Raw genomic sequence first — 144,179 nt, forward strand, 5'->3', positions numbered from 1 at the left:
AGCATGACTCAGTGCTTGTTTCGTGTTCCTCTAAGGTCCTTGTGATTCAACCCAACAAACTCACTCTCTGGGCTTCTTGATTGAAATCCCGTAGGGCTCAGCTTAAATGCTGAGCCTCCATGAAGCCTGCTGTGATCCTTCCATCTGGAAGTGCTCTCTCCCTCTCCTAAGCTCCCTTAGATACCAATGTCTTCCTCCCTCAGGTGACAGATTATATTCTGTCTTGCATTATGGTCACTTCTGAGTATATATTATCTCCCCCAATCAACCTCTAGTCTATTAGAGAGTAGAAAGCATCTCTTATTTATTTTTCTTTTCTTTCTTCATAGAAACGTAATAAAGCACAGAGATTAAGAGTTTGTGGCTATATGGTCAGTTATGTCTGGACCTGAATCTAACCTCTAAAAAAAAAAAAGTTATCAATTACTTGACCATGGGCAAGTTATTCATCCTTCTCAGTTTCTTCTTCTGTAAAGTAGGGATAATAGCAGCACAGAGTTGTTGTGAGAACTAAACAAAATAATCTATGTGCAGTGCTTAGCGTGGTGCCAGGCACAAAGCAAGTGCTCAGTAAGCTTTGTAACACATGTAGCTGGAATACACTGTACCAACTCATTCTTTGAACATTGTAGGCCCTCAATATGTATTTGTTATATAACTGAATTAGCAAGTGGTCTTGGAAGTAGCTCAGTAATCATTTTTAAGTATTTGCTGTATGAAAAAATGAATCTTTCTGTATTCACCTCCATCAGCTGCCTATTTCGAGGTGAAGTTTTTTTTTTGAAGGTTGAATTATCTGAAAAATCATCTTGTTTTGTCACTTTTACCTTCTGAAAATAGGCCATCCAACTCTGTATTTTCTTACATGTTCTCCTTGTGTTTGGATATTAATAATAAAACCAATGCCAAGTACTAACTATGAAAGGAATAGAAGCAGCCAACATGTACATAGAATTTTTAAAAAGAGGATCTGAGGGCAGCGCCTTTGCTTGCATGTTGCACAGAAAGAGAGCTCAGCCTTAGGAAGGACAAGGCTTTTCTGAAGCCCCAGAGAAATAACAGCTCGGGCAGAAATAGACACAGGTCTCCTGATGCAACCTACTTCTATAACGAAGCTGAGCGAAAAACACTTTCTTCCAATTTGTTCTCTTTTGAAAAACAAGAAGGTCTTGTTAAAAATATTCAACAATTTTTGCCAGCGGGGAAAAATCTGGTTCTGTGTCCTGTAAACACGAGAGCAGGTGTGGTATCTGAAATGATGGTTACAAGGAAAGCTTCTGCCATAAAGCTAATAGAGATGACAACGTGATGAAAACCTGCATCAGGGTCCCTCAATGTAAGAGCTGAAATAGTCTTAAAACCAGTTGCCATTGAGTTAACTCTGACTCACGACGACCCCGTGTGTATCAGTGCTGTGCTCCATAGGGTTTTCAGTGGCTGATTTTTTGGAAGTAGATCTCCAGGTCTTTCTTCTGAGGCACCTTCCGGTGGACTCAAACCTCCAACCTTTCGGTTGGCAGCCAAGTGCATTAGCCTTTTGTACTACCAGGGACTGGAGTACAGGCTTAGAGAAGATTTAGTCCAATCTCTTTCTTTTATAAATGAGAAGCCTAGGTATGAAGAGGCTGAGAGGCTATCACCACATGGTGCCCGTGTGCAGTGTGGTGGTTGTGGGTACCAGGTTGGAAGCCAGACTACTAGGGAGGGCGAGCCCTGCCACACGCCAGTTGTGGGTGCTTGGCATAGTGACTTAACCGCTCTGTGCCTTAGTTTCCTTAGATGTGAAAAGGGTATAATAGCACTTACCTCACAGAGGGAGAGAGAGGGTGAAATGACATAATTGTGTGTAAAGCATTTAAAATTGAGGTCAACTTATGGTGGTTATTCAATAAATATTAGCAGTTATTGTTAGTGGTAGAAGAGGGAAAGAGCCTATCATGCAGGAATTAAAAAAAAATTTAGGTCCTTTAATATAACATATTTGGAATAGCTGCCCCCCTTTACATATATATATGTATATATATGTAAAATACACACACACATACACACACATACACATACATATATGTCAAATGCCCTGACATTACTCCCTTCTGAATGAAGGAGACAAGGTTATCATTGGTGCATGAAGAATTGTTGTTTGGGGATAATCCGGAGATGGAGGTGAGGAGAGGGCCATGTGGCCAAGGTAGGGTAGATGACGGGAGGGATCGACTGAGGTTGGCACTTTCAATGTGTAGAGAACTGTGCATGAAGTGTCGCGCTTTGGAGGCCTTGGAGAGATGTTCTCCCCACCAAAACCTTTCTGGTGTCACCTGAAATACCACCAGTGGACAGTCCCTCCTTTGGGCCCATTATGGACCTTTCTCTGCAGTTCTCGTTTAAAATGAAGACATTTGGTGATGGGGTCAGGGATAATGTCAAATTATTAACACAGTAGCACTACATGCGAAGTAGTATATCCCAGCTTCTGGAATGTTCAAGAAGGCCCAATCCTCTGAGGGATGAAGTGGGCGCTAAAAGAACACAAAAAAGGAAAGTGCCAAAGTCAGCCTTTCTCTACATCCCAGTTTTGCCTTTTGAGTTTCTGGAACTGCCGAGCTGAGAGGATCCAGCCAGGGTACTGCAGGCCTCCTGTGCCTCCTTAATGCTGACAGAGATTCCTTAGGAAGGACTCCCCTACCCAGGCTTTGGCCACTACCCTGCGAGGACATGATGGCAGCTCTGGAAGCCCTGAGGCACCAGCGGTTCTGGGAGGTGGGAATAAACCTTAGGAGAAAGGCATTGTTCCGCTTTTACCACACACAGGCTACCAGCAAGTTATCTGTGGAGTAAATTCTTGAAGCTGCTTTGTGGAGCACAAAATGATATTTTAGTCACCATAAAGGATTAAAAACTGAGAATCTTCTTATGTATTATTCTTACAGTAAATTTAAAAAATGCTAAGTCAATGCGTGTTTTAAATTAAGAATAGGAAGAAAAGGTTCTTTGGATGAAATCCTGTATGTCAGACTTGATTAAGAATTGGAATTGTATGGAGAGATTTAACAACATCTGGTGATGTGTTATTAATAAGCTAGTAGAAATGAATCAATAATTTCAACAGAGAAACATTAATTTGCATGAAATACTCCATAAGAAGGCATGGATAATATACATTTTCTGTGTATATAGTAATTGCGCAATCCAAACATTTTTAAACATGCCAACCAACCAGGAAATTTATATATTGTTGAGGACTAGATTACACTTGCAAATGAAGAGAAAAATCTATTTTTTGAACATTATGTGTATTATATCTCACAAACAAATTGCAATATTAACCGTGGTACACACAGAAGCAGGTAACAGAAATAAATCAGTTCTAAGTCCTCTTGAAATGAAAGAATTGCTCTCTTCCATGAATAAAAAGACAATGGATGTGTAGTTAATAAAGTAGTTCAGACCTCTATTCGAGCTCGTCCACTGGAACACAAGCAAAATCTGAGTTTTGAGTTTTTAAAATTAGGTGTTTTCTAAGAAGTATGTGTATCATTTCCTTTGCATTCTAAAGTAGTGTTGAGCAGCAGGAGTAGAAAGACATGAACACACTATGAAGAAGTTAAGTGAGCGGCCCTGGAGGCAGACTAGTGGACTTGTTCCACAATATTCTACAAACACCACTTTGAGGTCTAAGGTACACCTGACCCAAGCTGTGGTATTTTCGATTGCCTCATATGCATGCAAAAGGTGGACAATGAATAAGGAAGACTGAAGAAGAATTGATTCATTTGAATTGTAGTGTTGGCGAAGAATATTGAATATACCATTTGTTCAGAAGAAAGAACAAATCTGTATTGGAAGAAGCACAGCCAGAATGCTCCTTAGAAGCGAAGATGGGGAGACTTGGTCTCATGTATGTTGGATATGTTATCAGGAAGGGCCAGTCCGTGGAGAAGGACATCATGCTTGGTAAAGCAGAGGGTCAGCAAAAAAGAGGAAAACCCTCAACGAGAAGGATGACATAGTGGTGGCAACAATGGGCTCGAACCTAGCAATGATTGTGAGATCAACACAGGACCGAGCAGCATTTTGCTCTGTTGTGTGTAGGGTTGCTATGAGTTGGAACTGACTCGATGGCACCTAACAACAACAACAACAACCCAGGATGTGTGGAGCTTTTATTGGTTTGCAAGAGCCAGTCGGGCTCATCTCTTCCCAACGAAGTGTTCAGTGTCCTCAAGTTGGAGGCTTGAAATTGGCCATGGTGGAATAATTTACACCAAGGAAAATGGCAAATGCTACACATCGGGGCTTCATCCCTCGCCCCCTGCCCCCTAGAGAGCTGGTTGTTAAACATTTACAGAGTTGTGGGCAAATTGTTAAGCCTCTTTGTTCTTCCTTTTCCTCATCTCTAAAACAGGAAAAAATAATATTTCAACCTCATACGCTTTTGATGAGATTTAAATAAGAAAATTTACTTAATTTCTTAAAACAATGTCCTTCGTGTGGCACTCAATAAATCAGCATTAGTATTGATATTATATTTGCGGACACCAGCATTCAATGTCTTTTAGTGAGTTAATCAATCTCACAAGTACTTTTGGGGCACGCTAATGAGGGTGAATAACAACAATTAAAATTTATTGGATATTTGCCATGTACCAGGCACAATGCTAAGCACATTCTATATATTATATCATTTAATCCTCAATCCAACCCAGGACGAGAGGAGCTTATCTTATCCCCATTTTACCAATAATGAAACTAAGGCTTAGCAAGAAACTTACCCAAAGGCATTGCTGTTGTTGCCTGCCATAGAGTTGTTGTTAGCGGCCCCAACTCAAGGACATAAAAACCCAAGGACAGTGCAGTAACTACCCCATAGGGTTTCTAATGCTATAAACTTTGATGAAGCAGACTGCCACATCTTTCTTCCATGGAGTAGCTGGCGTGTTCAAAAGACCAGCCTTTTGGTTAGCAGCCAAGCACCACCGGAGCTCCCTACCCCAAAACATCCCACCCTACCCATTGCTGTTGAGTCGATTCCGACTCATAGCGTCCCTATAGGACAGAGTAGAACTGCCCCATAGAGTTTCCAAGGAGCACCTGGTGGATTTGAACTGCTCACCTTTTGGTTAGCAGACAAAGCTCTTAACCACTGCACCACCAAGGTTTCCACCCAAAGACAGAGACTTTGGTAAGTGGTAGATCTGGGATTTGTACCAAGGCATTTTGCCTCTGTATTCCATGACCTTAAGCCTAGTACTTTCTTGTGTTTCCAGTACGGTCTTGTAAAAAACCAAAACCAAATCCATTGCCGTCGAGTCGACCCTGGCTCACGGTGACCATGTAGAACTTGCCCCATAGGGTTCTCAAGGTTGGAAATCTTTACAGAAGCAGACCGCCACTTCTTTCTCCTGCAGAGAGGCTGGTGGGTTGGAATGGCTGATCTTTCAGTTAACAGCCCAGCACTTTAACCACTGTACCACCAGGGCTGCTTTCCCATGTAACAGGGGAGTGTTTCATTTTTAGGAAGATTATTAGTGTTTGTTGATTGTGGTGCCATTGTGTTTGACCTATGTCTCTGAGAAATTTTCTTCCTTATTGAAGACTAAAGTATTGTTGATGCAAGATCCAAGAAGACATTAGAAGCTAGGCGAAAGTAATTGTCAGCTGTTGGATCTTTATACACTGAGGTCATAAGCAATTTTTACATTTGCTTTTAGCTTTTAGCTAGATTCACGCATATACTTCCAAAAAACCAAACGCATTGCTGTGAGTCGATTCCAACTCTCAGAAACCCTATAGGACAGAGTAGAACTGCCCCATAGGGTTTCCAAGGAGTGGTTGGTGGAGTTGAACCACTGGCCATTTTGATTAGCAGCCGAGGTCTTAACCACTGTGCCAGCAGGGCTCAAAGGATGTTAGAAAAGGACAGGACCTTAGATCAAACTGACCCAATGCTTTGTTTTTGCAGAGGGAAATGAGATCAAGAGAGAAAAATCCTTGCCCAAGGTCACACACAGGCTTGTGTGTTTCCTGATCCCAGGCCAGTCCTCTTTCTGTTTAACAAGGAGACAGCATAACAGAGCCTACCCTCAAAGTTAAACGAGGGGGAAAAATGTACACCAGAAGAGACTTTTGAAAGGCAAGGAAGGCATTTGTGATAAAGAAAATACCTGGTGTTTTGGGATTTGTTTCATGTGAAGGTGGATTTCCTCTCTCTGGGCCAGACCATGAGTCTTTTAATGGCAATGGGAAGAAGTTTTCATTACAGCAAGAGTCAGAAGCTGGTCAACAGGCTTCATAAAACCCAGTGCCGTCAGGTCGATTCCGACTCATAGCGACCCTATAGGGCAGGGTAGAACTGTCCCATAGAGTTTTCAAGGAGCACCTGCCGGATTCGAACTGCTGGCCCTTTGGTTAGCAGCCGTAGCACTTAACCACTACGCCACCAGGGTTTTAACAGGCTTCATATAAACTTCTAATTCCTGTTAAGTGCAATACTCAGACCTTGCTTAGATGGGACATGCATTACTTTCAGCCCTCTGCTGAAACTGTCCGGACCATCCTACCCGTCAGCCAGCCCCACCTCCTTCCCAAGCTAGAGCTACTAACTTATGCTGGGGCAGAAGGGTGTTGTGCATACATGTGTACACACATGAGCACCTACAAGTGAGTCTCTCAAAAAAATGTCTAGTCTGCATGTTCCCAATTGGAAGGGTGCTCAGGCCTAAGGGTCATGAAAGAGTCTGTGAGCTGATGACAAATTTTTGCTTACAGGCTAACTTGGAATTTAATCTTATTAATCCTTGCTGGGCAGTGGTCCTGACCCAGGCAATCTTCTTGGATATTAAACATGGGGAAGCTTACTCTTCAATTTATTAGGACAATAGAGTCTTGCAGGAGGCTTCCTCAACCAAATCATAGTCATTCTTCCTAGGGCACGACCTGCAGCTATGTTGAGAGAAGAAATTGTACAAATTTTTGACATAACTTGCTCAAGAAAATCATTACAAATCATGAATATTTTCCGTTTCTAAAATCAGGAAAAACATTATGTGGTAATTAAAAATACCCACAGCACCTTGTATAAAATTTTGGAATGAGTCAGACAGAGGAGTTTCTAGGTAGGAGGGAGATGGTGCAGGATCTTGAGGGCAGTGAAAATGGTGTTTGAGGGAGGATATTGTAGGAGCCCTAGTGGTACAATAGCTAAGTGCTTGGCGGCTAACTGAAAGGTTGGCAGTTCAAAACCACCAGCCACTCCGAGGGAGAAACATGTGGCAGTCTGCTCCCAAGAAGATTCTAGCCTAGGAAACCCTGTGGAGCAGTTCTATTCTGTCCTATAGGATCACTGTGAGTCGGGATTGACCCAACAACAACAACATTCTAGAAGCAAAGGGTGTGGCAGAGTAAAGTGAAAAGAGTTCTAGGTTTGAGAGAGCTGCCAAGGTCATTGTCTGAGTTTCTAGAAGCGAGCTGGAAACAGGGATTCATGTGTATGTGATTTATTGAGGAGAAGCCCCAAGAGAAGAGGGACAAGGGAAGCAGGAGAGTGGGGGAAAAAAAAACTAAGAAGGACATGGTCTCAGCTGGAGCCTTGCTTCAGCTTGGTCCTACGGGGAGCTCTGGGTGCCACATTGCACCACGAAGAGGGCCATTGCTCAAAGCAATGGGGCAGCCTTTTGTGCCCCATGGAGGGCAATCATTGGTCACTGGCAGGAGCAGGTTACCAGTACCCACAGCATAAGGTGGTTTACAGTATGCATAGGCTTAGATGTGTTTACTTACCAATCCGAAGTGCACAATTTTACGTGGGTTTCACCACATCATTGGTGTGGTGAAAAACAGGTGAAATTGTGCACTACAGATGAGCAAGTAAGCCCAATTAACCCGTGCGTAGCTTGCTTATTGGGCAATCCGTCCTTGGTACTCACTGGTATAACTTCCAAGGTGAGGTGCCAGTTTGGCAGAGGTCAATTCTCCCGAGCTGAGGACGGCTGCGCACCATTGGCAGCCAATAATCACAGCAGCCGGGGGCTGGGTTCGTGACCTGGCAGAGGAATATGGTTAAGCACCACAAGCATCCACTACATTCATGGTGTGTATAGTATTAAGAATTTGCATCTAATCAAAATTATGCTGAGGACAAGGGTTATGGGGGCCCAGTTGAGAATTCTAAATAGTAGAACAGGCAGGCTTTGGAGCAGACCATAGCAGCTGGAAGTAGCTAGCTACTGAGAGCATATGAATTAGTTCGGTGCTGGCCATGAAAGGAGCCCTGGTGGTACAGTGGTTAAGCTCTCAGCTACTAACTGAAAGGTCTGTGTTGGACCACCAGCTGCTTGGCGGAAGAAGAGACCTGGCAATCTGCTTCTGTGAAGATTACAGCCTTGGAAACGCTGTGGGGGCAGCTCTACTCTGTCCTATAGGGTCACTATGTGTTAGATTTGACTCAATGGCAACAGGTTTGGTATTTTCAGTTTTGGGTGAGAGCGGCTTGAGGTACTTGTGAAGACTCTAGACTCAGAGATTGCTTTTTCCTCTCCTGTTCTTGAAATGCTGCCTGCAAACTGTTCTCAAGGGTTTTAGTAGGTGGCTGCTAAAGGGATCATTGTTTTGGGATGTAGGGATTCTATAATGTTTTCGGAAAGGGGGAATGGAGGCTGGAATGGTAAATCTAGAGGCTCAGTTTTCCCACGGGGCTGTGATGGTGATGTCAGGTCTGATGACAACGATGGTGGTGGTGCTGTGAGAATAAAGCTGAGGTGGGAAGAAGGAAGGTGAAGTGCAGCATCTAGACTTGGACCAGTTTTATCTTGTCCTCCCAAAGAGAGGTCTAAGTTCCTATTTGGGTTGAGTTCAATCATTGCATAACCTTTCTGGGCCTCACTTTTTCCACCAATAAAGTGAGGCTGGTAATACTAAATGTGGTTACTGTGAGGACTCTATGAGAAAATATATTTGAAGTTCTTTATGTGTAGTCAGTGTAATAAATTGTATAATTCTTATATGACATGTTATTATTATTAGATGTTAATGGATGTCAGATGGATCCTGGATGAAAGCAGAGAATACCAGGAAGATGTTTATCTGTGTTTTACTGACTATGCAAAGGCATTTGACTGTGTGGATCATAATAAATTATGGATAACATTGCACAGAATGGGAATTCTAGAACACTTAATTGTGCTCATGAGGAACCTGTACATAGACAAAGAAGCAATTGTTGAAACAGAACAAGGGGATACTGCATGGTTTAAAATCAGGAAAGGTGTGCATTAGGGTTGTGTTCTTCCACCACACTTATTTAATCTGTATGCTGAGCAAATAATTTGAGAAGCTGGACTATAAGAAGAAGAACCTGGCATCAGAATTGGAGGAAGAGTCATGAAGAATCTACAATACGCAGGTGAAGCAATCTTACTTGCTGAAAGTGAAAAGGACTTAAAACCCTTACTGATGAAGATCAAAGACTACAGCCTTCAATACTGATTGTACCTCAACATAAAGAAAACAAAAACCCTGACAACTGGACCAATAAGCAACATCATGATAAGTGGAGAAAAAATGGAAGTTGTCCAGGATTTCATTTCACTTGGATCCGCAATCAATGCCCATGGAAGCAGCAGTCAAAAAATCAAAGAAAGTATTGCTTTGGGCAAATTTGCTTCAAAAGACCTCTTTAAAGTGTTAAAAAGCAAAGATGTCATTTTGAGGACTAAGGTGCGCCTGACAAGCCATAACATTTTAAATTGCCTCATATGCATGTGAAAGTCGAACAATGGATAAGGAAGACTGAAGAAGAATTGATGCTTTTGAATTGTGTTGGTAAAGAATGTACCATGGACTGCCAGGAGAATGAACAAATCTGTCTTGGAAGAAGTACAGCTAGAGTGCTCCTTAGAAGGGAGGATGGGGAGACTTCATCTCATGTACTTTGAATGTGTTATCAGGAAGGACCAGTCCCTGGAGAAGGACATCATGCTTGGTAAAGCAGAAGTCAGCGAAAAAGAGGAAGATCCTCAAGGAAATGGATTGACACAGTGGCTATAACAACGTAACAAACAGCAAAGATTGTGAGGATGGCACAGAACTAGGTAATGTTTCATTCTGTTGTGCGTAGGGTTGTTATGAGTTGGAATTGACTCGACGGCACCTAACCACAACAGTGGATTTTTGTTAAGAATGGAAAATTGAATCTCTCTCTCCCCCCTCATTTCCTCTTTTCCTCTCTCCTCTTTTTCGTAAACCATATATTGTGTTCACGTTGTAGTTTAAAATCTAAATTTAAGGGAAACTTTATAAAGGAAAAAGGAAATTTGGATGTTGCAAAAGAATAGATACTCAACATACATTTCTGCACATATGTTATTACCATGCAGTGTGGTGGTTTTCTTTTCTTCTGCACACTCGCATTTATGAAACCAATTTGGGGGTAGTTGGAGCCCAAGAGATGAAACAGAGTTGAAGTAAAACCTTGTTAGTTATCACGTAGGGGGCTGGAAAAATTTGACTTTGAATTAGCGAGGTTAAAATGAGCTGGTATTTTAATAAAATAACAAGAAGGCAGTGTAGGCAGTTAAGGACTGGGAATTGTTTTGAATTACGTACTACTATTTGGGGAAAAAAACGCCACAAGCAGCCTAACAAGGTTTTACTGTACATTGCTTATTGTATGAAATCTGCTGTCTATTAGAAATACTCTTTGTGTCTTGAGCCTTTTATGATTGCTGTGCCATTCTGGGAGCCACTCAGTCTTTTGTGTTGTTCTGTTGTCAGGCATAATGAAATAATTGCAATGACAATTATTTGCTTGTTTGGTTTGAAAAGTTTTCTGTGTTCCAATCCTTCTATTGTCTGTCTCATGGTACCATGATGTGATATATCATGCCTGTCCAGATTCCACGAATAAAAAAAAGTGCATTTTTTTTTTTTTTAGAAGTGCCGACTTCAACAGAGTTTAATGGAGATACATTAAAAGTACTATAAAAAACCAAGCCAACCGCATTGCCATCGAGTCGATTTCAACTCATAGAGACCTTATAGGACAGGGTAGAACTGCCCCATAGGGAAGCAGATTGTCACACCATTCTCCTGAGGAGCTGTTGGTGGGTTTGAACTGCCAACCTTTTGTTTAGCAGCCAAGCACTTAACCACGGTGCCACCAAGGCTCCTTAAAAGCACTATGCCTAGTGAGCCTTTAAAGCAATTGTAGCCATCCCTAACTCAAGATGGTAGGTGAGGTCACCATCTAATCTGGATATTTAAAAAAAAAAAAAAAAAATCTGGATATTAGCAGCCTAGTATTATAAATCCCAAATCAAAATAGATAGACGGACAATGAGAGATATAATATTGGAAACTGGGATTTGTTAGAAAATTCAGGAAATACGGCAGCTTGAAATATTGTAGTGAAGGTTTTACTTAGCCCCCCCTTATCAATTCAGACGGCATGTGCTCTGACCATGAAGACAGGCTAACCGTACGTGGCTCTTATTTTCTAACCCTGCCCAGGGAATCGACTAAAGGTTTAGTAATGAAGATTCAGATCAGCACGGGGATGGTCATCATGGTTATCCTTTGGCCTGGAATGACATGCAGTGTCACTTAGAGGAGGATAGCCAGATGCAACCCAAAAAAGACAGTGAGGCTACGTTATTACCATTATTAAGAGGGATGTTTTAGAGTCAGATAGACTTGTCTTCAAATACAAATATTACCATTTACTAGTTAGTTAACATTTCTGAATATATATATATATACACACATCATATATATTGTCATTGAGTTGAGTTTGACTCCTGGTGACCCTATGTGTGTCAGAGTAGAATTGTGACCGTATCGTTTTCAGTAGCTGACTTTTTGGATGGAGATCATTACTAGGACTTTCTCCCAAGGTGCTCTGGGTGGACTCACGCTTCCAACTTTTTTGATTAGCAGCTGAACATATTAACCGTTTACACCATCCCAGGACTCCTTTTTCACTAAAAAAGGGAAGAGGGGCTGGGGACCATAGTCTCAGGGGGCATCTAGGTCAATTGGCATAACATAGTTCAGAAAGAAAATGTTCTACATCTTACTTTTGTGAGTAGCATCTGGGATTTTAAAAGCTTGTGAGTGGCCATCTAAGATACGTTTATTGGTTCCATCTTGTCCAGAGCAAAGGAAAATTGAAAAACAATAAAAAACCAGACTCAAGGAAAACATTAGTCTAAAGGACTAATGGATCACCTGAATCACAGCTTCCACCAGCCTGAACGCAGAAGAACTAGATGGTGCCTGGGTACCACCACTGACCACTCTGACCAACCCAGTGCCTTCGAGTCGATTCAGACTCATAGTGACCCTATAGGACAGAGTAGAACTGCCCCACAGTGTTTCCAAGGAGCGCCTGGTGGATTCGAACTGCCGACCCTTTGGTCAGCAGCCGTAGCACTTAACCACTACGCCACCAGGGTTTCCAGGGATCACAATAAAGGGTTCCAGAAAAAGCAGGAGAAAAATACAGAACAAAATTCAGATGCACAGAAAAAGACCAGACTTACTAGTCTGACAGAGACTGGTGGAACTCCGAAGACTATGGCTCTCGGATACCCTGCTAACTCAGAACTGAAGCCACTCCCAAAGTCCACCTTTCAGCCAAAAATTAGACAGGCCTATAAAACAAGCAATAACACACATAAGAAACATGCTTCTTAGTTCAATCAAGTATACAACACCAAATGGGCAACTCCTGCTAAAAGCAAGATGAGAAGGCAGGAAGGCACAGGAAAAATGGATGAATGGACACAGGGAACACTGGGGTGTAAAGGGAAATGTGGAGAGTGCTGACACATTGTGGGGATTGCAACCAAAGTCACAAAACAATTTGTGTATAAATTTTTGAATGAGAAACTAATTTGTACTGTAAACTTTCACTTAAAGCACAATAAAATTAAAACAAAAAGGAGGGGGATAATAGTTTTCATTTCATAGAGTTATTGTGAGAATCAAATGAGATAATCAGGCAATGATGCTTAGCCTAGAGCCTAAAAAAAGAGCCTAGTACATAATATATGCTTCTTAAATAGTTGTTAGCTACCACCTAGTCATCCCCCTTCTCAAGGAGACCACCATGCACAATGGAACAAAGTGTTGTCTGGTTCTTCCTTATCCCATGATAGGTTGTGGATTTGACAGTTGTGATTTCATAGGGTTTTTGTTGGCTGATTTTCTTAAGTGGGTCACCAGGCCTTTCTTTCTAGTCCATCTTAGCCTGGAAGCTCTGCTGGAACTTATTCAGCATCATAGCAACACGCAAGCCTCCACTGACAGACAGGTGGTGTCTGTGCACGAGGTGCGTTGGCTTGAACTGAACCACGTCTTCCACATGGAAGGCGAGAATCCTACCAATGGACCTCTTTGTATTATTGTGTGATTCTTCCAGCCCCTGCTGTATTCTCCTATGTGTGCCTCATCTTCCGGCAATTTGTGTGCACACTCAGGGTCAGCAATCCTTGGCTCTGGGTTGCAGAGAGTGGGAATTCTTGCCCCTCCCTCCAGCTTTTTCAGGGCTGACCTCTAAAATTTGAGCCCTTGCCTAATTCTGAGGGTTCCCAGGGCACAGATGGAAAACAACCAGTGATCGTTAGGCACGCCCAACAGGAGATGGGGAAAGAGTCTGACCTTGCATTTTGTATCTGAAACAATTGCTCCAATCTATCATTTTAGTAACACATGTACATGAGTAAACCCATGCATATACTATGCATGCCCACGTGTAAAGCTCAGATATTGTCTATAGGAGAACAAAACATCTTGATTAAAATGAATAATTCAGCTAATCACCCAGATGTTTTATCTATATGGTGTCACACAGCTGGGTGATCTGAAACAGCTAGCTGTTTGGTGACTTGCAAATAAAGCATGTAGATAATAGGATCCCACCCCTCCCTCTCTTTTTTACTCTAGAGTTTTGGCATCGCTTAGACATAGTGTAAATGATATGGCAACATATGGTAAGATCTTGCACATTCAGAAGGATGCAAGCAGCTAGCTAACATTTTCTACTAAAAAACATTGATCATAGGTGTTTTGATGAATCTACGATTCCCACAAAGAAAATCCTTTGAAAGAAATATGGCAGCAAACAAACTGCTGGATTCAAAGCAGGGGTATTGAAAAGTGTCAGGCAAACATTTTTAACTGCTTGTTTGTGCGCAGTCTGGTCAAAATAGAATAGATTTTCTTTTATGGAAGTTAAAAAGGGACTAAAAGACAAAGATTTAGTGTTTGCAGGAAGTTATGTCAGGTTTGTCTAAGAAGCTTCCAGGATTTTGTCTTTGACATCTAGCTATTATTCCCTTAACTAGCATTTTAGGTTTCTGATGTCTTCGGTTCAAAGGAACCAGTTTCATGTTATGCTTTGAAATTAACTACCAAGGAAAGTCTATGTAGATGTGACTGTAAAACAGAAGTCAAGTTGGACAGGAAGTAAAGTGGATAAGTGGGAAGCTAAATAAAACACCCCAGCAACATTCGACAGGTGGAAGGCAGTTGTTGTTGTTGTTAGGTGCCATCAAGTTGGTTCTGACTCATAGCACAACAGAATGGAAGAGGTGTCAACAAGGGCTTTTTAGATGAATTCCATGGATTCCTAAAGGCTTTAATAATTTAATTAAATTTTAGCTCTCCCCTGACTATTTATCTAAGGTAATTGTTAAGTCAATAAATCTGTTTGTCACTGGTCTCTCTTTTTTTAAATACTATCTAAATTTTTGTTTTATTTCATTCAATTTGAGTTACTTTATTTACCACTATATTCAATATTTCCTCTTTTCTTCATGGAGCAATCCTTCCAAATACTACTTCACATATTTCATTTGTCTAAGTTTCTGTTTTTGACTTTTACTTCTTACAACTCAGCCTCTTAAGGTTTGAAAGAATCTTTAATTGTGTATATTTTTAATATATACTTCTATGCAGTATGTCAACAGGGAACTGCCAGAAGTTCAAGCTGAATTCAGAAGAAGACGTGGAACTGCTGATGTCAGATGGATCTTGGCTGAAAGCAGAGAATACCAGAAAGATGTTTACTTGGGTTTTATTGACTATGGGAAAACACTGGACAGTGTGGATCATAACCAATTATGGAGAACATCGCAAAGAATGGGAACTCCAAAACACTTAATTATGCTCATGAGAAACCTGTACATAGACCAAGAGGCAGTCGTTCAAACAGAACAAGGGGATAGTTGGTGGTTTAAAATCAGGAAAGGTGTGTGTCAGAGTTGTATCCTTTCACCACACTTACTCAATCTGTATGCCAAGCAAATAATCCAAGAAGCTGGACTATATGAAGAAGAATGTGGCATCAGGATTGCTTAAAGAGAAGAGGACTTGAAGTATTTACTGATGAAGATCAAAGACCACCACCTTCAGTGTGGATTATACCTCAACATAAAGAAAACAAAAATTCTCACAAGTGGACCCGTAAGCAACATCACGTAAATGGAGAAAAATTAAAGTTGCCAAGGATTTCATTTCACTTGGGTCTTCAATCAACATCCATGGGAGCAGCAGTCAGGAAATCAAACGGCATATTGTGTTGGGCAAATCTGCTGCAGAAGACCTCTTTAAAGTGTTAAAAAGGTAAGATGTCAATTCAAGGACTAAGGTGCACCTAACACAAGCCACGATGTTTTCAGATCACCTCACATGCATGAGAAAGCTGGACAATGAATAAGGAAGACCAAAGAAGAATTGATGCCTTTGAATTACGGTATTGGTGAAGAATATTGAATATACCACGGACTGCCAAAAAAATGAACAAATCTGTCTTGAAAGAAATACAGCCAGAATGCTCCTTAGAAGCGAAGATGGGGAGACTTCGTCTTACATAATTTGAACGTTATCAGGAGGAACCAGCCCCTGGATTAGGGATAACTTGCCTGGTAAAGTAGAAGGCTAGTGAAAAGAAGGAAGGCGCTCAACAAGATGCATTGACACAGTGGCTGCAACAATGAGCTCAGACGTATCAATAACGGGGATGGTGTGGGACCAGGCAGTGTTTTCATTCTGCTCTGAGGGTTGCTATGAGTCAGAATTGACTTGAGGGCACCTAGCAACAACAATACTTCTATGCATTCATCTGAAAGAGTAAGGTAGAAATTTTTAAATCTGAACTCTATACTAAACCAAAACCCATTGCCGTCGAGTTGATTCCGACTCATAGCGACCCTGTAGGACAGAGTAGAACTACCCTTTAGGGTTTCCAAGGAGCGCCTGGTGGATTCGAACTACTGACCTTTGGTTAGGAGCCAAACTCTTAACTAATACGCCACCAGTTTTTCCCAGCCCTATGGAAAATCCATTTTACATGAAAGATGCCACTGCTTTACTCCCACAGAATATGAGATGAATGCCCACCTATATTTAAGCCTCAAAACCTTAAATTCACTGCCTGTAGGAGAAGAAGCATTTACCCAAAGAAGCTGGTGTGCATTACCGTATTTTTTTCCACAAATAATGCACCAGGAAATATAACGTGGCAGAGTGCGCTTAGGAAAATAGTGCGGGGCTGAAAGGGAATTGTGCAGTTGGCAAAAAAAAAAAAAAAAAAAAGAGTATAACCCTGGCGTTATTTGCATAAAATTACAGTATTCTGACGGTTGCACCTGTGACTTCAGATCGTATCTGGAAAAGTTCATTCCCAAAGGTATAAGGTGCAGGTGAAGAAAACTACCCTAGTGAGGACCTGGTGAAACACAGCAAGTATTCTATTTACACCAGCCTAAAAAATACCCCAGTGCGGTCAGGTCAGCTCCGACTCACAGGGACCCAGTGTGTATCCTATCAGAAAGGAACTGTGCTTCATAGGGTTTTCAGTGGCTGATTTTTCAGAAGTAGGCTACTGGGCCTCTCGTCTAATGCACCTCTGGGTGGACTGGAACTTCCAATCTTTCAGTTAGCAGCCAAGCACATTAGCCATTTGCGTTGCCCAGAGTCTCTTAGCCACACCCATGTTATAGGACCATACTAGGGACTGTGCAGCTCCCACAGTTAGGATCAATGGGAAGTTATGTCGTGATTCTGGTGCCGATCATCTCCTACTTTAAATGGCACTTTAATTTCCAAAGCGTTTTCCCCATTTTACAATGAGGAAACGGAGGCTCGGAGTGTGTAAATGGCTTGCCCGTTGCCTCACAGCTCCGTAGAGGAAGAGCTAGACTAGAAGCTGATCAAGTCCAAGGTTTTTTTGTATGGAGCACTTTCTTAGCTTTATGACTGCTTGAACTAACCCCATAACACAATGATGGTCTGTATTAGCTAGCCTGCTGCAACAATCTTGGACTTTCTCCTGCGTAGCATCACCTAGGCAGTTGCAACCAGAAAGACAATGGTTAAGGGTGGGAGCAATTAAAAATACTAATAGAAGATCTCTCCTTCTCTGACACTGTTATTGGCGCATGAGGGTTGTTATGGCAGAGAAAGAAGAATAACTGGGATTTTTATATTGGCAATTTTTCATCTTTCATTGGCTATTCTGACTTAAATTTATGTTCTTACTAATTGTGCTAGAATTTGCGTTCTGGGTTGTGAACATGTCATGCAGCAGTTTTCCCTACTTGTTTGATTATAAAGCAGTCCACACATTACCATATGAAAGAAGGAAACAGCTTGTACGGCCCCACAAAGAAATATCTAGTAGTTGTGCTCTGTAGTACTGGTGTTGCTAAGTGCTGATCCACAGGCAGGCCGTGAAAAGGATCACAGGAAAAGCTTTGTTCAGGGTTTTGTTTTGTTTTGTTTTTTCCTCAAATGGATTTAAAAAACAAATAACATTGAAGCAAAGCAATGATGGGTGAGAGGCAGTGAGCAGGCAGATTATTAAAGCATTCGTCATGAAGTTACAGGCGGGCCCAGGAAGAGTGCCAGTCCTGCCGGCAAAGCTGCCTGGCCAAATATTTCTTGTAGATTATCAGGAGTTCCCAAAAGAAATCTCTAGGCAGAAAGACGGGAAGGGCAAAGTTACTCTCTCGCATCTGTAATTGTAGTAGTTTCTGAACTGTAGCTTCAGAAACCTGTCAAGGAAAGGGTGGTTTACAGGACGGGAGGTGGGCTTTTTTGGAATTGGAAGACTGGGCAATCAGGATGACTGCAGTGATGTTTTCTGAAGGGCATGTGGTATTTATAGACTCGTTTGCTTATATGAATGAGAACTGCCCATTTATAATGTCAGTGTTTTGTATCATCTGACAAAATGAAGGAATGTGGCCTTTTGTATTTATAGATTCACTTTTTTCCCTTTAAAAAATTTATTAAATTTTTTTTTTGTGTGTGTGTATGAAACTATACACAGCAAAGCATATGCCATTTCAACAAATTCTACACAAATAATTCAGTGACAGTGTTTACAGTCTTCACTGTTTACTGGTCTCGCTAATCTTTTCCGAATTATTCCGCCACCACTAACATAAAGTCACTGCCCTCTAAGCTTACCATCTAACCATTCAAGATGCTGTTGTCCATTTGAGCCCACATAGGTAAATCAAAATACAGCACAATGGTCAAGGCAGACATACCTTACTAATTAGGCTAAATTGTTGTTTGGTTCAGAGCAGACGTCCAGTAAATGTTTTGAAGTTTAAAGATTATCTCAGGGCAGCAGTTTTGGGTGTTCAACGAGCCTTAATGGCTCCAGGAGATCTGGATTCCATTGAGATTTTGAAATTCTATTTATTTTTCCCCCTTTTGATCAGGATTCTTCTACAGTATAGATTCACTTTTTATTTTCAGTCTGATTATCTTATGCTGTGACTCAATTCACTTTATTTCAGTTCCAGCTCAGATTGGGATGCACTGAATTTTAGCTTCAACCACAGTACAGTATTTGGCCAGATTGTCTGTTAGGCGTTAGCTTTGGCCTTGGTCATGGCTTTAAAGACTGGATAACCAAATGTTCCCCTTCAACATCATTGATGGTGTCTTAGTTATCTAGTGCTGCTATAAGAGAAATACCACAAGTGGGTGGCTTTAACAAAGAGAAATTTATTTTCCCACTGTCCAGTAGGCTCAAAGTCTGAAGGCTGTCTCTCCCTGTCGGCTCTGAAGGAAGATCCTCATGATGCATCAATCTTCCGTTGGTCTGGGAGCAGCTCAGCTCAAGTCCAAAGGGCACACTATACTCCTGGTGCTGCTTTCTTGGTGGTATGAGTTCCCCAACTCTCCGCTTGCTTCCCTTTCCTTTTATCTCTTGCAAGATAAAAAGTGGCGCAGGCCACTCCCCAGGGAAACTCCCTTTACATTGGATCAGGGAGGTGACCTGAGTAAGGGTGGTGTTGTAATCCCACCCTAATCCTTTTTTTTAATCCTTTTAACCACAGGCAGAGATTATGATTCATAACACATAGGAAAATCACAAAATGGGGACAACCACACATGACCTAACCAAGTTGACATGTCTTTTTGGGGGATACAATTCAATCTGTTACTGATGGCATCCCTGAACTTGGAAGGATAATGACTGAGAGATCACAGAAGTTGTCCTTATGTCTAATTAGCATAATAAGATCAGTAAGAGAAATAAAGCACGTTCATCTAAATACTGATATCAAAGTATAGGCAAATAGTCTACATGTAATGTGCTTTTTATATTAAAATTCTCTGTCCATTTAAAATACAAATGCATGTTATTACGAGGGTAAAATGCTTCAATAATTAATGTTGATTATGAAAGCTGTAAATTTTATGAACAAAAACAATTAAGAACTTTCAAACAAATGGGCTTATAGATTGACAGTTAATAGGAATATTAACAGATAGCACATTAGCTAAATAGCTTTAAGGAAGATTACGTCCTTTTTGAATTAGCAAATGCTTATAGACAAATAAGTAATATAAAAAGCATAACACTATAGAGATTGTTTTATATCATAATTGTCCTCTTTGTAAAACTGTTTGCATTTGAAAGACTGAACAAAATAAAACAAAATAAGAATGATGTCTGCTTTCATAAAGATTACACCCAATGGGGCCGTTCTACTCTGTCCTATAGGGTTGCTTATGAGTTTCTATGAGCCAGAATTGACTCGATGGCAACCGGTTTGGTTTAATGGGTTTGTTGTGCCAATCTTTAAAAATTCAACTACTGGCATTAAAAAAAAAAAAATCAGGTTTCTTGAGGTACAATTTATATACAGTAAAAAAATTCACCCAGTTCTATGAGTTTTGTCAAATCTTATGATGCCATACAATGTAATTGCCATTATACTAAAGATATAGAATATTTCCATCACTCCGAAAAGTTTCCCTGCACCTCCTTTGCAGTCAATACCCACTCCAGCCTCTGGCAACACTGATATGTTTCCTGCCCCTATAGTTTTGCCTTTCCCAGAATGTCATGTAAATGAAATCAAACAGAGCTGTCCCAAAGGGCGACCTGCTTGCCACATGGGAGTGGTAGGATCACTCTGCCGCGGGGCTCATCCTCAGCTTGGCAGGTCCAGACTCCATAATTGTCAGTGGCCTCAGTTGGTCCATTTCACTGAGTGGACACACAGAGACCCTCTCACCTGGGTCAGCAACATTAACCACAGGTGCGCCCCCTGGGTTCCCCATGTAGGCTATCACCATTCAGTGTCAAGGCACAAGGAAAGAAGAAGAGACAACGACAACGAAGTTGCTGGGCGAGGTGGATTAGCTGATATTGACCCAGGCAGGGAAAGCCTAATAGCCAACGCTTCTACAAGAATATGTACATCTCTAGGATTTTTTAGTATGCCCAATGCTGCCCTTTTCCTAGATATATAGAGCAAGAAGCAGTTGTTTGAACAGAAAAAGGGGATACTGCATGGTTTAACATCAGGAACTGTGTGTGTCAGGGTTTTATCCTTTCCACCAGATTTAATTCAATCTCTGTGTTGAGCAAATAATCCAAGAAGCCAGACTATATGAAGAAGAACGTGGCATTAGAATTGGAGGAAGACTTATTAACAACCTGTGATATGCAACCTTGCTTGCTGAAAGCAAAAAGGACTTGAAGCACTTACTGGTGAAGATCAAAGACCACAGCCTTCAGTATAGATTACACCTCTACATAAAGAAAGCAAAAATCCTCACAACTCGACCAATAAACAACATCATGATAAACAGAAAATATCAAAGTTGTCAAGGGTTCAATTTTACTTGCATCCACAATCAACATTTCATGGGAGCAGCAGTCAAGAAATCCAACAATATATTGCATTGGGCAAATCTGCTGCAAAAGACCTCTTTAAAGTGTTAAAAAGCAAAGATGTCACCTTGAGGACTAAGGTATGCCTAAACCAAGCTACAGTATTTTCAATCGCCTCATACGCATGTGAAAGGTGGACAATGAATAAGGAAGACCAAAGAAGAATTGATGCCTTTGAATTATGGTGCTGGCAAGGAATATTGAATATATAATAGACTGCTAGAAGAAAGAACAAATCTGTCTTGAAAGAAGTATAGCCAGAATGCTGCTTAGAAGGGAGGATGGAGTGACTTCATTTCACGTTCTTTGGACATGTTATCAGGAAGGATCAATCTCTGGAAAAGGACATCATGCTTGGTAAAGTAGAGGGTCAGCAAAAAAGAGGAAGACCCTTGACCAGATGGATTGACACAGTGGCTGCAAAAATGGGCTCAAACATAGCAATGGTTGTGAGGACGGTGAGGCAGTGTTTCATTCTGTTGTACCCGGGGTCACTGTGAGTTGGAACCGACTCGCCAGCGTTCAACAACAACATCTGTCTGGAGGGGTGTGTGTGTGTGTGTCTTAGGTGAAGTGTCCTGCTCAACCACCCCCACTTGTGACAGGTAGAGCTAAGTAGAATTCATCTGACTCCAAAGGCACCATGAGACTGTGCCCTCCCACTAATAATGGAAAATGTGTGGAGAACAACACCCAGGTCTGGGAATTTCAAAGCCTACATTTTACCCAATCTGCCTTGTTCCCTTCTTGGAGGACACCCTCAGTTTGGTTGGGTCCTGCTCCCTCTTTCATTGCATTGTTTGAGAATTCAGAGTATTTGCAATGTTGCCGAACAGTCTCTCTGCAGCAGGTGGTCAAATTGCACTCCCATGAAGTTCATGTGGAAAAAGATTTGGGGTCATGTCTCGTGAGGCCTCTTGCTCAAGAAGAAGTTGAACATACTTGATGCCAACAGAAGTATCCAGGTAGGGAAATCTAAATTACACTAACAAAATGAATTCATCGCTGATCTCCTCCTAGTCCAAAGTCTCAATATGATTCTTTAAAATGGCGAGCCACCCTAAAGCATTAAGAATTTGACTAGTTTACATGCAAAATTTAGAAATTCATTAACTGTGTGAAGCATTTTCTGACTCTTTTCTTTTCCTAATGCTGTTTGTGTTTTTTCTTTGGACAAAATAAGGGACTTTCAGATCTTATTAATAAGACTAACATCAGATTTCAACTTGAAGAAATTAACTCATAATCAGCCCACTACAAAACCGCTCTCTCTGAGAGATTGCAATAAATAAACAGCGAGAAAATTTGCGATGCTAATCGCCACACTAGAGTGTTGACATCAGAAAATAAGCTTGTTGTAGGATTGGAGGAAGGTAACTTAATCATTTCAAACTTATATTTACTTATCTCCAAATTGGAGAAACACCTACACCTTGCTTTTCCTTTAAAAAAAAAAAAAGCCATCAAGTTGATTCTAACTCATGGTGACCCCATGTGTATCAGAGTAGAACTGATACACATGAGCTCAATTAAGTGTTCTGGAAAGCCCTTTCTTTGAAGTGTTATCCATAATTTGTTATGATCCATATAGTCCAATGCCTTTGCATAGTCAATAAAACACAGGTAAACATCTTTCTTGTACTCTCTGCTTTCAGCCAAGATCCATCTGACATCAGCAATGATATCCTGAGTTCCACGCCTTCTACTGAATCTGGTTTGAATTCCTGACAGTTTCCTGTCAATGTACCACTGCAGCCACTTTTGAGTGATCTTCAGCAAAATTTTACTTGCACGTGATATTGATGATATTGTTAGAAAATTTCCCCATTCTGATGGATCACCTTTCCTTGGAACGGGCACAAATATGGATCTCTTCCATTCAGTTGGCCAGGAAGCTATCTTCCAAATTTCTTGGCATAGATGAGTGAGCGCTTCTAGAGTTGCATCTATTTGTTGAAACATCTCAACTGGTATTCCCTCAATTCCTGGAGTCTTGTTTTTCACCGATGCCTTCAGTGCAGCTTGGACTTCTTCCTTCAGTACCATCAGTTCTTGATCGTATGCTACCTCCTGAACTGGCTGAACGTCAACTAATTCTTTCTGGTACAGTGACTCTGTGTATTCTTTCCATCTTCTTTTGATGCTTCCTTCATTGTTTAATATTTTGCCCACAGAATCCCTTAATATTGCAACTCAAGGCTTGAATTTTCTTTTCAGTTCGAGAAATGCTGAGTGTGTTCTTCTTTTTTGGCTTTCTGACTCCAGGTCTTTGTATATTTCAATATGATAATTTACTTTGTCTTCTCAGACAGATATAAGATAATAGTGGCTGTTATTAACGAGATTATTGTTGTGTCCTTATTATTTTTGTTGCGGTGGATCTCCTATTGCCCATTTACAAGTTTTCTATTTTCTAGGGGTATACCTAAGATGATTCTATAACCATAACCTTTTGACATCAATACCCGTTGCCGTCAAGTTGATTCTGACTCATAGAGACCCTATAGAAAAGAACAGAACTGCCCCATAGAGTTTTAAAGGAGTGGCTGGTGGATTTAAACTGCTGATCTTTTGGTTAGCAGCCTAACACCTAACCACAGCACCACCAGGGCTCCCCATATAAAAATAGCCAGGTGTTTGGTGGACACTGAGCTCTTGGGATTCAGAATAGTTAAAACCTGTTGATTAATCTCTGTGCTTGCTCAGGTACATGGGGTAATCTGACAATCATCTGAGCCTCCCGTATCCCCAGGTCAAGTTGCCCTATGCCTACGATGAGGAAGAGGATGGAGGATGAGAAAATAATGGTCATAAATAATAACCATAAAATCATTTCATTAACAACCTGTGTTATGCAGTTGACACAACCTTGCTTGCTGAAGGTGAAGGGGACTTGAAGCACTTACTGATGAAGATCAAAGACCAAAGCCTTCAGTATGGATTACATCTCAACATAAATTAAACTAAAATCCTCACAACTGGGCCAATAAACAACATCATGATAAACGGAGAAGAGATGGAAGTTGTCAAAGATTTCATTTTACTTGGATCCACAACTGACAACCATGGAAGCAGCAGTCAAGAAATCAAAAGATGCATTGCATTGGGCAAATCTACTGCAAAGGGCCTCTTTAAACTGTTGAAAAGCAAAGATGTCACCTTGAAGACTAAGGTGTGCCTGACTATGCCATGGTATTTTCAATCGCATCATTTACATGTGAAAGCTGGACAATGAATAAGGAAGACTGAAGAAGAATTGATGCCTTTGAATTGTCGCCTTGGCAAAGAATGTAGAATGGACTGCCAAAAGAACAAACAAATTTGTCCTGGAAGAAGTACAACCAGAATGCTCCTTAGAAGCAAGGGTGGCGAGACTGTGTCTTACATACTTTGGACATGTTGTTAGGAGGAATCAGTCCCTGGAGAAGGACATCATGCTTGGTAAAGTACAGGGTCAGTGGAAAAGAGGAAGACCCTCAATGAGGTGGATTGACACAGTGACTGCAACAATGGGCTCAGGCATAACAACGATTGTGAGGATGGTGCAGGACTGGGCAGCGTTTTGTTCTGTGGTACATGGGGTCGCTATGAGTCAGAACCGACTCGACGGCACCTAACAACAACAGCTCTTTTATAAGTAGCCCTGGTTGTATAATGGTTAAGCCCTTGGCTGCTAGCTAAAAGGTCAGTAGTTCGAACCCACCAGTGGCTCTGTGGGAGAAAAGACTTGGTTATCTGTTTCCATAAAGATTACAGCTTAGGAAACCCTATGGGGCAATTCTACACTGTCTTAAAGTGGTGCTACGAGCTTCAATGGACTCGATGGCACCCAACAACAACAATAACCATTTTAGAGAACACATTTTTAAAAAAATGTTTTTAAAATTCATGACCTCATATGATTCTTTCAGCATAGCTATTTTTTTGACCACTTCTTTCTGAAGGAAACCCTCTAAGTTCATAGAAATACAACAGTATAGAACTGGAAAATATCAGAGAAATTATTTTGTCTATAAAGTCTTAGCATTTCAGAGAGAAACATCTTAGCCTAGAGGCCATGGAATTAATGATTTTTTTTTTTTTTACAGATGACGAAGCTGAGGCCAGGAAAATTTCAGTAACTTGATAAGAGTCACAAAAATGCATTCCGGCTGCCTGACTCTCAATTTACTGTTTGCTCTATGCCTCCACCCTTCTGCCCCCCGCTCAGAAGGAGAGTCAGGTGGAATTTCTGCCATAAGAGGTAAATTTTTTTTCTGACCTAAGGCAGAGTTGGCATAGGGTTTCATTTTCTGTTCCAATTCTCATATATTTGAAGTGGTTACCGAAACCACTGTGTTGAACAGGATTTGGAGTCCATATCTGAACTTTAATGGCAAAGAGTGTCACAATTGATTACTGATGTCTGTCGTGGATACAGGTTGGGAGAATGGCAGTATCCGTATCTGCCAACCCTGGGTTAAGGTATTGTCACTCCAGGATTCCTTTTTTAAAAAGAAAATACATCTTTTAGAATAATACATCACCATTAAAACCTTGTTATCACCAAATCAACCTTATCAGCAATTAGTAACTACTGGAGGTAGGCAAGTTTTGAAGGGGGACAGAAGATACACAGGTCTGGAGCTTGGAAAATTGCTTAGATAGGGAAGACTTGAGTGGGGAGCTGCAGAGGCGGTGGATGGGGGTCTGGGTCAGCAGGAACAATCAGAGGTTGCATGAAGACCTTGAATGTCTAGAGAAGAGCTATGGTACCAGCAGAAAAAAAGGATTCAGAAATCAGAGATGGGGACGCACCAGGGCGACCAAACTTCCCAGTTTGTCTGGGACCAATGGGTTTCTTAGAATGCAGGACATTCAGTTTTAAAACAGAGAGAGACCCGGGCAAATGAGGATGGTTAATTACCCTAGAAGTCACTAACAGCAAATTTTGTATACTTCATAGTTTGTTAAGGTCAATGTATTAACAAGGTATTGCTGTAATAATGCTGCAAAACAAACAACTCTGAAATCCCAGTGGCTCGCAATCCCAAATATTTCTGTTTTTTTTTTTGGCTCTATAGGTCTGCTATGATTTGGCTAATCAGTGGTAGACCCTCAAGCTAGACTCTAGTTTGAGAACTGACAAATCTGCTCCATATGTTCCTTCATTCTTCTTGAGCCACTGGCTTGTAAGGCAGTTTCTTCTGATAGAAATGGCAAATGCAAGAGGCTAAGGCAAACTGTGAAAACACACATAAAATCTCTGCTCACATCATAGGTATGAATATTTCATTGGCTTAAGCAAGTCATGTTGTCAAACCCTACATCAGTGGAGGGGAGAAATATACTCCACTATTCTCATGCCAGATTACCACAAGGTCATGGGACAAAGAGCTAGATGTATATTCCTTCTGGAAGGGCGAAGTGAAGAGTTGGGAGCAATACTGCAATTAATCACAGTCAGGAAGTAATGTGATGGCAAAGATTCAGCCAAATGCATCTGTGTTTCTCTAGTGCTTGGCATGAAGATGCCTGTTAGAGATTGAATTATGTCCCCCCAAAATGTGTATCAACTTGGTAGGCCATGATTTTCAGTATTATGTGGCTGTCCACCATTTTGTGATCTGACTTTCCTATGTGCTGTAAATCCTAACCTCTGATGTTCATGAGGTAGGATTAGAGGCAGTTATGTTAATGAGGTAGGACACAATCTATAGGATTAGGTTGTATCTTGAGTCCATCTCTTTTGAGACATAAAAGAGAAAATTGAGCAGAGAGGAGAGGGGTCTCATTACCACCAAGCAAGAAGAGCCAGGAATGGAGCATATCCTTTGGACTCAGGGTCCCTGTGCTGAGAAGCTCCTAGACCAGCGGAAGATAGATGACAAGAATGTTCCCCTAGAGCCAACAGAGAGATGAAGTTTCCCCTGGAGTTGGAGCCCTGAATTTGGACTTCTAGCTTCCTAGACTGTGAGAGAATAAATTTGTTTGTTAAAGCCATCCACTTGTGGTATTTCTGTTATAGCAGCAATTGATACCTAAGATAGTGCCCTATAACTGTTTGGTGACTGAATGAATGCCCCTAAAATAAGATTTTGAATAATAAGGTAGTGCATGTTCCTATTTTGTTTTTTAAAGTTTATTTGGCCTCATCGTCATTAGATATAGGAGCTTCTAAAGATTAAGATTACCCAGACCCAGTGTCCTAAATGTCTCTTATGAGATGTTTCTTTCCTTGGAACTCCTATTATCCCATGTTGTCTGTGGGGATTTCCCCCCAATACTTCTGTGTATCTAATATGAGGGCATCATGGGTTGGAAAGGACTCAACGCCAGCAGGTTTGGTTTTAGTTTGGAGTATCTCATCCTCCAGCTAGATAGCAAACTCCTGGAAGCCTGGGGGAGTCCTTGGTCCTTCCCACACCAGGAAGACACAGTGCTCTGCCCATTTCAGGAGCTGGCTTTGATTGCCTTTGCATCCCTCTGCCCTCCGGCTCCCTTCCTCAGCACCTCGCCCAGTGGTTGGCACGTGGTTGGTGTTCTAAAAATGTTTCTTGACTTGAAAACCAGACAAGTGATTGTAAAGCTTCTTTTATATTTCAGAATTCCATGTAGACGTTACCACCACCACCTTCCCCTCTCCCTCCCCTTCCGCCTCTGTGCTCATTGTGTGTGTGTGTGTGTGTCTGTATATTCCTCTGTGTGTAAATTTGCTGCAATTATTCTCAGTGGTTTCTATGATTTTAAGCATTAAATTTCCAATTTTGGATACTTTTGAAATTTCTTACTAAACCATGAAAAGGACTGCTAGCTGGGTAAAAAGATAGGAAACGTTAGTCTAATATTAGAGGAGCTTGCACTGAAGCAGAAATTTCTCAGGCACACAAAAGAATTCAGAAACCTCTAGTTCTCTTAGCAAGAACTCAGGTGTTCTTTTATACTTAAGGTCCAAAGTGCATCAGAGAGAGTCAAGGCTCAGAGCACTTTGGTTCAAACTTCTTTTTTAACTCTGAAGTCTTCCAAAAGGAAAGTCTGAGCTCGTTCACAGCAGAAGCCACAGTTTCCTTTCAAGCTACACAATTTATTCAGAGCCTCAAAATGAAGCCACTGGACCAAACCAGCTGTCCGCTCTGTATAGGCACAATGCACCACCTCGTATCCTTCTTTACACAAGGTTGAAGTAATGCAGTGGAACACAGGTGTCTCTTCCTATTCAAAGTAGACAAGCTCCTGAAGAGCTATCTGCGTAATAAATTTTATTGTGTAGATTGTACCTTCTCTCTGACTTCCAAAAACCAATGAAAAATACCTTCTACTGGAAAAAATGTGGCCCTAAATGCTATAATATGGAGGCATTAGTGGCTTGGTTGTAGAATTCTTGCCTTCCATGTGGGAGACCCGAGTTCAGTTCCTGGCCAATGTACCTCATGCATAGGCAACACCTGTCTGTTAGTGGAGGCTTGTGTGTTGCTATAATGCTTTACAGATTTCAACAGAGCTAAAAAAAAAAAAAAAAATTTTTTTTCCAGACTAAGGAAGACTAGGAAGAATGGCCTGACAATCTACTTCCAAGAATCAGCCAATGAAAACCCTATGGGGCACAACAGCCCTCTCTGTAACCAATCATGGGGCTACTGAAGTGTTTTGTTCTGTTTTGCATGGGGGGTCTCCTTGAGTCAGGGGCTAACTTGATGGCAGCTAGCAACAACAAAATGCTATAACACCACGTAACAGAATGAGACAATTACAGGAAAGACGATGTTTATATCACTCAAAATGAAATACAGATTCTGAATGCTATAACTGGGCGATAATGCATACAAGTAATTTTGTGGAATATAGCTCACAGGGTGTTGGGAAAGCTATTCAATCCTTAGGATGGAATTGGTCGGGATCAGTTCAGGGACTGGCCTTCTTTTTATTCAGGTGTTCCAGAGCTATAATTGCTCCTTCTTCCTCTCCCCATTGCAATAAGCCAGGGTATTCTCAGAGAAAATCTTAGTTCTTTTCAGCACATTTTGTTTTTTTTCTGTCTTCAAACCACAAGGAGTACAACACACTCCCATCATTAGCAATAACTCATCTTGATAGTGATTTTGAACTGGGGTTAATGTCTGCAGGGGTTTGTGGGGAGTTAGAAAAAGGCTTCTAAGTAACTTCCCTCCCGCACCCCATTTGATAATCACTGTGATGTACATAAGTCATTTTATATTTGTTTTGTCTGCCTGTGTTCTCTGATTAGCTTGGTCAGTCACTCTCTATGCCTCAGTTTCCTCAATTTTAAAGTGGACGCCAAGGTCTCAAGTTGGGCAGTTCTGTCTCCCAAGTGGCAATTGAAAATGAGTACGATGTTGTTTGGGTTGTTACAATGATTACGTGGTGCTACTGGTATTATTGGGAGGCGATCAGGGATGCTAAATGTCCTGCAACGCACAGGACCATCCAACACAATGAAGATTTATCCAACTCCAAACGAGAAACACTGCAAACAGACGTGAACATTCTGTGAAAAGTCTAAAATGGCAAACGAACCTTAATGGAGTCCATTGCCAATGCTGCTGTGCCATTATGACTGTGCTGTGTGCCATTCTTTGAAGAGCTGGAGTGATGACAGGACTTGCCGCAGCTCTTCTGTTGTCCATTTGCAAGAAGGAAATTCTTATCTGCTAGTATTTGTGATACTGGTGGGTTTATATACCTTCTCCTTGTGAGTGTTTTTACTACACAATTTTGTGAACTGAGAGATGTCTCTGAGAGTTATTTAATGTTATAAATGTTCCTCTTGCTGAGAAGAGGAACAGTTTTATATAAAGATCCACTTTAATTATAAGAATATATGATGTCATTATGGTGTTGGTTCGCTGAAAGCCTAATAATTGGATTTTCATTGTGGGCTATCATTAAGAAGAATGTCATTCCGGATTATAGCAGCGGCTCCACTGGAGTCACAGAACATTTCGTGGGCGTGTTTCCCCCAGAGAGTCAGGCCACTTTCTTGTCTGAAGTCATTTTTTTCATGGAGGTACATACTAGAACGTGCCATGCCTGCATTTGCCATTTGTCTCCAATGAATGAGAAAAGCTGCTTTTTAATCTGTTTAATTCATTTTCACAGATCAGTGGATTTGCAAAAGTGGAGAGCAGAGACGTGAGGTGCAATGGGGAGTCCTGACAAAGGCAATTGGCAAAGGCACCATTTACAATAAATGAGAATCTTGGAATTCTTTTGCCAAATTACACAAACCTTTCCAGAAAGAGAAAGTCACAGCAGATCAGATAACTGGCTCACAATTAATGCTGACAAAGAGCAGAAATGCTCACTGTCCTGCTCCTTCTATTTGCTTCCCTGTGGGAGTCCATGGTGGAGAAGACTCTGGGAACTTGAGAGGGGATTAGTGGGACTGAAAAGGAGGGGACAGAAAGAGTTGGATGTAAAGGGAGGAGGTGCGACATTGTTCAGAGCCCTTTGAGAAAGTCATGCCTGTTACCTGGCTACCTGAGTTCTGTTGGATGGTTCAAAGGCAGGACGTGCTATAAGAATACCCTAGATGGACCTCAATGAGTAAAGTCACTGGTTAAGTTGCTGTCAGGACTTTTAAGGGCTTGACAACAAAGGAGGTGCTCAGAGCCTGGCCCACACAGGTAAAGAAGACTTCTTGTTGAAAGGAAGAAAATCTCAGTAGTATTGTACTGATAATTTTGCACCTGAGAGTTCAAGCAATGATAAAATAACTGAACCCTGAATGACTCGAAGATGTTCACATAGCCACACACATTATGTTTTGCAGGACTGGGTATAACCTGAATATGTGAAATCGTGGCTAGTTCAACGTTCCCACTCTGGCCTGGATGGCTGCCTCTGTGTCTTGTTGGGCTTCCACCTGGCTCCATTCTGCCTCCTTTCATTTCTGGCACAACCCGATTGTTTTCTCATCCAGAAGCCGTTGTGGTCCCTGCAAATCAGAGAGCCAGCTGGATAGCGAAGGGAGCAACACTGAGCTATCTCATTTGTTCTCACAGCATCCCTTTGAGGTAGGGAAGGACAGGAATTAAAAACGACATTTCAGGTAGACACAGTGAAACACTGAGAAATGAAGTGCCAAGATCAGGAGATGGTGGGGATTTGGGACAATAACCCAAGGCTCCTAATAGACAGCCTTAGACTCTTGGACCAGATGAAGCAGCTAGCATACAACCGGGGAACAGAATAGCTGTGTTAATAACATTTTTTTTTTTTTTTCAAATAATCAGTAGACCACATCCCAGCTACAATAAGCAGGAAAGTAAAACATATTTCTCTCTTTTTGTTGCATTTGTCAAGCCAGATTTTCTTTTTTATATAACCTGCCTGGTCAAAAGTGTCTGGAAAAGCAACCAAACTAATTTCCCATTTCCCTCTGATGCTTTCAAAATAGAATTGCAAACTAATATTGTGCTTACAACCTCCAGACAGCGCTACCGTTCTGAGCAGTCCAGCCTGCTGCAGATCAGGTTGCTACCTGGTCACCACCAGGCACCAGGTTTTGGCAAGGAAACACCTTCATACGGCATCAGGTCACTGGGCCCATCAACCCAGGCTCCAGGACCAAGCGCTTAGCATGTAGGTTCTATAGAGATTTGTCAAGAGGGGGTCATTTTCTGGCAGAAATACTGCTGGCGAAAAAGAGAGTCAGTATGAAATGTTAGAATCTTTGTGTAGACTGTGTATCACCATGGTCTCGGATCTCTTCCTCCTAATTGTATTCCTTGTCTGACCCTAGCGGCCTCTTATATTGAACCTCAATGGCAGAAAATTGTAAAGGAAAGAAAGAATTTCTGGTTGGGAGCTCTGAGACCCTGATTCTTTTTCGATGAAACTAACTTCTTACTCCATTGTTAGGCCATTCATCAGGCAGTATGAGAGATGCACCCTGATTTTGCTTTGGCAAATTTCATTCTTAATTGAAAACAGTAGTCCTAGCCTCAAGGAACTTCTAATCTAATTTAAGGATAAAAGACATACTTGTCCTTTAGTCACTTAAGGAATGTATGTTTGCAAAATGACTCTTCTCTTTTGGGTGGTCAGTGGAAAGGCTGATTTTGCCTGCCAAGTTAATCCAATCTCAGTGAATTTTTTTTTTTTAAACCCAACTGAATCACCTTGTTCTGTCTTTGTGATATAGATGTTGCCAGTTGCAGGCTTTCAGGGCTCAAGGGACTTTGAGTTCAGCTCTCATTTTGCAGATAAGGGCTCTGAGATCCAATTATTACAGCATTTGCAGGCGTACAAGACACATAGTCCCCTACGTGTGTCAAAAAACTCACCTATATCTCATGAGTCATGGTTACCTCGTGACGGAAGATGTGAAATATTGACTTAGCTTTATAGCAAACGTGTCTTCAGGAGGAAAAATACATTACTGGTTCATATAAACAATGTGTTTCTAGAAAGATTTGTAAGTTATGGACATGTAATAATCTGAAAGGAGTACATTCTGAAGAAATTCCAATGTCATGTTCATGCATACAGTTTAACTTATCACTTTCAATAAATGCATGATAAATTCCCCTTTCTAAAATTCGCCTGTGAAATTCCGCATGTCTTACACACGTGCCTCTTGCACACCAGCAAATATGTTTAATAACCTTTTATAATCTCACCCAACCAAAGTATCCTTTGCAAACACTCCTTGCCCCTTCACTTGTAAATCATTTTCAGAATTGCTAAAGGGGTTTTGAAGGTTTTTTTTGTTGTTGTTCTCCCTTACCAAAGAAAGTCTTTGGAGGGGAAAGAGCTAGCGGGGTGGGGGTGAGGAGAGTGTCAGAGATAAGAGCTACGGCTGCCTCAGGAATCCCATGCCTGGTGCTGGTTAGTGACTCAGTGTTAAGAGCAATGGAGACAGAGGCTCAGCTGGTGCTTTAAAAAAATAAAAAAATAAAGCATGTGCAAATCTGCTCTCAGCAAGTTACAGCCTCCATTTTAACCTGGGCCAAGTGAGTGGAATGGCCCCCTCCTCCCTTGCCCACAGTCCTTCAGCTGTCCTTGGCGTCCTTCTTACTTGGAGTTTACCAGCTTGGGGGTTGGGAAAGCCCAGTGGGAACTGCCACAGGCTGCGCATCGGGCTTCACCCCCCAGATCCGGGGCGGGATGGGAAGCAAGCTGGTGTCCGTAAAGTTACGCTCTGGGTTTTCTTTGTCTTGTAAAGTACTTTTAGAATTTTTTTTGTTTTTGTTTTTAATAACTTGGTTTTGAATTGGCTAGCCGTCCTGTCTGCTCAGCTTGATCTAAATTGGCTTTTGGTTCAAACTTCAGGTGGTTTTTCGGTTTGACTCTGTTCCTCACTCTCCAGGAAGGCAACTTAGCCCCTATTTAGCATTTTTGCTGACAGGGAACCAGCAGGCTTGCTGTTTTAATCTACATTTGAATGTACTGTTTGGCAGAAAAAATAAAATTGAGAAAAAAAGCAAAAAAACAAAAAACACTCCCTTTTAGATTGGTTGAATTTGGTTGCTTTATTTTTGGCCCCAAATCTCCTCTGTCATTGCTTTATATTTCTCCGGAATTCACTCTTCTGTGGTTCTTTCAGCAGAATTCTCTCTGCTCTGCCAGCTTTTATGAACAAATGGGAGACAATCTGAGTTATGACTAGAGCTTCCATCCATCAGAATACAGTTGCAGGAAACACCTATAGGGCACAGATACAACCTCTGTGGCAGCCTGCATTTTGAAAACAAAATTATCCCTTCATTTCCTAAATGAATCAAACCTCTACACTTTTTTTTTTTTTTTTAGTCTAAGTGTGTCAAGGATGAACATACGGATGTTCCTAATAAAGTAATAATTACTCATCACTGTGGAGGTGTAACGTTGTATATGAAGATCGGCGGTTCAGACCTATGCATAGAATATTGAGGATTAAAATCTAGTAGTTTTCTTTCTTGTAAATCAATTTCAAGAATTTTTTTTTTTACTTTAAAATTAATTTTGAGTTTCTGTACTTGGTTTAATATAGATAAGTGACTTTGGGAGGACAGAAAAGTTCATAGAAATTGCCCTTTACAGAATTACCAGGATAATTGTGGTTAGAACTACGGCACTGGGTTTTTAGCTTAGAACAAGGTGGATGAACAAAGAGAGACAGTATAAATAATTCCTGTAAAGATTATGAATATTGCCTTAATCAGGCTAGGCTGGGTATATTGTGGTAAAAAACCAAAACCAAACCCACCGCCCTCGAGTCAATTCTGACTCATAACGATCCTATGGAACAGAGTAGAACTGCCCCATAAGGTTTCCAACGAGCGGGTGGTGGATTCTAACTGCCAATCTTTTGAACCCCCAAAATTCAATGTTTAACACAATAGAAGGTACTTTCTTGATGAACTTTGTGGATGCAAGAAGAGGGCATTTGTTCTTCATTGTCGCTCACAGAACCTAGATGATGGAAGTTTCACCATCTTAGACCTGTACTTTCTAGAACATTCTGCACCCTTTGTTACCATACCAGGGAAAGAAACTAGAGAACTGTACAAAGGCTTCTTATTGCCTCAGCCCGGAAGCAACATGTCACTTCTGTTTACAAGCACATTGGCCAGAACCAGTTATCAACTCAACAGCAGTGGGTTTGGTTTTTTGGCTTAATGATATAGCAAAAAACAAAAACAAAACTTAAATCCATTGCCGTTCAGTCAATTCTGACTCCTAGTGGCCCTATAGGAAGGAGCAGGACTGCCACATAGGGTTTCCAAGGAGTAGCTGGTGAATTCGAACTGCTGACCTTTTGGTTACCAGCTGAGTTCTTAACCATTGCGCCACCATGGCCCCCCTAATGACATAGGTGGCTGGGAAAAGTGTGTGTATGGTGTGTGTGGGGGGGTGGTATTTAGAAATGATTGCTTTCTGTTCCACACTTAGAAATGTGTATGAAGTAAACACCTTCAATTTCTTTTAGAAGCAAGGGCAAGAGAAAATGTTTCAAATACACAATACAAATAGAGGAAAAATTGTAAATTGTCCAGGATATGTCAGTTACAAATAAAAAAAATACATTTAAAGCATCAAGTAAAACAGCTATGTGGAATTTCCTTACACCAGGCACATAACTCTGGGCTAATCAAATGAGGGGTATTTGGTTCTCCTATTTCCAGGAGTTTAGCCCTCTGGACTTGAGTTCAGAAACATTTTGAAAGGCAACAACTTATTATTATTATTATTATTTTGGAGTATCCCTTTTTTGTATTAGCTCAACATAGTGATTCTTTGGCCAAATCAATATATATATATATTTTTAAAAACCATTTGAATGTGTTTAGGTAGGTAGGTTGTGCTCTCTGTAGTGAGCCTAGGGTCCATGGCTCTCTATTGTCTCGCTGTTGTTGTGTGCCATTTTCTGACTCATAGTGACCCTATATGACAGAGTAGAATTGCCCCATAGGGTTTCCTAGGCTGGAATCTTTATGGGAGCAGATTGCCAAGTCTTTCCTACTCAGAAACTGCTGGGTGGTTCAAACTGCGAACCTTTTGGTTAGCAGCCAAGCACTTAACTACTGTGTAACCAGGGTTCTTCCTACTGTCTTAGTTCATTTCCTATTTTTAGGCTAACTGCCCAAACCAGACTAGTTGCCTGTTTAGTTGATTCTGACTCATGGCAACCCCATGTGTGAAGAGTAGAACTGCTCCATAGGGTTTTCAAGGCTTTGACATTTTGGAAGTCAATCCCCAGACCTGTCTTCTGAGGTGACTCTGGTGGGTTCAAACTGCCAACTACTAGTCCAGTGCTTAGCCATTTATGCTAACCAGCAACTCCAACTTTAACTGACCAAAAAAACCCGTTGCGGTCGAGTCGATTCTGACCCGTAGCGACCCTATAGGACAGAGTAGAACTGTCCCATAGAGGTTGCAAGGAGCACCCGGTGGATTTGAACTGCTGACCTTTTAGTTAGCAGCTGCGGCTCTTAGCCACTAATCCACCAGAGTTGGGCTCCTGAATTTGGGACCCCTGCGGAGAATGGGTGATGAATTCACCTCCTTTAGGCTCTTGCTTTAGCGTTCATTGGAACTTTTGTAAAAGAAATCACTGGCCTTTAGGATTAGCTTCTCAGCAAACAATAGGGAGATTTACTAGTTATTTCAGAGAGATGAGTGAGTCAAGTGGACACGCAGTGCAAACCATGCTAACTCTGGCATACTGGACTTTGAAAAGGTCAAAATAGCCTCTATTGTGGCAAAAGGAAAATTGCAATTACGTAAATAGGAGGTTTCACTATATTACTTGTGTTAATCTCTTATCCCCAAAGGAGTAAATGGCTTTTGTGTGTGCAAAACAACACAGAGCCATTAAGTCCTAAAAGCAGTATTTAGTGGAAGGAATAGAAAAGTCTAATTTAATTTAAAATTGATGCATCATGGGAAGCGTCTGGCTTTCAATATCAGCTCTTCAGAGGAGTCATGAATGCAGAGCAGATAAGATCCCCCGTCACATGTGAAGCAGGGAGCCTGACTGAGGCCTCAGATCTGTGGCCCAAATAAAAGACCCCCTGGGCAGACACTAGAATGGGCCTGCAGCCCATCCTATGTTCTTTTTAACCAAGACACACAATTGTGAACAGAACATTTTTGATAGCCACATGTCACGTCGGATGGAATTAACTAGTTTGCTGAACAGCTGAACCAAATTTTATAAACTTGAGCTCATTTGGGGTCCTAGAATCCTTCTCGGCATGCTGATTTTCAAGCTGGTGCCCATTATGCTGCTCATATTAAAATGCTATGAAAGCAAAGCATTTTGCGTGGAGTGGTTGAGCAAACTCTATTATACAGTAATTATACTATCAGTATAGAACCTAATTTCACATGGAGGAGGGGGTTTTAACCAAATGAAGGAGGAAAACTCATGAACAGTATTTTTTTCACGATTGCCGTGGGATGGTAAAATTGCAGAACTATGCCAACTTGGGAGGCTATTTTTAAGCCTCTTTCTACTAAATAAAATTAACTCCAATTTTGCTGAATTTTAATGCAACTTCGCCACTCTAACAATGAGTATAGATTCCAAGGGTTTGCCTCTACTTGCCGCTTAGTGAGCATGCAGAAATTTCTCTGCCAATGAACAATCATGGACATACTATTTTAAGCACCATTGAGACACTAGGCCTCAGGGTTACAAATGAGTGGAACCATCTCAGATATAATTCTTTCTGACATTGTGGATGTTAGAAAATGAGGGACAGAGAGGGAAAGGCTTAGCTAGCTGTAGTATCAACTGATATACTCTAGTTACTTATAAAGTAATAAGATTGCTTGTAATTTGTCATTTATAGCATTCAAATACTTAATAATGACCAAAGACCAGATGGCTTATGAGATGACATCAAGGATATCATACATAAAGAAAGCAAAAGATTATAAAAAGACAGGAAAGAAAGGAAAGACCAAAATGGATGTCAAAAGAGACTCTAAAACTTACTCTTGAATGTGGACTAGCTAAAGAGAAGGGAAGAAATTGTGAAGTAAAACACTTGATCAGAAGATTTCAAAGTACTTGGCTTAATCCAAAACATTGGTGGTTTGAACCCACCAGCCTCCTCAGGAGAAAGATGTGACAGTCAGCTTCCGTAAAGATTTACAACCTTAGAAACTCAATGGGGAAGCTCTTGTTGGTGCTATAGGGTCAACATGAGTCGGAATCCACCTCTACGGTAATGGATTTGCTTTACTTTTTTTTTTGTTTTGTTTTACACACCCCCCCAAGTGCAGACTCTACCCTTACTCATCATTAAATAGCACAGTCCCTTACATAATACCCTTCACATGGTAAGCATTTTTTAAGTATTTAAAATCTATTCTTGAGATGGCCTCTAAACTCAGAGGGGTTATACTCAAGGTTATACTTTGGCTCTCGTGGACTTGTTTTAATGTTCTTCAGCTTCAGCTTTAACTTGCATATGAGCAATTGATGGTCTGTTTCGCGTTGACTACTGGCCTTGTTCTGACTGATGATATTGAGCTTATCCATCGTCTCTTTCCACAAATGTAGTAGATTTGATTTCTGTGTGCCTCATCCAGCAAGGTCCATGTGTATACTCGCCATTTATATTGTTGAAAAAAGGTATTTAAAATGAAGAATTTTTGATCTTACAGAATTCTATCATGTGATCTCCAGTGTTGTTTCTATGGCATTTGTTCATTGATTGCTAAATAAATATTGGGGGCTAAATTAATTACAAAGAAAGGGGTTATCTATTCTGTGACTTATCGAGGCCCTTTATTGTTCCTCTTCCTCCTGACTACTTTATTGCTCACATCTATCTCTTTAGGGAGAAAGAGATGGAAAAATAAATGGAGACAAAACACAAAAGGAAATTTGCTACTTGTTAGCAAACTTAGAAAACTAGATAGTTAGGAGAAAATTTGCCAGGTAGAATGTTAGTTATAGATTAGATGTTCATTTTTATGGGTTGATTGATGTTTATTGACAGGTAATTCATAACATGTGTATTCATTTTGCTATATTCACAGTATTGCTATATTCACAGTAAGTATGCAATCACATACATATATACAAACATATGAATATTTTGTATGTCTATACAGTATATATACTGCACACATTTAGTCGTGTGTGTGTGTGTGTGAGTATGTGTGTGTGCATAATGTCTGTGTTCTGTTATAGCTAAAGCAGGGGAAAAAGCACACGCATTTATCAGGCTTCAGCTTGCATTTCCACAGTACAAGGATATTATCTGTTGAAGCTCTATGCTTGGCTGCAGGGGCAGCACAATGAGTCTGTGATCCTTCCATGAAATGTGTGGCAAGCACAATAAAACATACTTGTGGAAGGCACAATGTATCATGTGTACAGAAAACAGTCAAAAAAAAAAAATAAGAAGGAAAGAGAGAGAAGAGAAAGAGTCAGACAGGAAGAAAAGAAGCAAGCAAGCAAGCAAGCAAGAAGGGCACCTTCAGAAAAAAATAAAGCTAGAAACTGGATAAACTCAACAGCTACATTGTCCTTCCCTGATACACATCACTGGTGGTGAGTCTTCTGCCAAGGAACATGCCATTTTTACTGGTATCATTTACTCTGGGTTCTATTTTTCTTTTTCAAACTTGAGAAAGGAAAATCTACTTTCAGGAGGGACTCTGGCTTTCCATTTAGCCAAAGTGTCAGGGAAGCAGAGGCCACGTCTGGAGGAGGGGTCCCTAGAGGAGGGGCGTAGGAGGAGAGGATGCGCTTCCCTCCTCTTTCCTTCTGCATCCTATGGCCGAAGCCCGTTAGAGGGGAATAGGCAAGCCTTTTGGCCCAGTGTTCTGCCCTTCAAAACTTGGTCCTCTTGTCTTAATCCAGTAGTTCCCAATTTCATGGAGTGTGAATGGTGGCTACTTTTTACCTAAATAAGTTCACGGCCTCCCATATGATTGCAGATCGCAGGTTTTTTAATCATCTTTTTTAGGCCAGGATCCTAGAGAAAGAGCTGTTCCCCTGATACCCAGGTTAGGAAAACTATGGGAAGACGTTTATTGGCTTGGGTCACATAACCATTCCTCAAACAAACATCAGGTCCAACCCTCTGGAGAGGTTCAGCACCATCTGAACCACACGGAATGGGTTGCTCACAGAAAAGAACAGTTTTACAGCCCCTCCCCCCGCAAACAAAACATAACAAGGAGATGTAATTGAAAACCAAAACCATACCTGTTGCTGTCGAGTTGATTTTGACTCATAGCAACCCTAAGGACAGAGTGGAACTGCCCTGTGGGGTTTCTGAGGAGGTGCTGGTGGATTCGAACTGCCGACCTTTTGGTTAGCAGCCATAGCTCTTAACTGCTGCACCACCAGGCCTCTGGAGACGTGATTATGAGCTGGCAAAAAATAATAAATGTTTACCACATTTGGTAAAAGTGCTTTGAAAAATCATATAACAATCCTCTCCTTCTGCTAGAAGATTTGAAATATTGATGAAAAAGTAGAGCAATTATGTGAATCAATATAACATACATGCACTCAGTATGTTCTACTTTCCAGCTTGTAGTGTACATAGAGTCAAAACTCACTTTTCCATTTAGTAGCTCAAATGCCCACCTGCCCTTATTAACAGAAGTCCCATTTTGTCCCTATTGGAGCTCCCCGTCAATCCTGATGAGTCCCAAATGTTCCAGATTTACTCAATCCAAAGAGAGTCCATCTGCGATGTCCTTAGGGGTTCTTTCTTGCTGTTGCTTCCACTGCCGTAGAGTGTTGCTGTTGCAGGCTGGCCCTGCACTGTCCAAGTGATGTTTGTTCCTTTATTGTGATGGCCCCACTAATTCAGGCTTCTGGTAGCTTCGGGTGTTTCTGTCTTGGGCTCCATGCCTCCATCTCATACACACAGATACTGTTCATTAATACTCAAGCCAGGCAAGAGTGACTTTCGGCTTCAGCCTAAAACTATGAAGGTGCTGCTCATTTCCCAAGAGGCTTTGGCTGATGGGAAGATCTCCGATTACAAGCCCACAAGCCCCCTGGTTCATGGTAAGTTCTACCCTGGGATCCTTGGGGGCCTCTCTTGACACTAGACCTTTGTCATGGTTCTTACCCAGTGGTGTCTGTAACTTCAAGTCTTGGTTAGCACCTGAATAATTTTCTCTCAGAAGGTACCTGGACTCCTTAAGCAAATTTGGTTTATCTTCTCTTATACTAAAAGGAGGGACTATGGTGCTTTTTTTTTTTTTAGGAAGGGGAAGATTCCAGGCACCTTTTTCCCAAAAGCAAGGGGTTGCTTTTTAGCTTTGACTTTTATGAAACAGCCAGGCTACACTTACAAGAATGACAACAACAAAATCTTCCCCAAGGAGACTTTATCTTCTCAGAAGGTTAAAAGGCTGGCATAATTATTTAAAAATTCTCCCTGCTTGGGCATCCTGTTAACACAAATGTAAACCTGGATGTCTGCCTTAAACCTGCTCCCCCTGATGTGCTCCCCACCACATCTGAGCAACTAGCAAGTCCTGCCATTTCTACTTCCTAAATATCAATTGATTCTGTCTACTTCCTTCCATTCCACTCCCATTACCTCCTGTGATCTCTCCTCTGAATTCCTGCAGTGAGTCCCTCTCACCTAGTGTCCACCCCGCAGCCTGGGCATTTTCCATTCCCATTGCCGTTGAGTCAATTCTGACTTATAGCGGCCCTAGGGTTATAGTACAGAGTAGAACTGCCTTATAGGGTTTCCAAGGAATGCCTGCTGGATTCAAACTGCCAAGCTTTTGTTTAGCAGCCAAGCTATTAACCATTACACCACCAGGGTTTCCCCTGAGCATTTACTGAAATGCAAATTAAATCATGTGACTTCACCTGTACAATATGCCAGCAGCTTCTTATTGCCTGGAGGAGGAATTCTAGAAACAGTCCAGCATCTTTCTCGCCTTGTCTCTTACCATTTCTTTTTTTCACAATCAGTGATCTCCCCATACCAAAGTCCTCCCACTTAGTTGGGATTCCATGACCTCTCTGACTTTGGGACCACCAAACATCCAGTTTCCTCTCCCTGGAAACTTCCCCTCCCACTCTAGCTTCCTTTCTTCCATATTGTATGTTGTTGTTAGTTGCTATTGAGTTAGCTCTGACTCATGGTGACCTCTTGTACAACGTAAGGAAACATTCCTGATCCTGCACCATCTTCATGATTACTGGCCTGTTTGAGTTCATTGTTGTGGCTACTGTGGAGAGCCTTCCAACCTAGGAGGTTCATCTTCCAGCCCTATATTGGACAATATTCTGTTGTGATCCACAGGGTTTTCCTTGGCTAATTTTGAGAAGTAGATCACCAAGCACTTCTTTCTATTTGTGTCTTCGTCTGAAAACTGTCCACATGGGTGACCCTGCTGGTGGCTGAAATAACAGGGGCATAGCTTCCAGCATCAGAGCAACAACACACAAGCCACCAGAGTCCAGCAAGCTGACACGGTAGATGTGGTATGTAATCCTACTTAAACGTTATATTGCTGACTTCCTCCAGTTTGGTTTAGATGCCCTCGCTGTGGGTTCTGTGTTTTCTCTGCCTTGTCACACTATATGCCACTGCTCTTTCAATCACCTTTTCTGTCCATAGACACTAAGCTTCTGAAGTTAGAGCCTTGTTTGTCTGCTCATGAACCATCGTACTCCCAGAAGTTAGAACAATGCTAAGTGCATGATGGACACCTAATACTTATTTATTTGAATAGTAAACACATTGGTTTAATTAATCTTAGAACGCAGCGTGGTCTAGGGGAGAGGGTTTTCAATGGGAGTCAGAAGATGTGACTTTTTGTCACCGTTTCTCACTTGGTGTATCATTTTTGTGTCTGGTTCTACACTAGTTTTCCACCTTGGGTGAGAGACCTCGCCCTACCAGGAGAGAATCTGTTCCTTAGTCAAAGCTCCGGGCAGAGAGCTAGGCTTCTGAGAGCTAGGTAGCACTCATCAGCTTTTTGATTAACTCTCATACTTTCTACCTGTGACCCTAACTACTCAGGACAAAGGTGAATGCCACGCAGGTACCTCAGAAGACGGAAACATGCGTTTGAAGGCCCCCGAGAGAGATGACTGATTAGGCTAAATCAGAATTTCCAGCACACTTGATTTGAAATAATGGTCCCAGAGTTAAAATTATACAACAGGAATAATGCTGCATGCTGATAACACCAACTTTCTGACCCAAGGATGGTATCCTTTCTCTCTGAAAACCATATTTCCACCAATAACACTCCGAAGGCTGCTTATCTGGGCTGGCGTTCATGTGATTAGGTTAGACATGGGGTATGCTGGCAGTAGCTACTTGTACTGATTTTCTGCTCTTAAAAAATGCATTTAGAAAACCATTCAGTTCCTGTAAAGCAAAATATACATCTACATTTTTTTTTACAATGCATTTTTAAAATGGCAAATCGTAAACTACTGACCTTAAGAGAAATTCAATAAATCATTAAAATGCTGGTGCCTGCAAGCCCCGCTATGACTAATTCCTCATACTTGGCATTATCAGATACATTAAGACTTTAGTCACCCTTACCAACCACCTAAAATATTGCACACTGTGGCAGCCTCCTGCTAAATGCAAGCTTCTGGATCAGGGCGATAGGATTTTCTTTTGGTGCCAAATGTATTCTTTATGTATTTATTTTCTGGGGCGGAGGGGGCGGCATGGATCCCAAATCTCTGGTTTCTCTGCAACCCATGTGTTGAGACCTGCTTGTTTGCAGAGAGGCACTCCCTGCTGCCATCAGCCAGGTGGTACCTCTCACACCCAGAAATGAGTTCTTCTCCTGGACTTGATTATTCTTACTTGAGAAAACAATAGAAGGATTAACAGATATAGCTTGACTCTCAGATTAATCTTACTTAAAATGAGTATGACTTGACAGCAATGGGCTTGGTTTTTTGGTTTGGTAAGGCTTAGAGACAGAGCCCTGGTGGCACAGTGGTTAAGAGCTTGGCTGCTAACCAAAAGGTTGGTAGTTCAAATTCACCAGCTGCTCCTTGGAAACCCTATGGGGTAGTTCTATTCTGGCCTATAGGGTTGCTACGAGTCAGAAGCAATGACAATGGGTTTGGTTTACAGGTTAAAATAAATACTTTTCTTTTTTTGTTGGCCATGATTTTAAAAAAATTTAGTAATTAATGTAAAAAAAAAAAAAACTAATCACCTCTCATTTTCACAATTCAAATGACCTAGATATATTTAAGATAAAAATTAAGTCTTCCCAATCTGCCCCTTCTCCCACCCATATGTACACATAGACTTACCTCATTTTTTTTTTTTTTGAGATTACGTAAGCATATAGGCACACGTATAAGAGCTTTGCTTTCTTTTCTTGCTTATATTTACTCATTGACTTAAAAGGCTTGTACTAAACATACTGTTGCATAACCGACTTTTGCTGTTTTTTATTCTGTATGTCACAGATGTCTCCATTTGTCCCGAATTGTGGACTCTGTGGGACTTCTGCTCTGTGTCATGGGTCTAGCACTTGCGGACTGTGGCTTACTCCTCTGTTTGTTCCTCTTTCAATCGCTCCTGCTTCCTCTCTCCAACTAGGTTTTCAGGGTAAAAACTGCATCATCTCCTCTCTTCCCCAGTGCTCAGGCCTCACTAACTGATCTCTCAGAGCTCTTTTTAACCAAAACTTAGGACTGAATTTCAGCTTCATTTAAACTGACTCCTTTTTGTACGCACATGTTTTGGAACCATACGATTTGTGTTCCTTGGCCACTAACCAATTACCACACCTACTCGCAGAGCTAAATATCTGCAGAACCTAAGTGAAGCAGACAATTATGTAATTACCCAGATAATTCAGGGAAGGAGGAAGTTCTGCTGGGATGACTCTGGTGATAGTGACTACAGAAATCTTGCTTAGAAGGGAACGTTTTTATTAAAATGTTTCAAAGATAGGAAACACCATGTCCTCCCTCCAAAGCAAAGACTCAAAAAACTAAGGAAAACAGAGATAAATGTCAATCTTGGAACCCTAAACACCAAATAAAGAGATAAAGAGCTCAACAAAGTACTGAATGGAATAAGAAAGTGACAGAAAACAGAGAGAGAGGAGAGATGTGTGCGGAGGTCACCAATCAGATAATACAGCATGGATTTGCCATCTTGGACTGCTGTTGGAGATTGACAGACAGGGAGTACAGGAAAGCACCTTCACAGAACTTCCAGCAGGGGACAGAGTACCTGGTAACCAGTGATACACGCTTTCCCACCCCCCACCCTTCTTACCCCTGCTCGGCTTTCGCTGCTTCCTAGCTGGATGTGCTTGCTCTGCTGGCCAGGAAGTGCAGGCTCCATGCTACCTGGATTTGCCCCACCCACATCGGAGATTAGCGGACAGGGAGTATGGCAAAGCAGCTTCACGGAGCTCCCAGAAGAGACAGGGCACCCTGTAATCAGCAATACATGCTTTCCCACCCTTCACCCTTCTTTCCCCCAATCAGCCTCTGCCGCTTCCTGCGGGCCTCAGTCTCTGGGCTGGGAGGCACTGGCTCTGGCTCCCTGACACTAGAATTCACCCTGCCCACACTAGCCAGCTCCCTCAGTGCCATTTCTTTGTGGCTGGTGTTGCCTTTTCTGCTTCTTTTGGTTTCTTCCCTGCCTCTCACCTCCTCTCCCTCCTTTCTCTCAAACACCTGGCTTCTCGTGACATCTTTCCTTCTTTTTGAAAGGCTGTGAACTGCTATTCAGCTGGAAAATTGCTTTCCTGTCTGTGCCACCATATTAGTAGGATCCCTGGGGGCCTTTTTTTTGTTGTTGTTGTTCTGTTCTTTTTGTTTGTTTTCTTTTTCTTTTAGTGGCTTGGGAGCCTCTTCTAGCTGGCCTGCTCCTGTTTCTCTCTCCTCTCTCTCTTCTTTCTCATACCCATTTAGCTCCATAAATCACAACCTCCACCCTCCTTCTTGCCTACCTGCACCGTTCACTGAACAACACATCCCTGAGCAGCACAGGCATGGCCTACTGGAATGTACCCTGAACTGACTTCCAGCCTGCCCTGTTGGCCGTAGGACATGCCACAAAAACCCATCCCAGCCCCTCCCTTCAGCTGGACCTGCTCTGCTGCACCATAGCTGAGTGACAGGCCCTGTCCATTGGACAAGGAGGTAAAAAGTATCATGTCCACAGATAAGCAAACAATATAGAATGCATAGCATGCCTGTTCAGACATAACCAAATAAAACAAAAAACAGGATGAAACAAACAAGTCTACAATCAAGAAACAAAGAAAATAACTACTGAATGTCCCAAAGATGGCACACTATCAAAACATATTAAAGAAAAAAGAAGACAGGATGGTTCCAGTAGGCATCTAAAATAAAACACCAGAAGACTTTGCAGTAGAAGAAAAGGCTCTTGAACTACCTGATAGGGAATTCAAATCTCTAATATTCAGGGCTATCCAGGATTTGGAGCAAAAAGTAGACAAAAATAAGGAAAAAATAGATAAATTCATGAGAAAGAGACAAATTCATGGAGAATACAGACCAAAAAAATGGAAGAATTCAGGAAAATAATACAGGAACAAAATGTCAAAATAAATTCACAACTAGAAATCATACAAAAACAACAATTAGAAACCCAAAAGATAAGCAACAAGATTTCAGAAATGGACAGTGTCATAGAAGGGCTGAGGAGTAGGCTTGAAACAACGGAAGACAGAATCAGTGAAATGGAAGGCAAACGCTTACATACAGCTTTGTCTAAGGAAAAATCTGAAAAAAGCACTAAGAAAAATGAAGCAAACCTGAGAATGGTATGGGATACAATCAAAAGCAAAAATTTGAGAGTTTTCAGAGTTCCAGAATGGGGGAGTAAACAGAAAACAGAGAAGATCACTGAAGAATTGCTGACAAAAAACTTCCCTAATATCATGAAAAATGAAAAGGTGACCATCTAAGAAGTCAATGAACCCAGTATAGGATAGGCCCCAAAAGAAAACCACCAAGGCATATCATAATCACACTCACTAAAACCAAAGACAAAGAATCCTCAGAGCAGCTTGAGAAAAATGAAAAGTCACATACAGAGAGGAGACAGTAAGACTAAGCTCTGATTATTCTGCAGAAACCATGCAGGCAAGAAGGCAATGGGATGACATATATAAAACCTTGAAAGAAAAAAAAACGAAAACCATGAATAACGTATCCTGCAAAACTCTTGTTCAAATAGATGGTGATATTAGGAGATTTCCAGATAAACTTGAAAACCAAGCCAAATTTATAAGAGTTATTAAAGGGAGTCCTTTGTCTTGAGAACAAATAGCATCAGACCACAGACTGAATCTAGGATTCAGGATCATACCAGCCAGATACCAACCTAGAAAATAAACTCTCAAAGACTATCCAAAACAAAAAAGTTACAACAGGAAACCAGAGTAGTTAATCTGCAAATGACAACAACATCTGAATGAAAAAAGAGGGAATAAACAGTATAGGTATAGAACTTTCTAAAGGAGAGGAAGGCAAGGCAATACCAAAAAATAATAGACTGGTTCAAACCTAGGAGGATAAGGTTAAATTTCAAGGTAACCATAAAGAAAGTTAACACATCTACTCATTGAAATAAAGAAAAACACAAAGTCTTGGTAAAAACAAAATCTACAAAAACAAAAGAAAAAAAATCCACAAACAGAAGGAATTCAGCACTGTAGAGTAAGAGGAACAAAGAAAATGTCAGCATCACAGAAAAAAACACCATAAAATGACAGCAATAAACTCACACCTATCAATAATTACACAGAATGTAAATGGACTAAATGTACCCATAAAGAGACAGAGAGTGACAGAAAGGATGAAAAAACGGGATCCACCAATATGCTGTCTATAAGAGATATGCATTAGAAACAAAGATGTAAATTTATTAAAAATCAAAGGATGGAAAAAGTATATACCAAGCAAACAGCTATCAAAAAAGAGCTGGAGTGGCAATACTAATCTCAGATAAAATAGACTTTAAAACAAAATCCACCACAAAAGACAAAGAAGGGAATTATATAATGATTAAAGGGATGCTCCATTGTGAAGACATAACTATCTATGAACTCAATGACAGGTCTCCAAAACACATAAAACAAACTCTAACAGCACTGAAAAGAAAAATTGACAGTTCCACAATAATAGTAGGATACTTCAGCACGCCACTCTTGGTAAAGGACAGAACATCTAGAAAGAAACTCAGCAAAGATACAAAAGAGCTAAATGGCACAATCAGCCAATTTGACCTCATAGACATATATAGAACAGTCCATCCAACACCTGCAAAATTCACATTCTTTTCCAGTGGACATGGAATGTTCTCCAGAATGGACCACATCTTAGGCCACAGAACAACACTCAACAAAATCCAAAACATTGAGATAATACAAAATATCTTCTCTTGAACCACAATGTCATAAAGGTAGAAATTGACAACAGGAAGAGCAACGAAAAAAAAAGTCCATTACATGGAAACTGAATAATACCCTGCTTAAAAATCACTGGGTAACAGAAGAAATCAGAGATGGAATTTAAAAATTCCTAGAATCAAATGAGAATGAAAGCACATCATACCAAAACATTTGGGACACAGTGAAGGCAGTCCTCAGAGGTCAATTTATAGCAATAGGTGCACACATCAAAAAAGAAGAAATGGAAAAAATCAAAACATTAACTACACAATTTGAACAAATAGAGAACAGCAAAAAAATAAAAAAAATAAGAGAAAAAAAGAAAAAAGCCCATCGTCGCTAGAAGGAAATAGCAATCAGAGCAGAAATAAATGAAAAAAAGAATAGAAAACAATAGAAAGAATCGACAAAAGCAAAAGTGGGTTATTTAAAGGGATCGACAAAATTGACAAACCACTGGCCAAACTGACAAAAGAAAAACAGGAGAGGGAGCAAATAACCCAAATAAGAAATGAAATGGGGGACATTACAACAGACCCTACTGAAATAAAAAGGATCATAACAGAAAAACTATACTCCAATAAATTTGAAAACCTAGAGGAAATGGACAAATTTCTAGAAACACACTACCTACCCAAACTAACACAAAATTATGCTGAAAATAGAATAGACCCATAACAAGAGCAGACATTGTAAAGGTAATAAAAAAAGTTCCCAACAAAAAAAGCCCTGGCCCAGATGGCTTCACTGGAGATTTCTACCAAACATTCAGAGAAGCACTTACACCAGTACTACTCAAAGTATTTCAGAGCATAGAAAAGGAAGTGATACTTCCGAATTCATTCTATGAAGCCAGTATAACTCTGATAACAAAATCAGGCAAAAACACCACAAAAAAAGAAAATTACAGACCAATATCTCTCATGAATGTGGATACAAAAATTACCAATGAAACTCAAGCCCATAGAATTCAGAATCATATCAAAACATAATACACCATGACCAAGTAGGATTCATACCAGGTATGCAAGGATAGTGCAACTTTAGAAAATCAATCAACATAATCCACCACATACAAAAAAGAAAAGAATCACATGATCATCTCAATAGAGGCAGAAAAGTCATTCCACAAAGTCCAACACCCATTCCTGATAAAAACTCTCAATAAAATAGGTACAGAAGGGAAATTTCTCAACATAATAGAGGGCATCTATGCAAAACCAACAGCCAACATCATTCTTAATGGACAGAGGCTGAAAACATTTCCTTTGAGAACAAGAACAAGGATGTCCTTTATCACCACTCCTACTTAACATTGTGCTGGAAATCCTAGCTAGACCAATAAGGCAAGAAAAAGAAACAAAACGCATCCAAATTGGTAATGAAGAAGTTTAACTGTCCCTATCTGCAGATGATATGATACTATACGTAGAAAACCCAAAAGACTCTTAGAGAAAACCATTGGAACTAATAGAAAGATTCAGCAGAGTTGCAGGATACAAGATAAACATACAAAAATCGGTTGGATTCTTATACACTAAAAAAGAGAATGATGAAAAGGAAATCAGGAAAACAATTAATAATAGTCCCTAAAAAATTAAAATAATTAGGAATAAATCTAACCAGGAATGTAAAAGACCTATGCAAAGAAAACTATAAAACATTACTGCAAGAAACCAAAAGAGATCTACATAAATGGAAAAACATACCATGCTCATGGATAGGCAGACTCAACGTTGCGAAAATGACAATTCTACCCTAATACAATGCAATCCCAATCTAAATACCAACAACATATTCTTTAAAGAGATGGAGAAACTAATCAATAACTTTATATGGAAAGGGAAGAAGCCCTGGATAAGTAAAGCACTATTGAAGATGAAGAGTAAACTAGGAGAACTCAAACTACATGACCTCAGAACCTACCACACAGCTACAGTAGTCAAAACAGCCTGGTACTGGTACAACGACAGATACACTGACCAATGGAACAGAATTGAGAACCCAGATGTAAATCCATTCACCTGATCTTCAACAAGGGCCCATAGTCCATCAAAAGGGGAAAAGACAGTCTTTTTAACAAATGGTACTGGCAAACCTGGATGTCCATCTGCAAAAAAGTGAAACAGGATCCATACCTCACACCATACACAAAAACTAATTCAAAATGGATCAAAGACCTAAATATAAAGCCAAAAAGTATAAAGTTCATAGAAGAAAGAATAGGATCAATGCTAGAGGCCCTAATACACGGCATTGACAGGATACAAACCATAACCAACAACACAAAATATAGAAGATAATCTAGATAACTGGGATCTTCTAAAAATTAAACACTTATGTTCATCAAAAGACTTCACCAAAATAGTAAAAAGAGAATTTACAGACCAGGAAAAAATTTTTGGCAATTACAAATCAAAAAAAGATCTAATCTCTAAAATCTACAGGAAACTTCAACACCTCTACAACAAAAAGACAAATAATCCAATTAGAAAATGGGCACAGGAGATGAACTGACATTTCACCAAAGAAGACATTAAAGTGGCCCACAGACACATGAGGAAATGCTTGCAATCACTAGCCATTGGAGAAATGCAGCTCAAAAGCACAATGAGATACCTTCTCACGAATCAAAAAGTCAGGATAAAACAAATGTTAGGCTGTGGGAAGATCGAAACTCTTATGTGCTGCTCGTGGGAATGCAAAATGATACAACCGTTTTGGAAAATGATATGGCGCTTCCTTAGAAAGCTAGAAATAGAAATATCATATGGTCCAGCAATTCCACTCCGAGGAATATAACTTAGAGAAATAAGAGTCATCACATGAATAGACCTGGGCACACCCATGTTCACTGCAGCATTGTTCAAAATAGCAAAAAGTTGGAAACAACCCAAATGCCCATCGACAGATGAATGGATAAACATACTATGGTACATACACACAATGGAGTATCACCTACTGATAAAGAACAATGGTGACTGTGCGAAAGCATCTCACAACATGGATGAATCTGGAGGGCATTATGCTGAGTGAAATAAGTCAGTCACAAAAGGACAAATATTGTATGAGACCACTAGCGTAAAAGCTCATGAAAGGTTTACACACAGAAAGAAACAATCTTTGATGGATACGAGGAAGGGAGGGGTGGGGATGGAAAAACACTTAATAGGTAAGTGGTAACTTTGGTGAAGGCTGAAACAGTACACGGTACTGGGGAAGCCAACACAACCTGTACAAAGCAAGCTCATGGAAGCTCCATAGACACATCCAAACTCCCTGAGGGACAGAATTGCTGGGCCGATGGCTGTGGGGACCATGGTCTTAAGGAACATCTAGCTCCATTTACATAAGAGTTTATAAAGAATGTTCTACGTTCTACTGTGGTGAGTAGCATCTGCGGTCTTAAAACCCTGTAAGTGGCCATCTAAGACACTCTACTGGTCTCACCCCTTTGGGAACAAGGGAGAATGAAGAAAACTAAAGATACAAGGGAATAAAGGACTGATGGACCACAACAACTTCGGCCTCCACCAGACTGAGTCCAGTACAACCAGGTGGTGCCTGGCTACTACCACTGACTGCTCTGACAGGGATCACAATAAAGGGTTTCAGGCAGAGCTGGAAAAAAATGTAGAACGAAATTCTAACTCACAAAAAAAGACCAGACTTACTGGTCTGACAGAGACTGGGGAAACTGTGAGAGTATGGCCCCCGGACATCATTTCAGCTCAGCAATGAAGTCACTCCAGAGGTTCCCCTTCAGCCAAAGATTAGACAAGCCTAGAAAATGAAATGAGACTGAGGCGGCACACCAGCCCAGGGCAAGGACTAGAAGGCAAAAGGGGACAGAAAAGCTGATAATAGGGAATCCAAGGTCGAGAAGGGAAAGTGTTGACAAGTCGTGGGGTCCTTAACCAATGTCATAAAACAATGTGTGTACCAACTGTTTAACGAGAAGTTAGTTTGTTTTGTAAACCTTCACCTAAAGACCAAAAAAAAAAAAACCTCCCCGGGTAATCGTGAAAGTCACTTTCTCTATGTGACGATCACAGTTATAGAAATTTATTACAGATTGAGGCCACGTGCTGGAGGTTGCGAGGGCAGTGATGAGAGAAAACACACGGGATCCAGCCCACGTAGGGCTTAGAGTCTAAGGCTCCACCCTAGGGGGCCAAACAGACATTAGTCACATTATGAGGGAAAGCAGTAGCTGGCAAGTCAATTTTGTCTCATGGTGACCCTATGCATGTCTGAGTAGGACTGTGCTCCGTAGAGTTTTTCATGAGTGATTTTTTTTCTGGAAGCAGATCACCAGGCCTTTCTTCTGAGGAATTACCAGAGAAACAGACAAGAAGTTAGAAAATAAGAAGGGCTATAGCGGAGGCGCAGGACCCGGCAGTGTTTCATTCTGTTGTGCACAGGGTCGCTATGAGTCGTAACCAATTCGATGGCACCTAATAACAACAACATAATAAAGTAGCAGAGAGAAGCAGGATGCTCCAACAGACCACTCAGTGGGGGTTGGACCTGGCCAGGATTCCCAGGTTTGAGTCCATGCAGAGGAAACTTGGAAGAAAGGTCTGGCAATCTAGTTCCAAGAAATCAGCCATTGAAAACCCTAGGGAGCACAGTCTACTCTGACACACATGGGGTTGCCGTGAGTTGGAATCGACTTGCTGGCAACCGGTTTTGGCTTTAGATGCAGAAGGGAGGCAGGAACAGTTCAGTTGGAGCAATCTGCACATGTAAGTGCCCCCGAGGGAGAGGAAGGACGCAGGCGCCAAAGATAAGTATGGCTGGAGGGGAGAGAGCAAGGGGGTATGATAAGGTTGATTAGTGCTGGAAAGGATAGCCATCACCAGACCCTGCAGGACATGGAAGTCCATGTTGGGCAATTACTTCATGCTAAGAGAAGCAGGAAGCTATTGAAAGGTTGAAACAGAGGGTGACCACATCTGATCTGCGTTTCAAAACAGTCACTCTTGCTGCAATGTGGAATAGACCAGGGCAAGAACAGACTGGATGAAGGTAGGTCAGATAAGTGCTCTGACAGATGAGCTATGAGGCAGCTTAGACAAAGGAGGTGGTAATGGAGATACATAGACGGCAACAAAAAATGGAGGTTGATTTAACTTGGCAAGAACCTTGCCAAGGATGACGCTGAGGTTCCTGGCCTGGGAAGACTGGTGATGACCTACTGAGTGATGACCAGGTTTGGGGAGGAAAGATGGGGTCAGTTGTATTTGAAGTGACTTTAAGACATCCAAGAGGAGACCTCCAGTAGGCAGTTGGATATACAGGGCCCTGATGGAGAAACTAATGCTTTATTTAGTAACTAAGCTCTCTTGCTGTCCTGAATAGAGAGTTTGGGTAGGGGACTGAACTCCCTTCTGATGCTGGGGGAGAGATCGGGATCCTCAAGGATTCCAAAACATTTAGGTTTTAAAACCCCAAGCTGATCATTTCTTACTAGCCATAGCAGCTACGTTTGGTAGCCACGACGGGACAATGACTGAGAGGGCCTGCAATTTTCTCCAAAGGCCCGGTGAATGGAGTCTTTTAGACAAGGTTAACCGAGGGGACGGGAATCCACATGATTCAGAAACTTTTACTCTTTCCATAAAATACGTCACTAAAATAACAGGGGGAGTAATTAAACCCAGAAAAACCCAGTGCCATCAAATTGCTGTTTTGTTTTGCATCAGAGAACAAAATTTAAATAAAATAGTAAAAGATGGCAAGTGCTACTTCCTGTAATCTTTACGAGCTTTTCCCTCCACTTAATATAACTTTATTTCCCTTTCTAGCCTCTTGAAAACATCTACTTTCCTCTTACCTATAAAATTTCTTAGCATTTTCCCTCCGCTTTCCTGGGAGGCATTGGTAATGTGAGTATTTAAAAATGTTTGTAGCAAAAAAAAAAAAAAAAAAAGAAAAAATTTAGCTTGTCTGGGGGATGCAGAGCTTCTGTCAAGGGTGGTGGAAAAATTGAGGAACGGTTAATGGTGATGGTCAAACAACATGATGAACCTGATGTCACTAAACTGTACATGTGAAGATTGTAGAAATGGCAAATGTTTTGTTACTTATGTATCTACCACAATAAAGAAAAGAAGTGTTTGCAGTGCTTGTTCTTACTGCCGGGATTCATGGAGAATTGTTATCGAATGGCTTCCTTACTCAGCTGCCATGCTCAGGACTCACTAATTAGCTAGTCCTCCCCAGAAGAGCATCTAGTGGTTTTCCTCAGTGCTGTTCTCACTCTGAGGAGCCTGGGTGGCACAGTGGTTAAGCACTCAGCTGCTAATCAAGAGGTGGGCAGTTGGAACCTACCAGCTACTCCGTGGAAGAAAGATGTGGCAGTCTGCTTCCATAGCCTTGGAAATCTCATGGGGCAATTCTACTCTGTCCTATAGGGTCTCTAGAGTCAGAATCGAGTCAATGGCAATAGTTATCACCCACCCTAGACAATTATTCCATACTGCAAATGACCCTGTCTTTCCTATTGGCATCATCCCTCCTGGGAATGAATGAGGGTAAGAATAAATACATGCCTAAATGAGTGAATTAACATAAATACACAAAATAACCTTAGTGACCCTGGCTGGGTGCTTACTGCCCATCGTGCACGGAGCTCAAGCATAATCTCATTAGTAATGTCCTGTGAAGTAGATGTTATTGTCCCTATGTTACAAATGAGGAAATTGAGTCTTATAAAATGTATCTCTCTTGGTTAATGTCACGTATTGAGTCACCACAGATCTGGGGCTTGGATTTAGGTCAGCCTCATGTCAAGGACGTTTACGCAGTCACTAACTATGCTGTCCACATAAACAGAGAAAATTATTTTCCTACTTAAGCACATGTCCAGGTACCATATCCAGGTACACTCTGACCTTCACACGTTATCAAATAAGGCAGGTATTTCCAGAGGTACAAGTCAAGTGTGGATACAGGGGCTGATTTTACATAAAATTGCAAATGGCGTGATTCATCTCTCTCTACCCATTGTATAAAGCAACTGCATAGACACTGTTTATGAGCTTCCAACGCTGGGATTTAGGGCTGCCAGATTTAGCAAATCATTTTACAGGATAGCCAGTTAAATTTAAATTTCAGATAAACAACGAATACTTTTTTTAGTATAAGTATATTCCACACAATATTTGGGACATACTTACACCAAAAAAAAGAATCAAGTTTAACTAGACGTCCTACATTTTATCTGGCAACTCTCTGGGTACTGTGCTTATGTTCTTTACTGTTCTGCCTAACTCGGAGTCCTGCCCCCCTAAGACCAGGATGAAGACACACACACACGCACGCATACATGCATGCACGCACGTACACGCACACGCACTCACTCAGCTGCCAGAGGTCTGCATGGGAGAACATCCATGTGGGTGTTTGGCTTCAGGCTGGTCTTTCCCAGCAACCTCTCCTCCCACTTGGTGCTCCCTTGCTGAGGAGCCTCCCATAGTGAGTCACACTTGACTCTCCTTCTTCCTTCCCGTGACCAGTATTTCCTTTCCTGTCTGAGGATTCCTGGAGAGAGCTTTCATGTTCCATACATTGCCTGCCACCCCTCTCTCCTTTGGACTGCTGCTCCAGACTCAATTCTATAGATTCTTGTTACTCAAAAGGTGGCCTGCCAGACTAGCAGATGGGCATTTCCTGGACCCACCCAACAGACTGAATCAGAATCTGCATTTTAATAGCTCTCCCAGGGATTTGTAAGCACATTAAAGTTTCTAGGTCACCTCTTAAAGCAGCTTATAAATGAGTTGCTCTTTCCCTGCTTTGCTTAGTCCCAAGCATGGACAAAGTGCCTCCATGCCCCCTTTTGTGTAACATACTTTATCAAAGGCTTACAGGGACCAAAAAGGACACAGAGCACAGGGAAACAGACACATCTGGCATCCCTGCTCCCCAAGCTCACCATTGTATCTCCCCCCTCCTCCAAGGCTCGAATGCTATGATCACTCCTGCAGGAACGTGAATCTATGGTTGAGGAAGATGGAAGACTAAAAAAAAAAAAAAAAAAAGTGACCGTATAGGACAGACTAGAATTGCCCCATAGGGTTTCTAAGGCTGTAATCTTTACGGGAAGCAGACCGCCACATCTTAATCTCATGGTGCAGCGGGTGGATTCCAATCGCTGACCTTTCAGTTGGAGTGGAGCACTTAACCACTGTACCACCAGGGCTCCTTTCCAGTGTAACCATAAAAACAAACAAAAAACTAAACCCACTGCCATGGAGTCAAATCCCAACTCACAGTAGACCCTATATGACAGAGTAGAACTGCCCCATAGCGTTTTCAAGGCTGTAAATCTTTTTGGAAGCAGACTGCCACGTCTTTTTCCCATAGAACAGCTGGTGGGTTCAAATCACCCACCTTTTGGTTTGCAACTGAGAGCTTTAACCACTGTGCCACTGGGGCTCCTGTAGTAACCATAAACAACAACAATAATAAAACCATTGCCATTGAGTCAATTCCAACTCATAACGAGCCCATAAAAAAAAAAAACGAGCCCATAAAGATACCTATTAATCAAGAATACCTATTTTGGACATGAGTGAGAAATAAATGTCTGTTGTTTTAACCTACTAAGGGCTTGTTTATTTGTTCTTGTTAGCTGGTTTTGAATCAGCCCCCAATTCGTGGTGATCCCATGCACAACAGGATCAGACTGTTGTGATCAATAGGGTTTTCATTAGCTGATTTCTCACAAGTAGATTGCCAAGCCTTTCTTCCTACTCTGTCTTAGTCTAGAAGTGCCTCTGAAACCTGTTCAGCATCACAGCGACATGCAAACCTCCACTGACAGATGAGTGGTGGCGGGGCATGAGGTGCACTGGCTGGGAATCAAACCCTGGTCTCCCGCATGGAAATCAAAATGTCTACCACGTAATCACCACCGCCCCCTCTGTTATTGTGGCTACATTTTCCTACCTCAAGGATTAACTAACTATGGCCTGCAGGTCAAATTCAGTCCACTGATAATTGTACAGCCCATGAAAATGGTTTTTACTTTTTTTTTTTTAACATTTTTAAAAGTTTAAAAAAAAAGGAAGGATACGGAACAGAGACCAGACGTGGACCACAAAGCGTAAAATATTTACTACCTGATCCTTTACAGAAAAGGTTTGCCAGTCCTTGTTTTAAGTAACACAATAATTTCATGCAACATAGACTTTGGATTCCAGGGAGATATAAAGCCTTCTAATTATAGTACGAATAATTTTCTATATATGGAAAAAAGACCTATAGACTTCTACTTCTAGAAAAGATGGAGTGGCAGGGGTTGATTTTGATTTTTGACGTGAAACAATTAAAAAAGAAAATATATGAATAATTTGAGACATGAGGCAAAGAAATACAGTGATCCCTGAGAGATGGAAGCAAACGAGGTGAGACCAGGCATAGCCTCTCTGAGGAGACAGAACTGGGCATCTGAGGACGCCAAAGTGGCTTGGCTGCACAAGGCAGAGAACCAGAGAGGAGAGAGCTGTACAGTGAGAGAACTCGGGAGACCAGCAGAGTCCTCATCATGCATATGGTTGAGTGCACTAATTAGCACAGCTGTGTGAGGAAGTTTCCTGAACCTCAAGAGGGGACCAATCAAATGGATTAGAGGAAGTAATCCTCGGAGCTGAAGCAGGACTAGGAAGAGTTTCTATTCTTGCCAAATGGAGTAGAAAACCTCATAATACATGGGACCTGGAGACAGAATATCAGAAGATAGCTGCCTCAATAGTAGGGAAAACCAGCCCTCAACTACATGCTGCTCTAGACTCACCTATCAAAGCTTAAAACCAAGATGCAAAGTGATCAAACCTTTTCCAAGCAACTTACCTGGGTCCCAGAACAAAACTCAAGAATATTTAGAGGAATAAAAAAAACTAGTTCTTAAGAAGGTAAAATTTACAATGTTAGGGATCCAATAAAAAAATTACCATGCTAATGATTATTTTTTTTTTAATGAAAAAAAATATAGGTAAAGGATTTCAACAGACTTCATTAAAAAAATATATGCATGTGAAAAGATGTTCCAGGTCATTAGTCATTAGGGAAATGTCAATTAAAACCACAGTGAGATACAATTACATGCCTGTTAAAAACCGGTTACCCTCAATTTAATTCCAACTCCTGGTGACCTATGAGTGTGTCACAGGGTTTTTGCTATGGATTGAATTCTGTCCCCTCAAAATACATTGTAAATTCTAACCCCTATCCAAATCCTTTGCCTTGGAGTCGATTCTGACTCATAGCGACCCTATAGGACAGACTAGAACTGCTCCATAGGGTTTCCAAGGCTGTGAATCTTTAGGGAAACAGACTGCCACTTCTTTCTCCCACAGAGCAGTTGCTGGGCTTGAACCTTGAAACTTTCGGTTAGCAGCCAAGTGCTTAACCAGGGCTCCTTGTAACCCTATACCTGTGGTTATAATTCCATTTGGGAAAGAGTGTTCTTTGCTATGTTAAGGACACAGTATTAGTATAGGGTGTGTCTTCAGTCAATCCCTTTTAAAATATAAAAGAGATTAAACAAGAAAGCAAGAAGTAGAAATGCGGGAAGCAAGGTGCCACACCACATGAAGATCACCAGGAAACCAAGGAATGAGGACTTTCCCTAAGGGCTGACAGGGAGAGAAAGACTTTACCTAGGGCCAGCACCCTGAATTCAGACTTCTAGCCCCCTAAACTGTGAGCGGAAACCCTGGTGGCGTAGCAGTTAAGTGCTATGGCTGCTAACCAAAAGGTTGGCAGTTCAAATCCACCAGTTGCTCCTTGGAAGCTCCATGAGGCAGTTCTACTCTGTCCTATAGGGTTGCTATGAGTCGGAATCAACTCGACAGCAAATGGTTTTTATTTTTTTTAACTGTGAGAAAATAAATTTCTGTTTGTTAAAGCCACCCACTTGTGGTATTTCTGGAGCCCTGGTGGCACAGTGGTTAAGAGCTCAGCTGCTAACCAGAAGGTCAGCAGTTTGAATCTACCAGTCACTCCTTGGAAGCCCTATGGGGCAGTTCTACTCTGGGTTATAGGGTCACTATGAGTCGGAATCGACGCGACTGCAAGAGGTTGGTTTGTTTTTTATATAAAACTAAGACAGTTTTCAAAGCTTGATTTTTTGGAATTAATCACAGGCCTTTCTTTCAAGGCACCTCTGAGTGGACTCGAATCTCCAAGCCTTTGGTTAGCAGCTGAGCATGTTAACCACTTATACCATGCAAGGACTCCACATACTTATGAACTTTTTGCTGTCTGACTCATAGATACCCTATAGGACAGGGTAGAACTTCCCCATGGGGTTTCCAAGGCTGTGTTGCAGAGTAAAACTCTGACTCTGTTAAGGATTAAAATAGATTTATTGCAGGTGAGATGCAGTTTAATTGGGGATAAGCAGAGTCCACAAAGTGAAACTATGTTTTCCAAAGAATTATAGGCATCCAGGTGATATTTATATTGTTAAATCAGGAACTAGCAACATACTGTTTTGATTGGTTTACTAATGATTTGTAAAAGTCAAAGGTGGGTTAAAACAAGTGGGTGCTTTATAATGAATGGTGAACACAACATATGTGGGTTTACATGATTGGTTTAAAGAGTCTGATGGTTAGTCACTACTTGGTGAAACCATAGAGGGTCACAGAGCAGTCACAAAGCAATCACATGACATTCTTTTCTGCCTACGTACCTTTCTTGTACAAGGTGTCTCCTGGGAGTGGCTGGCATAGCTTGGTTATAAAGAAAACATTTTTTTAGATACCAGATTAAGTCTGTTTAAAGTTTAACATCTTAGAGTACAGCAAGCTTTCTCAAAATTGGGTTTAAGTTCGGACACAGAGGCAGCCAGCCTTTAGTCAAGTGCCCCAGAGATTTCAATTTTAGGGTGCTCTACCTCAGCTGTACTCTTTAGGGATGCAGACTGGCACATTTTTCTCCCAGGGAGTGCCTGATGGGTTTGAACACTTGATCTCTCAGTTAGTAGCTCAGCTTTTAACCACTGCACCAGGAGGGCTCCTTGCACATGCCTATTAACAACAACAACAAAAACCCACTGCCATGGACTGAATTCCGACTCACAGCGACCCTATAGGCATAGTAGAACTGCCCCATAGGGTTTCTAAGGCTGAAATCTTTGCGGAAGCAGACTGCCACATCTTTCTCCCACCAAGGCGCTGGTGGCTTTAAACAGCCGACATTTCCGTTAGCAGCCGATTTTTTAATCCATTGTGCCAGCAGGGCTCCTGCATATATACCTATTAGGGTGCCTAAATTTAGAAAGACTGTTTATACTAAGGGGCCCTGGTGGTACAGTGGTTAAGATTTTAGGCTGATTTTACCAAGAAGTCAGCGGTTCAGCGGTTTGAGCCCACCCACCGCTCCACCAGAGAAAGACGCAGCAGTCTGCTTTCCTGAAGAGTTACAGCCTTGGAAACCCTATGGGGGCAGTTCTACTCCGTCCTATAGGGTCGCTCTTAGTTGGAATCGACTTGATGGCAAGGGGTTTGGTTTTGGTCTTTGACCTATACTAAGTGTTGGCTGGGCTATGGAGCAACTGGGTATCTTAATTTCCTGGGGCTGCTATGACAGAAATACAAATGGGTGGTTTTAATGAGTAGAAATTTATTTTCTTACAGTTTAGGCTAGATGTCCGAATTCAGGGCACCAGATATAGGGGAAGGCTCACTCTCTGTTGGCTCTGGAGGAAGATCCTTGTCTCTTGCAGCTTCTGTACCCCCGTGTTCCTCTGTTCCTAGGCAATCTTCACACAGCATCTAACCCAGCCCCTCCCCTTTGTGTTTGCTTCTGTGTCTTATCAGGGTGTGTTGTTATAACTCAGGAGTGATTGGGTTTAGGACACACCCTACACTGATATGGCCTTATTAATATAACAAAAAGCCCCTATTGCTAAATGGGATTACATCCACTGGTATGTTGTTATTGTTAGGTGCCATTGAGTCAGCTCCCACTCATAGCGGCCCTACAACCCTACAACAGAACAAAACACTGCCTAGTCCTGCCACTGGTATAGGGATTAGCATTCTAACACATATTTTGGGGACACAATTCAATCCATAATACTGGGATTCTCATATACTCCTTGTAGGAATTTAAACTAGTACAATCATTTTTGAAAAACATTTTGATGATTTCTTACAAAGTTAAACATACACTTACCGTATGTTATAGATTGAATTGTGTCCCCCAAAATATGTGTTGTAACTCCTAACCCCTATACTTGCGGATGTAATCTCATTTTAGAGTAGGGCTTTCTTTGTTATGTTAACGAGACCCTACCAGTGTCCGGTGTCTTCATGACCTTTGAGATAGAAAAGAGCACAGAAGACAGACACAGTGGGAAAACACACTATCTGAAGACTTTGGAGGCAAACCCAGGAACTGCAAGAATGGCCAGCTAGAGAAGCTGAGACAAGGATTTTTCTCCAGAGCCGACAAAGAGCCTTCCTCTAGAGATGGTGCCCTACGTTCGTACTTCTAGCCTTCTAACTGTGAGAAAATAAATTTATTTTTGTTAAAAACCACTCACTTGTGGTATTTCTGTCACAGCAGCACTAAGAAACTAAAACACCATATGACCTAGGTATTTCATTATCACTATGAGTCAGAATTGACCCGATGGCACGCAACGACAACAACAACCCAAGTGAAACTATAGCTTATGTCTATATAAAGATTGGAAACCCTGGAGGCATAGTGGTTAAGAGCCATGGCTGCTAACCAAGAGCTCCATCCATCAGGTGCTCCTTGGAAACCCTACGGAAACCCTACTCTGTCCTATAGGGTTGCTATGAGTTGGAATTGACCCAGCAGCAACTAGTATACAAAGATTAGTACATGAGTTTTTACAGCAACTTTATTTGTAATAGCCCCAAACTGGAAACAGCCCAAATGTTCATCAACAGGGTAATGAATAAACAGGTTGTAGTAAATTCATATATAATGGAATTCTACTCAGCATTAAAAAAGAACAAACAATGGATTTGCACTACCTCACAGACAAATCTCAAATAGTTAGGTTGAGTGAAAGAATTCAGAAAAGAAAGAATACACACTGTGTAATTCTATTTATATAAAATTCTAGAAAATGTAAACTAATTTATAGTAACAGAAAGGAGATCCTTTGTTGCATGGGAGTTTCCTGGGGGAAGTAAGAGGGAGAGGTTACAAAGGGGCAGAAGGAAAGGTTTGGAGGTGATGAGTGGGTTCATTTTTGTGATTATGGTGATGGTTTCATGGTTGTGTGTGTGTGTGTGTGTGTGTGTGTGTGTGTATAAAACCCATTGCCGTTGAATTAATTCCAACTCATAGTGACTCTATAGGACAGAGTAGAACTGTCCCATAGGGTTTCCAAGGAGGGGCTGGTGGATTCGAACTGCTGATTTTTGGTTAGCAGCCATAGCTCTTAACCACTGGATCACCTGGGCACTCTCTCTCTATAAATATATGTCAAAACATTTCAGATTGTTTGCTTTATCTATGTATATTGCATTTCAATTACACCTCAGTAAAAATATATATACATATTATAGGTAAATACATATATATATGTATGTAGTTAACAAGAGCTATAAACATGCTATAGTTCTATTTGTAACCTGTGGCAGGCCTAAATTCACAATGTCATTTTATTATTCTAATAATCATAAAAGGGTAACTACCAATAAAAATGACCTCTTTGAGTGACCTGTCACTGTTTCAGTTTTTCTCTCTCGTGAGCACCTGCTATTTGTCTGTGTTGTGCCACCTTCTTGGTTTCTTCTGGAAGAAACACCTCCATTCTTTTGGGAACTTCCCCTTTTCTCATTTTAATCGTGGGAATAAAGGAGGAATTCCGGCTTCTCTAGGCACAGTTGATTGGCTACTGGGCCAATCAGGTTACTTCCTGGAGACTTTCCTTACTAAGACTGGGCTGAGTTGATCCTGGATAGGGGCTGTGTCCACACTTCCCACCATGTGGAGGACCTCATTGCGCAGTGAGAGAGAATGAAACCAACACAGAGAAGTAGAAATGAGAGTTGGAAAGAGTTTTGGCATTGTTTGAGACTCTGGTTCCCATTGTCCCTGAGACCCAGTGATATGTCCCTGCCTTTCCCATGGATTTCTTTTTTCCACCTTTTCCTGTACTTACTCCAATCATTTTCTCATTTATCAGGTTAATCTAAATTAGGTTCTAGTCATACTAAACACTGTCAACAGTTTATTATGTAATTTTATAAATATGTTTCTAATTTTCTTTAAATGCTCAAGGTCTTGGCATAGCCCTGAGTAATAATTACGGGTGGGTCTGATGAAATCAACAATTCCATTTAATTCAACAAATGTTTATCAAACACCTACCAAGCCCAAGGCATTGCGTTATATGCTGAGAGACATTCTTATCAACAGTGCATTTAAACAGCCACTTGGGTTTTGAATAGCTAAGTAATTCTGAGACTCCCCACTGTAAATAATTTTATGGCAAAACTCCCAGGTGTACATGCTGAAAAAAAATAGATGGAGTTCCCAAGTTGAACTCGTCAGAAATATGTGACCATAAAAAAAAAAAAAAGAATAAAAAGCATTCACTTACTAGCTTTATTTTCTTAGAATCCTTTGGATTCTAAATCAACAGGCTCCTAGAATTTATGTTTTATGGTAACTTACACTATAATTAAGAGAATGGTTTTTGGTTCCAAGGAATTTTAATTTAATAAAAATACTCTGAATTCAGTCATTCATTTCTCCCTGTTACCGCAAACCACTACCAAGTAAAGAAATGGGGCAAATGCTCTTTATTATCTCTTTATTACAGTGTTTTGTTTTGTTTCATTCATTTTTGTTTCGTTGTTTTTAATTTGTCTTTCATGTTGCTCACTGCAGCTCATCACTTACAGTAAAACCTATGAAAGCAGGAATCTGTTTAAGGTGGAAACTTGTCAGAGAAAGAAAACGCAAATATTTTCCACTAAAATGAACAATAGAAAATAGAAAAGTGGTAAGACTGCACACCGTCAAAGGCAGAGAACCTGTGAGACCCGGAAAAACGAGGCAGCCCTATTGAGTTCCTACTCTCATAGTTTTCACTGTATATTTCTCATTACTTTAAGGAGTGAAAATAGGTCTTCGGTGTCATTGGAGGGATCTTTTTATAGAGCATGGTGGTGCTTCTTAAGGTATCAGAGTTGAGTGCCAAGTGCCCTCTTATCCCTAACTAGGGTTAAGTAGTCCTGGGGAAAATGTCTTAGGAATGATCAGGTCAGGGCATAGTGATGTACTGACCAAATAATAGGTCCTCGATAAGTATCTATTAATTGATTACATAATGAGATATATTTAGAAAATCTGTAAGTAATGCTCACATATGAAACCACTTCCATCTGTAAGCATATTAAGATATATTTTTTAAAAAATAATAAAATATTAAAAAAGCATATGATTTGGAATGGTTTCAGGTTTTCTTTGCTTCTGTACTTTTGCCTGGGTTATTGCACCTAACCTGAACTCTCTCTAGCTTATCAGGCCAAGAGAAGAGCCTAGTATTTCTTATGCCAAATGACAATTATTGTAACATGTCTCATATTATCAACCTGTAACTCTTACTCCCATAGGCCTCTTTGGCATCATTAAAATACCTCACTTTTTAACCCATCTCCTCCTTCAACAAGAATCTAGCTACAATTAATATCTTTTTTTCCTCCTTAACTCATTTTTTTAATTACACAAATAATACATTTTTACTACATAAATGTGAAGGAATGAAAATAAAACAAACAACAAAAGCAAAATGACAAAAACTGAAATACAAATCACCCCTCATTTCCTTTTCCAGAGATGACTGTTGTTGACCTCTTGCTGCGTCCTTTTCTCCATTTCCTCCTCCTGCTTTTCTTCTTCCTCTTTCACTCCCTCACTTCCTGTAACAACCACAACAATGCATACACTTATATATTACACCTGCCGCCATGTTTTAAACTTCAGTGGAATTTTACCCTTCGTCCTGTATTATAGAAGTCTCATCTCAGTGAAGTTTCAATGCCAATGAAACCTCACACACATGTTATTATTGCTAATGACAGCATGGCATTTTTTTTTTTAATTGTACTTTAGATGAAGGTTTATAAAACAAACTAGTTTCTTATCAAAGAGTTAGTACACACATTATTCTATGACCTTGGTTAACAACCCCACGACATGTCAACACTCTCCCTTCTCAATCCTGGGTGCACTGTTACCAGCTTTCCTATTCCTTCCTGCCTTCCAGTCTCTGTCCCAGGGCAGGCGTGCCCCTTTAGTCTTGTTTCGTTCTATGGGCCTGTTTAATTTTTATGGCTGAAGGGTGAACCTCAGGAGTGGCCTCATTACTGAGCTGAAAGGGTGTCCGGGGGCCATACCCTCAGGGTTTCTCCAGTCTCTGTCAGGCCAGCAAGTCTGGTCTTTCTTTTTGAGTTTGAGTTTTGTTCTACATTTTTCTCCAGCTCTGCCTGAGACCCTTTATTGTGATCCCTGTCAGAGCAGTCAGTGGTAGCAGGGCACTATCTCATTGTTCTGGACTCATTCTGGTAGAGGCCGTTGTAGATGCGGTCCATTAGTCCTTTGGACTAATCTTTCCCTTGTGTCTTTAGTTTTCTTCATTCTTCCTTGTTCCCGAAGGGGTAAGACCAGTGCAGTATCCTGGAAGGCTGCTCACAGGCTTTTAAGACCCCAGATGCTACTCACCAAAGTAGAATGTAGAACATATTCTTTATAAACTCTATTATGCCAATTGAGCTAGATGTTCCCTGAGACCATGGTCCCCACAGCCCTCAGCCCAGCAATTCAGTCCCTTAGGGAGTTTGGATGTGTCTACAGAACTACCATGACATTGCCTTGTACAGGCTGAATAGCACAGCATGTAAGTGCAGTTATGCTTCAATCTAAACTTCAGAAAAATTTAAAATATTAGTGAAATGAGGTATGGTTCTCAGGATGCCTGCTAGTTTTCCTACTTAGACTTGACTATGTCTTATAGTCTTACTGTCTCCATTTCTGACCTATAAAGTGAGACACTATAACTTAACTCAGCACATTTCATTGGGGTGGAGTGTGAGGTTAATTAATACTTTAGAAAAAAACTTAGGAAGTGAAAATTGCAGGATTGGCTTTAGGCAAAAATCTGAGATAGCATTTTTGAGACTCAGTTTACTCATCTGTAATACGAGGTTAATGTAAATTTCATAGGATTGTACTGAGCATCAAAATTAGATAATGAATGAGAATGCATCAACCACTGAGACTGACATCTAAAAAGGATTTCCTGAATATTAATATCCTATCGTGGAGCTCCAGCCTTCCTACTACAAGCCTTCCCTCTTTCTCCTCCATGTTTCATCAACTCTTCCCTTTTTTCCTGTTGCTGGTTCCAGGAACCTGGTGCTATTTATCCTTCCTGTCAAAAAGACAGCTTTCAGATCATTCCTACATACAGAGTGTCAAAACTAGTAAGTGCTTAAAGAACATTTAACAGGTAGTGGATTCTATTCTAACAGGAGTATCAGATGTCTGCCACTGGGTGGTGAGATAAAACCCAGTGGGTGGGTACCCATTTACTTTGCTTACGTAGCATGAGTCTACCTTGAAGGCCTGGGTTCATATTTGAAACATTTGCCAACTGGTTCTTCCTCATCTGAACAGACGCTGAAAGAAAACAACTGGTTTGGCCAGACAGTCCGTCCTGGCTGTATGTTGACCTAGGCAAACAATTTTAATAGACTCTTGTGTTCTTTGCTCTGTTACCTGGCTATTCACTTTTGTGGTAGCAGTTGTGGGGTGGTAGAAAGAATTTGGAATTTGGCAACGTAAAACTTCTCAGTCATATCCTGGCTCTGGCTACAATAGTTGGACCCTGATAGAATGGGAAAAAAATGTGGAACAGAACCTCAAGTTCCTAAAACAAAACAAAACAAAACAAAACAGATTTACCAGGCTGGTTAAGACTAGAGGACTCCCTGAGACTATTGCCCTCAGATACTCTTCAAACCTTGAATCTAAACTAATCCCTGAGGTCACCTTATAGCTTAATAACAAATTGCCTCACAAAATAATGAATATCACTCATAAGTTCTGGGCTCCTTTTAAAAAATCATCCATGTGAGACTAAAAGGTCAACAATTACTTAAAAAAAAAAAAAAAGGGTGAGAATGTAAACCAAACCAAAAAACCAAACGGGTTGCCAACGAGTCTCATCTGACTCATAGTGACCCTATAGGACAGAGTAGAATTGCCCCATAGGGTTTCCAAGTCTGTGATCTTTAAGGGAGCAGATCACTAGATTTTTTTCTCCTACAGAGTGGCTGTTGAGTTAGAGTCTCTGATCTTGGGGTTAGCAGTGGAACACTAGACCACTGTACCACCAAGGCTTGGGGACAGAGAAAATAGATGAATGGAAATGGAGCAGCCAGACCGAGATGACAATGTTCGTGTATTGTGAAGAATGTAACTAATGTCACTAAACGATTAGTGTAAAAATTGTTGAATGGGAACCTAAACTGCTGTGTAAACCTTCACTGAAAATATAATAAAATATTCTTAAAGAAAACAACAACAACAACAACAACAAAAAAAACAGCCCTGTCACACCCTAGCTGTGTAATTTTGGTCTCAGTCTTCTCGTCTCTAAAGGAGTATATAATGCTTATTTTACAGTTTTTTTTGTGTTGTTTTGTTTTTGTGAGGCTCAGAAAAGATTATTATGTGGAAATGTTTCATAAGGAGAAAAATACGATAGAAATATTAGTCGTTGTGATTCAGGCTTTCTAGGTTCTCCGTAAGTGAGAAAACCCCCCCAAAAACCAAAGCTGTTGCCATCAAGGTGATTCCAACTCATAGGGACCCTATGAAAAAAAACACAGACTAAAACTACCCTGTAGAGTTTCCAAGGAGTGCCTGGTGGATTTGAACTGCCAACCTTTTGGTTAGCAGCTGCAGCACTTAGCCACTACACCACCAGAGTTTCTGTGTGTGAGAAAGGCAGCAGCAAAAATGCACCAAAACTATAAATTAAGAAAGATTCCAGATTTAGTATAAAATGATATTTTATATTTCAAGGCTTAATGAAATGGGGGTAAAATATCCTGGGTGCCAAACCCTCTTTCTTATCTGTGAGATGAGGTTTTGTCCTAAATCATTGCTAAGATATCTTCTAACTTTTCAAATATATGCTTTCAGGAGCCAGGCCTTTTTATTAGGCAATTTCTTTGGGGGTTTGAACCTCCTTGGCCAAGCTGGCCAGACTCAGTTTAGCTGAGTACATTTGGCGAGAGTTAGTTACCCATGGTCCACTTCAAGGCCAGGCTCAGACAATTCTGGTCTGAATCCATGAGTGGGCCAGAGAACTGAGAGATACAGACAAAAGGTTTCAGGTTTCTCAATAAAAGTTTCCTGTGGCCCTACCCACACCAGCTATTGTGTGTGCCGTTTCCCAGCTGACTCAACTCTGACCTACCATGCTGTGCTTGATATTTATATTTCTGGAAATGGTTAGCCACATAACTAGGTAATACGGTTGCAATTTCCCAGTCTCCCTTGTAATCCAGGTCAGATGCTGTCCTGGGAGTGGGTGGGAAGTTAGAGAAGCCAAGATTGAGGTTGTTACGCTTGGGGGCAGATGACCAGATCGTGCCTGACTTCCTGCAATATTCTGTGGTGCTTATTTGTACTTTGGGGAAGGACCTACTGAGTCCTTAGTTCAAGGATGCTTGTCTATTATTTAAATTTACACTGCATTTGAGTTTTTTCAATTGTTATTTGTACCCCATACTTGATGGAATTTGCCTTAAAAAATAGATTAGCATGGGAAGAGAAGGAACACAATATACAACCCAAACTACTCTCCCTAGAGTTGAGGAGATAGACATGGAGAAAAGTTTCCTGACTTGTCACAGAGATGCTAAGTGGAAGAAAAACCAAACCAAACCAGCTGCCATCAAGTAGATTCAGACTCACGGTGACCCTACGTGTGTCAGAGTAGAGCTATGCTCCGTAGGATTTTCAATGGGTGATTTGTGGAAGCAGATCCTGGGCTTTTCTTCTGAAGCACCTCTGGCTGGACTCAAAGCTTCACCATTTTGGTCAGTAGCCTAGCGCTTTAACCATTGGCACTGCCCAGGGACTCTGCTAAGTGGGAGAGTCAGGTCTGAAGAGCCCAGTTTCCTGATTCCAAGTGAGTGGCTTTTTTTCCCAATCACTTTCAATGCTAATTCCTCTTGGAGTGGTTTGCCCATGGACACTTTTGATGTTCTCGGTTGACTTCATACCTTTGTTTGAGTAAGCATTATTATTTCCAACATGCATGCCTTAGGATAGGATTTACATATAGGGATCTAAAAGTGCTCAGGATGTGGCAAAAAGCCCTGGGAAGGGGAAGAAGGACAAGGGAGTAATAGGGATGGAGGGAGGTTGCTGGAGGTGACAGAATTCACTCAACAGAGGCAGGTTCAGTCCATTGGTCAAAGCAGTCATTATATGTATTTTAACTCATACCTTGGAGTGGCCCACGGTGGTGGGCCTGCTGCATCTGCTCTTTTGCCCATCCCATACTGTCACTGGGAGCAGGAGAGTTTGTCAGTTTTAAGACCCCACCAACACCTTTCCTCCAGCCTTTCAGACACTGGCAGGGGCTGAGTTGTCATTGAGGGAGCAGGCTAATCAGTTGCAAGTTCCTGATGCCTGGTAATGGTGAGAAACAAAAGGTAGGAGGACCAACAGGGAATGGATAAGCCCTCCGGGGGAAGAGGCTCCCGGTGGGAAGAAGAACAGGCACACGGTGACACAGGTGCATAGCCACTGCACCCTCAAGCAAACACCTAGCGTGCAGAGAGGGAATGGGAGACAATTTACAAAAACAGCTCCTCCCAAGCAGCTCCTGGTCTGCCATGAAGTTGACTAAACTGTGCTGCACGATCCTCTGTCACGGAAGGACTCAGCTGTGCAGCAGGCTGCAGAGCAGTGGCACCCAAGTTTGCCTCACCATGGGACTCACCTGTGCCTTTTGTTAAGAATGTGGTTTCTGCATTTTCCCAGATGCGACCTGCAGAGAAACTGCCCAGCTTTGGTGTCTGTATTAACAAACAATGCAAGTGATTCTTAAAGGAAAAAAAGTGAACCCATTGCCATCGAGTCCATTCTGGCTTATAGCAACCCCATAGGGCAGAGTAGAACTGCCCCATAGAGTTTCCAAGGAGTGCCTGGTGGATTTGAACTGCCAAACTTTTGGTTAACAGCCAAGCTTTTAACCACTACGCTACCAGGTTTTCCAAGTGATTCTTAGGACAAGTCAAGTCCTGGGAAACACTGATGTAGAGGAAGGAGCCTGGGATTTGGAATCAGATGAACCTTGGTTGCAATGCCGGCTCTGTCCTATAACAGTTTTGTAATCTTGAACAAGTTTTTTTCTGAACTGGAAACCGAGATGAGGTACAGTGTTGAGGTTACTTTCGTTTCTCTGGAGCAAGAATGCTTAGTTTTGAAATCCTGGCTCTGTTGCTTATTAGCTGAGTGATATTAGGCAAGTTATTTCACTTCTTTGCCTCAGCTTCCAACCTGTGAAGCAGTTGTTATTGTTGTTAGCTGCCATCAAGTCAGTTCCAACTCCTAGGGACCCTATATACTACAGAATGAAACGCTGCCTGGTCCTGCACCATCCTCACAGTCGTTGTTACGGTTGAGCCCATTGCATAACATTGTGTCAATCCATCTCATTGAGAGTCTTCCTCTATTTTGCTGACCATGTGAAGCAGAGATGATGATTAAAGAACTTTTTCATTTGTGTAAAGACTAATAAGTGAGATAGACTAATAACTAAATGAGTTACTACATTAATTAACTTGGAAAGAAAGGTACCTGGTTCTTTGGAAGACTATATAAGCATTTACTGTTAATATTATAGTGGATAATGATATTATTTTCCCATTTGTGTTAAGATTATATAAGATGATGTAGATAAATGTCCTGGCACAAAGCTGATGCCCAGTAAATAGCAGCTACTTTATTAATTACAAGCAGGCTACGTAAGACTGCTTACAAACATCATCAACATGAAAGCACATTTTATTTTAAATGAGTGGATATGTACTGAAGAGTCCAGAGAAAGAGAAAAGCCAAGGAGATTCTAGAGTCTTCCTCAAACTCAGTTTATGTCAGAGCCGAGACAACCAGACATTATAGCCCCTATAAGAAGAGATGGGTATATCCTTTGGACAACAGTAGTGTAGACAAGCAATGCTGGGGACAGCTTCAGAGACTTAGGACAATTTTTATCTGTTCAGATCAACTCAAAATCCTTGTGAAAAATCAAATTGATTTTTAAAATCGAGCTCATTTGAAAACTGCTAGAATGCACGAGAACAGCTCCGGAAATCCCATCTGCTTCGTATTTACAGAACTCCTCGTTCCTTCAGTCTGGGCACAACTGACTCACTTTTCATTGTGTTCCTATGGCAGAGTGTCTTGTCATTTCCCAAGAAACCAGACGGCAGGTTTTGTGTATGTGAGAAATGTGCATGCCTGCCCTTTGTAATTGGCAAGGCTGTCTAAGGATTTGATTCCTTGTGATTCACATGGAAAAAGATTTACAATTTAGCAAACTTACAAGCATATATGTAGATATATATATATACACATGTATATCTATTATATATGTTTAATGTAAAGCAATGAGGTCTGGGTCATAAACTATCCTCTTTCTTTTGCTCACATACTCTGTGGGATTGCAGCATAGCAAAGAATGTAAGAGCGTAGGTGGGCTCTAAAGTCAGACTGCCTGGTTTGAGCCGAGTTCCAAACCTTAGGCAAGTGATTGACCCCTCTGTGCCCCAGTTTTCTCTTTTGTAAAATGGTCAGAGTAAGAGTATCTGTCAGCATGATCCAGGGTAATTAATGCTACCCGCTGCAACAACTCCCAAATCTTAAAACAATAAATGTGCATTTCTTGCTCACATCACAGTCCAATGGGCATCATGAGCTTCTCCCAGGCAGTTCCCTTCTAATCAGTGATTGGACCTAGGTCTCTTCCTCTGTGGGACTCCATCCTCCTCTAGATTTATGCTGTCCAATATGGTAGCCACTAGCCACATGTGAGAGGAGCTCTGGTGACACAGTGGTTAGGTGCTTGGCTGCTAACCAAAAGGTTGTTGGTTTGAGTGCACCAGCTGCTTGGTGGGAGAAAGAGCAATACGCTTCCGTAAAAATTTACAACCTTGGAAACTCTATGGGGCAGTTCTATTTTGTTCTGTACCATCGCTATGAGTCAGAATTGACTCAACGGCAATGGGAGATGTCTGGTGGTGGAGGCTTGTGTGTTGCTACAATGTTGAACAGGTTTCAATGGAGTTTTCAGGCTAAGACTAGGGAGAAAACCAGGCAATCTACTTCCAAAAATAAGCCAATAAAAACCCATAATGGTCCTATCTACAACTGATCATGAGGATGATACAGGACTGGGCATGTTTCCATCAAGCATGGGATCACCATGAGTTGGGGGCCAACTCAATGGCAGCTAACAACAACACCGAGCCATACTTCAAGTGCTCAAAAGCTACGTGATTACCATATTGGATATTATAGAGATAAAACATGTCCATTATCACAGAAAGTTCTAATTGACCATGCTGTCTTAAGGCTCCCTTGGAGTTCTCTATAGCATTGCCTCCATCTAGCCAGCAAGGGAGAAAGGATCCCTCCTATAATCTTGTGGAATGGAAGAAAAAGGTTTCAAGATTTTTCTTTATCTGAGCCCTGGTGGTTCAGGGGTTAAAGCTCTCAGCTGCTCCACTGGAGAAAGATACGGCAGTCTGCTTCTGTAAAGATTATAGCCTTGAAAACCCTATGGGGCAATTCTGCCCTGTCCTATAGGGTTGCTATCAGTCAGAATCCTCTTGACGGCAACAGGTTTGGTTTGGGTTTTTGGATGCCATGCTAGGCTCAAACCGAGACTAATAGATCAAAGGATTATATTTTCTGGATATAGAATATTTTTATTGACAAAGCCTACCTTTCAAGCCTGTAGACTTGCTGAAAAATCCTATTTTGAATGTCAGAAGCTGAAATTATCTTGTTCTTTCTCTTTGCTTTCCTGTTTGAACTGTCTCCTCGCCACTAATAATGGAAGGAAGTCTCACCCTGCCTGGAAGGAAGTCCGTGTATAGGAAATGTAAAATAGAAAAGCATATTAATATTTTTCTTACTATAATCCCTGTTAAAACATCTTGCCTCTTTTCACTGATCCCTGCTTCTGTCACAGGCATCACCTGTCTTTATTGCAGGAATAAGGTATAAATATGTGCTAAGAGTGGCACTGTGAACCTAAGACTAAGACTATGACCATATGATACAAACTAAACTGTCTTATTTCATCAGCTAGTAACAAGGGGTAATGAGTTGACTCGTCTTCCCCCAAAAGATATATTCAGGTTCTAACCGCTGGTACCTGTGGATGTGAACTTATTTGGAAACAGCATCTTTGTAGATGTAATCAGTTAACATAAGGTTCGTCTTAGTCATCTAGTGCTGCTATAACAGAAATACCACAAGCAGACGGCTTTAACAAAGAGAAATTTATTTCCTCACAGTAAAGTAGGCTAAAAGTCCAAACTCAGGGCGTCAGCTACGTGGCGAGGCTTTCTCTGTTGGCCTTCTCATCAATCTTCCCCTGGACTAAGAGTTTCTTTGCACAGGGACCCTAGGTCCAAAGGATGTGCTCTACTCCTGGCACTGCTTTTTGGTAGTATGAGGTCCCCCGTCTCTCTGCTTGCTTCTTTCCTTTATATCTCAAGAGACTGCCTCAAGACACAATCCAGTCTCCTAGACTGAGTCCTGCCTCACTAATACAACTGCCTCCCATCCTCCCTCATTAATATCATAGAGGCAGGATTTACAATATAGGAAAATCACATGATACTGGGAATCATGGCCCAGCCCAATTGATACACAATTTTTGGGGGGACATAATTCAATCCACGACAAGGTCAAACTGGAGTAGAGTGGGCCCTAGTCCAATATGTCCTTATAAAAAGAGGCAAAGAAACACAGACAGACAGACACAGACAGAAGACAGCCATGTGAAATATAAGTACAGATTGGAGATATGCTACCGCAAACCAGGGATACCTGGAACTACCAGAAGCTGGAAGAGATAAAGGAAGATCTTCCCCTACAGCCTTCAGAGAGAGCATGGCCCTCCTGAAACCTCTAACTCAGATTTCTAGGCTCCTGAATTGCGAGAATAAAATTTCTGTTGTTTGAAGCCACCCAGTTTGTGATTATGGCAGTCCCAGGAAACCAAGACACAAGAGATCAATAACATTGTTTTTTTTCACGTTATTTATCCAGTTATATGGCAATTATTTCATTTGGGTTATTTGATTCTGCAGGAAGTTTCATCTTGACCTTAGGAACACAATCTTTTGGTTGTCTTTCCAATATCATTTTCTGCTTTTCAAAGTCATAATTGGAGAATTCATTAGGACTTTACCATTTAAGTCAGAGCTTTGCCTCTTAACAATATCACACTGTTTTATTCATTTTCATACATCATTTGACTCTTCTGTCCTTATTATTTTGTTCTAATTTAATTGTCTGTTTGGCTCAGGCGGACGGAGAACACAGTGAGGAGGAGTGTGATAGCTATTTTGAGGGTAAGCAGCAGGCCAAAGTCAAAAAACATTTGGTGGATTCTGACTGCAGAAGAGTTGGTGAACTTATCATTGGATCTTTTATTATGAAGTATGATGTGGTTCTGTGTTACCACATGTGTAATTAAACTGAACTAATTGAGCACTGGGGTCCGTGGTGGTTCAGTGGTAGAATTCTCTCCTTACATGCAGGAGACCCAGGTTCAATTCCCCGTCAATGCATCTCACTCACAGTCACCACTCGTCTCTCAGTGGAGGTTTGCGTGTTACAATGCTGAACAGGCTTCAGCAGTGTTTCCAGTCTAAGACAGACTAGGAAAAAAGACGAAGTGATCTACTCCTGAAACTCTGTCGGTGAAAACCCTCCGGGTCACAACGGTCTGATCCCCAACCAGTCATGGCGACGGCGTAGGACCTGGCAACATCTCGTTCCATTATGTGTGGGGTAGCCATGAGCCAGGGCTAACTGGATGGCAGCCAACAACAACAACCAAGCACTTGCTATGTGCATAGTGGCACACAGTGGGGGACTCTAAAAAGTCCTGTGCTGTCGCTGGTTTATTTCCTTCACTTCATCTATCCTATTATGGAATATCTTCTTCACTTACTTGTTTACTAGCACATTGCCCATCTTGTTGTTGTTGTTGTTAGGTGCCAACAAGTTGGTTCCGACTCATAGCGACCCTATGCACAACAGAACGAAACACTGCCCGGTCCTGTGCCATCCTTACAATCGTTGTTATGCTTGAGCTCATTGTTGCAGCCAATGTGTTAATCCACCTTGTTGAGGGTCTTCCTCTTTTCCGCTGACCCTGTACTCTGCCAAGCATGATGTCCTTCTCCAGGGACAGATCTCTCCTGACAACATCTTGCCTACTGGAAATGCAGAGACTTTATCTCTCTTTTTTACTGCTATAAATTCAGTACCTGGAACATAAAAAGCTCAAAATACAGTTTATCTGGCTGAATAAAGATGCTTATACTCTCTGGTGAGCTAAGTTTCCCAAGTATTCTCCCTCTTTCCCAACTTTCCAATCTTCTCTGTTCCATTAAATTTTCCTTCCCCAACCATTTGCCCTTAAACAACACTGGCCAAGGCACCTTGCCAGGGAAGGTGCTGTACCCTAGAGCCATGGAATTATATTGGATTTCCAAGGCCAAGGCGTCGTGGAGGACCCTTCACAAGGGAGTGGACTTGCCAGAGTTTTCCTGCAGAGTCGTAGGCATATTCCCCCTTAGCATTTGGGAGCAAGAATTTTGTACCAGCTTGTGAAGGACAGTGCCAAGCTCTATTGCCTGGAATCTCCTAAAAGACTTGCTCGGATGTTGGCAGAAGCATATAAAGGCATGTTTTCTGTTTTTATTCTTTTTTTTTCAAACTGAGAACCAGGGGTGTAAGTGTTCCAAACCCAAAGAGCAAGATTATATCAAAAGCCACACCCTCCTCCCTACCCACACCTACACCTTCCATGCACATCCATTAGTTTTAATCACAAAATCATATGGGCTTTCCAGGCTGCTAAGTATGTCAGTGTTAACTCTGTTCTGCATGTCTGTACTGCTTTAGGGCACCTTTCAGATTAGAACTGGATGGACTCACCTGGCTGGTAATTTAGACATTTGTGGCTTGCAATGTTCTAGTGTGCTTGAAGCTATCACAGCTACTGGTTTCTTCCCAGGAAGTGGGAGAAGACTTTATCCATTTGTGTTCTGACAAGAGACATTAGGGCCATAATTTAAGAAGTTTTCCAGAAGTTTGGCAGCCAAGAGTTGCAATCTAGCAGGATTTGGTATTGCTTAAGCAAATTTGAATGTGTACTCTGGCTCACCCACAGCCCACTTTAAACCCGGCAGCCTGGGGAGAATGAACCCTTGTGAAAATCGATGCACAGATTTGGCCTTTTCTGTGGATGGCTTCTAGAAATACCCCAGACATTGCTGAATGCTCCAGGTAGAATCTCACAGCTCAGGCTGAGGCATATCCAGACAAGCCTTTTTTGACTTACTATGTTGATTTCTGTTAGAAGCTGCAAGGCTGGCCGATGACCCTGAAATGCGGTTTTGTTTTCCCCATAATTACCTATCTGGCTTCACAGGAAATGGATACTTGGTTGCTGAAGACAAAAAGCTGTTCTCCAGCTTCATGCCTCATGGCTGGAATAGAGTCATTTTAGGCTTGTGAGGAGTCCATTAAAAACACATTGAGGACAGAGTGGGATAGATCTGTGTATCCACAGGTCTTTCAAACACAGTCAGCCCAGTAGGAGTCTTTGGTTTATGGGGTTGGCTTTGTGGAGGAGGGGCTGTATCTGATCTGAGTCTTGGGCAGATGTTGACTAGGCACTCTGGGAAGCCCTCTGATACCTCCCTCCAGCCATTTTCTTTGTTTTCTCTATGAGCCTTCCTTCACCAGGGTCACCATGAGCACATTTACCTCTCAGATGACCTTCAGTAACCCACAGTCCCCTGATTCACTCCATTTCCTGTTGACTGCTAGCCTCCACTGCTTCTTTAAAGATTTCCTTCTTTTCTCCCATTGCCATTCATCATCATTATGATGGTCTCCAGGGTTTCCCCAGCAGTTGACAATTCTTTCCTTGGCTTTCCAATGTTCTCTCTTATCTTCTACTGTTTTTTTTTTTTTAATAGGTTTTCACTCTCTTCTGTTGCCTGTCTACAATGGAGAGAGGACAATCTCCTGCCTCTTCTCTTTCAGAATATGTTTCACATACTTAACACTCTATTTTCCTACTGACTTGGAAAAATTGAGTTGGAATCTTTGCTCTGGCGCAGTTCAATTGCATTTTGGCTGGAAATGTTTTACACATTAAAGCGATGAAGGATGACTTTATGTGCCAGAGGAGGCAAAAGATCTTTAAAATGGAAAAATGAGAAAAAAAAAAAAAGAGAAAACAAAAAAGTCTTTTTGAAGCTACTGTATGAAAAAGACTTTCAAATACGTAAAAGCTTTTAGAACACAGCAGAGGGGCCCCAATCATGCTCGAGAGTAACAGCCTAAGAGAAGCCTGTTTCTTGCCATCCTGTCAACTCCCCTCCCCTCTGTTGCTGTTAGCGGCTGTCCAGTCGGCTCCTATTCTTGGGCAACCAATCCCGTGTACAACAGAACGAAAAGTTGCCTGGTCCTGCACCATCTTCATGATCGTTGGTATGCTTGAGTCCATTGTTGCTGCCACTGTGTATTTTCAGTGCCTTCTTTTTTCCAACCTAGGGAGTCACCTTCTCGCACTGTATCGGCCAGTGTTCGATTGTGATCTATATGGTTTTTATTAGCTAATTTTCGGAAGTAGGTCTCGGGGCCTTTTTTCACAGTCTGTCTTAGACTGCAAGCTCCTTTGAAACGTGGCCACTATTGGTGGCCCTGATCGTGTTTGAAGTACTGGTAGCCTAGATTTCACCATCACAGCAACAGGCAAACCACACAGTGCAACAAACTGACAGACTGGAAGTATCTTCCCCATTTTTCCCCATTTTAGAAGGTATTAATCTCCCCCAGAAACTTTCTAGACCCTGGCCGCTTCCAGTGAAAGTCCTTGCCACTATCATTTTAAATACTCGAGATAGAAACTGAAGTCAGAGAATAATCTCAGTTTAGCACATATTTTTAAATAGTTTTCAGAGTCAGCTAGATGGTCATGGGTTTGGAATCTCATATCTAAGGAGCTCTGGTGTCACAAAGGTTACGTGCTCATCTGCTATCTGAAAGGAGATCTACTTCCATGCAGATTTCAGCCAAGAAAGCCCTATGGGGCAGTTCTACTCTGTCACATGGAGCCGCTATGAGTCAAAATCAACTTGATGGTACCTAACAACAATCTCATACCTACCCAGACTGCTCAGCATCACAGCCTTATTCCATCCCATAGCAGGTTTTGGTGGACTGAGGATGGGGTTGGATTTTTCCAGGCATAAGCCTCAAACCCTAGCTCCTCTAGTAATTTCCTGTTGCAATATTTCCAGGGGTGAATTGGAGTGTCTTTCATGGGAGATTTTTATGGCTTGCTTTACCCTGGAGAAGGTTCAGCAAAGGATAGATATGTGGGACTTGACGAGGCTTTGAGGTTTTGAGAGCGAGTCTCTCTAGAAAGCCTGTCCTCAAAGATAGAGTGGCTTCTCTCTCCCTTGGCTAGGACTGACTGCCAAATCTCAGAAGTTTTCACACCAATTATAGAAAGTGAAAGCTCCATCAGCTTCGCATAGGCAAATCCATCCTTCACTGCTTTCTGGGTCAAAGCAGTGATATGTTCCCCCTGTGCAGATGGGCACCCATCAAACAGGGTTTTCTGGAGCTGCCAGCCTAGTTGGGATCCCATATTAAATAATATTACAGTAGTATTAAGCTAGCAGATATCACTGAACTTTGATTTCAATTCAGTTACATTTTAACTCAAATGTCATTGATGCCTTCTACCTGTCAGGTGCCAGGCCCTGGGTAGGCATCAAGTATGGTGGTGAGAAAACAGCATGGTCCTTGCCCTACAGAGCCTAGAGCCTAGCTCAACTCATCTATGTTTATTAAAATAGGCTCTGACAAAGTAAAACACCATCCTATAGTGCTACGAACTGTATTTCCTTTTATCTAGAATAATTTGGTTGTATAACATGAGAGTTTTAAGACAAACTCGTTCAGAAATGTAATTTATATTATGGGTATTAGAAGAAATAGGATTCAATTAATGAATTTTAGGAACACTTGCCAATAACCAAATTGGAGAGACTTTTGTCCAACTGTTGCCAGCAAAGGTGAGGGAAGTGTAAGGTAAGGACTGAGCATAGAAACAGAGACTATATTGAAAAATTCACTTCACACAGTCATTACAAAGTAGGCTGGAAACAAAATAAAACAAAAAGCTCTATTCTTTTTGGTCTCAGAAAGAAATCTTTGGCGAGCGCTCTTAAGTGAGCATCCAACTTGTTTCCTTTAGCTTGACTTCCAGAATGCAGCTAAGTTGGAAACTATTCTGCTGATTAAGTTTTCTTTCTTTCTTTTTTTAACCACACCCTTTTCTGAGGAAAGAGACATAATTTATGCATACAAGTCTGCTCTTGTTCTATGTTTAGCAGTTCTATAGGCCCTCACAAGCCTTTACAATGACACAATGAACCCTCCTTTAGGATTCTTGATACGTGAAACTGTGGTCAGAAGCAGAAAAGGGCAGAAGTGGAAAGGGTGGTGGGATAAAAATAGAGAAGGCAGAAGGAAGGGTGAGAGTTGAAAGACCAGAAGGAATGCTATGTGTGGGTCTGTCCTGAGACGTAGCTATTAGGAAGGAGTACCACAGAACATTTAAGTGATAAACCATACTTTCTACACAAGCCCGCCATACTTCCTATGTGCCTGCTTTGACTTTGAGAATTCCATAAAATTTTAACATTTCCATACCTCCTGACATGTGATGTTCATGTAAGGAAACCCTGCCAGTATAGAAGACCTGCATATATTTCTGCCTCATATGAATAAAGTTCTAAAATAGAGTTTAAGTAAACAACACAATAAAAAGGACGAAAATATTTTTTAATGCTTTCCTGTAGTTTGGACTGGGGTGGTGTCTTAGGCTGGATTCTTGAGTGAAGTATATATGTATGTGTCTGTGTATATATGTATATATATGTATGTGTGTATATATATGTATGTGTGTATATGTATACACATATACAGAGAAAGAGATTTACTGTAAGGAAATGGCCCCCATAGTTGTAGAGGCTAGCAAGTCCCAAGTCTGTGTGTCAGGTGTCAGGCTGGAGGTTTCTCCTGACTCATGTAGCTGCATGGGCTGACGAACCCAAGATTGGCAGGTCAGTTGACAGGCCACTGGCTCACAAGCTGCGGAAACCAATGAATCCCAAGATTGGCAGGTAAACTGTTAGCTTAAGTCCCAAGAACTGGAGGTCAGATGATGATGAGCCAGATGCAGGATCCAGAGTGAGAGCCTTGCTGGAACTTCCATTTATGTACTGGAGGCAGGCCACACCCCCAAGGAAACTCCCTTTCAACTGATTGGCTGCTTATAGCTGATCTCATCATAGAGTTGATTACATCACTACATAACTGCCAAACATCATAACTGCCAAGCCACTGTGAATCATGGGCAAGCCAAGTAGACACATAACCTTAACCATCACAGGTAGAGAAGGGAGTTAATATTACACTCCTTCAGCAACTTTTGGAATAGTTGTCTCGAAGAATGATCTGGAGAGTGGGGGCCCCTAAAGATTTTCAAAGAGTTTGGGGGGTGAGGAGGGAGTCTCCCCTGGTTTCTTCTATTACTAGTTTATGTGACAACTTCTTTGTCTTTCTGGAAATTTTATATTTTATTTATCATCTAACATGGCATCATTCTCATACTAATTAAGAAAATATAATTTTCTTCCTAATTACAACTAATGTTTATTTGTTGTAGAAAACCCAAGTAAGAAAACAAAAATCACGCATAATCTCATCTCCCAGAAATACCCACTCTTCGGATTTGGTCTTTATTGCTATTATTACATCACTCCTCCCTCCAATTCATTTTGATAACATTTTTATTCACTGGCTAGTGTGACTGGAGAGTCAGTGACAGTTAAGAAATTTTTGTTGAACCAATGACCTCCAAGTGTCTAAAAAAGTTTATGAAATACTTGCTCAGGAGTTTTTTTTTGTGTGGAATTAGTTAATCCTTTTGGGAAACTAAGCATAGATCTAGAAACCCGGAGTCATTATTATTTAAGGAAATCTGTCAGCTTAATCTTAATACCACGAATCAGGAATTCTTTGCAAGCACCAAACATCTATTGCCTTGGTTTTCATTTTTTTTCCTTCAACTCTTATTTTTTCCTCTGAATTGATGTATTTTATCTCATGAGGCAGCAGTAAGAAAAGAGAAAGAACAGTGAAATTGGGGTCAGAATATCAGAGACTAATTCCTGCCTAGGTTTCTTATGAGTTTTGTGATTTGGGCCCAAATGGGCAAACTTATCTGTTCCTCAGTTTCCTCATCTGTAAACTGAAGATAATAATGCCTACTTTACAGGGCTGTTGGGATAGAGAGGAGGAAGAAGGAGTAAGTGGGAGTACTTGTGTGAGCTCTGTGCAAACTGAAAAGTGCTGTACTAATGAAAATTATTCTTCTGATTATATCCCTCTATGAAAACTTGAACATGTTTTCATTGGAGATGATTTTAGAAGCATTGCTCAAAACCATTTTACCAATTCTCAAATGATGATTCCCCATGTTGCAATACTCTCTAGGAAACAGGGGCTATCTTTTTCTAGGAGAATTTCTCAAGATTTTCTGTACCAATAGAATAACTGTCTGAGGTCCAACCGGCAGAATTGGCTTAAGGGTATGAACGTACTGCCAAGGTAAGTAGTTGGGCAAGTTTGCCATATTGAGGGACTTGTGGTTTCTTGTTTCTGAGTCCTCTTCTTAATTAACAATCATTGTTCCTCTATGTGGCCAGCTCACGCACCTGTCAGCAAGTTGTATTTCGGAACAAACCTGCCCGAGATGACAGGAATGTAAGAGGAAACGTGCACAATGCTCCAACACCTAACTGTGCCCAGGTAAGTGGGGAAACTCATCATTGGTCTCTGAGAATACTTCCTGTCTAATACGAAGCTCTGATGGTATACCTTTGGGAGTATTCCTCTGAACCTTGAGTCAAAGAAGCAAAACTTCCTTATTCCCTCCACACTCACCCCTTTCCTCGTTCCCTCATTCACCCACAGTAACCTCATCCATCTGAACATTTTTTCTTGACTTTTCCTACATAATAAATCATAGCATGAATAACCTGGAGTACTACTTTGGGTCAACTTAACCCTTTGGTAATTTGTGGACATCCATATGGTATCTCAATGAATTTCTATGCCTCTGGAGTTCTTTGGGAGTATACTTTTCCTACTGAAAGTATTTACTGCCCTTTAGTGGGGACTTGAGTAATGGCAAAGGGTGAAAGAAATGTAAGTTGAAGAAAAATGACTGGAGTATGAAGTTTGCACATAAGGTAGTGCAACCAGGAAGTGTGATTGGATAAAAACTTTGTCTCTTTTTTTGTCTTTCACATCCCTAGATAAGCCTTGTAAGCATATTTATGGTTCCCTGTGTGATAGTTAGGGAGCTCTGGTGGAGTTGATTTTGTTTTGTGTCATATTTGGAAAACCAGATGTTTCTCATGTAACTTAATGGAAGGCAAACCCACTGTATTTTCAGCAACCAAGGTTCATTGGGACAGATTCAACCCACTGCAGTCAGGTTGATTTTGACTCATAGCGACCCTATAGGACAGAGTAGAACTGCCCAATAGAGTTTCCAAGGGATGCCTGGTGGATTTGAACTGCCGACCTGTTGGATAGCAGCCGCAGCACTTAACCACTATGGCACCAGGGTTTCCTTGGGACAGATGGTTGCCCATTAATCAGTGAGCTAGAGAAGGCAAAAAGTTCAGTGGTAACCATGTAGTCCCAGATAATATTTCTTAAAATCCATATTACCAACCAAAAATCTAACCACACCCCATGACTCAATATACTTCCATTAATGAAAACACATGGTATCAAAAAAAGAAAATTCAAAGGAGAAAATAATAGGGTCACCAAAGGGTTAAATTAGGTACTCCTTAGACTGTACATGGGCCTAATTTAGATTTATTATACATAGTTTTATAAATATTTAAACTGAGACACAAAGAGATCAAGTGCTGTTGCCATAGGATGTACCACTTGGTAGCAGACTCAAACTGAAGAGTTTTTGATATTTCCTCCTTGGTTGGATCCCACAGCTGCTATCTAGAAATGATGAAAATGCATCTCTGCCTTTCTCTCTTTTAAGATGCTTTGTTATCTCATTCTTATTATATTTTATTTGTTCTTTAGTAGCTGCCATTCTGTTCAGATCTCTCTTCTCCCTTGGTTCCCGTCGTCATCACATTGTCTCTCCTCACTCATCTGTGTTTTTCTCTCTCCTTCTCTGACTTCTGAAATATAAAGATATTCTTGGTTCATCAGGCTGAGCACTTCATACTTCAATCTCTAGCGCTGCTATTACTTGTACCATGACTGCAATGAGGTTAAGAAGAGGTTTACTAAGAGAGAGGGAGAAAGAGAGAGTGCAGCAACATCACACACCTCTGTATTCACCAGTTGACGTGAACGTCTTAGTTTCCTATTACTGCTGTAACACAAATGCCACAAGTGGGTGGCCTTTAAGAACAGAAATTTATTTTTTCACAGTTCAGGAGGCTAGAAGTCCAAATTCAGGGCATAGCTCTTGGGGAAGGCTCTCTCTGTGTTGCCTATCAGGGAAGATCTTTGTAGCCTCCTTGTTCCAAATCCTTGGCATTTCTCAAGTGATGTCTGTCTTATATGTGGCATCTGTCTTTCCCATTTGTGCTTCCTTCTGTGTCTAATCTTTACTTTTTGTAACTCAGAAGTGATTAGTTTTAGGGCACACCCTACACTGTTATAGTCTCATTTAACATAACGAAGAAAATCCTATTTCCAAAGGGGATTACATCCACAGGTATAAGGATTAGGATTCCAACACATATTTTTTGAGGACACAATTCAATCTATAACAGCACACTAGGCAAAATACAGGATAGGCTAATAGAGCAGGGCAACATTTGAAGAGCAAAGAATTAATTGTTTGTTAATAAAAAGATATGAGTCGCAGGCAAAAGAGAAAAGATAGCTCTTGAGAATCAGGGAAGTAATTAGGCCCGGGAAGGCAGAAAGTTCTGCCCAGATGGTAGGAGCTACAAAGTAGGGTAAATCACACATCAGGGAGAGATAAGAGATGGAGGAAGGAGAGTATGAAATAGGCTGGTGTCCAACGATTGTATGCCAGGATGATAGGAATATAAGAGAAAAGACTTCCATGAAGCTCTAAAGCCTAAGCACTCCCAGGTACCTATAAACCAAATCCATTGCCACAGAATTGATTCTGACTCATAGCGACCCTGTAGGACAGAGTAGAACTGCTCCACGTGGTTTCTAAGGAAAAGCTGGTGGATTCGAACTGCTGACCTTTTGGTTAGCAGTAAAGCTCTTAACCACTGTACCACCAGGGCTCTAGAAGAAAGGCTTCTAGGGGAAAATCCTTAATAAAAGGGGCATGATGTTATAGTTCTGGGGAACTGGTCCTATTTAGAGCATTTTCTGGACTGTATTTCTACAGATTCCTGTATTGTTGGTAGATTTATTTCACGTGCCTTAGTCTTGTTGCAGCAAACTATTCTCTAAGCTCTTTGAGGGTGAGGATCATGTTTTATTTCCTTCCAAAGCCCTTAGCACAATGCTGGGATCATGGTAGGAGTTCATTAAATACTTGCCAATGGCTGTAACAATTAGTACTTATTATTGGAAGTGGAAGGAGCTCTGGTGGCACAGTTGTTAAGCGTTCGACTGCTAATGAAAGGTTGGAGGTCTAACTTACCAGCCTCTCCGTGGGAGAAAGGCATGGCAATCTGCTCTGGTAAAGATTTATAGCCCTGGAAACCCTATCGGGCAGTTCTACTCTGTCTTATAGGGTCACTATGAGTCAGAATCGACTTGACGGCATTGGGTGTTGGTTTTGGTTTACTAGAATTGGGAAAAAGTCAAATTTGTGTTTTGAAATAAGCCAAAGTCATTTCATGGAGGTAGCAGAGAGCCTCATTGCCGTTGGAAACAATGAGAAAACCAAAAAAGTCTATGGGCTCCTAGCTACCTCGATAGAACTCATGTCATACACCCTTTGCCGTACTCCTTCCTTCAACACACACAGGGAAAAAATGAGGTGGGAAAATGGTCCTGCTGATTGCGGTGAACTGAACCTGCCTGTTGTATGGCAAGTGTTCCATCTCCATATATTCCAGCTTAATTTCTAGTTGACAGAATGTTTCCTGAGGACTGATACTTGTCATGCTGGTTTTTAGGGAATCATTTTTGCATATCAGAACTTTTAAGGAATCGCAAAATGGCCAACTGAACCATGTCACTCCATGATTTCCTTTTTTTCCTCTCCTGCTTTAGAAGTGTTGGACCATATGTTTCAGAACATACAGCTGCCTTCGTTCAGAATAGCCTAAAATAGCTAGATTCTCCTGCACCTCTCTGGGTGTTAAATGTATTTACATTTCAAAACGCATGTGTGGAAGTGGCTGGTTTTATATAGCTTCTTCTGACTGTCAGCATCTTTTCTCTTCTATAACCTTATCTCAGCTGAACTAACCTAAGCTTTCCATTTCATGCCATTCATTACTGTATTCCAGGTGTTCAGCCTTCCTGTCATTACCTTATGTCACATGATTTGAAAAAAAAAAAAAAGAAGAAGAAAGAAAAGCTCTCCCTGAAGAATATGATAAATCTTCTTAGAAGCCATTTGTAGGGTGGATAGGGAACATTCTAGACAATGTTTAAAGTGAACAGAGGCAATAATATCACGTTAATGTGCCATGGACACTCTTCAAATCTGACTTCCCTAAAACAAACATTGTAAAACATCAGCAAGAATGAAGGTGCCTATCTTTTCTGGTTCTTAGCTGGCTCAGTGAACCAAGATATTTTGAATGAATATCTCTCCTTCCCCCAGATGGTTTCCTAGTGAAGTGCAAGCTCCAAGGACTGAACATGATTAAATGGAAAAGAAATGATTGTCTAGGCCTCACTGACAAAGGAGAGCTGTGAAATCTCAACTCTGGGAGATTATCTGAGGTGATGGCATGTCATGGAAATTCTGAGCAGATATTAGAGTTTGTTTTTTTAAGTACTTATGGAAAAGTACAGGTCATATGAGTAGGGATATTTATCCTCAGACTAATTGTTAGAGAATGGGAACCTAATAAAGGTGAAGAATATGCGAATAAAGAGATAATTTTGCTTGGGGGCCAAAAAAATATCTACCCGTGTCTAGCCTATCAATTAACTGGCTCCTCTGTCGTTCCCCACCTCCACACCACTGTGACTGAATGTGCTCTCTCAGCAATGGCGTCTTCTCCCTTTCTCCTATTCAAAGTATTATCCATTCTTTAATGCCAGCTCAAATCTTACCATGGCTAAAACCTTCTCCTATCTTGTCCCCAAATAGGATTGTCTCCCCCCTATAAAGACTTACTGCCCTTATTATCTCTAGTTTTAACCTGGAAATTCATAAGCACTTGGCTTACATGGTATCATACATTTAATTGATTATCCTATGCATATCGTCATGTGCACAAATCCTAAATGTAAGTAAACACCACCCCATCAAGATATGGATCATTTCCATCACCTGAAAAGATATCAGTTCCATTTTCATGTTATTTGTTCTCCAGGATGAATTTTTAAAAACTCTAAAGAGAGAGATCGCATGCCACTCAGAATGCTGGCAGAAGATTAACGACATACTCAAAGGCATTTGACTGAAAATAATTTGATGAAGGGCCTAGTAACAGAAATATGGGTTGGGTTAAGGAAATCAACAAGGAGTGATGAGGCACCCAGAGACCAGCAGTAGTTGGAAATAATTACTAGCCCTAGGCCTGAAAGAGAAGGGGAATTTTACTTGTTACCAAGGCCTGGTGAGAACTTGAGCCTTGAAGGAGAAAAATAGGCTCTTGCCTGGAATTGCTGTAGTCTAAAATATCACAGCCACTTCCCAGCCAGGCAGGGAGGGAGGCTTGGAAATAAAGACCTTGACTTCTGCTCATTCAGTCCTTCTATTGGCCAAACCCAAACATAAGCCAGAGAGCAAGGGAACTTAGGGTATGCAATCTATAGAGGTCTACTTCCCTAGGAACAAAACAGGGCATAGAAGGGTGGAGAATGGATTTGGAGTATGAGGGACAAACAGACAGTAACCAGCAAAGACCCTCTTATACTTCTATACTCAATATAGCACTGGGCATATTTTTTGCCCAAAGGAATCTATCGATTTAACACTTCTAGCCTGAGCTGTCAGTTTACAGACAGGTTATTCAGGGTTATCCCAGTGCTTTGAAAAGTGTGGGCCATCAATTTGTTGTTAGCTGCTGTTGAGTTGGCCCCCGACTCATGGCAACCCCATGCACAACAGAATGGAAAGCTGCCCGCTCCTGCACCATCTCCACATTTGGTTGTGAACTGGACCATTGTGGTCCATAGGGTTTTCATTGGCTGATTTTTGGACATTGATCTCCAGGCCTTTCTTCCTAGTGTATCTTATTCTGGAAGTTCTGCTGAAACCTGTTCAGCATCATAACAGCATTCAAGCCTCCACTGACAGATGGGTAATTGTTGAGCACGAGGTGCCTTGAGCAGGAATTGAACCTATTATTCCACGTGGAAGGTGAGAATTCTGCAACTGAATCACCAATGTCCTCAAGGGTCAGCAACAGAAATGCTCAGTTCCTTAAAGGAAAAGGAAGTTACCAGGTGTTAATTCACAGTTGTGTGTAGAACCATCAGATTTGCAAAAGGAAACAGGTGAAAAGATGAATCTTCTCCAAAGCTGTGCTACTGACTCAGGGTCTTAGCAATACCTAACAACTTATAATTTCAACACAACTTTTGTACTACCACTGTTAAAATAACTCAAGTTCTTCACAAGTCATTAAACATTTGTTAATGCAATGGTTGTATTAGCTCTCTAGTTAATGCTGTTAAGTGAAAAGATGAAAACATTTTCTACATCACATTTGGTGGGGAAATTTCATGACTTGTATGTCATAGTGTTGTTTAGCTAGTAGTGCCTCTGCTATTAGTAGCAAGCACAACCCCTGGCTTACTATGGGATTCTGCTTGGGAAGCATTTAATTTCTCCTGGTTTCCATAGGATAAGGGCCATAACGCAGTTTAATGAAAAATATTTCTTGTTTAATTTGTGTTCATCTTCAGAAGATAATTTTCATTAGTATTGTATAAAGGCAAATCTTCTCCCGAACATATATTTTATCAGTATTTACTGAAGAACATTAATTTAAGTGATGCCATTTTGTGAAAAATATAAATTAAACTCTTGGCAAACACCAATGTATTTCGGAAGCAGAGAGAAGGGTCCTTTGGAGGTTCCATTTGGTTTCCAAGGAAAGCAAAGCAAGTTGGAATCCTGGAAAACTACACCACTCAGAAGTTCTGCCAAGCCAAGGTGATTCTTTTGAGAATCCTGGGCTCTCTTATGTCTTATTCCCAATTCACTTGTTCCAAGGAGATCCAACTCATCAGAAGGCTTGAAGATGGTTATTCTTGAGGCTATCTTGTGCTGATTTTCATGATGTCTCAACTGAAGCAACTGGTTGAAGAAGGAGACAGACAGGATCTTTACACTTAGCCCTGTGGAGGTAAAGAGACTACTACTTCCTGTGAACACCTAGCTCTCAAAGAAATGCTTCTTTTAACTTGTCATTGCCCTCACACAGCTTTCATGGAATGGTTCCTGTTTGCTGTCTTGAACCTCAGGTTAACTTTGTTCACATCATCTTAGGGCTCATAAAAAGGACTACCTCGTCAGCTGGGCAAGTTGACTTTCTGCCTCTGGAAATCTTCCTGTCTTCTCTTTGCCTGCTCTGATCTTGGTCCATGCCCTGACTTCTGTTTGGCTCCATTCCACAGTTTCTGCTCCTTGGCTCTGGTGCTCTGATGACCTGCTTGGTGCCTACTTCTCTGGTTTGGCTTTGGACTTTGCCTTGGACAGAGCTCCCTTGTTAACCATTTTGTTCTATATACTTAGAAAAGCTCCCATGTCTTGCTTCACCTGATCCTTTACCAGGAAAAAAAAAACATAGAATAAGCCTCCCCTCTCCCCCCCTTTTAATTACTGAGAAAGCCATTTCAGTAGCAGAACAGGAGAAATTTTGAGTCTTATCAACAGATGAAACTTCTGCTGTGGTAGCTGATATGCTGTTGAAGAGGAATTTCTGGATGCTTATTAGCTTTTAGTGAAATTTACTGAAAGGGGGAAAAGGAAGAAAAAGAAGATGAGGAGAAAAGAGGAGAAAAAGAAGGGATAGGTGGAAAAGAAGAAGGAAGAGGAAGAGGAAGAAGAGGTGAGAGAGAGAGAGAAAGAGAGAGAAAGACTACCTTTTGGTGAAGTACCAAGCTGAGAATGCAATACTCTTTCTAGCTCAATGTGTTTATGGTCTCCATTGTCTGGATCCATTGTCTGGGCAAACACAATGGAATAAAAATCTAAGAAAAACACAGGAAGGTAAACACTTTGGGAAAATATCATACCATGCGTTCAAACAGCTGCTTTAGATTATATGTGCCATGGCTGCCCTGTGCTACTGCAAATAAGCTAGAGGTGATTCTATAGTTAATGTGTAGTAGTTTACAATTTCCAACCATGATATGCTTACAGGACTTGGAGACCAAGTCAGGTTAAGTTTTCTCTCTGAAATGTAAACCAGAAACAGTCAACTTATAGCCACCTGGAGACCGTCATTGTTAATAAAATAATTATCAAATCTTCAAAACATACAAGGATCCTAACATGAATACATCCTGAGAAGGGAATGATTGGAGTTCAAGTGGAATCGCCAGCACACTCAGTTGTGTTTAAATTGTTTGGAATAAGTAATGCTGCATAGGTGACAGCAAACACTCATTTTCCAAGCCCTCTACCCTTTGTATATTGGAATTTAATGGATGGTGACTAGGGAAGGGGAGACTCTAAGGTTGGAGGGTGGACACATTTATCCTTAGAACGGAGAAGAGAAATGACTCGGGCTGCTATGGCATGATAGCATCCACCTCCCTTTTGTTCTATTTCTAAAATCATCAGGAAAGCTTCTCATCTGTAATTTGATTTCCTGTGTAGCTCTAGCCACCAGAAGGGAATGTGCAGACAGTTGGCCTAGCTCCTGGACCAAGCCATGTCTCCAGTTCTGAATTAATAAGTTGGCATTCTCGTTTATTGAATCAGGCTTTGGGTTTGCTTTGCATGAATCTGGCCCCAGAGACAAATCATCTCTGGACAAGGTTAAAAATTGGGCAGTGGGGTCCAGGAAAGGGCTTTTTGGGGGGATATGAACATAATATGTATCTCTATAGGAAGGAGGCTCATGGATTTTTTTAATTTTCAAGGGAACATGATACAGAAAGTGGAAGCTCCACCGAAATCATGTGTGTAAACTGAGGACCCCACCCAGGCCTGGGGTGACCCTTTCCAGGTGCTGACATGGACAGTCTCTGCCTGAAGCCATCTGGGACTTTCCCTTCACACCTTTTAGCAGAAGTCGATTGTACCCTTTTGGGAGTCTGAAGGGCTTGGACTTGGTTCAATCCTTCTGAAGGAAATAAATGATTTCATTGCTCTGGAGCCATATTTTACAGAAATGTCCCCACAAACATGGTAATTTCCATCAGTGTGTTACAACTGAGGTTTCTCCCTACGTGTGTTAAACACAAACTGTTTATTTAGTAATTTTTTTTTTTTAAAGAAACCATAGGACTTGAAAGAAGAGGAAGAAAGAGACTGGACAGAATTGGGAAAGAAAAACCATCTGATCCAGGTGAGGGAAGGCACTCAGTTTCATTTTGTATCTACTCTGTGTGGTGTTATTTTGCTCTGTAGCATTAAGAAATTAATAACGACACAGACATTTCATTTTATGATTTTTTTCTTTGCCTCACAAGGCAAGCAAATATTCTGTTTCTGGAAAACCATCATTCCACACCAGATATATACAGCTATCTCCTCATTATTATACCACAACGGGGAAATCCTCAAATGTAAGTTCTAAGCTCGAATAACAATGAAAGAACAGTGATATTGGGAACAGAAGGAAAAAAGGAAACTGAAAATTATTGCTTTATACTTGTGGGAAGCAGTTTTATTAGGAGGTGGTCAAGATTCATAGTAAGTAGCTCACAAGCTCTGGGCCCACAAGAACAAAAAATAATTAGTAATAATTTCAAAAAACGTAACGCTGACAGATAGAGAAATTATAAAATAGATTGGTGAAGAAACACCAGTAATTAGCTTAGACAATTCTAGTACTGTGAGCACAACTTAGCTAAGAAAAGGTGAGCTTAGCTAAAGCAGCCTGGAAGGGGATGTAGCCAAGTATTCTGGAATGGCTGAAGACCAGAGAACACCAAGAACCAAACCCACTGCTGTCGAGTCAATTCCAATTCATAGCAACCCTATAGAACAGAGTAGAATTGCCCTCCAAGGCTGTAAATCTTTACGGATGGAGTGGCTAGTGGGTTCGAACCACTGACCTTTCGGTTAGCAGGTGAGCTCTTTAGCCACTACACCACCAGGGCTTCTCTGAAGATTAGAGAAAGTAGGACATTTTTCAGACATAATGACACAGCTCTGCCACAGTAGTGTGTGTGCACAGTGTTTTGTTTTTCAAACACAGGTCCAATGTCTTTTCAGACTAAAAGACCAAAGACATTTTACTGGAAAGAATTAAAAATGACCAGGCTGGAAAAAAAAAAAGAAAAAAATCTCAGTCAGCAATCCAAAATGTTTATCCTCCTTTGGAACCAATTCAGATTCTAAGCAGTTATATGGATTTTTGAATGGATACATGGACGAGATAAATGAATGAAAAAGTGTCCACTTAAACGAAATAAATCTGAGGCTTTAGAGATTTTTATAAGTGAATGATGACCTTTTATTGTGGAAGTTCATGATGAGAACGTTCACAGACTTTTAACCCTATCCAGTCTAATTCAAGTCTCTTTGAACAGGGGAACATGCCACTGAGAATGGTAAAAGCTGTGGAATTATGGTCATTCCGGAGGCTTTTTAAAAAATTCTCCCTGAGGAGCCAGGGGTCATTTCCTCCATATTGCTTCTTCAGCTTTAGATTGTTGCATCCCCTCAGAGGCAGTGTGAAAATGGGAACTGTGGAATAACGAGTCTTTTCAAGTCAAAAGCAAACAATTCCACCTTAAAATCACAGAACTCACCTTAAGCCAGCTTTTGGCAGCCTGCCAGAGAAGGGCACGAAAGCTGCACTTTAATCAAAAAGATGTGTATTCTGTATTCAGGCTGTGGAAAGAACAGCTGGGAAGTGAATTTTTATTGATTCTGTAATTTTAGGTTTATTTCCCTCTCCTCACCACCCTCCCCCACCTTTTGAAGCACTTCTGAAATTTACTGGCTGACTTTCCTCCCTCCCCCCTTTTCCCCTGAAACCTGTTCAGATAAAAACTTTTCTCTTTCCAAGTGTCTGATGATTTAGAAGCATCCGAATGGGGCTACCGTCAGCATCTTGATATTGCATTTTGTTGCCAGCTGCCATTGAATTTGCCCCGACTCACGGCAACTCCACGCACAAGGGAACCAAGTGCTGCCCAGTCCTGAGCTATACTCATGATGGGTTGCAGATGGACTCTTGTGATCCATAGGATTTTCACTGGCAGATTTTTGGAAGTAGATCTCCAGGCCTTTCATCTTGATCTGTCTGAGTCTGAAAGTTCCCCTGAAACTTCTTCAGCATTACAGCAACCCACAAGCCTCCACTGACAGTGGGTGGTGGCCACAAATGAGGCGCATTATCTGGGAATCAAACCAGGTCTTCTGCATGGAAGGTGAGAATTCTACCATTGACCTGACACTGCCTCCTGAAATTGAACCCAGGCAATGTTGGTTGCACAAGAGTCCCCAGAGAAAAAGGAATAGTGAAATGCTCTGAGCAGCATGATGCCCTGTTTTACTGGAGGTTGGATGGAGACAGACCGTTTTTGATCCAGGATGATAAGTGTTAAGGGGTACCTATCTACCCATTGCTGTTGAGTTGATTCCAACTCATAGTCACCCTATACGACAAAGTAGAACTGCCCCGTAGGGTTTCCAAAGAGTGGCTGGTGGATTAGAACTTCCAACCTTTTGATTAGCAGCCGATCCCTTAGCCACTGCACCACCAGGTTTCCATTAAGGGGTAAAAACACTAAAAATCATATCACCTCTACCCCTTAGCGATGGCAGTACTGATGCTGGCTATAACTGCACATAATTTTTACTGCCGAACCAAGTGAGAAGGAACTTTACGTATGAATCGTATCTGGGTATATCAGCACACATTGACAATAGTAACGTCAACAACCGTCTTGAAGATAGAGGACTACAGGAGAGTACAGACATTACATCATGAGTATTAAAAATAATTGTCATGAGCTATGGGGACCAAAATGTACCGAAGGAGCGTTTATCATTTTGACAGACAAAACAAACCTCTTTTTTATATCCTAAAGCAGAGATGCAAATTGGGGGCCTGTGTGACAAATCCAGTTTTCAGAACTACAGTGTTGGAAACCGTGGTGGCATAATGGTTAAGAGCTACAGCTGCTAACCAAAAGGTCAGCAGTCTGAATCGACCAGGCACTCCTTGGAAACCCTATGGGCAGTTCTACTCTGTCCTATAGGATGGCTGTGAGTTGGGATCGACTTGACGGCAATGGGTTTGATTTTGGTTTTGGTGTTTGGCTTTAATACAATCTTTAAAAAAAATTTTTGGCTTAGTGCTAATGTTTGAAATTTAGGAGTTACCTCATAAATCCAGCTTTTCAGCTTCTTTTGAAAAATTGGAGATCTGGTTCACTAGGTGTACATTTCCAAAGGAAAAGGTTGGGTGGAGGTGGGCAACAGATGTCCCGTTATGAGGTAAGTGCTTGCTAGATACACATGCCTCCTTCCCCTGTTGATGGAATCTGCCTGGCCTAGGTGGCCGTTGGAGTTTACAGCCTCTGTAGCAAATGTGCAGTAGTTCAATCAGCAAGTAGCGACTGCGTGTCCTCTACCCATGTGCAGATTCTATTATGGCACTTTCCATAAAAAAGCTATCCATAGCTCTTTGTTGCTAACATAATAAACTCCAAACTCTTAAGCTCAGCATTAAATCTCCCAACGTTTCACTGTCATTTATGAATGCAGGATTTTCTTCCCGCCTTCCTACCATACATATATCCCCTGTCTTCCCGCTTCACTGGTCTTGTTATTCCTCATTAGGTCCCTGGATTCCCCTCCTCTGTGTTGTTGTGGCTGATTATCCATGTTTCACCATTCTTCCTCGTTCTAGGCTGTGGAAATTCTACCCATCTACAAAGCCTGGGTGAAGCCTGGTTTATCTAAGACAGTGCTTCTCATACTCTCCATGGGGAAGGACCAATCTCTCTCTATATCTTCTTTCCTCCCGCTCTCCCTACCTTTCTCCTTTCCTCTCTCCTTCCCTTCATTCCCTCCCTTCCTTCCTTCTCAGTCCTTCCCTTCTTTCTTTCCCTTCTTTCCTTCTATCCTTCCTTCCTTCTTTCTATTTCCCTCTCTCCTTTTCTCCCTCCCTCCCTCCCTCCAACTCTCTCTGCCTTCCTTCCTTTCATTTCCCATCTGTTTGCAGACATACAAGGTACACATTGTAATTTCTTACTATTAGACTCAGTGAACACTATTTTTCTTTGCCAATAGTATAAAAATTTCCTAATGCTTACTTTTAGTTTCTGAGCTGATTTCAAATGGAGTGACAACCAGTCCTGGTCCTTGGACCACACTTGAAGTAGCTTTTCTCAGCTGGTTTCAGTAACAATGATGCCCCTGTTACTTACATTCACACAGAACTATGTCTACATCCCTATCACAGCAGACTGTACTAGAACAGTCTAGGTTACTCTGCCTATTTTATTTTAAATTTCAGGAGGACCTATCTAACTCATCTTTGCCCCTCTGTGTCTACTTGCAAATGTAAAGAACTCAGTAAATGTTGAATTTTGTGCTCCGATGCCAGGAGGCACTCAAGTTGGGAAGGGAAGACTTAGAACTGTTGAGGAGTAGCTTCAGCCTTCAAGGAGCTTATGGCAATGTTGAAGAGAAGATAAAATCATAGTAAATAATATGTGATAAATATGTACTGAATTTTGTGATATATCTTATGAAAATGCTATAGGTAAATAGAAAATACAGGGCTCAATGAAAGCTGGTTGAGACTTAGAAGATTTTAAGCTAGGAATTAAGGAAGACTTTCCCACTGAAGATGGCAGCCCTTAATTTAGAATCATGGAGCTGATTTATCTTGGGCAAGGTGCTCTGTGCTCCAGTTTGCTCCTCTTTAAACTGAGGGTATGGGTTAGGGCATCTCCCTAATTTTTATTACTGTATGACTTTGAAACAGAGCTGTCAACACTGGCATAATTTGCTATGCATATAAACAAACAAACAAACAAAAAACCCAAACCTGTTGCTGCTGAGTCCATTCTGACTCACAGCGATCGTATAGGACAGAGTAGAACTGCTCCACAGGATTTCTAAGGAACACTTGGCAGATTCGAATTGCAGATCCTTTGGTTAGCAGCCGTAGCACTTAACCGCTATGCCACCAGGGTTTCCACTATGTATATATATAAAAAAAAAAATGTATATAGTGGTTAGAAAATAGAATATGCATACTCTTTCACCTTTTCTCCCAATTTGCCATTTGGTGAAAAATTTAACTTAGACCTATTTCTTTATAACAAACTATATAATCAAAGGACAATCCAATTTATCACCATTTCATATTAATTAGTGTTCACTCTAATCAGCTGCATTGAAAAGGTTAAAGGAATTTGTTATGTACATTATGCAATTTCTGTAATGCTCTCAAACCACATAGGTATATAAAAAAAAAGACAGTGTTATATATGTCACTGTAATATCAATAAGGAATTGTTAGGCTTGCGTCTACAAATGCTTTTAAGCCACAGATGCACAAGTTGCTTAGAATGTGACTTAAAAGTACATATTTTCTGAGCTTAAAAATAGAAAAACAAAAGTATATCAAGCATGTGAGATATGTTGTAAACAACTTCCCTACCTTGGCTTGGCACCTTCATGATGTGATAATAAAAATCTAACATAAAGTTATATCTCTGTAAAGTAGCCTTGAGACATTAGGTATGTCTTAAACCACCCCTTAATCTCCAAAAGATGTAACATTAGGTGAATATCTGCCCTTGAAGAAAAGATGTTAACACACTAAACATGACATCACCCAGCCCTTATTGTGCAAGGCCAAGGTTAGAAAATTGTATGTAAGTGCTGGACTTCTGTGCCTTCCTTGAAAGAAGACAGAGGTCCCTCTATAGAGCCTGACACTTGCCAAAGAGGAGGCCCTGCCAGAGACTATTACTGAGACTCTGCCCACTGCTGCCTTGGAACCCAGTGGAGAAATTCCACTGAATTAGAAATGTGGTCATGTCTTCTTCTCAAGACCATTCGCAAAAAATAAAAGCCTGAAGTCTAAGATTGGGACTCTAACCGTTGAACTAACATCGTAATTGTAATTGTTAGTTCTGGTTCTAAATGAATGTCTTGTGGTCTTATTTGTGTGCCTTGCCATCACTACCTTGCAATAAGCTAAAGGAATTTATGCATGATAAACTTGAGCATTTTTTTATTCATGTTTAAAATTAAAAACCGAAGGGCAGAATTAAAAATACATTCCTAGGGGTTTGTGATAATAGGCTCTGACCGGTTCTTCTTGTGGTCTTTCCTATGATATTTCTCTTTCGTTTTATTGCCAGAGAAAGAGGGAGTTGTTGTAGTATAGGCCTGAAACCCACTTGTAGGATCTGTACAGGATCAACAAACCCAGAGAGGCTTTTATTTTTTTCTTCATGTGACCTCTTTCCAGACATGGTGAGTCCATTTCTCTGAAATGGCTGAGCAGGGAGTGGTACCTGAAACTGTGTTTGGATACCTCTGTTTTCTCACTTGGTAGGAAAATGAGCCACCTGTTTTACAGTCACACAAACCACTTCATTATCATAGTTTTGAGGATGATGGCCTAGGGAAATGGTGGGCCAGTCAGTAGGGTGGAAAGTAAAATGCATGTGTTTACTTTACCCTCCTCTCCCCACTGAGCTATTGGTACTGGAGTAGAAAGGGAATAGTAATAAGCAGCTATCCCTTTTTGGGAGAGTGAGGAGATCCTGGTAGAGGTGAGGTTCAGAGGAAGAAATGTTTGCATAAACCCCAAAACCAAACCCAGTGCCGTCAAGTCGATTCCGACTTATAGTGACCCTCTAGGACTTTTTTTTTTTTTAGGACAGGGCAGAACTGCCCCATAGAGTTTCCAAGGAGCGCCTGGCAGATTCAAACTGCCGAGCCTTTGGTTAGCAGCTGTAGTACTTAAGCACTACGCCAGCAGAGTTTCCAATGCATAGGCATATGATAATCATAATGAAAAGGATGTTAGAAGCCCATTGATTAAACAGGCACTGCAGGTTTCCATTACAACTCAGATGTTTAGATACTTTTGAAGGTGGAGCCAAAATGGGCAAATATATTAAGTGCTTGTCATCTAAGATTGGCACTGGAACTGAATTACGTAGTGTGAAAGAAAATCAGATTAATGTGCTCCCTGTAAATGTGCTTTGTAAAACTATGAGGCATTATGCAAATAAAAGTAATTGATATTGTTTTCAGTGCATAAAGCTATGCTTTAGACTCAATGAAAGTTTATTTTTAACTTATGAGCTATGATTGTAAATCATTTTATGAAAGAATCTAACACACTCTGGAATGTACAAATTCTGGTATATTTGTTATACGTATTTGCTTGTTTTATTCAATGAGTGACCTACTATGTGATAATTACTTGGGCCAGTAATGAGAGCAATTGCTTTTATGATACCATTAGTCACATGCTGCTCTTAGAAGGTATTGATTAATTTTCATAAGTACTATTTGTTATAATTCTCATTTTATTGATAAGGAAACTAAGGGGCAGGTTAGTGGTAGCTTGGACTGGTTGTAGAAATGGAGTTGGAGGTTTCAACGAAATAGTGTGGGAGTACAGAGAAACATCTGGTAGGACTTCCCTATAGAGGCAATATCTGAATTGGGTTGTGAACACTGAGTAGGAGTTTGCCATAGGAGGTAGAAAAGTATATTGAAATTACATCACTGTCAGTAAAAACATCTCTAGACAACTTTCAAAAAAATATATAGGATTATTCTTTTTTTTTCTTTATTGTACTTTACATCAAGTTTTCAGAACAAACTAGCTTCTCATTAAGCAGTTAGCACACATATTGTTTTATGACATTGGTTAACAACCCCACGACATGTCAATCCTTCCACTTCTTGACCGTGGGTTCCCTATTACCAGCTTTCCTGTCCTCTCCTGCCTTCTAGTCCTTGCCCCTGGCCTGGTGTGCCCCTTTAGTCTCACTTTGTTTTGTGGGCCTGTCTAATCTTTGGCTGAAGGGTCAACCTCAGGAGTGACTTCATTACTGAGCTAAAAGTGGGTAAAAAAGTACAGGGGCTATATTCTTGGGGTTTCTCCAGTCTCTGTTCAAACACATATATTTTAATTTTACTTTCTAAGTATGTGGCATGTTTTTCAACATGCTCAATGGTAGTATACCTTTGGATTTGAAGGTATATCTGAACATTGGAAAAATTAAAAAAATAAATCATTCATATCCAAGTTTAGTAAATGAAACCAGTGATTTTTGTCAATATCCACAGATGATTTAAAAATAATACTAATTATTTTGCACGTGGCTTATATATAAATAGACTCTAAAGCTAATTCAAAAACTGTTTAAAGAACACTTTGAGCCTACCTTACAATTAGAAGGCTAAATAAGAGGAATATGAATCCACATATGCAAAAACGGGCAACCAGATTCATTTATCATGTGGAATGTGAGCATCAGACATGCTTGTTCCTTGTGCTTCCAAGACTCTGTATTTACAGCTCAGTGATCTTACTCTGTGTGAGAGGGTAGCTGTGTATTCCCCTGTAGGCTGTGAGATCCCTGCAAGCAGCCGTCCTGTATCCTCAAGAACTGAAACAGGACCTTTGGAGAAATTCCTTAGTAAATGCTTGTTTAAATGGGTTTAATTATAATCAGTGGATTTTCTCTTTTCCATAGACTGACACAATGGAATGGTGGCAAAGGAAGGCTTCTTCATTACAGGCAGTCCCACCAGGTTACAAACGAGATCTGTTCCTAAGTGTGTCTTTAAGAATTTGTAGGGAAGTCGGAACAGGTACATACAGTTCTTATTTAGCCTTACTTTTTAGTACAATAGAAAACCCTGGTGGTGTAGTGGTTAAGAGCTATGGCTGCTAACCAAAAGGTCAGCAGTTCAAATCCAATAGGTGATCCTTGGAAACTCTATGGGGGAGTTCTATTCTGTCCTATGGGGTCGCTGTGAGCCAAATCAACTCTGTGGCAATGGGTTTGATTTTTTGTTTTTAGTGCAATGACTTAAAAGCTGCACCTACAGCAAGTGAGGGTGACTGTGATGAAGAGTTTATTATGAGTAGGGCTTGGTTCCATCCTTTCAAAGTGAGAGCAAATTTCCATAACATTAAAGGGTAAGTACCAGTTTTCTGTAAGTCAGACATTTGCAACCGTAGGACTTACTGTATAAGAACCCTTTGTAGGCAAAGTGGGAATGAGCTTATGAGGCCAAATCATTCAGACTCCTATTTTCACATTAGTCTTGATTAAGAATGGCTCCACTGCACCACTAGGCTTGTCTTGTTCCTGGTTAAAGTTATTTTAAGCAGCAGGTGCCCAGAGACAAGTCAGATGAACAAATAAATTGTAGCATACAAAGGAAACTGTGATTGAACGGAATTGTGAGATTAAATCTAACTTGATTTAAATGTGTGGGCAAGAAATATGTGTTCTCAAATAATCAGCTTCGGTTTAAGGCTATTACTGGATATAAACTTGACCAGGCTGGAAATGAGGAAATAGAGTATTTTAGACAACAAAGCACTAAATGAACCATCGGGAGACTCAAAAGACCTTCTCTTTTTTGTCCAGATCCCATGACCCTTTCTGGACACAGCTCTCAATCTGTCTGCTTCCTGAAGCCTTTTCTGACCTCCTCTGAATATCCACCTTATCTTACCTGTCTTAAGGTAAGTAACACTTTCCACCTTGTTGTATACTTGTATATATCCTCTCCCCCTAACTAGTTGCCTTCATGTCTACTCTGACTCATGGTGACCCCATGTGTATTAGAGTAGAACTGTGCTCCATAGGCTTTTCAACGGCTGATTTTTTGGAAGTAGATCACCAGGTCTTTCTTCCAAGGTGCCTCTCTGTGGACTTGAACCTCCAGCCTTGCAGTCAGCAGCCAAGCATGTTAACTGCACCACCCAGGGACTCCCTTCTCCCCCCTACCTACCACCATGTATTATGTCCCTTGAGAACATCGTGTCGTTCCGACTCATAGTGACCCTATAGGACAGAGTATAACTGCCCTATAGGGTTTCCAAGGAGAGGCTGATGGATTCGAACTCCTGACCTTTTGGTTAGCAGCCTGAGCTCTTAACCACTGTGCCACCAAGGCTCTACCTTCTACACAGTGAGTCTACGTGGTAGGTCTTTTATACATGATTGTTGAAAAGTGAATGTTATCTCCAAAGCAAAAGAGTAATAAACAACTCCTTTTTGAGATGAGAAAAAGATTACTGCTTCATTAACACACAGCCATGCATGTCTCCAGATAGAAATGAAATGTAGGTTTATTTTGGTTGGTTGGTTGTATTTTCTGTCAAGGAGTCTAATCCACTACACCGTTTCCTTATGCACAGGTGGACCCTTATCATGCATACAAGTCTGTGAAGGAAATGCATTTCAACTGTGCCTTAGAAACTTCATGGGGCTTTGGGACAGGATTTCTTTAATGATCCGACTGTATCATATTACTGATTGCCAAGCCGAAAAAATGTTTGGCAGAAGTTTTGGCTTCTGAGGTTTTGGATGCCTTCCTGGTAATCTGCCTCAGAATTCTGAAATATAAATAAACGAGTTCAGGTTCAAACTTTTTTGAATTCGAGCTGCTAGGTCTTTATTTCCCTCCAATCTGAACATTTTGCTGCAGAAATTCCAACCAAGCAGAAAGGAGATAATCAGTCGACATTTTCAGAGGTTATTAGTGGCCGTGGTTTAGGGGAACAAAATGAGAGTGGTTGATTTGAAACTTCGCGTGTCTTGGTAGTAACTGATCTCTGGCAATTGGTATTTATTTTCCAGGATGTTTTCCCCCGTTTCTGTTTGGGGGAGGAGGACGAGGGAGTTTTTTGTTGCTTTGATTCTGCCCGAAGAAGGTTCTAAATGTTCCTTTGTTAGACGTTACACACTTAGCTTTGTTTTACGTTTCTTGTCCGGGAGCCAAGTATTTTTCAAGTCACTCAACATTCTCTGGAGGCATGCTTGTCCACTGAGTGTGGTTCCAAAGCAAAGTTGAACACGCATTAAAAAGAGACATGACTGGGGATTTCGGGTGCCATGAACACCACACCTAATAGGCCCAGGACTATTTGAACGAATGATATAGCTTCGGTCATCTCTATAAATTCCAGAGTCAGTTCCTGATGAGTTCTGAGGGAAACAAAAGCCTTTTATTAAAGAAAGGATAAAGAAAGAAAGCACTCATTCCATCCCTACACACACACACACACACATACACACACACACACAAACGTGCTTACATGATCTCTGTGTGACTCCTGGGCTACATCACCACTGAGCGTGTTTGGGAAGACAGAGGTGACCTGGGCTGTATTCTGATGGGTAGGTGCCAGCAAATATTCTGAAGGATAGGGCGGAGGAACAATATCTTTGATGTGGTGAAGAACAGGTGAAATTGTGCACTGTGGATAAGTAAGCCAGCACAAGTTAGCCCGTGTGTATATTGCTTATTGAGTAGTCTGTCCCTGACAACAGCTCTTAATTTGAAGAAATCCCTCTTATCAAGCCAAGCCTATTACCTTTTTTTCCCCTTTTGATGGTTACTAAGCATTTTTAATAGAATTATATCCCCAGCATAAAATGTGCAATGTGACATTGAAGAAAAATATTTCCTTCAACATTCTCCTTTAAAGTTTCTGGTAAAGTGCAAGTCTTGCTCCTTTACCTTAGTTTGGGGGAGAATAACACATCTCAGAGTACAATTCAAAAAAAACTAGGTTAAAATAATCTTTCACACTTTAAGAAAATTTTGAATTCTATCTTTTCACTTAAAAAAAAAAAAAAAAACCTTTTCAGTCTATGTGGGATTTTTTGGTAGAAAAATGCCTATTTTAAGTATTTCCTAGGATCTTTGTTCTTTCAAGGTGATATTGAGCTCTCCTCACAGGCTCCTATAAACCAAGCAGCTTAGTTGTTCAGCCACACAGCCCACTTGGGATGGGCTTGGCGGGACAGGTGGGCAAGTCACCTGATGCCTACATATGCCTATGACCTTTGTACTCTGACAGATTGTGAAACAGCCACTCACCTAGGGTTTACTGATGTTTTTCTTACATCTCAGAATATAGTAGGACCTGGGAAAATGACAAAGAAAAAAAAATTTTTTTGAGGAAATTTTAATTCTCCATCCTGTCTTCTTCCCTCCCCCAGGTGCCCTGTTCCTTTACCTGTTCCTTGGGTCTCCAAAACTCTCCTCTGTGTTACTGTTCTGAGTGACGACCTTTCCTCTAGGACATTTGTGCCTCTTGTTCTTCCCTTCACCACCCTATCCCCAAACCCTAATCTCTTCTCTAGCAGACTTGGCAGTGGATGGTAATGTCACTGGTATGAAAATAGGAACGACTAACGTTTATCACATTCTTACCGTGTGCTACACCCTTTGCTGAGCCTAGTAGCTGAACTGTCTCATTTACTTACTGCAACAACATTATAAGCCATATGCAGATTTTTCATTCCAGTTTTATTCCTGAAGAGACTGAGGCACAAAGAGGCAAGAGTTACCCAGTTATACATGACAGGTCTGGATTTGAGCCTAGACCTTGATCTAGGTCCAGAAGGTTTTTACTTAAGATTATATAGTGGCCAAGTCTGAGGGAGTTTGAGTATAAAAAAAAATGACTATGAATGCATAAAACTCCACAAGTCCATAATTACACTCGAAAAAAGAGAAAGCCCCCAAAACAAAACTTGTCACCGTTGGAGACGATTATCACACTGACTCTTTATTCTGAAAACTGGTGGTTAAAAATACTTAAATATTTAACATCTTTCCAGAAGAAACTGTATTTCAGGGTAACCAAATCGTCCAGTTAATGAAGAAAAACCGCTCTTTAAAGAACACGGCAGCTATGAATGTAGGTGGAATAATATGGTTGGAAAGTCACCATTTTATAGCCCTTATGGGAATGATGATGAGAAACCCTGGTGGTGTAGTGGTTAAATGCTACGTCTGCTAACCAAAAGGTTGGCAGTTCGAATCCCCCAGGTGCTCCTTGGAAACCCTATGGGGCAGTTCCACTCTGTCCTATATGGTTGTTATGAGTCAGAATCAACTCGATGGCGGTGGCTTTGGTTTCAGTTTGGAGGGAATGATGATTCAAGCATCCGCAGTGGATACTGAGAGCCCTAAACAAAGGGTGAGGGGGACCATCACCACACACTCCCCCAGATTGCTTGCTGATTGAGTGGCAGTAAGGGTATCTCGCTGTCGCCTCTCTGACATTATGAAACTCCATATGTGGTGCAATATGAAGTACCAATATCACCTTTTGCAGAATAAATTGTGTCCCCCCAAAATATGTGCTGGAATTCTAAGTATAGGAGTTAGGGTGTAACCCTATTTGGGGGTAGAATTTTCTTTGTTATGTTGATGAGGCCATATCAGAGTGTCCTAAGCCCAATCACAACTGGGTTACAAGAAGCAGCATAGACACAGAGATAAACAAGCACAAGCAGGGGCGGATAGATGCCATGTGAAGATTGCCAAGGAACCAAGGGTTGCTAGCTACTAGATAGTGAAATAGACAAAAAAGGGACCTCCCCCTCGAGCCACACACCGAATTTGGACTACGGCCTCCTGAACTGTGAGAAAACAAACTTCTGTTCTTTAAAGCCACCCACTTGTGATATTCCTGTTACAGTAGCATGAGAAACTAAAGTATCGCCTATGAAATATTCTCGCCAAAAGTGGGTCTATTTAAGACTTTAGATATAGTTTCTATTTAAAAAAAAAAAAAAAAAAACAACAGACAAGGAATAACTTAACTAACACCACAAGGAAATAATCAAACAAATCCAAAAGGCAGATCAGACAACTGGTCTAGGCTTTGTCACAAGTTAATGTCATGGTGGGGGGAGGAAAGAAGTGGGAGAGGGGGTGTTTCAGATTACATAATGACCAAATGCTCTCCACGACCTTTCAAAAGATATTGATTTGAACAAACACGTTGTACAAAGATATTTTTGGAATGACTGGGAAATCGTTAAGAATTTAGAAGTTAATTGTCTTAAAATTTCTTAGGCTAGGTTCTTCAGGGAAGCAAAACTGGTGAAGTGTATGTGTGTGTATATATATATATATATACACACACACACACATATGGAGAGAGAGAGGGATATTTATCTCAAGGAAATAGCTCATGGGGTTGTAGAGGCTGGCAAGTCCCAAGTCTGTGGGTTAGGCACCAGGCTGGAGGCTTCTCTTGACTCATGTAGCTGCAGGGGCTGACGAATTCAAAATTGGCAGGTAAGACAGCAAGCTGCTGCTCAAGTCCCATGAACCAGAGGTCAGATGATGATGAGCCGGATGCAGGATCCAGAGTAAACCAGCCAGCTTTGCCAGAATGTGTACATATATATTGGCGGCAGGCTACATCCCCAAGGAAACTCCCCTTATAACTTATTGGCTGATCATATCGTGGAGGATGGCTGCATCATTAAGTAGTTGCCAAATTACATCATTACATAACTGCCAAACCACTGAGAATCACAGCCCAGCCAAGTTGACACACAATCTTAACCATCACAGCCCACCCCTTGTCAAACTGGCACCTGAACACGTAAATAAATAACCATAAATAGTCTCTAAATAAAGAAAGCTACAGAGTCTTACCTGTGCCTAAAATGATACAACTAACGTGTACAACTGAAAATGCACTAGCCCTGTATATATCTTGTATTTTATAAGCAAAGAAAAAAAATATTTGAGGCACACATACGAAGAAGAAATACTCATGACAATTACAGTCCTTGTTTTTGCAACTGGTCATGTGGTTGTAATTGGTATTTAGAGCTACCTTCTAAATTCCTCTTAAGAGTTGCAGGAGTACATTGACATAGAACTTCCAGAAATTTAAGCCAGATTCAGAGGAGGATGTGGAACAAGGGAGATCATTGCTGATGTCATGTGGATCTTTGGCTGAAAGAAGAGAATACCAGAAAGATGTTTATCAGTGTTTTACTGACTATGCAAAGGCATCCGACTGCGTGGATCATAACAAATTATGGATAACATTGCGAAGAATGGGAATTCCAGAACACTTAATTGTGCTCATGCAGAACCTGTACATAGACCAAGAGGCAGTTATTTGAACAGAATAAGGGAATACTATGTGGTTTAAAGTCAGGAAAGGTGTGTGTCAGGGTTGTATTCTTTCACCACACTTATTCAGTCTGTATGCTGAGCAAACAACATAAGAAGCTGGATTATATGAAGAAGAACAGGGCATCAGGATTGGAGGAAGACTCATTAACAGCCTGAAATATGCAGATGATACAACCTTGCTTGCAGGCAGTGAAGAGGACTTGAAGCACTTACTAATGAAGATCAAAGACTACAAGCTTCAGTATGGATTACACCTCAACATAAAGAAAATAAAATCCCCACAACTGCAACCATAAGCAACATCATGATAAATGGAGAAAATATTGAAATTGTCAACAATTTCATTTTACTTGGATCCACAATCAACACCCATGGAAGCAGCAGTCAAGAAATCAAATGGCGCATTGCATTGGGCAAATCTGCTGCAAAAGACTTCAAAGTGTTAAAAAGCAAAGATGGCACTTTGAGGACTAAGGTATGGAAGACTGAAGTAGAACTGATACCTTTGAATTATGGTGTTGGTGAGGAAAATTGAACATACCATGGACTGCCAGAAGAACCAACATATCTGTCTTGGAAGAAGTACAGCCAGAATGCTCCTTATAAACGAGAATGGTGAGACTTCGTCTCATGTACTTTGGACATGTTATCAGGAGGGACCAGTCCCTGGAGAAGGACATTATGCTTGGTAAAGTGTAGGGTCAGTGAAAAAGAGGAAACCCTCAATGAGCTGGATTGACACAGTGGCTGCAACAGTGGGCTCAAGTATAACAACAATTGTGAGGATGGTGCAGGACCAGGTAAAGTTTTGTTCTATTGTACATAGGGTCACTATGAGCCAGAACAACACAACAATATTTTATTTCTTGCTCACACTTCAGCGCGATGATGAATAGCGGGGTCTGGAGAGACATACTATTCCACAGAGTCATTCATGGACACAGGCGTGGCTCCACCCTTGTCTTGATCCTTGAAGTACTTTCCTTTAAGACATCTGATGAGAAAGACAAGGAGAGACAAAAGAGTGATGACCACACATGGGAAGCTTCTATGGGCCATTCCTGCAACAAGGCACATCACTCCTGCTCACATTCAGTTGTCCAGAACTCTATCACATGGCCTTAGCTGGTGGCATGGGAGGCGGGAAATGTAGTTTAGCTGTGTGCACCGGGAGACAAAAACATAGATATTGGGTAACTCAAGCTCATATTTCTGTCTTAGAAGCCATAAAAATCCATTAGATTAACTCTTTCACATTTGTTTGCCCTTAACTGTTTATTCCCTGTTGCTCATGCATATGCTTTGATCTATTTTCAATCTTTGGCACTTTATGTAAATACCTGACAGCGCATCTTTTCCTAACAGCAGAATTCAATAACAGGAAAAGGGGGAAACTAGAAGCCCCTCGGTATCTACAGTGGGGAAAAAAAGAGATAGCTGCTAGGAGAGAAAAGGAAGACTAGAGAGACTCAGTGCAAAAGTAAATATGTTTTTCTTTTCATTGAACCAATGACACCATCAAAAGTCTGTATAACCATAAGAACCAAAAATTATAAATGCTATCTTCTGTGGTGATATTATATTTTAAGGCTCAAAAACCATTTGCCATCAAGCTGATTCCAACTCATTGTGATCCCATGTGTGCCAGAGTAGAACTGTGTTCCACAGGGTTTTAAATGACTGATTTTTCAGAAATAGATTGCCTGGCCTTTCTTCCAAGGTGCCTCTGTGTGGACTCAAACTGCTAACCTTTTGATTAGCAGCAAGTACTTTCACTGTTTACACCACCCAGGAACTCCCGAGTAAGGCCCCAAACCTGTTGCCGTCGAGTCAATTCTAGTAAGGGCCAGTAATCCCTAAATCCTCTGAGCTTTTTAAGTTCCACATTGAAAAAGAGCAGAGCTGGCTGGAGCTTCACAAAAACAGCTAGAGATATTTGTCTGTCTGTAAACTGTGAATGCTTTAGAAATAACAAATGATGGCTGTGATGAAAATTGCTTTCACTTTCATGGACTATTTCATGGGTTGAAGTGGAAATGAACATGTAATAGACTACCCAGTCCTCTCCTTCCTTTTTCCCTCCCTCCCTCCTTCCCTTTCTTTCTTTCTGCTCTCCTTCCTTCCTTCTTTCTTCCCTTCATTCCTTCCTTCCTTCTGTTCTTCCTTTTTTTCTGGGTCTTCACATTCTGTTCATGAAAAAGCCCAGTTCTTCTACTGCCCCTGCCCCTGCCCCACACAATCCATCCAACTAAGCAGAGATCCTTACCTAAAGCACAGTCACACCATATGCACAGAGTGAGCAGCCACCCACATGGAATGATTTTTGTCTGGAGGTGAGTGGAGACCAAAAGGACTTTCCATTTGCACAGTTACAGTGCCAGGACATCCCAGTAAGGCACTGAAGTCTTCTGTGAAAGTATAGCTACTCTCAGACAACCATGTAGTCAAAGCTGTTATCTATTAAGTGGTCACCATGTGCAAGGGACTTTATATACATATAAAGTATTATTACATATTATTGCCTCCATTTCAAAAATGAAAACTGAGTTTTAGTGAGGGTAAGCCAACAGCCCTAGGCAGCCTAGCTAATAAAGAAGGAGCAAGGACTCAAACTTAATTCTGTCCACCTCCTCCTACATGAAGCAATTACAGCTAACATTTGTTGAGAGCTTACTACATGCCAGTCATTGCTCTGAGCTCTTTACATGCTCTAACTCATTTTATCCACACAACAGTCCTATGAAGTGGATTCTGTTACTTGCAGAATGACGACCCTGAATCATAGAGCATTAAGTGACTTGTCCGAACCCCATAAAAAAGTAAGTGGTCCAGTTGGGACGGGAACCCAGGGCTCTCTGCCTAAAAACTGATACACTCTTTTCAAATTTTTGTACTTTTAATTATGAAAATTTTCAAAAATACCTAAAAGAGGAAAGCACATATTCACCTGTGCCATTACCAATATTTAACAATTATTAGCACGTTGCCATATTTGTTGCAATTAGTTTTGAAGTACTTTAAAGTAAACAGGTTGGTGTGAATTGAAATAGACTCCATGGCAACAGGTTAAAGTAAATTATATTAAATTATAGACATCAAAATATTTCACTCCTTAATATTTCAGCATGCATCTCTAAATATTGGTATTTTCTCACATAATCACAATAACATTATCACACCTGAAAAAATTTATCAAAAATTGTTGTTATTAGGGTCCATTGAGCTGGTTCCAACTCGTAGTGACCCTATATACAAAAAAACGAAACAGCCCAGTCCTGCGCCATCCTTATAATCATCGTTACGTTTAAGCCCATTATTGCAACCGCTGGGGCAATCCATCTCATTGAGGGCCCTCCTCTTTTTTGCTGATCCTCTACTTTACCGAGCATGATATCCTTCTCCAGGGACAGTCCCTCCTGATAACATACCCAAAGTATGTTGATGAAGTCTCGCCATCCTCGCTTCCAAGGAGCATTTTGGCTGTACTTCTTCCAAGACAGGTCTGTTCATTCTTCTGACAGTCCATGGTATAACCAACACCATAATTCAAAAGCATAATTCTTCTTCCATTTTCCTTAGTCATTGTCCAGCTTTCCCATGCATATAAGGCAACTGAAAACACCATGGCTTGGGTCAGCCTTACCTTAGTCCTCGAAAGTGACATCTTTGCTTTTAACATTTTAAAGAATTCTTTTGCAACCGGTTTGCCCAGTGCAATGTGCCAGTTGATTTCCTGACTGCTGCTTCCAGCAACTAATACTGATAGACATTTAAACCCTTCTTGTACTGTCATTAACAGGTGAGTGTTACAAAAGTACAGGAAAACTTAGGAAAGAACAGGCAAGGGTTTAAATGTCTGGTAGTATTAGTTGCTGTTTCCTGAAAAACAGGGGCAATGATGCCTCGTCTGTCTGAAGAGTTCATCTCTTGAGATCTTTATAGTCACAATCAAAAGTAATTACCCCCTCCCTCCTTCTTTTGTTTTTTCTTTTCTCCCACCCCTCCTTTCCCCTCGCTGATCTTGGGATCCTGAAACTTTTGAGTTAGGTATTGAACCTAGGATTCGAAGAACCCAATCTGGTGGTCTGGATTCATGATCATCCTCTTTTCTAATTTAAAACCTTTCCTAATTTTAAACCATGCAGTATCTCTCTGTTCTATTCAAACAACTGCCTCTCGGTCTATGTACAGGTCTCGCATGAGCACAATTAAGTGTTGTGGAATTCCCATTCTTTGCAATGTTATCTGTAATTTGTTATGATCCTCACAGTTGAGTACCATTGCATAGCCAATGAAACACAGGTAAACATCTTTCTGGTAGTCTCTGCTTTCAGCCAAGATCCATCTGACATCAGCAATGATATCCCTCATTCCATGTCTGAATCCAGCTTGAATTTCTGGCAGTTCCCTGTTGAGAAGTTAGCCTACCTTGACTAATACAGTCTTTTTGACTTTGCTCTGCAGCTAGAAATTATGGCAAAGACATATTTATTTACCTTTTAAATTGCATGTTTATTTGTTTAATTATTTTTATGATCAGAGACTTTTAAAGTGAGGAAAGAAAGAAGCTACATAAAGATACACACTTTTTGTTTCTTGACATCAGCTCCGTATGTCACTTCACTTGGAAGGCATTCCCTTCCTACATAAACAGCGTGGCCAGGCACTGATTACCTGACTTAGTCTGCACATTGGCTTTGTAAGAATGTTGAGAGAGAAGGAAACTGAGGCTCAGGTTAAGTGACTTGGACAAGGTCACACAGCTAGTGAGCCAGGATTTGGATCCGTACCTCTGACTACAAAGTCCTTGTTCTTTCACCACGAGGTGCTCCTTCCTAAGAAAAGATCTCTGTCAGGAAAGGCTGTGCATCTAAGGACTTTCTGGAGAGGTAGCAAAACCTGACAAAAATGGAATAACTGAGTACTGGGGCAGAGTGTGAGAGCTCTATAAAATGACAGACCTTAAAACAAAAAGAGGATGGTCATGAATCTAGACCACCAGATTTAGTTCCTAGGATCCTAGGTTCAAAACTTAACTCAGAAGTTTTAGGAGCCAAGATAAGTGCAGGTGGAACAACAAAAAAAAACGATAGACAAGAATATAAAACAAACAATAACACATGTGAGGAACATGCTTTGGCATGGATTGAATTATGTCCCCCCCAAAATATGTGTATTAATTTGCCTGGGCGATGGTTCCCGGTATTGTGTGACTTTCCTACATTTTGTAAATCCTGCCTATATGATGTTAATGAGGGAGGATGGGCAGCAGCTGTATTAGTGAGGTAGGACTCAGTCTATAAGATTGGATTGTGTCTTGAGGCAACCTCTTGAGATACAAAAGACAGAAGTGAGCAGAGAGACGGGGGACCTCGTACCACCAAGAAAGCAGTGCCAGGAGCACAGCACATCCTTTGGACCCATGGTCCCTGCATAGAGAAGCTCCTAGTCTGGGGGAAGGTTGATGAGAAGGCTGACAGAGAGAGAGAAAGAGAGAGAGAGAGAGAGAGAGCCTTCCCCTGGAGCTGACACCCTGAATTTGGACTTTTAGCCTACTTTGCTGTGAGAAAATAAACGTCTCTTTGTTAAAGCCATCCACTTGTGGTGTTTCTGTTACAGCAGTACTAAGACAGTGCTTCTTAGATCTATCAAATATATGAGACCAAATGGGCAACATCTGCCCAAAAGTAAAAAATGATAAAGCAGGAAGGGACAGGAAAACTGGACGAATGGATATGGGAAACCCATGGTGTAAAGGGAAAGGAAGAGAGTGCTGACACATTGCAGGGACTGCAACCAATGTCACAAAACAATTTATGTATAAATTTTTGAATGAGAAACTAATTTGTACTGTAAACTTTCACCCAAAGCAAAATAAAATTAGAAAAAAGAAGAAGAAAGAAAAAACAAAAGAAGAAAGGAGGGGGTACTTGCTTTTGATTATAACCACGAAGATCTCAATACATGAGCTCTTCAGACAGAAGACATAGCGTTGTCCCTCTTCTTCAGGAAACAGCAACTAATAACTGCCAGGTGTTTAAACCTTTGCCTGTACTTTCGTAACTGCTCAGTGGTAGAATGGAGGCTAGACCACAGCCCTCCTCTTTCCCAGAGAAGCGTTTGTTCTTGTACAGCATACGAGAACAAACCTATATAAGTCAAACTCACGCCTATATGTTTGTTCTGGTACACTGGGTTCTTTCTTGTACACCGGGTTAAGTGTTCTCGTTCACCTGTGCTATTTTGAACATGTTACCTGTGGGCCAGTGATGATTAGGGTTTTCAGCAACAATCAATCAAGGTATCTCCGCAGAGAGTCTGGGGCACAGGAAGCCAAGAAAGCCAACACAAAGAAGGAAAAGGAAAACGAAGGAGAGAGGGAGAAGAAAAAAGACCTACAGGCGAAACATCTATTTACCTGGAATGTTTAGACATGTTTATTTTAGTTAACAGAGAGCTACCCTTCATCTCATTCACAGTCAAAAAAATTCCTTAAAAATGTCATTTAATGCTATAAATAAACTGAGCATCATTTATTTTATACGATGATCAAAGTGTCCTGATTTGAAATGCCAATTATTGTTGTGAATCTTTAAAAACAATTCCAGTACTTCTGAGTCTGAATAGATGGATTTTACTACAATCCATAGTGTATCGTGAATAATTATTTCAGAGGCCATTTGTGGGCGCAAGTTGTCATACTCCTACTCTGCCCAGCTGATTTCAATTTTTTACTTCAATAGAAAAGGGGAAAAAAATTCATTGAAAGAGGAAGCAGGAAATTCCAATGGATCAGTGACAGTTGGAGTGCTAACCTGTCACTGGGATGGAAAAAAATGCTGTTGTTGACACATCTTTTCCTTGCTCTTGACACAAATTAGGTAAGTCCTTGACTTACTGTCTCTTCATGGAATTGGCGGGGCTGTGATAAATGTCTATGCAGTCTATAGAGATATTCATAACAGAGAGTTATGATATGAAATGTACTTTTCTTACAAAAGAAAAGAATAACTCACGTTCTACATAATTTGCACCTATATTTTGTCGTTGTAAATCCTGATTTGTGCGATAAGCTGAAGTTCATGTCTTCACCATGAATCTTGAGCCCCAAAATTCTGGCGAATCACAATGATCAAGTATTTTACTCCTAAATTTTATATCTGGTAGTTAGGCAGGTTCACCTCGGTGGATCCGTAATAAAGTCACCCCTTTAATTAAAGGAATTGATTTTTCCTGTCAAAAACAAATTTGGAATTCTGGTACTTAGTAGTGTTTAAGATTCAAATAGGCTTTTCATTCCTGTGTTCCTTGAAAGAAACCATCCTAGCTCTATGAATAATAATCCTACTTTTGATAATGTAAAAATATACATTTGATGTTCATTCAATACTATTCATTGATTTCTGGCTTTGGTAATCACATATGACTACGTAATATGTTAACATTAGGGAAAGTGAGGTAAAGGGAATAAAACATTGAAAAACAAAACAAAACAAAACATTTTTTGAGCTCTAACTATGTACCAAAAACTGTGTGGCACTTGGTATAAAGTGGCAATTAAGCAAGGAGAATCCATAATTCCCTCCTCTCCTCATTTAGTTATGAAGCTGCCTTTGGATCATACCAAGTTTTTCACTTCATTTCAAGCCTGTTTTTGTTTTATTCACGTCTAGCAAACCTTAATTTTTCTCCTTACTGAGCACTCGCACTGCGTTAAGCACTGACTCTTAGGTGTTTTCCATTTTTTCTTTTACTTCATTTTCACAATAAATGTATTGAATAAGTGTTATTGGTCACCATTTTTAGATGAGGAAACTGAGATACCAGGGATGGGGGACAATGTTAGAACTGTGTTTGAGCATAGTTTGCAGAAGAGGTGAGAGTGAGTTAAAAGAGTCCCCCAAGATTGTAGAGCTGTTAAACTGGGACTTTGACTTGAGTTTGTTTAAATCGCTAGCTTGTTCTCATCCTGCCTCATAAAGCACACCACTAATGAGAATCACCTCTGTGCGGTGTCCTTTCATAGTCTTAAATTTCCTCTCCAGATCCCTTTCTTCATGGCCCGACTTTTATAACATCCTTGTTATTATTATTACATTCTAGTGACTTTTTCTCCTGCCTCTTACCAATTGCTGTTGAGTCAACTCCAACTCATGGTAACCTCATATGTTTCAGGGTAGAACTGCACTACCTAGGGTTTTCAATGGCTGTGACCTTTGGGAAGTAGATTGCCAGGCTCTTCTTTTGAGGCACCTCTGGGTGGGTTTGAACTGCCAATCTTTCAGTTAGTAGCAGAGTGCTTAAACATTTGCACCACCCAGGGACTCTCCTCTTACTTTTCACCATCGTTTAATTAGCAGAACTACAAATCAGACACAAATTCCTTAATAGGTTAACCCATGTAGAAAGGGTTGCAAGGGTGGATTCACATCCAGTAGAATGGATTAAACAATGCCAATGCCTTCTGACAGAAATTACAATGGCCATTGGCCCAACTGATTAAGAGTAGGCTTGCAGTGTCTACTTTTCTGAACTGCTGCTTCTACCATTCCTTGGTAACTTCTTCTCAAGCCAGTCTTACATTTCCAGTTATCATTTAAAACCAGACAATGAACAGATCCTTGAATAATATTTCTCATCTGTTATCAATTTCATGTTTTAACTTTAATACGTAAAGGTGTGACATGGGACTGCCTAGGTGTCTTGGCTGGAGATTATGCCAATCTTTTCACCTAAATGAGATTAACATTTTGGGACATGCAATGGGCAGAGAGAAGACCAGGCACTTTACTTCCCAACAAACACAATGCCCAAAGTCCTGACATTACCCACAATCTCTTGGCCTTTGCCTGAAGGTGGGCACTCTCAAGCATCTGAAAGTTTCTGGGCCCTAGAGCTATTGTTGCTCATTTAGTAATTGGGGCTCATATTGGCCAAGGAGGTGCCCATGGCCCTGTAGTCCAGTCTCTGAGTTCCTTGTACAACCACAGCCAAATTTCTTTCAGGACTCAGTGCCAGGCAAGGCTGTGGTTCTTCCGATAACTAGATTGTTTTTTCTCAAAGACATTGGGAATATTTTCTTTTGTTTGGTGGCTGAGAATCTCAATGCCAACTTTGTGGCTCTACCATGTGTCCTCAACTTAGTTCTGGCTTCAATTTACTTTCCCATCCTCAGTTTTCATTAATTCTGATTTTTTTAAATGCTCTCATACCTATCTCTGAAAGCAACGTCAATTTTTTTTGAAAGTGAGGCTGAATGTAAATAATGAGTACTACTAATAAACATTTGACCAGCTTCACCCTCATCTGTTGAGTGAAGTAATCTATTTTCTCTAGTTATTTTTACTGTAATCCAGTTAATTATACCATAGCAGTTTAATGAAAAATTTTATTGGCAAGGTGGAGCCAGGGCCCACCATGGTGAAACCTGACTTCAGAGATCCTTATAAAAATTTTGTAAGTTAATTTTACATCTGAGAAACAGAATATAGAGGTATATTGGAAATTTTTATGGTTCTTTATACCGGCTGCCTCTTTTCAAACAATTGAATCAATTAGTACTGCCACCAACAATGAATAAGATTACCATAGTCACAGTATTCTTGCCAGAATTGGGATTTTTAGCTCTACTTTTTCCTACATTAACAATCCATGCCAGTCATTTCTAAGACAGGTTTCTCAAAGTAGGATTATGAATTTCTGGGAGACTTCTGTAATGCAGTAGTGTTGGACTTCACCTAACTTTAGGGAAAATGAGAATCACCACCAGTATCAGCCCAAAGCTGATTCCTATGAGGTGGAGGTCAGACATAGACCTACTCTCCAATCTTTTTACCCATTCTAACACCAATAGTCCTCCCTATGGCACTCTCTACTTCTCTGCTGGGTTTGATAATTTGTTGCAACGGCCACACAGAACTCAGACCATACTCACAGTTGTATGATTTATTAGGGAAGTAACATGGGATCAGGATTAAACTTGGTAGTAACAGGAACAGGATCAATGTCGGGAAGCACACAGGCAAGGTCTGGAAGGCTCCCCCAAAGTGAAGAGCACAGTCTTCCCTTCTTTAATGCACAGCATTTTTCTCTCTCTCTTAGCCATGCAGGCCCCCTCAGGACAGGACTATTCTTGGCTCTTGCCTTGCTTGGGTAAGTGTTACAGCTTTTTTAGCTCTGCTGACAAGTTCCTGGAGGCACCCCAGCCTGCCAGCAAGCCTCCTGCCTGAAGGTGCTCAGCTCTCTCTTGCTCCATGGGTCAGCAAGCCCACTGTAGCTGACTCACTCTATGGGCCAGGAAGCCCACTACAATGTCTCGTGCCAGTCTCCTGCTTTTGCTACTGCCACTCCAGTGTTACAGCTCTCTCTGTTTCCTTGGTTAAGGTTCTCAGCTCAGGGACCTGGGGTCTAAAGGACATGCCTCACTACAGGCTCTTCTTCTTGATGGTAATGAGCCCCCACCCCCACCACCCCAAACCTCTGTGGGATGACTGCTTATATAGGCAAGTGGCTCAATCCTATTGGGTGGATTTTACACACCCTTATTTGCATAATAACTGACCAATTCCCTTACTGAACTAAACTCACCAATCCCCTTGCAAGTGGCTCCATCTGTTTGCATAATAGCTGACATTTTCTCTTTAACAACTATAACAACTCCTCAAGGCCCAGGGGAAGAATCTCCCAAGCTGTTTTTATATAATTTTTTTCCCCCTCTCTTTTTTACAGAATCAAGGCAAAAGGCTGCATAAAGAAACTCATTTCAGTACACTTCATAGATCCTGAGAAAATCTCTGATTTTAAAGAAAATAATTTTGCTGGAAAAGAAGAATCAGGTCAATTGATTTGCACTTAAATCATTGCAATGTTTCATAGCAAAGACTACTTGATATCGAAGGAAGCTTCTGGATTTTCTTTTAACAACCATTTCTGTCAGCTTTTTCCAAGAAAAGGATGAATTAGAAAACCAGAAGACTTTACAAAGTGGAGCCAAGCTTTGTGAGCAGGTTCTACACTTGGTATAGAGAACACTTGCTTTGGTATCAGGATGCAGCTCTGAAAATGAAAATAAAAAATATTTAAAACATGCACAGTACAAAGTTAGTTGTGGAATCAGCTTCTGAAGTTAGTATTTTCATCATGTCATCACTTACTCATAAAAGCAACAACTCTCCTCATTCTTTCTCCTCCAATTTCCCACAGAAAGATTCTATTTGTGAAAAGGCTGATTCAATTCAGTTGAAGATGAAGAGAAATTTGTCCCTGCTGCCAAAGAGAATTTAGAACCTGGTAGGGGAGGTAAACAAGGGTGGAAACGTTACGAATAAGTATAATATGTGTTTACTAGTGTTCTATTAGAGTTTCGAAGTGCTCTGGGATACAGGGAAGGAAAAGATTCATTTGCCAGAGAACAGAGGAGAGAAAGGTTGATGGAAGATCTTTTTGATTGTAATGCTATAGCTGAAATAATTAGACGCATGGTTTCACTGTTTGCCAGGTAAACTAGGAATATGAAATAGGACATGCTGCCTGTAGTTCGGACTTCTGCCTGGAGCAGGCATGGAGGTGGTTTGGAGCTGATTAGCCGTGGTGGTAAGAGGGATTAGGGACAAGAAAAGTGGAAGAAAGAGGAGATAGGAAAATAATCTAGGCAAGTTTCTTTTAGTGTGTACTTTTACTCCCTTAATAAAGAAGAAAGGAGCCCTGGTAGCACAGTGATTAAGTGCTTGGTTGCTAACTGAACAGTTGGTTAAAACCCACCAGCCACTCTGCAGCAGAAAGATGCGACAGTTTGCTTCTGTAAAGATCACAGCCTTGAAAACCCTATGGGGCACTTCTACTCTGTTCTATAGGGTCACTATGAGTCGGAATCAACTGGAAGGCAATGGGTTTGGTTTTTGGTAATAAAGAAGAAAGTCTTCCTGCCTTTGTTCCAGCTCTTTCGTCATCCTTAATGATGTATTCCACTGACCACCTGGAATCCTCTTCAACCATTCCTTCAAGGTTAAGTTCAAAGATGGCCTATTCTGTGAAGGCTTTCCCTCCTCCAGCAGGCAGACTTTAGACTCCTTTCTCAGGGTTTTAACAAGATTGTAGACTTTAAATCAAGAAGATCAAAAGCATCCAAATGTTAGAGTCATTCCAAAAGGATTTTAAAAATTAACATGATTTTCTTTTTTTTCAAATGTGCTATTATAATAATTGAAGACTCATTTATGCTATAATCCCTAACATATAATGATGGTGGTACTATGGAATGCTGCAACTGCTTGGTGATGAGGGTCCAAACCCAACAGTATGAAGTGGGTGGGCTGGGAGCCTCTGCAAGGCCATGGCGGTCTCCCTAGTGATACACTAGTTAGGAAGGTTCTTGGTCATTCCAAATTATAGGGTTTCTTTAGAATTAAGATATCTATACTCACGAGTAAAAAACAAACAAACAAATAAACAAAAAACCTATTGCGGTCAAGTCAATTCCAACTCATAGCAACCCTGCAGGACAGAGTAGAACTGCCTCCATAAGGTTTCCAGGGAATGGCTGGTGAATTCAAACTGCTGACCTTTTGGTTAGCAGCCAAGCTCTAAACCACTGCATCACTAAGGCTCAGGAATCCAGCGCAGGTTAATTCCTGGACATGCCATTAAAGCCATCCTCTACAAGATTTTGGTTAAATTTCAATTCTGTCACAACACTTAGCACACTTGTTTAAAGTGAAATCCAGAGTAGTTGCAAGTTATATGTATTTAACTCATGCAGTTTGACTTATAAACCAATGGCAAAGAGGGGGTGGGGACTGGGAAAAAGGCAAGGAGAGATAGAAAGAGATAGAGGGAGAGAGAGCTAGATCAAGAAACTGAGAGACAGCAATGGAAAAATCTGAAAATGGGTAGGGGTGATGGTTGTACAGGACAATGAACATAATGTCACTGAGTTGTACACGTAAAAGCTGTTGAAATGGCAAACGTTTTGTTTCTATATATTCACCATGATGATAAAAGAGAGAGAGAGCGCTCTTTTCAAAAAACATATATATGGGAATGAATTTAAATAGGGAGGCATGACTCTCCTGTCCTATTAGCTGCTCTCAGTTTTCTCAGGCTTTCGTTCGTAGGCATCTGTCCATAATGGAGAAGAATCTAGTAATTAAATATTTTACTTTTGCATATAACATATTCTTGATGTAAGACAATTAGATGTTTCACTTGGGACCCAGCCAAAGAATGATCAGTTCTTACACTGGGGGAAAGCCCAACCCCTTCCTAAAGGATTTTTTAGTGAAAATTAGCATAGGATTTATTAAGATTTTTGTGCCAAGAGCTGACTCTAGAACACAACCCCAAGTTACATGCAGCTCCGGGCCAGTGATGTGTCCATCCAGTAGATTGTGCACTCCTCAAAGGCAGGGGCCAGGCTTTGTGCTCTTAGCACTTATACCCATTGCTGTCAAGTCAATTCTGACTCATATAGGACAGGGTAGAATGGCCCCATAGAGTTTCCAAGGAGCTCCTGGTGGATTTGAACCGCTGACCTTTTGGTTAGCAGCCGTAGGTCTTAACCACTACACCACAAGTGCTTCCCCCCAGCACATAGAAGTGGTTAATAAACACTGACTGAACTAACATTCCCTTCTTTCTGCAGCTTTAGAACGGCCCTTCCCCCTGCCCACCCTCATCTTAAGCTTATTATAGTTATTGACCCAAATTACCTTCTAATTGTGCATTGTGCCCTGTGCTTTCCGAGTGTGCAGTTTACTCTCTTTGGACCCGTCCACAGGACATGGAGGACTCCTTTTCAACCAGTGTCCTAAAAATGTGCGTGGGCATATGTTGTTTGTTTTGACACCCTCTGCCTCTCTTCTGTTTGGTTAATAAGAACGGGGAGCTGGCCCTAGAAAGGAGAAGGGTCTCTGCCTTTGCCTTTCCTTCCAAGTGGGCTGAGAAGGTCAGGGAACAACAGGCAGGAGGGCGCATTTCAAAGGCCTGTGGGCCTCCACGGTTTGACCCGTCCTGGGTCTCAGGTGAAATAAAGCTGTGGTGGGGCAAGGAAAAGGTTAACTGCTCCCTCCTCCTGCTCCCTTCCTTTCTAGCTGTGAGGTGATGGCTGCTGGGGTGCAGGCTTAGCCTGGGAGGGCTCCTGTGCTCCAGCTTCATTGTCTGGAAGTTAAAACCAGAGCTGGAACAGTGAGAAGCAAATCATTTCCTGACAGCGTGTTCCATGGAGCACAGCTTCAAGGATTCTAAGCCTCCCCCAATCAGGAACTGAAGTCAGTAAGTAAATAAATGAAATCACAGAAAATGAGAGGAGAGAAAACGACTTCTTTCACAATCCGAATTACTTTCCGACATCACATTTGGTAAATGCCAAGCAGCCAGTCCCTTTCCAGCCTCCTTCCTCCTTCAGTTCCCAGGCTTCTGGGTGATGGGAGGGAGATCCTGGCTCCCTACAGGGATGTTAGTGACTCAGCAGTTCACAGAGCCCAGCCCCCACCACTGCCTCCCAGCCCCTGCCCACAGCTACCAAGTGCCCCCCATGCAAAGGCCTGGAAATGGATCCATAGTGCTGTCACAGGGACTCAGACAACTGCTCGAGGAGAACGACTATCCTGGATTTGTCTGGAGCTACAGCTGTGAGAGGCTCTTGGGCCTAGCAGCATCTGTCAGAGATATTTTCAGAAACCAACGAAATACAAAAGACTTGTGCTACAATATTAGCAGTAGGCTCTGCACATCCCACATTGGAGAGCTATACTTTGTGCCACAACGTACCTTGATGGCAGGGGCTCCAGTTGTCAGATCCCTTCAAAGCCAGAAAAAGAACAGCGCAGTCCTTACTGGCCAAAAGATTTTGAAACAGGAAATGCTTCTAACATAAAAAGAGTTGAAATTAATGCTAACAGCAAATATAATCTCAATTCTGGATTATTAAAACCAATATTGCATTTTAAAAGTGCCACATAAACTCAGAAGACAGACTTTAAGAAGACCAAACCAAAACTAAATGAAACCCATCGCCATCGAGTTGATTCCAACTCACAGCGACCCTATAGGGCAGAGTAGAACTGCCCCAAAGCGTTTCCAAGGAGCTGCTGGTGGATTCAAACTGTATACTTTTTGGTTAGCAGCTGAGCTTTTAACCACAACACCACCAAGGGCTCCTTAAAAAGACCACCAAAAAAAAAAAAAAAAATCGGTTGCAGTCGAGTCGATTCCAACTCAGAGTGACCCTATGGGACAGAGAAGAGCTACCCTTGAAGGTTTCCAAGGAGCAGCCGGTGCATTTGAACTGCCGACTTTTTGGTGAGCAGCCTGAGCTCTTAACCACTGCACCACCAGGGCACCTTAAGAAAGCCACCAAGTGATTCTAAATGGCATTAAACTGACTCATAGTGACTCTATAGGATGTAGTAGAACAGTGGCATCACTAGAGGGGTTAGGGGCATGGACTGCACGCCCTGACACTGTCAGAAGGGGTGACACCAAAATGGCCCTAGGGTAGGATCCATGATGGCAGTGGCGGGCAGACCAGCATTGTAATTGGAGGGGCTGCCAAAGCAGTGGCATCACTAGGATGTTGTGAATTCCTAGTCTTTGAAAAAATTCAGAGACCAGATATACAATACTTTGTTGGAAATGTAGAAGGGATTCTAGTATTAGGGGTGGGGGACTCTTTGATGATCTTTCAGTTAATACATAATTTTATTATTTCCTTATATCGTGTATCTTTTCCATACTAAATAAATTTAAATAGAGAAATATGTGCAGATTTTTCAACAGCTCCTTATGTAAATGGAACGGAGTAATGGGAAAAGCCTGAGTTCTGAAAACAAGTTGGCATGGTGTTGTCTGTGTGATCTTCGGTAAATCATTTGTCTAATCTCTGAATATCTATTTTGGAAACCATAAGACATGAAAATAAAACTCACTTCTACTTGAGGTATAGCAACAACAAAAACAAAAATACATATTAAAAATACAAAAAATATTGTGGAATAAGCTGGGTGACAAATGACTTGTCAATGAGTGTTACAGAAATTCAAAAGAAAGCTAGATTGTTACGGGCTGGTAGTAATAAGAAAAAAAAATTTTTTTTTTTTGTAGTAATAGCAGCTAACAATTCATAGTGTTAACTATGTGCCAGGTATGTTCAAAGTGTTTTTACATTAATTAGCTCATTTTATCCTTACCTGAACGCCTTGAGGAAATTGAGGCAGAGGGATTAAGTAACTTTCCAGATCACAGAAACCTAGGTGGGCTGGCTCCAGGGTCTGAACGGGTACTCTTTCTTATTATCTTGGCTGCCTGTGAAGAAGACATCATAGATGAGCAGTGTTTGACCCACGATGTGGTTGCACTGAGGCCTCAACGAATCCTACAGAGAGCTCTGGAGCCAGGATGACTCTTCAGAGTTGTCTCAAATTTTGCCAAGTGGGCTGTGTCTTTGTATCCCTATATCAGGCCAAGGTTACATCCCTTCGCAGGGCCACCAACAGCCAATGACTGGGTCATGGACTGGGGCTGGGTAACAATTCCTAGTGAGAAATGCAGCTGGGAGGGTACAACAGCCAGTATTCTCAGTACCCAGGGAATGGCTTCATGGAGCACATGGGTGAAGGGGGCATCTGGGAGAGTATCACAGAGTCCAGCACAGCTGGCATAGACCAGACATGATGATGATGATGAAGATGGAAACTATCACTTACTATGATCTTCTGGTGTGCTAGACCAGGTTCTAAGTGCTTTCTTCACTTTAACGGGTTTAATCCTCATAACAGATCTATGAGGACGATGCTATTATTTGTCTTTTGAGGTAGAGAAACTGAAGCACAAAGAGATAATAGTAACCAGGGCAAGATTATTCAGCCATTAAGGGGCAAAAAGGGGATTAAAAAAATCAATTATTATTATTTTTTACTTATAAACAGTGAAATTCACTCTTTTTGTTGTGCCTTTCTATGGTTCATGTAACTACCACTGCAATAAAAATACAGAACAGCTCCATCACCCGCCCTCCCAAGCAAAGTCCCCAAGCACCTTTCCAGTTAATCCCTAGCGCTGTCCCCGGGGCCAGCAACCACTGACCTGCTTTTGTTCCTGTAATTTTTCCTTTTCCAGAATGCCATGTAAATGGAATCACACAGTATGTAGTCTTTTCAGTCTAGCTTCTTTCACTTATCGTAATGAATGCATCTGAAATTCGCGCATATTGTTGCGTATGTCAGTGCAGAACTAGACTTTGAACTCAGGCTTCCTGAGTCCACAGCCCACGCCCTGTCCACTGTGCTCTACAAATTCCCTATTGTAAACAAAGTGAGTAGACATGTGATGCAAACCTATTCGCAATTTCTGTTGTGAACACAACTATTATTTAGCTTCCAACGCTCCTATTAACAAATGTCATGGATTGAATTGTGTCACTGGAAAATGTCTGTCAACTTGGCTAGGCCATGATTCCTACTATTGTGTGATTACCCGCCATTTTCTCATCTCATGTGATTTTCCTGTGTGTGTAAATCCTGTCTCTATGATGTTGATGAGATGGGATTAACAGTAGTTACGTTAATGAGGCAGGACTCAATCTACAAGATTGTTGTTGTTGTTAGGTGCCTTCGAGTCAGTTCCGACTCATATCGACCCTATGCACAACAGAACCAAAAACTGCCCGGTCCTGCGCCATCCTTACAATCGTTGTTATGCTTGAGCTCATTGTTGCAGCCACTGCGTCAATCCACCTCGTTGAGGGTCTTCCTCTTTTTCGCTGACCCTGTTCTCTACCAAGCATGATGTCCTTCTCCAGGGACTGATCCCTCCTGACAACATGTCCAAAGTATGTAAGACACAGTCTCACCATCCTTGCCTCTAAGGAGCATTCGGGCCGCACTTCGTCCAAGACAGATTTGTTCATTCCTTTGGCAGTCCATGGTATATTCAATATTCTTCGCCAACACCACAGTTCAAAGGTGTCAACTCTCCTTCGGTCTTCCTTATTCATTGTCCAGCTTTCACATGCATATGATGTGATTGAAAATACCATGGCTTGGGTCAGGCGCACCTTAGTCTTCAGGGTGACGTCTTTGCTCTTCCACACTTTGAAGAGGTCCTTTGCAGCAGATTTTCCCAATACAATGCATCTTTTGATTTCTTGACTGCTGCTTCCATGGCTGTTGATTGTGGATCCAAGTCAAATGAAATCCTTGACAACTTCAATTTTTTCTCCATTTATCATGATGTTGCTCATTGGTCCAGTTGTGAGGAGTTTTGTTTTCTTTATGTTGAGGTGTAATCCATATTGAAGGCTGTGGTCTTTGATCTTCATTAGTAAGTGCTTCAAGTCCTCTTCACTTTCAGCAAGCAAGGTTGTGCCATCCCCATAATGCAGGTTGTTAATGAGTCTCCAATCCTGATGCCCCGTTCTTCTTCATGTAGTCCAGCTTCTCGTATTATTTGTTCAGCACACAGATTGAATAGGTATGGTGAAAGAATACAACCCTGATGCGTACCTTTCCTGACTTTAAACCAATCAATATCCCCTTGTTCTGTCCGAACAACTGCCTCTTGATCTATGTAAAGGTTCCTCATGAGCACAATTAAGTGTTCTGGAATTCCCATTCTTCGCAGTGTTATCCATAGTTTGTTATGATCCACACAGTCGAATGCCTTTGCATAGTTAATAAAACACAGGTAAACATCCTTCTGGTATTCTCTGCTTTCAGCCAGGATCCATCTGACATCAGCAAGGATATCTCTGGTTCCACGTTCTCTTCTGAAACTGGCCTCAATTTCTGGCAGTTCCCTGTCGGCATACTGCCGCAGCTGTTTTTGAAAGATCTTCAGCAAAATTTGGCTTGAGTGTGATATTAATGATACTGTTCTATAATTTCCACACTCAGTTGGATCACCTTTCTTGGGAATAGGCATAAATATGGATCTCTTCCAGTCAGTTGGCCAGGAAGCTGTCTTCCATATTTCTTGGCGTAGACGAGTGTGCACCTCCAGCACTGCATCTGTTTGTTGAAACATCTCAATTGATATTCCATCAATTCCCGGAGCCTTGCTTTTCACCAATGCCTTCAGAGCAGCTTGGACTTCTTCCTTCGGTACCATCGGTTCCTGATCATATGCGACCTCTTGAAATGGTTGAATATGAACTAATTCTTTTTGGTACAATGACTCTGTGTATTCCTTCCATCTTGTTTTGATGCTTCCTGTGTCATTTAATATTTTCCCCATGGAATCCTTCACTATTGCAACTCGAGGCTTGAATTTTTTCTTCAGTTCTTTCAGCTTGAGAAATGCTGAGCGTGTTCTTCCCTTTTGGTTTTCCATCTCCAGCTCTTTGCACATGTCATTATAATACTTTGCTTCGTCTTCTCGAGGCGCCCTTTGAAATCTTCTGTGTCAGTTCTTTTACTTCATCAATTCTTCCTTTTGCTTTAGCTCCTCGATGCTCAAGAGCAAGTTTCAGAGTCTCCTCTGACATCCATCTTGGTCTTTTCTTTCTTTCTTTCCTGTCTTTTCAGTGACCTCTTGCTTTCTTCATGGATGATGTCCTTGATGTCATTCCACAACTCGTCTGGTCTTCGGTCACTAGTGTTCATGTGTCAAATCTATTCTTGAGATGGTCTCTAAATTCAAGTTGGATATATTCAAGGTCATATTTTGGCTCTAGTGGACTTGCTCTGATTTTCTTCAGTTTCAGCTTGAACTTGCGTATGAGCAATGGATGGTCTGTTCCACAGTTGGTCCCTGACCTTGTTCTGACTGATGATATTGAGTTTTTCCATTGTCTCTTTCCACAGATGTAGTCAATTCGATTTCTGTGTGCTCCATCTGGCGAGGTCCCTGTGTTTAGTCACCATTTATGTTGGTGAAAGAAGGTATTTGCAATGAAGAAGTCATTGGTCTTGCAAAATTCTATCATTTGATATCTGGCATTGTTTCTATCACCAAGGCCACATTTTCCAACTACTGATCCTTCTTCTTTGTTTCCAACTTTTGCATTCCAATTGCCAGTAATTATCAATGCATCTTGATTGCATGTTCGTTCAATGTCAGACTGTAGCAGCTGATAAAAATCTTCTATTTCTTCATCTTTGGCCCTAGTGGTTGGTGCGTAAATTTGAATAATAGCTGTATTAACTGGTCTTCCATGTAGGCGTATGGATATTATCCTATCACTGACAGCGTTGTACTTCAGGATGGATCTTGAAAAGTTCTTTTTCACGATGAAAGCAACACCATACCTCTTCGAGTTGTCATTCCCAGCATAGTAGACTATAAAGCCACCACTGCCATCGAGTCGATTCCAACTCATAGCGAGCCTATAGGACAGAGTAAAACTGCCCCATAGAGTTTCCAAGGAGCGCCTGGTGGTTTTGAACTGCTGACCTCTTGGTTAGCAGCTGTAGCACTTAACCACTACACCACCAGGGTTTCCGTAGTAGACTATATGATTGTCCATTTCAAAATGGCCAATACCAGTCCATTTCAGCTCACTAATGCCTAGGATATCGATGTTTATGAGTTCCATTTCATTTTTGATGATATCCAATTTTCCTAGATTCATACTTCATACATTCCAGGTTCCAATTATTAATGGATGTTTGCAGCTGTTTCTTCTCATTTTGAGTTGTGCCACAGCAGCAAATGAAGGTCCTGAAAGCTTTACTCCATCCACGTCATTAAGGTCGACTCTCCTTTGAGGAGGCAGCTCTTCCCCAGTCATCTTTTGAGTGCCTTCCAACCTGAGGGGCTCATCTTCCAGTGCTGTATCAGACAATGTTCGTCTGCTATTCATAAGGTTTTCACTGGCTAATTCTTTTCAGAAGTAGACTGCTGGGTCCTTCTTCCTAGTCTATCTTAGTCTGGAAGCTCAGCTGAAACCTGTCCTCAATGGGTGACTCAGCTGGTATCTGAATACTGGTGACCTAGCTTCCAGCATCACAGCAAAACGCAAGTCCCCACAGTACGACAAACTGACAGACACGTGGGGGAATCTACAAGATTAGGTTGTATTTTAAGTCAATCTCTTTTGAGATATAAAAAAGGGAAGTGAGCAGAGAGACAGGGAGGGCCTCATACCACCAAGAAACAAGAGCCAGGAGAATACTGTGTCCTTTGGGCCTGGGTTCCCTGTGTTGAGAAGCTCCTTGATCTGAGAAGATTGATAACAAAAACCTTCCCCCAGAGACAATAGTGAAAGAAAGCCTTCTTCTGGAGCTGACGCCCTGAATTCAGACTTCTAGGCTACTAGACTGTGAGAGAATAAGCCTCTGTTTGTTAAAGTCATCCATTTGTAGTATTTCTGTTACAGCAGTGCTAGATAACTAAGAAAAAAAAAAAAACTAGAAATCGTTACAGATTATTAATTTATAGCAAAAATTTGCTATGGGAACAGTCCTACAATGGGCTTTGACTTAACTAATTTATCAGTTTAGTTTTCTGTGGTGAAATGTTTGAGTAGGTAAGTTTACCAACATCTTTTCAAAGAAGCGTTGAGGAGGAAGATAATTTGGATTTATGGTGTGTCTCTTAGAACTTGGTCTGATCCTGCCAGGGGCTTTTGATAAATTTCCTTAGGGACTATCTCTTTTTCTGTACAGTAAAAAAAGTATTAGTTTTATAAGTAACAAGAGTCAACAAACTTGGAGCAAAGCTGTGACTTTCTTTGTAACTGAACTGAACTCTTTAGTCCCTAGTTCTGCTTTTAATGAAAAACTTAATGCTGTCATTTTGACAACATTCACTTTTAGTTTAAATCTCAGTGTCTTTCGGCTAAAGTTCAATCAAATCTGAACTTTCCTCCTCTTCTGCTTCCTCCACGTTCCTGGCCTTCCAGCATGGCATAAGGAAAGAGCATCTGGTTTTCATGTCATACTCTGGTCTGTCTGGTTCCCACTGTGACATCTCCTCCCATTTGGTGTCTGGTCTCTACTCCCTGAAAGGTCTATGGAGTCTGCATCCTCTGTCCTAGAATGATTACTTCCTGTCTAAGCCCTTTTTTGGAAGGGAACGTCCCCTCAGCAACTCCTGGCTCTTTTCCATGCACCACTCTGGGGAAGCCGTACTGGGGGACTGCAGTGTGGTGATACCTTCTGATTTCCTCATCAGGCCCTTTGACCCTACAGCTTGCTATCAGGTTGGATTTGAGGCTTTCCTGTGAGGTGTGCAGTGCTGACCACATTGTGGGAAACCGGGAAATGGCCTCATCTGCTCTAAGATCCCCACCTTCACCTGTTACTTCAGGTGTGGACACAATTGTGGCTCTCTCCATGTCAACCCAGAGAGCGGGAAGTGCCAGGCCCTCTTCAAGTCCATACAGTGTCTGAGCTCTTAGCCATCAAGGCTTCTCTCTCCCACCAGCCATTCTAACTGTTCTTGCTCATCTAAATGGTGGGGAAACTGCTCTTTGGACTTGCTGTCCCTCTTGAAGGTTTCTACTCTATGAATGCTTTGTTCTCAGTCCTCCAGGATTTGGCTTTTGATATTTGAAGCCAAATCTTCAGAATCTCCAAAAGCTTTTTTTTTTTTTTCTTCCCCTTCCCACTTTTCTTCAAGTGCCTGGCTCTGCTAATGTCATGAACCAAATTTGGAAATGCAAAGTAGAAAATGTACTCCTTCCCCCACCCCCAGCCTCACCCTCTTCAGACTGCAGGAAGGAAAAAAAGGATTGCTGAGAAGAAAAAATAAAAGTTTTGTCATCATTTTGGGTGGGAGATGAGGTGGTGAGGTTAGCATTAGAAGTGGAGGAGGAGTGGGAGAGAGTTAGGTAGGAGGGGTGGAGATAATTGTGCTTGTGGAGCTTGAAAAAAATCTCCTGTTGGGATTCTGACAGAACCATCGTCAATCATTGAGAGCCTTACTTTGTATCAGCACTTACCAGTCTTTCACTGTGTGGAACATTCTTGAATATGCCATATGTATCAAGACGTAGATTGGGAGCCATCGTGCCCCGCACCACACAGCCCCCAAACTTTCCTTCTATCCTTAGTGAACACAAGGGCCCTGTCTGTCTTGTTCAGCACTGTGTCCTTAAAACACAGCACAGTGAATCTCATGGTATGTGCTCCAGAAATATTTATTGTATGAAAGATTGAGGATGGTAAAAATGACAAGCTAGTATTGGCTTTGCGGGGAAAAATTATGTCCAAGACAACTGAGGAAGTGATGCTATTATGATTTGGAAGGAGGAATAATTCTGGGTTAGACAAGGAGAGGAAAAAGAGATAAATATTTCTACTGAGAGAGACTCATGTTATGAAACCCAGGATGGCACAAAAAACATTAAATTGTGTTTACTTGGGACTGGGAACTTTTCGGGGTCTGCTAGCCTTTGTGTCGGCCTTCCTTCCCTTCTCACCTCTTCTGCAACAGGACACAAAGTCCTGGTTAGTCTGTGGGTCGTGAAGAGAAGCCTCCTGAGATGTCCAGTCGTGAGCATCAGCAGTGTTTCTCTACTGTCAAACTGAGACTACCCAGGTGTCTAAAGAACAACCTTCCTCAGAATGAGGGCCAGTTCCCCAAGTAAGCCTCCTCCACAGAGGCCCATGTACCCCTGCCAGGTCACGTCACCTAAAGTCACTCCATGGGGAGAATCACAGAAGGAGTAAACAATTCCAAATACAGAGTATCTTTCCCCAAAGTATCTCCCTTGGAAAAAGAACCAAATCACTCCAAAAGTGTGATATATATCATATATATGTATGTGTATATATATATGTACACACATATATACATATATATGTGTATGTATATTTCCAATATTTGGATATGTTCCTTGGGTGATGCAAACAGTCAGTGCACTCGGCTGCCAAACAAAAGGTCAGTGGTCTGAGTCCATGCAGAGGTATCTTGGAAGAACTCCTGATGATCTAGCTCCAAAAACACAGCCATTGAAACTTTATAGAGCACAGTTCTACTCTGACACCCAAGGGATCTCCATTAGTTGGAGTTGACTCAATGTCAACTGTTTATGTATGTACATATATATATGTGTACATGTATATATAATTGACGAAACCCTGGTGGCATAGTGGTCAAGTGCTATGGCTGCTAACCAAAGGGTTGGCAGTTCAAATCTGCCAGGTGCTCCTTGGAAACTCTATGGGGCAGTTCAACTCTGTCCTATAGGATCGCTATCAGTTGGAATCGACTCGACAGCACTGGGTTTTTATATATAATTTTTTTTTTTTTTAAGGATACAAGGACATTGTCTTTCTCAAGTAAACATTTCAAGACCCTCACTCTACGGGACTGAAATCTCTGACTGAAGATAGGAAATTCTTCAAGAGGGAGGTGGTGAAGCAGGTGTGTGTGTGTTCCATATTTTATCCCCAGGATTTCCATAGGAATAATAAAGGTCTGACTTCTGTCTGGTCTTTCTCTATCAGGAACTTGATTTTCTCATTTATTTTCTACTCTTTTAGAGGCAATAATAACTATGTAGCTGAAATGTCTGACTAATCAATTTCAAATCAGTTATGTGATATGGCAGAACTGTTCCTACACCAGAGGAATGAGTAGACATTGAGAGGAAATTGTTTCATATTTTGTCCTGTGTTGTCTCTATACTGTGTGGTATTGAATCATCGCTGTAATAACTTAAAAACTCTTTGCCAGATTCTCAGCCAGATTCTCAGTATCCCTTATGAAAAGACATCCTATCTAATAATGAATATTGTTTTCAGGAAATAATGGGGCATCATCCACTGGTCAAGGACAATAGGACAAAAATGAAAATTCTGCCTGGCTTTTAAATATCTTCTCTAGTGGACGTATTTAAATATATTATTCCTTTTTATTTTCTGGTTATATAAGCAAAGGCATTTTGCAATCTGCCATTTTTACTTCCTTACACCAAAGTTGTTGAAAATAATCTTTTTCTTTCTGTGAATGGTTGTGAAGGGGAAAAGGCGTTACCCCTCAAGATCAGTGAAGCTCAGGATATTTGTCGGAAACTTTATATGTAGATGAGCCGTAATATTTTGGCAAAAACCTTTGTATTAAATTAAAGAGAAGTGTAAAAACCATAAAAAATGGCACCAAATTAAAAAAAGATTAAAAATATATTTCCTTAGTATAATAGGAGCCCTGGCAGCACTGTGGTTAATAGCTATTGCAACCTGATGCAAATTATACTAAAATATGGAGCTTAATTTGATAGAAAGCACACACTCAAACCTTCTTCCTGAATGTTTATTAAACACTTAGCAAGGCTAAACTCTGTGGTAAATAAAACAGTGAACGAGGACAATGTCCTGCCCTCAATGAACACGCAATTTAGAGGGAAATAACTCTAAATTATTTCCTAGATTACAGTAACTCTAAGCAAAAGTGAGGTAGACAGTGGCCATACTCTGAGAAATTTGGAAAAGGCACGTACTGCTTTGAGCAAGAGATGAAAGAAGAACCTAGGAGAAGCTGGTGAACTTCCAGTTATTTCTGGAAGGATGATATGGGAAGGGAAATCCTTTTAGGTATGTGAAGTATATGCAATAAGGGCACTGCTGTATTTCATTTAATATGGGGGTAAAAAACATTCCGAAGGTTGGCCTAAGGACTTAAGCAAAGGTAAATCCATTCTAGCCACAAAATTCCCTCAGAAATTTAGTCCCATTCTGACCTCAGGCAAGGATGGATTAGCCAGTATGCAAGTACAGGGCTGTTGTGAGTCAGATGGACTAGATGGTAACAGGGTAAGGTATGCACCCCTTACATTGCACAAAGTACGCAAGGGTACTCCCGGGGTATATACTACAGATTAGTAAGTAAACACAAGTAAGCCTGCGTATACCTTGCTTATTGGGTAATCCATTCTTGGGCCCCTTCAGGGTATCTATGCTCGCTATTCTCTTTGCTTGGAATACTTTCCTCCCAAACATCTTCACGGCCAGCTCCCTCGCTCCGGATCTAAGTGACATCTCTGACCACACTGTTTACAATTGCTGTTGTCACCCCCCATCCCCATTCCTCTTCCCTGCTTTGGCTCCACCATACTTATTACCATTTAATATGCTATATATTATACTTATTTATTTTATATATTGTCTGTTGGCCCTCACTAGAAGGCATGGATTTTTGAACGTTGTGTATCCCCAAATCCTATAATAGTGTAGGGTGCATAGTATGCATTCCGTAGATACCGGTGGACTGGATGAGCAAATGAACTGGGTGAGTGAATATGGAGAAACAAATATGGGTTCCAAACAGTGCACTTTAAAATAATTATTTTAGGAAAAGAAAAGTCAAGATTTATCTCTAAATACCAAAGAGGACTGTGTTGGAACAATGTGTTAAGAATAGCTGGGAGGTAGTCATAAGCACAATTAGCACCTTGACTGACTGGGAGCCAAAAATAAGGCGTCTGTGCGAGAGGAGCCAGCCAGAGTCATAAACAGGCCCGGAATGGCATCTAGAGTGAGGCCAGGCAGCACTGAGGTAAGTATTAGATAAGCAAGAGTGTAGGTTTATAACCAGAATTCCTAGGTTATGTGTTTTATCCGGTGTTTCTTACTAGGAGTCAGAATTGAGGGTTTTTTTTTTTTTTTTTCTCCCTTCAAAATGGTCATTTTGTCATTATTATGAAGGTTTTTATGTCCAGGTACACAGGCAGCCCTCCTCACCTTGAATTTTGTTCAACAGAAGAGGACCTAAAAACAACTCTTCACAGTGCTCAATCTGACCATCCTTCAGTTTCAGGAGCAGGTTCTTTATTCGGAGGGACTGAGTCATCCATTTCTCAACTTTCTCGCCAGCCAAGTATTTTTAACATACTGTCAGCTATGGAGTGAGCCTAAAGTCTATAAGGAAAAATATAGCCCATTTTTCACTTTGCTGCCTTTGGTTGCCCAATCTAAGAATGCATTACAACAAGAAGCATTCTTTCATATAAAAATGATATTCGATTGTTTAACATTTTGCTTCATTTTTTTAAACGTGTAAAATGAATCTCCACCCTAATAGGGTCCACTTTGCAGCTGGTGGCAGCCACTCTGTAATACCCAAAGTAGGGAAACTGTGTGCAGTAGCCTTGAACTCCCCAGTGGGATTCAGGGCTAGAAATGTCATAAAGATGGCTACATCCGGCTCCCTACTCCAGGAGGACCCGGAAGGTACACCTCTCTGGAGCTGTTCTGCTAGACCTCAAAGACTGCGACGGGAGAAAGACAAAGCTTGAACTGCTTCTTTGGGGCCACTGTACACACTGATACTTAGGAAGCTAAGCTTCGTGAAAACAGAGTTTGTTCTAACATCTTAAAGAAATTGTCAGGGCTCCCTTCTGTTTTCAGATCTGAGCTGAGGAAATGGAAGTAGGCAGGCCAAAGTAATTGATTCAACAAGAGAGTAGCATGTCTCTTATCGTCAGCATATGTGGATCAAATGGCAATTAAAGGCATTTAAGCAAGACTACCATTTCCCCCATTGTTGTTACTTGCAGGATGGATTCAAAATGGGTTTCATGGACAGGGAGAGAAAGAGATATGGTGATGGCTGGATATTGCAGAATGATGAAATTCAGGTAATACGGTCCTGTGTGATACATTGAAAAACAGAAAGAATAAATTATACTTGGATAGGAACACCTGGGAAAATACCAAAGTCAATTAACAGATATGCTGGCTGAATACATACTAAATGCCCAGAAAACCAAAAAAAAACCAAACCCAGTGCCGTCAATTCTGACTCATAGCAGCCCCATAGGACAGAGTAGAACTGTTCCATAGAGTTTCCAAGGAGCACCTGGCAGATTTGAACTGCTGACCTCTTGATTTGAACAGCTGACCTCTTGGTTAGCAGCCATAGCACTTAACCACTACACCACCAGGGTTTCCTGGTGCCCAAGAGTATGGGCCAAAACAACAACAACAGCAAAAAACCAAGCCTGTTGCCATCGAGTCAATTCCGACTCATAGCGAACACATAGAACAGAGTAGAACTGCCTCATAAGGTTTCTAAAGGAGCCCTGGTGGCACAGTGGTTAAAGCAATTGTTGGTGGTTAGAAACCATCAGCCGCGCCTCTGGAGAAAGATGTGGCAGTCTGCTTCTGCAGAGATTTACAGCCTTGGAAACCCTATGGGGTTGCAATGAGTTGAAATCAACTGGACTGCAGTGGGTTTTAATCTTTATGGAAGCAGACTGCCACATCCTTCTCCTGAGGAGCGGCTGGTGGGCTCAAACCACCAACCTTTCAGTTAGCAGCCCAGGACTTAACCACTGTGCCACCAGGGCTCCTAGAAGTATGGGCACAAAGAAAAACAGAGGGAGAAGATTAAGGTGAGAAAAGTCAACCATGAAAGGTGACCAGAGTGAAATGTTAAAGGTGGGAAGGTTTGAAGAGACACACTGGAGAACTGTCTGACAAAAACTCCATAGTGATAGTGAATGCAGAAGGAAATAGTGAAATCTGAGCCATGAAATTTTGAAGAAAAGACCATAGATTCTGGTCTATTCTCAGAGTCTTTGCAGATGTTTTGGATGGCAAAGTCAAGTGGATAAAAGAAAAGCAAAGAGTTACAGTAAACATGCCTATAGCTCTTACTACGTGCCAGGCACATAAGTATATTAACCCACTCAATCTTTATAGCTGACACTCCAGGCTCCACTGGATAGAGAGCTCCTAGTTTTGACTACTAACTTCTATTTCCCTTCAATACTCACTTTTTTTTACCCACTTCTTACACCATCTTTTGTGTTAAACCACAACTTCCTTTTTTTTAAAAAAAGAAGTTTTTAAAATTTTAGGATAGTTTTAGAAAAATAAAAAAAGTGAAGATATTAGAATTTTCATATCGCTCACACCCAGTTTCCCAGTTAATATTTTACACTGGTAAGATGTATTTGTCCCAATTAAGGAACCAATATTACAAATTATTTTTAACTAAGTCCGTATTTTATTCAGATTTCCTTAGTTTTTACCGAATGTTCTTTTTCTGCCCCGTGATCCTATCCAGGATCCCACGACATTTAATTGCCACGTGTTTGTAGGCTATTCGTTACTGTCACAGTTTCTCAGGCTTTCCTTGTTTTTCAAGATCTTGACAGTTTGGGGGCATACTGGTTAGATATTTTGTAGAACGTCCCTCGATTGGGATGTGTCTGAGGGTTTTCTCAGGATTAGACTAGGGTTATGGGTTTTGAGAGAAGGACCACAGATGTAAATGGATTGTCGTACGTCAGATCAAGGGTACATGGTATCAAGACGACTTATCACTGGTGAAGTTTACCTTATAATTTGACTGAGGTTGTGTTTGCCAGGTTTCTGCTCTGTAAGGTTGCCGCTCCCCGCCAACCTTTTCATACTGTGTTCCTTGGAAGGAAGTCACTCTGTGCAACCCACAGAGTTAAAGAATGGGGATTTATGTTCACTTCCTTGAGGGCACAGGAGATTTGTCTGTTCACCCCATTTATTTATTTACTCACTCATGCATTCATCTATATCAGTATAAACTCATGGATAGGTATTTTATAAAATCCACTGTTGTGGAGTCGATTCAGACTTCTAGCGACTGTAGAGGACAGAGTAGAACTGCCCCACAGGGTTTCCAAGGTTGTAAATCTTTACTGAAGCAGACTGCCACATCTTTCTCCCACAGAGCGGCTAGTGGGCTCGAACAGTCGACCTTTGCTTAGCAGCTGAGCACTTCAAGCACTGTGCCACCAGAGCTCCATGTATTTTATACCTTGGGTTATAATCTATTTTTTTTCTTTACTCAAATTGGGAGCCGACTTATTTTTTAAGGGGTCACTTGTGACTTTCCCCCACCTACTCCTTCCCTCATTGGTCCTAATGAATTGAATAGTGTGGTTTAGAGAGTGTAGACATGATCAACTAAATTTTAGGTAGCTATTTTCAAACGCTTCTTCCCTACCCTCCCTTCTTTTCTCCTCCATAATCCCAAGACATTTGCAAAAGTAGTTTATACTTAGAACCTGGCTGATGAAAATGCTTCCAGTTTTATATAGCTGTCCAAATTTACTGGACAATTCCCTACCCTCTACTTTAGTTTTTGTTATGTCTTCTGTGCAGTGTCTTGAATGCTGGCACTCGGTAAATATAAAATGATGATCAAGAAAATGATGAAGACACTAAATATTCTCAGCTGAGAAAATATTGACTAGAAACACAAAGGTATCCAGATATAATAAAATTACCTATTCTTTCATAGCTGGTTAGTCTAATAGGAACTTTCTAGTAAAGACACAAACGCTGGTGGTGTAGTGGTTAAGAGCTATGGCTGCTAACCAAAACGGTCGGCAGTTTGGTTTGAAGCCACCAGGCTCTCCTTGGAAACCCTATGGGACAGTTCTACTGTATCCTACAGGGTCCCTGTGAGTCAAGATGGACTCCATCGCAATGGGTTAGGTTTTTTTTTTTTTAGTTTAGTAAAGATATGGAAACCTCGGTGGCGTAGTGGTTAAGAGCTACGGCTGCTATCCAAAAGGTTGGTAGTTGGAATCCACCAAGTGCTCCTTAGAAACCCCATGGGACAGTGCTACTCTGTTCTTGCCCATGTGAGTCTGAATCCACTTCACGGCAACCGGGCCGGTTTTTTTAAGTCAAGATACAGAAGACAGAACACCGTCTAAAATAAAACGAAAATCTATTTCCAGAAAGCTTTTGAAGGACAAAAGGAGCTAAACATTTGCAGCCTGTAAATCTACTGCTCATTGTAAATTTTTCCTTATCATATTTTTCAAGGTCACCTTGAGCCGGAAATGCCTGCATGACTCCACGTGATCGACGTCTGAATTTTAGTTTTCCGTCACAATCAGCCAGTTGTCTCCTCGTGTCTGAGGAAGAAATGGCTTGTTACTATTTGACTAAAATTAGACAGGCCTATAAAACAAAAAATAACACACATGAGGAACATGTGTCTTAGCTCAGTCAAATATAGGGGACCAAACGGGCAACGCCTGTCCTAAAGCAAGAGGATAAGGCAGGAAGGGACAGGAACTGGAAAAATGGGCACAGGAAACCTGGGGTGGAAAGGGGGAGCATGCTGTCACATTGTGGGAATTGCAATCAATGTCACCAAACAGTATGCGTATACATTTTTGAATGAGATATTAACTTGAGAATTTCACCTAAAGCCCAATAAAATAAAATAAAATAAAATAATAAAATGCTTCATTGTTAAAATGGTTTTCACATATTCTTTATTGAGTTAACAGCCACACGCACCCCTCCAGTTATTAGAACTGTAACTTAGAAAATCTGTAATTACCTCCCAGACAAAACACCTTCTTAAACGTCGTTCCACCATTTGTCTCTGGAATCCAGTGCTCTTTCGGTGAGCTTTTCTCCTTGTTTAGTTGCAGTCACTGCAGTGTTTTCTATAAGAGTGGAAGCAGGCAATTAGCCAGCACTTCTTTCAGATTCCTCTTCTATTTCATCCTGGCTGTGGTGTGTGAGTCTCCTTGGTGTGTCTGATCTACGATGTTCACAAAGCCAGACCACTCTTCTCTGACCCTGTGAGGGCTTTCTGACATTATTTCTGCTCTGCTGTAGCCCTGATGGTTTCCAAGTCTGCAGTGTGACACTTTTTGCTGCTTTGTGGTCTTGCAGTCCTCATTTACTTGTTTATTCCATGGCTCATCTAACAAAGGATTTGAAAGCGACAGGTCTGTAGTTGGTATTTTCTTTGGAACTCATATATGTGGATGTTATGGGACTGACATGATTGTCCACATAGGAGTCTAGTGATGTGTGGTAGGGCACAGGAATGTAAGGCTCATTGGGGGGTGTCGGAGTTAAAAAAAAACCCAAATTCCCCCTCCGCCAAAAAAAACCAACTAAAAAGCGCACTCCTAGTGACCCCCTAGGGTTCCCGAGGCTGTAAATCTCTACAGAAGCCGACTGCCACATCTTTCCCCTGTGAAATCACTGTTGGTTTGAAACCACCAACCTTTTAGTTAGCAGCAGTTGCTTTAGCCACTGTGCCACCAGGGCTCCTTGGTGTCAGAGGTAGCCCTAAGAAAACGTGAATGGTGTTTGCAAAGGACCACAGGTAGGGTGTAAGAGTTTGGTGCTATGTGGGCAGGCTGTCAGTGCCTAGCCCAGGGGAAAAGTCTTATGTTAAAGGTACACGGGCCTGCTCTTGAAATCACAGAAGCGCTGAAGAAAGCCTTTGGGCTTTGGGTCTGGTACCCTGGGTTCTAGTCGTATCATTGCCTCTAGCTGGTTTTGTCACTTGAACTTTCCAGACCTCTGTTACCTCATTTGCAATTAACTGGGTCAGACTAAGGTTTAACTTTAAGGTCCCATGCTCCTATAGTAGATCTAGAAAAATTTCTAAAAGCCATCTTATTTGCCAAGTTAATATAATATTAAATTTTTGGATATAAAAAATAAAGATATGTTTGGGCCAGCTCTCTCTTACTGAAGACAAAAGATGAAAGAATAAAATGTATTTAAGTGTATTCCACATATTTATTGAGTGCACGGTATTAAAAATGCAACAAAAATAACCAAACCCATTGCCATTGAGTTGATTCTGACTTGTAGGAAACCTATAAGACATAGTAGAACTGCCCCATAGGATTTCAAAGGAGTGGCTGGTGGATTGGAATGCGGATCTTTTGGTTAGCCGCTGAGCTCTTTTTTCTTTTAAATTAATTAATTAATTTATTGTGCTTTAAGGGAAAGTTTACAAATCAAGTCAGTCTCTCATACAAAAAGTTATACACACCTTGCTATGTACCCCTAGCTGCTCTCCCCATAATGAGACAGCACACTCCTCCTCTCCTCCCTGCATTCTCCATGTCCATTCAATCAGCTCCTGTCCCCCTCTTCATTCTCATCTTGCCTCCAGACAGGAGCTGCCCACATAGTCTCATGTGTCTACTTGAGCCAAGAAGCTCGCTCCTCACGAGTATCATTATCTATCTTATAGTCCAGTCCAGTCCCTGTCTGAAGAGTTGGGTTTGGGAATGCTTCCAGTCTTGGGCTAAAAAGAGTCCGGGAACCATGACCTCCAGCATCCCTCTAGTCTCAGTCAGACCATTAAGCTTGGTCTTTTTATAAGAATTTGAGACCTGTACCCCACTGTTCTCCTGTTCCTTCGGGGATTCCCTGTTGTGTTCCCTGTCGGGGGAGTGATCTGTGGTAGCTGGGCACCATCCAGTTCTTCTGGTCTCAGGCTGATATAGTCTCTGGTTTATGTGGCCCTTTTTGTCTCTGGGGCTCATCTTTACCATATGTCTTTGGTGTTCTTCATTCTCCTTTGTTCCAGGCGGGTTGAGACCGATTGAAGCATCTTAGATGGCTTTGTGCTAGCGTTTAAGACCCCAGATGCCTCTCTCCAAAGTAGCAGCTGAGCTCTTAATCACCGTGCCCCTAGGGGTCCATAAACCCAAGACAGTGCCCTTAAATGTGCTAAACTTCTTAGACACAAAACACATCAGGCCCACTCTGTTCTCCACACTCCTATCCTATGTTGAAGGAAACCCAAGGCTGTGACCAAATCTCTGGTTGACATTTTCTGTCATTGTTGCATACTGTTGAATCAATTCCGACTCACGGCTGCCCTATAGAACAGAGTAGAACTGCCCCATAAGGTTTCCTAGGTTGTAATTTTTATGGAAGCAGATCACCAGGTCTTTCTCCCATGGAGTGGCTGATAAGTTCTAATCGCTGACGTTTTGGTTGGCAGCCAAGCACTTAACCCTTGTGCCACCAGGGCTCCTTAACATTTTCTAGTAGCTCCAATATCCCAGAGGCCACCACGAAGTCAAGAGACTCCCCAAAAGTAATAATTCTTCTAGTTTCAACATTGCCAAGTTTTTGGGGAGCAAATCATTGTCCAAGGTATTTACTGCCCAGATTGCAAGCTCTTAGCATATATGGTGCCTTTATGAAGATAAGGGAAAGTATCTCCTACAGACAAATTACATAAATGCACTCCCTCTGTACCCCCAATTAGGGAAAGGCCCCTCTTCCTGAAGGCTGCTGCAGCCCCTCCTCAGGGCACCCAGGGCACTGAGCACAATGGGCTCCATTTCAACCCCATTCCTGCCCTCAGGTGGATGCCCTGCACAACCATACCTCCTGCCCCTGGGGCACCTGGTCAACAGATCCCTAAGAGCCTTCCTTCAAACAGTGCTTCTTTCTGGGCATCCACTAGGAAAGAACGACTCTCTGGAGTCGCCGTTGCAGCAGAACAGGATGTTAAGAAAGAACCTATTTCTTCATGTTTAAAAAAAAAAAAACAGTCCCAAGTCTGTGAGTTGCCTTTGAGTTTGGGTGACGAGGCATTATTTTTGTCAGATTGCCCTGGTTTTTGCTACAATTTTTTCTCCTTATTGTCCTGAGAAGTCCTTCTGAGCGGCAACATGTCCCCTTTAGTAAGTCAAACTACCCATGCATGATCACAGCACTTGAAAGTAAGACTATATAGCGGTTTGCTTAGAAATCCAGTTGCCTATGGCATTATCAGAGCTAAGGGAGTCTGCTTCTCCACGGCCCACATTCTTATGTAATTGGCCTACTGAGTTGGGGCTGCTGTGGCCAAGCAGTCAATCAGGCTGGAGTTATGAGATATTGAAAAACAGGATTAGAGAAAAGAAAAGGCACTTGACAAATTGACTACAGGACAAAAGACCCGGAAGTCTTGATTTAACAATTGGATACTTTCTTTTTTACTTTTTTCCCATCCCTTGAATGATGATAAGTCATAACAAAACTGACCTGGATGTGCTTACTTGTTATGTTTCATTGGAATTCATTTTGCAGTGCCTCTTATGTTTTGATTCAAAAACACTTCTCTTTCTCTCATACATAATAAGCCAGAAATTCTGCCATGTATGAAACCTTCAAGGACCAGTGAATGTCTGTTCTCTAGAAAAGTGAAATGTTCCTATCCAATTCATACTACCCCTAGACATTGTTAATATATTCTGTAAAAAAAAAAAAAGGCAAAAGAAAACGTGAATCTTACCATTCCCATGTAACCCTAGTTCCATCTAAACGTTAACCACTGTGTTCCTATTTCTTTAGCGAAGTGCGTGGCTCTTGATCAGGGAGAGGGTTTTGGTATGTGTATTTCTTTTCCTCTCTTTTGAAGGGCTATGAGAAGAAGGAAGTCCCTGGGTCATCTCAGGTCAGTGACTGAAACTGCTTGGGACAGACATTCTTCTAACTCTGGGAATGTTTAAAATCAGATGAACTCGTCAAGCTTGGCTGGTTTTCTGGTTGACTGGCTATGTCTGAGGTAAATATGGGTGCCCCGTAGCATGAGTTCTACTGTTCATTTACAAAACTTTAGGAGCTTACTTTTGTTTTTTAAAAGGAAAATTTGAACTTTGGTCAAATGGGCACAATGGGTATAAATTTGTTCTTCAACTCCTCGGAGCAGGAGGTGTTGTATTTCTTCGTGCTCAAATAAAACTGATTCCCTTCCTTTCTACTCCCTGCAGGGTTGGTGGGAAGTTCAATCTCATCCATTTTTGCCCTGCAAAGTCCTTTGGTCATTCAAGCAGCCTGAGGGTCTTACATCGTCCAGAAAATCTGAGGAAGGGCCTCTGGTTTTACTGCCAAAGTAGCTCATGGAAAAGTGGGTGGATCTGGTACTATGCTCTGCATGTCCCAATGTGGCCACAGGAATTTTTGATCCCTCTTGGGTGTCAGGGCACATGGTTTAGGCCCTAGGACTTGTGCTACCTCATTAGTGTCTCACATGGGGTAAGGTATCAGTGTCCACTGGAATAGGGTCGCTTGTTTTAGAAGCTTCTGAACTTTTTTCCTTCTGAACAGTTCAGCTATTTGCTTTGGCAGACTAAGTTTTGAAAACTCTCTTCTTTGGAGAATAAATCCAAGTGAACCTTAGACCAACCAGTAAATCCTTAGGCATCCAGGTCACAAAAGCTCGAACCCCCCTTGAAACAGAGCTAGGAAAAGTATCACTCACTCTTTCTCAATACCTATAGAAGTATAAAGACACAGCTAAATTCTCTGTCTGTTTTTCCTTGATACATTTGATTTCTTCTTCTTTCTTACTCCTAAACTGTTGAATAAGCTACCAGCATAAATTCAGGGTTATGTTGCCAGGAAATAGTCTTTGATGTCTGTGATAAATTTTTTTTTTTTTTATTAACAGGGACAATCATGAAGTTATCATTCTTATTGCCCTTCTTTTTAAGTTCAAGTAAAAAGTTCTTCAGAAGGACAGGCTTTGTGGTTTGCATAAAATATAAATAGGTCAAATGGCCCTGCTTCCAAGAAGCCTTCTTTAACCTTAAGTCTGAAGTAAATGGTCTCTCCTGTTCTCTGCTATATTCCCAGCAATACTTGGAGCATACTTTCAAAATAAATTTATTTTTCATACTGCCTTCTCTAGGGAGAGCTCAAATCCCTCCTCCCCTTTACCCCAAGAGGAACAGTCGTGCCTAAGGACAGTATTGGACTGAGGCTGTTCTTGGGGTGGTGGTGGTGGTGTTAACTTTCAATGTGGTAAGAGAAGACAGAAGAGTTTCTTCACTTTGTGTGGTCTCTGGTCTAGAGAATTCTTTGTTGTCTCCTCTTCAGAGTCATTGCTTTAGGTCCTTTCATGATTTTTTTTTATTCATTTAACAAATTTTTCTTGATGGCTTTACTGTGTGCCAGCCATTGTCTTGGTGTTGGGAACACAGCACAGACAATTCAGACAAGGCTCCATCCTTCCAGCTTATACTTCAGTGGACTGACTCTCTTGGAACTCAGTTGGTACAATGAGGTTGCCTTGGGCTTCTCTGATACTTGGGAGGTCTTCCCTTGCTCTGAGATGACCAACTGGGAAGTAGGATGGGTCCTCAAGAAGAGTACATTTACATTTCTGTAGACTAGCCAACTAGCTTATAGCTCAAAAGTTGTATGCCTCAGCCCACTTTTCCTTTGTGTAGCAAATATTGAGCACCTGCTATGTACATGGGAATCAGTACTGACTTTGATAGACTCCCTGAGTCATGAAAACTACGTACGTGCGTAGCTTCATCTCTGTGATTGTATCTACTCTGGGAACACAAAGGTCCCTGGATCTTCAGGCCAATTGATAAGTCCTAATCTGGAGTCCCATTTCAGAGGCAAAACTACCCTTCATTTTACATTGTTCACTTTGTTGTCTCTCTAACTACACTCTGATAGGCTGAGAACACCGTATATTCACTCTGGTATCTTGGGAGAAAGCTAGCAAAGTACCTGGTGCCTACCACTGTGGAATGAGTGAAGGTGGAAATAAACTCCTGGGAAAATAGAATGGTGCAGAAGCTATTCTCTTCTGCATTTCAAATGACTATCTTTCTGTTCTTAACTAAATATCAATTTTGAATTTAGGCAAATGTGTGGATGTAGTATGGAGAGATGAACATATTTTGAAAGATTGCCTTTATTCAAGGCATCGTACTGGGATTTGTGGATTACAAAACAGTGAATCCATACAGTGTCTACTTTCAAGGTGTGTGATGGGGGAATAAGTTGCCTACAAACAACTGTAATACAGGGTGAAAAGTCATGAGAGCCAGTAAAGTGCCCCCAAAATTCTGGGGAGATATTAAGGTTATTCATGTTTATTTTTGAGTTAATTTGAGCATCAAAATGTTGCTGTTTTTAGCTGCCTTCATTACTCCCTGACTCATGATGACTCCATGCACAACAGAATGAAACACTGCCCAGTCCTACACCATCCCCATGATGGGTTGCAGATGGGATCTCTGTGAACTGTAGGGCTTTCAATGGCTAATTTTTGGAAGTAGATCACCAGACATTTTTTCTTGCTCGGTCTTAGTCTGGAAGCTCTGCTGAATCCCTTTCGGCATCATAGCAGCACACAGTCTTCCATGATGGATGGGTGGTGGCTGTGCATGAGATGTGTTGGCTGGGATTTGAACCCGGCTCTCCTGCATGGAAGGTGAGGATTCTACACCTGAACCACCAGTGTTCCTATAGCATCGTAACAACGGCCATCATTTTACTTACTGACATGGGTGAAATGGAACTCAAGGGTTTGGAGTTATGTGTCAAAAGGCACGTCTACCCTAGCCTTTACAAGTACTCAAAAGTCAATGAGATGAAGGGGAGACACGATGTTGGGTGAAAGCCAAAGGGTAGAGACAAAGCCAGGGCTCTGTTTTTCTCTCTGCTCCTCACCCCGGAGGACCCAGCCACATCTGTTATACTCAGCTGGGGAGTTGTTACAACTCAGAGGTCCCCATTGGAC

At 41.2% G+C, this 144,179-nt stretch overlaps 1 long non-coding RNA gene across 1 annotated transcript; it reads left to right on the top strand.

Moving 5' to 3' along the window:
• The first annotated feature begins 18,352 nt into the window (after nt 1-18,352).
• On the top strand, nt 18,353-100,768 carry LOC111752322 (uncharacterized). The gene is made up of 7 exons (XR_010319134.1): nt 18,353-19,176; nt 22,858-23,305; nt 25,291-25,445; nt 82,207-82,309; nt 90,767-91,034; nt 91,123-91,194; nt 100,457-100,768. It is a non-coding gene; the product is annotated as an uncharacterized LOC111752322 (long non-coding RNA).
• The last annotated feature ends 43,411 nt before the right edge of the window (nt 100,769-144,179 follow it).

Source organism: Loxodonta africana, chromosome 23 (genome assembly GCF_030014295.1).
Source record: "Loxodonta africana isolate mLoxAfr1 chromosome 23, mLoxAfr1.hap2, whole genome shotgun sequence".
Classification (NCBI taxonomy): Eukaryota; Metazoa; Chordata; class Mammalia; order Proboscidea; family Elephantidae; genus Loxodonta; species Loxodonta africana.